This window comes from Camellia sinensis, chromosome 4 (genome assembly GCF_055761805.1).
Source record: "Camellia sinensis isolate YWXY chromosome 4, ASM5576180v1, whole genome shotgun sequence".
NCBI lineage: Eukaryota > Viridiplantae > Streptophyta > Magnoliopsida > Ericales > Theaceae > Camellia > Camellia sinensis.
This window is the reverse complement of record NC_138964.1, coordinates 218858320-219002498: the sequence shown is the minus strand read 5'-3', so window position 1 is coordinate 219002498 and position 144179 is coordinate 218858320. Positions and strand designations below refer to the sequence as shown.

At 40.8% G+C, this 144179-nt stretch overlaps 4 protein-coding genes across 6 annotated transcripts; 2 read left to right on the top strand and 2 right to left on the bottom strand.

Annotated features, from left to right (window-relative positions):
* The first annotated feature begins 70461 nt into the window (after positions 1 to 70461).
* On the top strand, positions 70462 to 74595 carry LOC114277263 (proteasome assembly chaperone-like protein). 2 transcript variants are annotated; one of them, XM_082867602.1, is made up of 8 exons: positions 70464 to 70748; positions 71153 to 71259; positions 71385 to 71432; positions 71514 to 71560; positions 73288 to 73354; positions 73441 to 73484; positions 74157 to 74214; positions 74297 to 74595. In XM_082867602.1, exons 2-8 carry the CDS (start codon positions 71167 to 71169, stop codon positions 74345 to 74347), a joined length of 408 nt encoding a protein of 135 aa, XP_082723728.1. In that variant the 5' UTR covers positions 70464 to 70748; positions 71153 to 71166; the 3' UTR covers positions 74348 to 74595. The 2 variants fall into 2 exon arrangements, with proteins under 2 accessions (XP_028074940.1, XP_082723728.1); XM_028219139.2 differs by lacking the exon at positions 71153 to 71259 and having other exon boundaries at positions 70462 to 70748.
* A 3808-nt stretch (positions 74596 to 78403) lies between these two features.
* LOC114277262 (carbonic anhydrase 2) lies at positions 78404 to 84854 on the top strand. Its single transcript, XM_028219137.2, has 10 exons — positions 78404 to 79581; positions 81017 to 81078; positions 81499 to 81645; positions 81906 to 81954; positions 82143 to 82259; positions 82879 to 82932; positions 83286 to 83371; positions 83522 to 83627; positions 84124 to 84282; positions 84530 to 84854. Exons 1-10 carry the CDS (start codon positions 79375 to 79377, stop codon positions 84566 to 84568), a joined length of 1026 nt encoding a protein of 341 aa, XP_028074938.2. The 5' UTR covers positions 78404 to 79374; the 3' UTR covers positions 84569 to 84854.
* LOC114277261 (uncharacterized) lies at positions 84802 to 105070 on the bottom strand. Of its 2 annotated transcripts, none has more exons than XR_014328448.1 (14): positions 104738 to 105059; positions 103243 to 103387; positions 102449 to 102516; positions 102288 to 102341; positions 102115 to 102198; positions 101930 to 102015; positions 101415 to 101495; positions 88750 to 88880; positions 88075 to 88116; positions 86883 to 86959; positions 86714 to 86804; positions 86554 to 86635; positions 85364 to 85483; positions 84802 to 85070 (listed from the first exon to the last, which is right to left on the bottom strand). XR_014328448.1 is itself a non-coding variant. In XM_028219132.2 (14 exons), the coding sequence occupies exons 1-14, from the start codon at positions 104830 to 104832 to the stop codon at positions 84902 to 84904; spliced, it is 1278 nt and encodes a 425-aa protein (XP_028074933.2). In that variant the 5' UTR covers positions 104833 to 105070; the 3' UTR covers positions 84802 to 84901. The 2 variants fall into 2 exon arrangements, 1 of the variants encoding a protein (XP_028074933.2); XM_028219132.2 differs by having other exon boundaries at positions 85364 to 85436; positions 104738 to 105070.
* Positions 105071 to 109762: 4692 nt separating this feature from the next.
* On the bottom strand, positions 109763 to 110881 carry LOC145823566 (G2/mitotic-specific cyclin S13-7-like). Its single transcript, XM_082923044.1, has 3 exons — positions 110457 to 110881; positions 110166 to 110344; positions 109763 to 110061 (listed from the first exon to the last, which is right to left on the bottom strand). Exons 1-3 carry the CDS (start codon positions 110838 to 110840, stop codon positions 109914 to 109916), a joined length of 711 nt encoding a protein of 236 aa, XP_082779170.1. The 5' UTR covers positions 110841 to 110881; the 3' UTR covers positions 109763 to 109913.
* Between the last annotated feature and the right edge of the window lie 33298 nt (positions 110882 to 144179).

The window sequence follows — 144179 nt, the reverse complement described above, 5'->3', positions numbered from 1 at the left end:
GTAGAAACGAACCCGAGAAAGGGTCACTAGGGCACTTAGCAAATACAGGCCAACGGTATTCCACCTGTTCGAAAACAAGGTGGCACCGAAAAGAAACATCAGGAATCCCCTGACGTACTGCTCAGTCTCCTCTGCTGTCTCGAGCTCAGTTCCTCTGAAACGCTCTGCGAACCAAGTGTATCTCACCATCCCTACTCGGTATATCGGTCGATACGCCCCTAGCAACTCGAACCAGGCCACCTCCCACTCCTCCATATCAGTATCAATAGGGATCGAATCACCCCCTACGTCTAAGCCAGTGATAATGGCAAAGTCGTAAGGAGTCATCGTCATCTCCCCTGCGGTGGAGAAATGGAAGGAGTTGGTGGTATCCCACCACCTCTCCACCAATGCTCCTAGGAGGAGACGACTCGCGACAACCCGAGTCAAGCCAGAACAAAAGAGGCCGAAGCTAGCCCCATCAATGATGTCTCGAACTCCAGCTAGGAGCTCGTCATACCAATCTTTGGCAATCGTGGCGCCATAGCCTCTAAAGGCGCGAGACTCGCCCTGTGGCAAAAAAAAGATAGTATATGAATGCATTAGATGAAAACAGTATATGAAATTATCAGAAGAGGGCGATGCATGAAATACAATTAGGTGTATGAATGCATTAGATGAAAACAGTGCATGGTTAGATAAAGGCAGGGTATAGGATGCAGTTGAGTGGATCCAAATACAAAGCAGTGCAAGAAATGCCGTAAACAGGGTACAATAGGATAAAGTAGTAATGATAGCATATTCAAATAAAAGTGAATGCAAGAAATTCAAATAAAGAAAGGCAGAATGTCTGAAAATTGAGTTCTTACCTCAATGGCAATGGCCGATAAGTGAGACTCTCGCTCCCTCAACAAAAGGTCCTCCAGCGCACCGCGGGCGAACTCGATAAAGTGTCTGATGCCTCCCGAAGTAGGCAATATGTGTGCCTATGGGTGATACCGTGCCTCATCGAAAGGCCGAACCCTCAGTGGTAGCGGCTCTGGCTCGACCTCGGGCTCAAACTCTGCCTCTAAGTCGGCCTCAAGATCAACTATCGACTCCTCTACCTCCGGCATAGGTAGAACCAACAGGGAAATCTTCGGGGACCCTCGTCACGAGGAACCTCGTTCGTCATCTAAAAATAGGTGCGAAATGGGTGACAAGTGAAGAAAAATGAAGAAAAAGTGTAAAGTTGGAAAAAGTCAAACCTTAGGAGAGAAAAAATGGAGGAAAAAGTCAAAGCTAGGAAAAGTGCACAAAACTTGAGAAAAACTCAAGGGAAATGAACCTAGAATGATGGAAATGAGGAAAGAAACTCCGAAATTGGATTTCAATCAGTTCAAAGTGAAGTAAACAAAGGGAATTTAGCAAATCAACTTCACGTAGGGCATTGAAAAACACGTATAAAGTGCAAATCTAGAGAGAATGAAGGCCTAGAGAGAGAATGAGAGGATTTTTGAGCAAGGGGAAGTGAGGAAATAAGCCCTAGTGGCTCATACTTAAAGCCCGAGCCGAATTCCCCATATTGCCCTCAATCTGCCATCGATGGCCAACAGTGTTCATTGTTGGCCGGCACCTAATCGGCGACCTTCTCTTATGGCCGGCAGCCTTCTTGGGGTTCCTGATGCTGTTTTGTGTCCTTGGTTTCCAAGAAGTGAAGGGATTATTCATTGTTTGGTTCAAAATGCCTCTGAAGAAGCTCAAAACTGTGTTTTCAGTATGCGATGTTCGTTACTTGTCAACGTGAACGAGGTGTATCCTTTAAATACATTGTAATTCTTCCAAGAGGTGAATCAAAAGTTGCCTTTGAGTTGGTTTTCATCAAATCATGCTTCGATATCTTGCATAAAACGTGCATGACCTATTCATTCTTGCATAGAACAAGTACTTCACTTTGTGGCATAGAATATGCATTTCACATATGTTGTTGTAAGACGTGCATTTCATGGGAATTGCATGCGTGCCTTGTGTTCGTTCTTGAATTATGCATGAAATATGCGTTTGTTTTGAATTACGCATGGAATATGTATTCGAATTCAGCATGGAATGTGCAATTGCTTTTACGCATAGAATATGCACTTTTCCCTTCATGCATAGAACATGCTTCCAATTTATCTTGCATAGAACATGTTGTCAATACATTTGCATAGAACATGCCTTAACATTATTGCAATTGTGCATAAAATATGCACCCTTAATATGTTATACTTGTTGAGTTTCTTTCTTACGTAGGTACGATATTGTATGTATGGTTCATTCAGCGGAGTTCCTGGTGAAGTCATTTGTGTTCTTCGAATCACATCATTTTTACTCCTTCTCCTTGCGCGTGAGACGCGTTAGGATCACTCCTTTGGTTAAAAACATTTAGGTGCGTCTCGGTGTTTACACCACTCCTTTTGGTTAAAAACATTTGGGTGCATCCCAATGTTTACATCACTCCTTTTGGTCAAAAAACATTTGGGGTGTATCCCGCTGTTTACACCACTCCTTTTGGTTAAAAACATTTAGGTGCGTCCCGGTGTTTACACCACTCCTTTTGGTTAAAAACGTTTGGGTGCGTCCCGGTGTTTACACCATTCTTTTTGGTTAAAAACGTTTGGGGAAACTATAGACCCGACTTTCTTCTCGCGCCCCTCTTTCAGAGAGGGCGCAAATTTGGTCTTACTACAGTTCGGATTCCTATCACTGTTCTGAATCTAATCTCACAAAGTGCAATATGAGACTGATAAACACCAAAGAGTTCAAATCTGGCAATTGGTTTTGAAAAATCAATTTTGAATGAAAAAACACCAAACATGGATTGTTTTTGGAAAATTTAGGAAACCCTGACTCGTGCCAAAGGCCATGTGTTCGTCATCACCAAAGTTGCCTCGACTTGGGAACTTGGGTACGAGAGGGGAAGGTCCTAAAATGAGCACCCCCGCTCGCCTGATCAAAGAATCGGCCTCTACTAAGCATGATATGTTGTTTTATAAACCATGTGTTCTTATCTGGTTAATTAGCCAACTTACTATGTGATGCGCACAGCATACAAGTATAGACTCAATCATGAGAATTGGAACAAAACAACTCATGTTTGTTTTCGAAAATGGTTTGAAAGTGCTACTCGCAAATAGGCAAAAGCGCGGATTTGCCACCCTCAAGTGGGCTTTAAAATATGATTTTGCCACTTTGCAAAGTGGGATTAAAACTCGCATTTGTTGAATTGTCCCAATTCAGGCAATCAAGCCTCCACTCACAAGCATTCAAGCAGTTAATCACATAAGCACATAACTTCATGGCAAGCATGCTATCATGGCAACATTCACACTCATGCAAGGATGCTAAAGCGTAAACACTTACAGCGTGCTCCGAGCCAAAACAGAAAACTAGATAGAAATCATGCATGATCCTAACTATGTTGAAAATGCCTAATGCAACACATGCAAAATGCAACTAAATAGGCTTGGTTATCTAAGATGGCATATAAGTGCAACACTTGATAACATGCTTTGAAACACGTATTCAAGTAAGTATCGAAATACAATGCAGTTTGAATGATGCGCCGAGCCCGGTGCATGCAATACAAATGAATGATGCACGCATGCAAAGCATAAGGTATGCTAATCGAAATATGCCCTAAACTAACCATCAAAAGCTGATAAGTAAAAGGGAGAAAGAAGTGAGGTTGGAAGGCATGCACACACACACGCACCCTTATTACAACAATGCACCCTCTCGCAGGAAGGTTCGAATAAGCTAAGCTAAGCTAACTAATCTAATTAATCTAATTAGACTAATTATTACAACAATTAACTAATTAACAAACTAGCTAATTAAATTACAAAACCAATTAAACATGTAAAACATGTAAGCTAGCCTGCCTCAGCTCTGCCTTGAACAATGAAGGATGCATGCTCTCGGTTGCCGCCTCAAAACGCCTTCCGATTTGCTCTTGAGAGTCTCTGTTTACAGGGTGTCTTTAGGAACTTTCTGCTCCACCTTACCAAACCAACTCTGAGGAATCCACCAGTGGCCTACCGGCCATGAAGACTTGCTACCGGCCACCTACCGGCCAAGGGTATGAACTGTCGACCAAGGATGAAGCCTTGCCGGCCACTGATGGGGCACTGCCGGCCACTGGTGTGCTGCAACACCAAACTACAACAGAGCACACACAGAGAAAAAGTGAGGGTTTTTCTAGGACATGTTTGTACTGCACCCTCTCCTTATTATCTCAAAACATCAAAGGAGGGGAGCTATTGGGTCTAAGATTGTAGACACCCCATTTTTGACCGTCCTAAAGACTTGGACGTCATTGTTTGAGTGCTCGATGATTGCGTATGCTCACGCTCGTTTGGAGTCCCTGAGGTTTTCGGCTGTGCGCCTTACCTCTAAGTCTCTGAACTCTCTTGGTTTTGTGCTTGTTTTAAGCCAACTCTTGGTCCCCCCTGTAACATGTCCGCAGGGGGGACCTCGCCGCTACAGTTCGGACTCGACTTGTGTCACGGTTCTTAATCTGAACCAAAGAGTCCAAATCTGGCAAATCGTTTTAAGAAACAGATTTTTGAAAAAGTAGTGCCAAACATGGACTGCTTTGCCAGATACAGAGTCGCCACCTAAATATTTTTAAAATAGGAAAATTTAGGAAACCCTGACTCGGTGCCGAAGGCCACATGTCCGTCATCACCGGAGTTGTCTCGGCTCGGGAGCTTGGGTACGATCGGGGAAGGTCAGCTATGAGCACCCCCTTTCGCCCGGTCCGAAGACCGGCCTCTACTAACCGTGATATCCGTTTTTGAAAACTTTACGTGTTCTTAACCCGTTATTAGCCTAGAATTACTATGTTATGCACGCAGCAAACAAGTATAGACTAGATTGCCTAATTTGGAAAGAATCATTGCATATCCGTTCGGTTTGAAAATGCTTTGGAATTTGCTACTCGCAAGTAGGCTAAAATACGGATTTCAACGAGTTTTTCCAACTCAAGCAATCCAACCTTCACCCACAGGCGTTCAAAACAGTTTAACACATAAGCATCTAGCCACATGTTTAAGCATGCTGTCATGGCAATATTCACACTCATGTGATATGCTAAAGCGGAAATACTTACATAGTACTCCATGCCAAAACAAAGAACTTGTTAGCAAACATGCATGATCCAAGTCCATGTGCAGTGCCTAATGCGTCGCATACAAAATGTCGCTAAGATAGGCTCGGCTAATCCTAGACATGTCATGTGAAAATGCACAATTATCACATATTCAGTTTTTGATTTGAAAAACATATGCGGTTAGCATGATGTACCGAGCCTAATGCATGTAATACAAATGCATGGATGCACACATGCATAGCATAAGGTATGCTAAATTAAACGTGCCCTAATCTACCATCGTAATCAGGTAAATAAAAGGGAAGAAAGACGTGAGGTTGGAAGACATACACACACTCACGCACACTTATTACAGATTTTCCCTCGCTCGGAGGGACCAAAATAATAATACAAATTAATTAACTACACTAGCTAATTAATATTACAAATTAACTAATTTAATTAACAAATTGAATAAATTAAATAAAGCGGGAAAACGCCTCGGGAAGCGCGCCACCATGCGCAAGCTGCCTCTGTTTTCCTTCCTTTCTTCCTCTGGAGGCTGTCAAAGCCTCAGGACTGCATCCTTGGACAGAGGGGGTCATCACCGGCTGATTGAAATTTCCACCGGCAGTGTAGTATGGCCATCGGCACAAAATTGAAGCTGTCGGCAGAGAAAATTGTGCCGGTCGGCACATTACACTGCCGGTCGGCAGAGTATTCCTGCAGAACCTGCAACTCACAGCAACAGAGGGCAAAACAAGGCATGGCAGCACATTTCAAGGCATGTATGCACCAACCATGTCTCTTGTCATTGTAATGACTCAAAGGGACATGTGCCTCGGTTCTCGGACCACCAATCACGCATTTCCATGCATGATGGCCCAAGGAACCAAGCATGCAACTTCGGTTTCGAATGCATGCAAACCAATCAAACAAATTAGGCCCAATTCCTATCACCAATTCAAGGAACAAGGCATGCATGCAAAATGCAATGCAACCTAGGCATACAAGCTAGGAATGCAACATGACATGGCAAGGCACTTATGCAATCATGCAAGCATACATATGGCAATGCAAATGGATGGCAAGATGGACTTATACATGAATTAGGCAGCTCTAAAATAGGCCTAAAACAGTAGCCATAAGTGCTAAAGAGTGAGGGCTAAATGGCATACACACACACATGCACATAAGGGCCAACACTTAAGCACAAATCAAACAACATTCAAGCACACTTGAAAGGAAGAAACATGGACTAATTAGCATGCAACATGAGCCCTAAAATCATGTTATAAAATGATGCCAAATCAAGTTATAAATCAAGCCAAAACATGCAACGAATAGTCCAAGTGTTCAAGGCAAATCAATGAGGCATTGAACTACACTTATCATGACCAAACATGGCATGCATTAAACAACTAAAAACAGATTTTTAGCATGTTAAAACAAGGCCAAAGGACTCCTTAGATGGCATCTAAGTGGCCCAAATTCGAAGGCATACACCATGGCCAAAACATGGAGCATTGCAACACATGCTTTCAAAGCATTAAAGAGATATGCAAGGCAATCAAACAAGCATGGAAATGGGACTGAAATGGCATGTAGGATGATTCCAAATCATCAAAACAATGCAAATATGGCATGCTACACATGCACATACTCAAGGCCAACAAGCCCAAATACAAAGGAGCTATATAATGCATGCAAAGATCAACCCAAACGATTATGGACAGAGCTAAAACATGGCAAAATAAGCACATAATCTTCACAAATGCAAGCCTAAAACATGCTCCAACAAAGGCTAACAACCTAGAACATGTTAAGGCACAAATAAGGCATTACATGGCAACTATGCTAAACATGCATGAAGTTCCAAAACCAATTTGAAATCATGTTATATTATAGATATATAAGCATGAAAAACAAACCAAACATGCTCAACACACACTCAAGCATAGGCTTCCTTAGGAGGCCAAAATATGCCCTTTTCAAGGACAACAAGGAGAGGGGGTGGCCCTCTCCTTCTTAGGACTTCAAAGCATCATCTTCACCACTGAAATCCCTCAAGATTTCAGTGGTGAAGAGACCTCAACACCAAAATCCCGGAGCTAGCACAAAATGGCTCAAAATGAGGCCTTTTGAGGCCTAAGGGTGGTCAACAACCCTCAAACAATGAAACACTCTTAATAAACAATAAAGAGGGCTTAAAAACAGAACTTTTTTATGTTATACAATAATCACAAAAAAAGCTCTAAGACTAGTAGAAAATCAATGCAAAAATGGGGGGGAAAAGGGACTAGTTTCTTACCCTTGTAGTCCTCTTCAACAATGGTGCTCCAATGGCCTCCTTTGGCTTGAATCCAACACCAAAATCTCAAAACAAACCCTTTAGAACCTCAGCTCCAAGAAGAAGGTGAAACACTAGGTGTTTGTGTGCAATAGTGAGACACAAAACACCTAGTGTGCAAAATGAGAGGGAAAGAGAGATAGGTTGTGTATGTCTAACCCTAACCCTAGAAAACCAGAGCTCTCCTCTGTATTTTCTCTCTCAAAAATGTCTAAAGCTTCCCCCCCTTTTTGCCTTAGAGAGGGCTTCTCTATATGCCTCTTGTAAAGCTTACAAGACAAGCTTTGCAAGAGGGAGATCCCTCCATACACGTGTATGGAGGGGAGAAAAAGCTATACAGCTGTCTAAAAATATCTGAAAAAGCAGATGAACAGCAATCGGCCGGCAAAAAATGCCATCTTGGCCAAAAAGAGTGCCGGTCGGCAACAAAAAGTGCTGACCGGCAACAAATAGTGCCGGCCGGCAAACTATATTGCCGGTGGCAGCAAAAACCAGCCGGTGGCATCTAGCCACTGCCGGTGATGGGTGGGGATGGTCTACAAGCCCCACTCTGCCTCTCAAAGGCAAGATGCAAGTGTTTGGTGCAAAACCAGACACTAAACGGTTGAGTTCGGAGATTCTGAGGCAGGGCACGCGGGCCGAGACCTCCGGGAACTCCAAAAGAACACAAACATGGATAATCACCGAGTGTTCAAACGGTGACGTCCAAGTCTTGAGGACGGTCAAAAATGGGGTGTCTACACCCCCACTTTTGCTTAGAGGGAGAAATAGCGGTGTAGACCACTTTTATCCCCTATAGACCACTTTTCTTCCCTGCCAGCCACTTTTAGTGGTCGATCGACTAGGGTGGGTGGTCGGTCGACCACCTCAAGTGGTCTACAGCATGCCACCACCTTCTCCTCTCTTGGGAGACCCCCTTTTTGCCCTGTCAACCAGCTTTTTCCCTTGTTGACCACCTGAGGTGGTTGGTCGACTAGGTGGGGTGGTCGGTCGACCACTTTGAATGGTTGGCGGCCATTTTTCACTTTCTGCAGATATTTTTGGTGCCAGCTGTTCGGCACAGAATGCATCCTCCCTACATGTGTAGGAAGGGATTTGAGCAAGCTTTAGCTTGCATATTCTATATAAGGGGAGGTGTCTCCCCTTGAGAAGGGTTCAGAATTTTTAGGAGCAATTTCTCCCTCTCTCTCTAGAATCCTCTCTCTTCTCTTTTAGTGCTTGAAAGTGAGCTTTCTTCACACTTTTGCAAAGAGACTCCTAGCCAAACACCACCATCATTGAGCTGAGGTTCTTAGAGGTCATATTTGAACTTTGAAAGTTGGTTTTAGCCCAAAAAAGTTGTTGTTTTTGCTGTGCTTCAAGGGTGAGTCCTATACCCTCTTTAAAGCTTTGTTTTGGTTGCATATTTGGCCACCTTTGCATGCTATTTTAGGCCTTGCTTTCAACTACAAAAACCTTTGTTTTAAAGTGTTTAAAAAGGTTGTTTGAGGCTTTGTTTGAGTTAGGGGTGTCTCTTACTCTTTTGTGCCTTATTTGCTTAGCTTCTTACTATCTTTTAAAAGCTTTGGGACCATCTCTTTTTGGCCTTCTTACCATTGAAACTCAGAGGAATTTTAGTGGTGGAAATGTGGTTTTGAGGTCCCAAATGGGTGGGGGTGGGGGTTCCCCCTCCTCTTTTCTTGTTTGCATGTGTTGATGGCCCATCAAAAGAGCATGTGTTTCTACTTTTTAGTGGCTTTGTTTAGGCTCATTTTTGTGACTTTTAAGACCTGTCACAACTCTGTTTTTGGCTATCTTGGTCACCTCTTGCATGCTCCTTGTACTTGTAGTGTAATCCTACTTGTAGCCTTGCAAAGTAGCATATCTTTATGCCTTGAATTTGCTTAGTTCATGTATGTTTTAGCCATTATTTTCCATGTCATAACTCTGTTTGGGTTGGTTTGGTTTCCTCTTGTATGCTTCTTGCACTTGTAGTGCAATTTTGTTCACTAGCCTAGTGTATTCGATGTTTCAGCCTATTGATCTAGCATGTGTATGCTCTACTCTAGCATATTTTTGGCTATGTTTTAGCATGCTTTAGGTCTGATTTGAGTGGATTTGGTCATGCATGCTTGGCTTTGCATTGCTATAGTGTATTTGGCTTTGCTAGCCTTGCACTTTGAGACCTCTAGCATGTCATATTTGAGCTTTTTGCGTGGCATAGCATCATTTGGCATGTTATTTCAGATCATATACCTCTGCCATATTCTTGCATTTATCACCCTTTTGTTGTGTTTGAGGTTTGGGCCTTATGCTTCGCTTGTGAACCAACTTGCATGTATGTTTGTCTAAGCTTTTGGGCTATCATTTCAGCATGTTCTAGGTCTGTCCATAGCTAGTTTGACCATTTGTGCTTGATATTACATGCCTCTTATGTGATGCTCATCACTAGCCTTAGTGTTTTTGGCCTTTAACATGTCTTGCATGATTTAGCATCTTTAGCATGTCATTTCAGTGTTAAAATATGTGCCATTGCATCCACCAATTTACTCTTTCAAAATTAGAGGACTTTCACTTTTGGACTTAACCGATTAAGGGACTAATTAGTAATCTAAAATGTGTAAACAAAATGAATCAAGTAAAACATGGCCAAGATAAGCATGTTGTTTGTATTGCATGTGTTTGGATCGGACATTAATCCAAACACGAGAAATATGGGACATTTCATACTCATAGTGATGAAACGTGTCACATTTCTCGGTCGCCGACGCCCTTGATTGTGCATGATAGGGTGGAGGCCTTTCGAGTCTTATGTGTGCGTTCATTGAGTTTTGCGCAAGCTTGATCCTTTGGCCATCATGTATTGAAAATGCTTGGTTGTTGGCTCGAGTGTCAAGTGCCATACTCCTTTGAGCTTGAGATATGATATAGAGTGTGGAAGTGCATACATTTCCTTGCAAATACTCTGCCTGTGCTCTGTTACAGCAACAGGAGGAATTTCAGCCCTTGAGGTGTTTTTGAGATCAGAAAGAAGCAATATGAAAATCGGTGTAATTTTCAAAGGTTCAAAAGAGTGCAAACAAAGGCGTCTTGAGGCAAGGCAGTGGATTTTTGGGAGGACGCAACCGAGCATGCATATCTCCCTCGCCCGCAAAGCTATTTATCGCTTTTGTTAGCTAGTTGTAGTTAATTATCTGTGCTGTAATTAATTTAGCTTAGTGCTTTGTAATATTCTAATTAGCTTAGATTAGCTAGTTATTCAATTTGGTTTGTAATAATTAATTAGCTAGAATAGTTAGTTAATTAGTTGGTTTGTAATGCTTAATTAGCGTAGCTAGTTAACTTTCATTTTATTCGGACCCTCCATCGAGAGGGCAAATGTTGTAATAAACGTGCGTGTGTGTGTGCATGTCTTCCAACCCCACGTCTTTCTTCCTTTTATTTACCAGCTTTTGGTGGTTAATTTTAGGGCATGTTTCAATTAACATACTTATGCTTTGCATGCGTGCATCATTCATTCGTATTGCATGCACCAGGCTCGGCGCATCATTCAAGCTGCATTGTACTCCAATACACTTCTTTGAATACATGTATCAAATGTCGCATTCATATGCCATCTTAGATAGTCGAACCCATTTAGTTGCATTTTGCATGTGTTGCATTAGGTACTTAACATAGTTAGGATCATGCATTGATTTCTAATTAGTTGTTGTTTTTGCTCGGAGTACACTGTAAGTGTTTATGCTTTAGCATCCTTGCATGTGTGTAAGTGACTGTCATGATAGCATGCTTGCCATGAGGCTATGTGCTTAAGTGATTAACTGCATGAATGCCTGTGGATGAAGGTTTCATTGCTTGAATTGAAACAATTCATCAAAATGTGCGTTTTAAGCCCACTTGAGAGTGGCAAATCATGTTTTAAGCCCACTTGAGGGTAGCAAATCCGCGCTTTAGCCTACTTGCGAGTAGCAACTTCAAACTATTTTCAAAAAACAAACATGAGATGTTTCTTTCCAAATCGAGAGATTTAGTCTATACTTGTATGCTATGCACAACACATAGTAATTCTAGATTAATAACCGGAATAAGAACACATGTGTTTATAAAAACAACATATCATGTTAGTAGAGGCCGATCTTTGATCGGGCGAGCGGGGGTGTTCATTTCAGGACCTTCCCCTCTCGTACCCAAGTTCCCGAGCCAAGACAACTTTGGTGATGACGGACACGTGGCCTTAGGCACGAGTCAGGGTTTCATAAATTTTTCAAAATAAAATATTTAGGTGGTGACTCTGAAATTTGGCAAAGCAGTCCATGTTTGGCGTTTTTTTTATTAAAATCAGTTTTCCAAAAAGATTTGTCGGATTTGGACTCTTCGGTGATTTATCAGTCTTACATTGCACTTTATGAGATTAGATTCAGAACCGTGACAGGAGTCCGAACTGTAGTAGCTAGAACCCAATTCGCGCCCTCTCCGAAAATGGGGCGTGCGAAACGAGTTCGAGCGGTCTACAAAGACCACCAACCATGCATTTTCGATGCATGATGGCCAAGGATCCAACTTGTACAAATTCAATGAATACACAGCAAACAAGACACGAGGACCACTACCTTATCATGGATGATCAAAGGCAATGGAGACAAAGGAGATTGGCTCATTTCATCACTTTGAATATGAAATGGACCAATCTTCCTTGTGTTCAATATAACGTCCGATTGAACACAATGCAATGCACACATAACATGCTTATCTAATCATGTTTTACTTGATTCAATTCTTGTTTACACATTTTAACATTTACCAAGCCATTCATTAACCGGTTTAGTTCAATGTGAAAGTCCTCTAATGGGAAAGATGGCCTCAGCCACAAGCACCTTGAATATGAAAGAAGCCTCATGCTTTTGGTTAGTAGAAACCCTCAAGAGAAGGCTAAAACCATTAGGCATGAGAGCCTCAATTCCATGCTCAAGCTAAAAAGGGGCTCAAGACCACTTTCAAAAGCAAATTCAAAAGTGAAGAACAAACAGAGGGTGCAGCATTTTCAGTGCTGAAATGACATGAAAACTAGTGCTACAATATGCAAGCAACACATGCACAACATGTTAAGGGCCAAAAGCATTAGAGCTGGTGAAGGACACAACACTAAAGGCATGCAATACAATGCTCAAAGGACCAAACCAGCTCTGGACAGAGCTCAAACATGCCAAAATAGTGGCCTAAACATGCTGAAACTTAGGCACAAAAGGCAAGAAAAACATGCTCGCATGTTGGCTCACAAACAAGGCATAAGGCACAACTCTCAAACACAATGAAAGAGTGGAATTTGTGAGAGTGTGACAATGATATATGCTCTGAAATCATATGTAAAATGATGCTATGACATGCAAACAACCCAAGCAAAGCATGCTCAAAGACCTTGAAACTCAAAGCTAGTCAAGGACATTTACACTATAGCTATACAAAGCAAGCCCCATATGATCAAGACCATTCAAAACAAAGTTCAAGCATGTCAAAGCAAGGCCAAAAACATGCTGGAATGGAGCCAACACATGCTAGAATAATAAGCTAACTCATTAGACATGCAAGGCTAGTGAGCAAGATTACATTACAAGTGTAAGAAGCAAGCATCAAAGGAGCAAATCAGCCCAAAACAGTCCTAAAACATACCAAATCAAAGGCAAAAATATGCTGGAAATAAGCTAAGATAAGCTAGAAAAATATGCTCACATGTTAGGCTATCTACTTATGCAAACAAGACACAAGGAGGGGAGGCCAACCCCTCCTATTTTAGACCCCAAAACATAGTTTTTGCCACTGAAAAACCTCTGGAATTCAGTGGTTAAAAGGCCAAAAAAAGTTATTTTAGAAAACTTTGAAAGATGGCACAAAAGCTTAACAAGCAAATAGTCAAGAAGGGTGGACCACCCCTAAACTCAAAAGGGGCTTAAACCACCATTTTTAGGACTGAAAAACAGAGTTTTCTTCAGTTCAAAACCAGCTCAAAAACAGTTTGCAAAGGTGGTAAAAACAAGTATGAAAACAAGCTTAAAGGGTGAGTCTTATACCTCTTGAAGCCAAGCACACTTTGAGGCACAAAACCAAGTCAAAACCACCTTAAGGAGCTCCAAGAAGACCTTGTAGAACCTCAGCCCAAAGATCAACAACTTTGATCAAGGATGTCTAGGCAAAGGGATAGTGTATCTACATAGGAATGGCAACAAATACGAATGGCAACAGACCGGGCCGGGGCCGGGGATCACCCTCCCCGTCTCCGATCCCCGAAGCTACAAACTTCCCCGTCCCCGGCCCCGATCCCCGACGGGGAACCCCTCACCACCCCCGGCCTTGCCCCCAACGGGGATCGAGTTTGCCCGACCCCGAAAAATCCCCATAACCCTCTCTCTCTCTCTCTCTCTCTCTCTTTGTTTAGCTTTCTCTCTCAATAATAAATCATCATCAACATCATTTTAATCAACAAAAACATCATCAACGACAACATCATAAAAAAAAAATAGAGACAGATCTGGCGGGAGAGAGAAATCGATGGTGGCGGTGGCAGGATCTTCTCAGATCTGCCGTGGCAGAGGGAGAAGGAGGCGAAAGGCAACGATGGGGGAGGAGGAGCTGACGGAGGATGACGAAGGACGAGGCCTGGCGGAGGAGGAGCCGACGGAGGACGAAGCCGCGAGAGGCAACGGGAGGAGGCCGCGAGAGGCGACAGAGGAGGAGGAAGAGGCGACGGAGGAAGAGACGGCAGTGGCCTGGAGGAGGAGGAGGCAGTGGTGGCCTGAGGAGCCAATTGCGTCTGTGTGGAGAGAAGAGAGAGAGAGTGAGAGAAGAGAAGAGAGAGGGAGAGTGTAAGTGTAAGAGAGAGGAGCTGTTGTTCCTTAGTCAACCAAACCTAAACATATATATATATATATAAATCGGGGCTAACTAGGGCAGGGGCGAGGCCGGGGCCGGGGCTGGGGATGAAATATGTATCACCGTCCCCGGCCCGAATGTCACCGGGGATTTATTTTTCAATACCATCCCCGGCCCGTTGAGGGTATTTTTCAGGGAAAAACCACTCTTATCAGGGATGGAGGGTCGGGTCCACGTCGGGCCGGGTTCAAATTGCCATCCATGTATCTACACTTGTATGCACTTATGCACAAAGGTTCTTGAGAGAGAGGTGTAGAGAGAGAGGCTCCCAAGACTCTTCCTAAAATGTTTCTCACCCTTCAAAACAATAGATATGGCCTCCATATATAGCAAAAAGAGAGCCTTGGGTCGAAAATATCTCAAGAGAGACAGCTGGAATAGCTGGAGCAAAAATATCTGCCAAAAACTGCTTTCTGGCATCAATGGCCGGCACATGCTTATTGGTGGCCGGCACTTGATCATTGTTGGCCTGCATGGGATACTCTTGGATGGCAGGGGGCCGGCATTGGCCATTCATGGCCGGCACATGGCCAAAAAATCCCATTTATGGCCAGCATCTTCCACCTCTGGTTGGACAGAAAAATCTATTTTTTGGGCCCAACTTCAACCGGACATATCTCCTTCATATGGACTCCTTTGTAGGTCATTCTTAAGCCTAAATTGAAGCCCTTGAAGTCTTATTTCCAATGGTGGTAGCCTCACATCAAAATTCCAAGTGTGCAAAAGTTATGCCTGTTTGAGTGAAGACTGCTTAGTGTCGATCCTACCCGGATTCATGCCAAACTTCTTCTCCAATTTGTTTTCTTCTCTCTTCTCCTATTTTCTTCAAATCCAAACCCCTAAATAAGGTGTTTTGAAATATTTTTCAAAAGAGTTCATCTCTCTTTCATTCATTTCCACTTTGTCCTTGCTCAATTTACCAAAAAGCGCGACATTTAACAAAATGTGAGTGTCGGAACATCGTAGGAACTTTTTCAAAAGTTATTTTGAAAGAGAGGGTTTTAAGGTCTCTAAATCATTTAGTCAAAATAGTTTTGGTCCAAAAAGGGGTGTGAGGTTGGGATTTGTCTCTTTCCTTGCCGAAGAAATCGAACCTTTGTGCTGCACATCTTTCATCACCAAGTAAACCATCAGTAGCGCCAAGTCTTAAGGGCTGTCAAAAATGGGGTGTCTACAGGTGCGCCCCGGTATTTACACCACTCCTTTTGGTTACAAACATTTGGGTGCATCTCAGTGTTTACATCACCTCCTTTTGGTTAAAAACATTCGGGTGCGCCCCGGTGTTCACACCAACCCCTTCGGTTCAAAACATTCAGGTGTGCCCCGGTGTTCATACCACTTTCTCGCCGCGCGCATGCAACGCGTTAGGATCTTGGTTGAAACCTTGGGTAAGCCCGATTGTTACGTTGCCTTTCGCCTTTCCTGCGTGTCACGTAGTTAAGTTTGTTTTAATTTTCTTACATCCTTTCTGCATGAAATGTGGTTTGGCTCGTGGTTTTCAGGCGTGGCATGTTCATTTACTTATTTCTTTCCATGTTTGGGATGTTTTACCTTGTTTTCGGTTTGTTTGAATGTGGCATTTTCATTGCATAGCATTTGCATTTAAAATGTTTCATTGCACATAGCCTCATTGCATGATCATAAGTTATGTTTTGGCATCTTGCATGCCATTTGCATTTTTGCCCCAGAACTACGCTGGTTTGATTCCTTGCAAAGGGATACGTAGGCAACCTGCGGGCGCAACATTTTATTTCTATTTTGATTGTTTGTCCAAGTCTTGCGGCCTTGTCAAAATGGGTCGTCTTTGGGCTTTGACATTCACTTGCGTCATTTCAAGACTTTGAGCTCTGTCAAAGAGGGACAACTGTAGACACCCCATTTTTTACGGCCCTTCAAGACTTGGATGTTCTTGCAGATACATTCGATGACGAGTCTGATTGCTTGCCGAGCACTTAAAGTCCTCAACAGAATGCCACAGGTTTGAGCTTTCTAAACCCTGCATCCTTTTTGTCTCCTTTTTGGACCATGTCTTGGCCTCTCTCCCCTTCAGTCTTTGGTGGCCTGTCGGCCATCTATGAGGGATACCGGCCAGGGTTTTTGGCCTGCCAGCCTGTAACAAGCTCGCGAGGGGGGACCCCGCTGCTACAGTTCGGACTCGCGATTTTCCGTTGTCGCGGTTCTTAATCTGAACCAAAGAGTCCAAATCTGGCAAATCGTTTTGAGAAACAGATTTTTTTAAAAAAGTAGTGCCAAACATGGACTGCTTTGCCAGATACAGAGTCGCCACCTAAATATTTTTTAAATGGGGAAATTTAGGAAACCCTGACTCGGTGCCGAAGGCCACATGTTCGTCATCACCGGAGTTGTCTCGGCTCGGGAGCTTGGGTACGATCGGGGAAGGTCAGCTATGAGCACCCCCTTTCGCCCGGTCCGAAGACTGGCCTCTACTAACCGTGATATCCGTTTTTGAAAACTTTATGTGTTCTTATTCCGTTTATTAGCCTAGAATTACTATGTTATGCGCGCAGCAAACAAGTATAGACTAGATTGCCTAATTTGGAAAGAAACATTGCATATCCGTTCGTTTTGAAAATGCTTTGGAATTTGCTACTCGCAACTAGGCTAAAACACGGATTTCAATGAGTTTTTCCAACTCAAACAATCCAACCTTCACCCAAAGGCACTCAAAACATTTTATCACATAAGCATCTAACCACATGGCAAGCATACTGTCATGTTAACATTCACACGCATGCGAGATGCTAAAGCGAAAATACTTACATTGTACTCCGTGCCAACAAGGTAAACTAGTTAGCAAACATGCATGTCCTAGTTCATGTTGAATTGCCTAATGTAACACATACAGGATGCAATTAGATAGGCTCGGCTAATCTAAGCATGGCATATGAAATGCGATCAACTATCACATAGTCAATTTTTGAATTGAAGTACAAATGCAGTTAGCGTGATGTACCGAGCCTAATGCATGTAGTACAAATGCATGGATGCACGCATGCATAGCATAAGGTATGCTAATTTAAACGTGTCCTAATCTACCATCGTAAGCAGGTAAATAAAAGGGAAGAAAGAAGTGAGGTTGGAAGACATACACACCACCCACGCACGCTTATTACAGATTTTCCCTCACTCGGAGGGACCAAATAAATATTACAAATTAATTAACTACGCAAGCTAATTAATATTACAAATTAATTAATTTAATTAACAAATTAAATTAAGCTAAGAAAACAGATAAACCGCCTCCGGAAACGCGCCGCCATGCGTAGGCTACCTCTGTTTTCCTTCCTTCACTCCTCTGGAGGCTGTCAAAACCTCAGGACTGCATCCCTGGACACTGGGGAGTGCCACCGGCTGAGTGGAATTACCACCGGCACTGGTGTGTGGCCATCGGCACAAAATGAAGCTGTCGGCAGAGAAATTATTGCCGGTCGGCACTATACACTGCCGGTCGGCAGAGTGTTCCTGCAGAATCTGCAAATGACAGCAACAGAGGGCAAGGCAAAGCATGGCAGCACAATTCAAGGCATGTATGCACCACTCATGCCCCTTATCATGATAATGACTTAAAGGGGCATGTGCCTCGATTCTCGGACCACCAATCACGTATTTCCATGCATGATGGCCCAAAGAACCGAGTATGCAACTTTGATTTCAAATGAAATGCAAACCAAAGTCCTAATCCCTATCACCAAATCAAGGGGCAAGGAATGCATGCAAAATGCAATGCAACCTAAGCATACAAGCTAAGGATGCAACATGGCATGGCAACTAACCTATGCAAGCATACAAGCATACATATGGCGATGCAAATGGGTGCAAAGATGGACTTAAACATGAATTAGGCAACTCTAAATAGGCCTAAAACAGTAGCCATAGTGCTACAATGAGGGACCAAATACACATGCACACATACATATGTTGAAAGGCCAACACTTAGGCATAAATTGAACAACTCTCAAGCACACTTGAAAGGGGGAATCATGGACTAATTAGCATGCAACATAAGCATTGAAATCATGCTAAATCATGGTGCCAAACCAAGCAATAAATCAAGCCAAACATGCAACAAATGGTCCAAATGCTCAAAGCAAATCCAAGGAGCATTGAACTACACTTAACAAGACCAAACATGGCATAAAAGGAAGGACCAAAATCAGAGGTTTAGCATGTTAAAACAAAGCTAAAGGACTACTTAGATGGCATCTAAGTGACTCAAAAACAAAGGCATGCATAAACACCAAAACATGGAGCATTGCTACACAAGCTTCCAAAGCATTAAAGAGGCATGCAAGGTAATCAAACAAGCATGGAAATGGGACTGAAATAACATGTGGGGGGACCCCAAATCACCAAATCGATGCAAAGATGTCATGCTACACATGCACATACTCAAGGCCAACAAGACCAAATACAAAGGAGCTATATCAAGCATGCCAAAATCAACCCAAACAACCTAGGACAGACCTAGAACATGGCAAAACATGCACAAAATCTTCACAAGACTAAGCCTAAAACATGCTCCAACAAAGGCTAACAACCTAAGACATGTTAAGGCATAACAAGGCATTACAAGGCAACTATGCTAAGCATGCATGGAGTACCAACACCAACTTAAAATCATGTTATATTATGGATATATAAGCATGAAAAACAACCTAAACATGCTCAACACACACTCAAGCATAATGCTCTCTCAAGAGGCCAAAACATGCCCTTTTCAAGGACAACAAGGAGAGGGGGTGGCCCTCTCCTTCTTGGGACTTCAAGGCATCATCTTCACCACTGAAATCCCTCAAGATTTCAGTGGTGGAGAGACCCCAACACCAAAATCCCGGAGCTAGCACAAAATGGCCCAAAATGAGGCCTTTCAAGGCCTAAGGGGGGTCAACCACCCTCAAACAACAAAACACTCTTAATGAACAATAAAGAGGGCCTAAAAACAGAACTTTTTTATGTTATACAATAAGCACAAAAACAGCTCTAAGATAGGTAGAAAATCAATGCAAAAATGGGGAATAAAGGTGTAAGTTTCTTACCCTTCAAGACCCCTTTACAAATGGTGCTCCAATGGCCTCCTTTAGCTTGGATCCAACACCAAAACTTCAAAACCAGTCCCTTAGAACCTCAAGAGCCAAAGGAAGGTGAAACACTAGGTGTTTGTGTGCAATAGTAAAACACAAAACACCTAGTGCACAAAAGAGAGGGAAAGAGATATAGGGATTGTCTCTAACTCAAACCCTAAAACCAGAGCTTAACAATGGCTGTTTTTGCTCTCAAAATATCTAAACTCTCTAACCCCTCAAGCCAAGAGACCAACCTCTCTCTATATGGCACTTCTTGTCTTGTAAAGCTTACAAGACAAGCTTTATAAGAGGGAGATCCCTCCATACACGTGTATGGAGGGGAGCAAAAGTAAGACAGCTGTCTTAAAATATCTGCAAAAGCAGATGCACAGTAATCGGCCGGCCAAAAATGCCATCTTGGCCAAAGAGAGTGCCGGCCGGCACTAAAAAGTGCTGACCGGCAACAAATAGTGCCGGCCGGCAATATACATTGCCGGTGGCAGCAAAAACCAGCCGGTGGCCTCTAGCCACTGCCGGTGATGGGTGGGGATGGTCCACAAGCCCTACCCTGCCCTTCCAAGGCAAAACACAAGTGTTTGGTGCAAAACCAGACACTAAACGGTCGAGTTCGGAGATCCTGAGGCAAGGCACGCGAGCCGAGGCCTCCGGGAACTCCAAACGAAAACAAACATGAATGATCACCGAGTGTTCCAAGCGGTGACGTCCAAGTCTTGAGGACGGTCAAAAATGGGGTGTCTACAGTTGCCCCTCTTTGACAGAACTCGAAAGTCATAACAATGACGGGAGTGAATGTCAAAGCCCAGAGACGACCCATTTTTGACAAGGCCGAAGACGTAGACAAGCATGCAAGACAAACAAGATATGCGCCCGAAGGCAGGGGCAAAATGCAAGACAATGCAGAGAGCCAGACATAACTTATGATCATGCAAAGAAAGCTGTAACGAAGCATACAAGCGACAGTTTTAAGCTAGCATACACCGAACTACACTACAATGCAGAAAGGATGTAAGAGAATTATGCAATTCTCGATACGTCTCACTCGGAGGATACAATACCTGTCCGGTTCGTCTGGTTGCACCAGCCTCGAATGAACCGTACATACAATATCGTGCCTGCAAAGAAGACAAACTTAACAGGTACAATATCGTTAGCAACATGCATGACAATGCAAATGTAGATGCAAAACGAAATGCAATATATACAAAACAATGTATAAACAATGCAAATGAAGATGCAATGTAATTGAAATAATACAAATTACATGCAAAACATTTGAATCATGATCCAATCATGAGCGGTTCGAAATCACACCTATGTCAAATAGATTGATGGAGGTAACAAGTCTATCTACCATAGAACGGTCAACTGAACTATGAGCATTGTAGACAGACGCAAGAACAAGTATTGGGTGGAATTGACATAAGTGGGGAAACGACCCGCTGGAGAAAGGACTGCGATCCTAATGCCGGATGCAAAAATTACACTACAATGTAATATATATGGATATGCTAGGAAGATGGCAATGGATATGGCACGCAGGCCAAACCAAATCTTGCCTAGGAAAGGTATGTACGCATACAGGCCATGTGTAACACAGAAAAGGTGCCGCAACCCTCAACCAACATACCAGCGTGGAATCGACGCGATACACATGCAGAACTGTGTTTTAACATGAAAAGTAAGGGCACATACCGGACCAAGCTCAACCTGGAAAGGCGCAAGCCATAGGCGGAAGGCGATGCAATGAATGCATGCAATCTACAATGCAATATCTACAAATATGCAATGGAGTGGATATGGATACAATGGATATGGCACGCAAGCCAAACCGAATCTTACCTAGGAAAGGCATGTACACATACGAGCCATGTGTAACACAGAAAAGGTGCCGCAACCCTCAACCAACATATCAGCGTGGAATCGGCGCGATACACATGCAGAACTGTGTTTTAACATGAAGAGTAAGGGCACATACCGAACCAAGCCCAACCTGGAAAGGCGCAAGCCATAGGCGGAAGGCGATGCAATGAATGCATGCAATCTACAATGCAATATCTACAAATATGCAATGGAATGGATATGGATACAAAAATGCATGACAATGCAGTACGATGTGACCTACTGGGGAAAATGCAATGGATGCATGCAAGCTACAATGGAAATGCATGACAATGCACTATGATTGTTTTTTTGTTTTTGAGATGCACATGATGCAAGTGCGGCACGCGTGCCATACGGAATGTAAGGTGATACGAATGAGACACGTATGCCTCATAAGGTGCAAAAAAGATTTTGACAATTGGACTTATACGCTACGCGAAGCCGGTTTGTGTTCAAAACAATGCAATGTACTAACAAGTACAAGTGAAATGCGCAAGATAGCGCGAATGGATACATGCAAAATGCAAGGGAGGTGCACAAAATAGTGCGATGCGCAAAACAGCGCGATTGAAATACAATGCACAAAATAGTGCGACGATTTGAAATGCACAAAACAGTGCGATGATTTGAAATGCACAAAACAGTGCGATGATTTGAAATGCACAAAACAGTGCGATGCGCAAAACAGCGCAAGCAATAAACTCCACAAAACAGTGCGATTGATATGCGATATACATGGGGCAACTTTTGGACCTTTGTAAAAGTCAAAAGGATACGAAAAGGATACACCTTGCATGGGTTGGAGTGCTACGCACGGCAGATGCAGTCCGAAGTCAGAACGGAGGCCGGTTGACCGTCAGGAATGCACTTTCTTGCACTTTCTTGAGCTATGAAGACCAAAAACTCCTCACATGGCCTAAACAAGGCTGTGGGAACATCACCGGCCGGGAGGGGAGGCCACCGGCTGTCCACCGGCTGAAAAATAATTCCATCGGCACAAAAAGGTGCCGGCCGGCACAAAACATTGCCGACCGGCAAACAGTTGCTGAATCGGGGTAGTTTCGACTTTTCACTTCGGGAGTTTTAAAATAGGGTTTCAAACCCTATTTCCTCACTTTTCCACCGCCGAAAACTCTAACCCTCTCTCTCTAGAGTGTTTTGCTCTCATTTTTCGTCCATTTCTTCGCGTTCTACACCTGTTTCGTCATCGGATTCGCGATTTCCTTCGCGTTTCGGACATTTTCAACCGATCACATTTTTGTTTCGGTGCCTCATTTGGCGTTCCCGCCTTTTCGGGGTTTGTTCCCCTTGTTTTCCTCTTCATTTCCGTACCTTTTCATATTCCGGCCTTTCCGGCCATTCCCGACCCTCTCGGGAGTCGACTTTTTGGTCGACTCTTCGTATTCCGGCCCGGTTTTCCTTCCTCCGGCCATTTTCTCATCATTTTCGATATGGCGGACGACATTCCACGTGGCGGGACTCCCCCGGACCATGAGATGGATCCCGGGGTCGAGCTCTTACCGTTGAGCGAGCACCCGTTCGACCCGGCGACCTACCGGCCGGCGATCCATGTTCTGCCCCCCGACGGCCTGCGTCAGTTCCGGAGCTTCGAGAGGCACGTGGCACCTGAGCTACTACTGCGCGAGCCTACCTCCCACCTTTCATTCGGCACTTCCGAGGTAATTCTTTGTCTTCTGCTTTACTTTTCGCAATGTAGGATACAAAAACTGTCATAGCTAGTTGTATTCTTTAACTGCTGAAAACTGACATGCTGTAGACTGTAGTTGACTGTAAACATACATACAACTGATATCTGCTTGAGACTGACACATGCACACACACTGCACTAGCCCTGAATCACTCAAACACACTGCACTCACTGTATTCTACTGCATACACACTGGCACCCAGTATTTGTCTGAATCTGTCAAACCTGCATGCATGCTATATCTGTTCTGAAACACCCAAACATGCTGACACATCGTACGTATTTCACTGCAAGCACACCGGCACCCGGTATTTGCCTGAATCTTGTCAAACTTGCACACATGCTTTATCTGCTTTTTCAAAACTGCATTTTGAATGTTGTCTTGCAATTGTTATTTTCTATTTTCAGGAGGGTTCTCATACCATCCGTGGGTATGGGAATACTGGTGCTCGGGAGTGGTACGGTGAGCTCCCTGATGCAGTCCGGCGCATCGTGGATCGAGCGGGTTTCGGCGCCTTCTGCCGAGGACTCTCTAGGCTCTCCACTTGCAGGCCTCTCCTTGCCGCTCTGGCGGAGAGGTGGTGGGACACCACCGACTCTTTTCACTTCTCTGCTGCAGGGGATATGACGATGACCCCTCATGATTTCTCGATGCTCACAGGCATCGAGGTGGGGGGTGATCCGATCCTTTTCGACATCGCGATGGATGAGTGGACCGCCGCTCAGGTCCATCTACTGGGAGAGGCCCCGCCTCTTGCTCGTCCAGGCTTCGTTCGATACTCCTGGTTCGAGGTCCAGTTTCGAGTCCAGCCCGTGTTGGAGGAGGAGGCGCAGATGACCCAGGAGGACGTGGAGAGGTATGCTCGCGGCTTCCTCATGTTCCTGTTCGGGACTACCATCTTCGCCGACCGGGCGAACACCGTGCCTCTCTGCTTACTCAGCGCACTGGTGGACGTCCGGGACATCCTGCACTATGATTGGGGCGGCGCTGCTCTGGCCACCCTCTATGGATACATGAGCTCGGCTTCTCGTGGCAGCGGCCAGCTACTCGGAGGCTACTAGCGGGCTTGGGAGGTACATTTCTTCTCCGCTTTTTTCATTTCTGTCTCGTACTTTCTGTACTCTGTACACTGCACACACTGTAGTCTGCTTTACACTTGTTGTATACTGTACACACAGCACACACATACATTCTGCTTTACACTGACTGTACACTGCTCACACTGTACACTGCACAACACACGGCTCTGCCATTTCTGCTTTATTCTGCATTCTGCTTCAACTGATAAATGCACTGGTATTTATCTTGCAGTTGTGGGTTTACGCCTACTTCCCTAGGCTCCCTCCTGTGCCAGTTGCGGAGACTCCCTTGGCCGTCCCCTTTTCGAGTCGCTTCGACGGGAGGTGCACCCGGCGACCACGGGAGACATTCGGCTTCTTCCGCCGATACTTTGATACCATTACCCCTGTCGAGGTATGTTTTACTTACAGTACATTTAAGCTTCTCTTTTCCACTGTATATTTTCAAAACAGTAGATAACAAACTGTCTGTCACTTTCAGATCACATGGCGGCTGTGGGCTCCCTTGCCGGCGGCGATGCGAGATCGGTTCCCTGGTGCGGAGGAGACCTCGCGTTTCCGGATTTTGCTTGAGGGCCCGGCCTGTCGGGCTTGGTACCTGGGGGAGCGTTTTCTACGCCAGACCCTAGGGTTACCTGAGCAGATAGTCCCGGTTCACCCTCCCGCGGATATGAGGGAGACCGAGGGGCTCACCAGCGAGCAGATGGATGACTACACCATTGGCTGGGAGGAGGCCGGCTTCAGAGGTACCGGAGACTATCAGGAGTACGTGCGGACGTACCTGATGCGACCTCTGAGCAGCCGTCGAGCAAAGGGGGCCAGGCCTGTGGCATCGGTGGCTGGGGCCGGAGCGGGAGTTGGAGTAGGGGCTGCGAGGAGGGCCCGAGTCCGTGGCAGGGGCGGAGCTCAGGGAAGACGGGGGACTGGCTGGCCCGCCCTGTCCGCTGTACTGACTTTTCAGGGGCAGGGTGGGGCAACCTATCAGATCCCCTTCGCCCCTCCACCGGCTGATCATGAGTTCATCGACGTCCCCGATTTACCTCTGGTATGTATTACTGCATTTTTGTATAGTCATTTCATTTTCAGTCTATTTGATATTCCACAGAATATTGATGCATCTGATACTTTTGCAGGCTTCTTCTGGGTACACCCGTCATTCGTTGGCGATGAATGCCTCGATGATGGGGATGCTCCAGCGGACTTTTGATCTCCTAGCCCTCTACAGCATACCGGTATGTCCTTCTGACACTAGCCTCAAACCATTCATACACTGATTCACATAATCTGATGCACGGCATGACACCTGATACACTGATCTCATAGTACCTGAACACTGCATACACTGCATTCTGCACTGTTAAACTGCCCACGGCATTCTCATACTGTACTCATATACTGCATTCTGCACTGTTAAACTGCTCACGGCATTCATACACTATACTCGGCATTGCATTCTGCACTGATAAACTGCTCACGGCATTCTCACACTGTACTCATACACTGTATTCTGCACTGATAAACTGTTTACAGTATACTGATGCATTTCCCTTTTGTGTACTTTTTCAGCCTCCTTTTCAGATTCCCATGGCAGGAGGTGCTCCAGTTGGGCCTTCTGTCCCTGCCCGGGGGAGAGATGAGGAGGGCCGGATATTTCCCCGTACCAGGGGAGGGCGTACTCATGTCGGGAGAAGCTCGCGAGCTCCAGTCTCGGACGATGATGATGATGACGAGGAGTCAGAGGTGGAGGCAGAGGCGGAGTTAGAGTCATCAGAGGAGGAGACCGGAAGCGGTTCTAGCTCAGGCTCTGATGACGACGCTGATGATGCTCCTGGACCCTCGTCCAGGAAGAGGACTAGGACGGACTGACGGCCCTTGGAGTTGCTTGACATGGATGCAGATTTTTGCTATCTTCTTCTTTTTGTACTTTTCCTTTTGTTGGTAGTTAGATTACCTTGTACTGCCGCAGGCAGATTTTTGTTTCCAAAACTTGTACATTTGAAAAGATAATGAAATGAAACGGACTTTTTATCTGAAAAAGTGTTTACATTTACACATTTCATGCATTACATCGCATCTCATCATGTTACACCTCAATGTAAATGAAATTGATTGGTTATCTGAAAATTGAACACTCGCACTGTAATAATCAGATAATTAAACAGCCAACAGCAAAATAACCCAAGCAACCCACTGCCTGATTCCGGATACACAGCCTTTACTCTGTTGGGGATTAATCTGCATACAGCCCATAACACAGCATTCGTTTCATTTTGCACACGGCAAATTCTGAACAAACGGCCCAATCTAACAGGACGAACCTCAAAGATGGAACCGGTTGGAGTCGAAACACGTTCAAATGTAGAGAATGGTACAACATTCTGAGCATAAATGATTTTTGAAATTGAATGAGGGTTTTTCAAACCGGGATATCGAGCCTACAACTGAACACAGCAGGGAGGACTTAAATAAAAAGGTACACGACCTAACACAACGAGACACGCTCGGAAAAGACCTAAAACAAAGGTTGAGGTAAACAAAACCGAAGACACGACATACAGACGCGTTAGCGAAGATGGGGGACCTCGGACCACGAGGAGCCAGTTTCTCTAGGCATTGTTTCCCACCCTTTCTGATTTGTGATTCTCACATCACTCGGCTCTCGAGCTCGAATTTTCTCTCAAAAACCCTTTTCCTCACTTTTCTCTCAACTTACACCTCTCTATTTTTCATTCTCTCATTTTCCATCCCTCCCCGGGGTGATTGATGGATAAATAAAAAGTTGCGGGTTCATGCTCAACACCGTTAGCTCACAGCCATTTCTTCCGACGGGTAGAGCGCTCTTCTGGCAAGTACGTCGATGACGGGGGAAAGACAGAACGCCTGGCTCAACTGTGCCCCTAGTTCATCATTTTAACCATTCTTTGTTTTTGCTTTCCATTAAAACAATTTTGATCAAAATGAGAGTCGGATTAACGTACTTGTTCGATTTTTGATTTGAAAACCATGCAAGTCAGGCTGCAAGCACTGAAAATTTTCCTTTTGGGTCCAAGACAATGGTCCAGTTTTGGAAAATGGAATAGTTTTCGAGAAAATAGTCAACCTCATTAAAAATTTTCAAAAACTATTTTTCAAACAGCTGATGCTCAACAAGCATAGAACTTACCCTTCGAGATGCGCAACCTCGGATCGGAGGCAATGGAAAATTGCCCCTGGTTTGAAGGGGGTGGGAGGCAACGGAAAGTTGCCCCTGGTTTGAATGGCGTCTCACGACGGCTCGTGGCAACGGAAAGTTGCCCCTTGTTTGGGATGGTGCCACAGCAATCTGTAAACAGTCTTCATTGGCGATGGTCGAACCCTCAGACACAGAGATGACGAAGACGGTCACAACACATATATGGACACAATCACCTTGAAGGGTGTAGGCCACTGGACTTTGGGATGAAATCGAAACCATTGCATGGACTGAGACGCTATGAAAGCGTTGGGGGCTGGACTTCACGATGAAGTTGCCTACGTATCCCAAACATGGGAATCAAGCCTTACGTAGTTCCGGTTAAGGTACTCTCGGGTATTTTAACCTTCACTTTGTTTGGCTCTCACTTTTGCCAAGGCGCCCAATGCGGGTTTTCGACCTTGCGAGCTTCTTTTCATTTTCTATTTCTTCTTTTTCATTTCTTTTTCTTTTTTCATTTTCATTTTTTTTCTTTTCTTTTCTTCTTTTTTGTATTTTTTGCTTTTTTTGTATTTTTCTCTTGCTCTAACTTTTGCCTGGGTCGCCCTTCCGGGTTTTCGGCCCAGCGAGCCTCTCAAAGTGGAAAAGTGTAGCAAGTCCATGCCAAATGGTTCCTGAAATTGAAGCCCCTCTGTGTCTAGGAGAACGGCTGTTGCAATGATTTGCGGAAGAATCCATCCCGATTACTCCACGAGCTTCTTCCGGCGAGATCTACTCCTTCTGATTTGGCTTCGGCGCCTCTTGGTTGAAGGCCACTTCAAAACTGGCCACACGGGCCTTCTCTGACAGTCGGCCGTTTGAATGTTCTGAACGGGTTCAAGGTTCGAAGCGGGCGGGTTGAATCTTGAGGCTGAGAGAGATCCTAGGCTGCGCAATCTCAAGAGCGATCCCACACAGGTCTTCGCAGGGCCGCGTAAAACATTTGTTTTTGAAAGATTTTAAGAAAGTGACAAATCGCTCGCGCCGAAGATAGTGTGGAACCAATCTGGATCAGGCCAGGATCCTTCTCAGTACTCACGCCGACAAGCATGATTTCATTCATAAAAAGGCTTAGCACGCTTCTCTTTCTCTCAAAATGATCAAAATTTGCAAAACCCGAGGAATTCCTTCCTGTTCGTTTTTATCACCGCAGTATTCAAAAGGTTTGTTTTTTTTTGGAAAATCTTAGGTTAATGCAATGAGTTTGGCGCGCAGGAGAGCAGGCGAGATGTACTGTCAGCCCGATCAAATTCTCTGGCACTTATGCTGAAAGCAAGCATGAAGTTTGAGATAGCAACAGCTGTTTCATTCGGCTTTGATGGGTGTAACTGGCTCCTTGGCAGAAACAGACTCAAAACAAAAATAGATAATTACAAAACAAAACGGTGTTCGGGATAACAACCCCAGAATCATCTAGTATTATATACAACGGGGACTGACTCGATACAACCAGACAGACCCTTAAGCAAAAAAAGACTGACTCAAGACAAAGAGACAGACTCAAAACAAAAGACTGGCTCGATATCCAAGCCAGGATTTACAAAACTCGGTTTCACCGATGCTCAAAAATGCGTGCCAGACGCTTCATCCAAAATACACCAAATGTTGCCCGCAGGCGGTCCACTTCACATACTCGCAGTATCTGAGCCCTCGAAATCCAACAACTGGGTGGTGATGGACTTGGCCGGGGTAGGTGGAAGGATAACCTTATTGTCGATCAAATCCTGTACTTCATGACGAAGGCGGGAACATCCATCGGTACTGTGACCGGACTGTTGGTGGTACGCGCAGTACAAGGTAGCATCATGCGTGGCGGGGAGATTCTTCGGGAGTGGCCGAGGCTCCAAAGGCTTAAGATGCCCATTCTTTGCCAATATTAGCAATGCCCTAGACAAAGGCATGTGGAGGTCGTGAAAGACCCTGCGCCCTCGGGGCAGGTACTTTGAAGTTTGAGGGTTCTTGCCAGATGCGCTAGCGAAAGGGTCGGCTGGCACTGCCTTGGCTTTTTGAACCTTTCCCGGTGCAGGGTTGGGAACTACAGGAATTGTCTGGGCATGACGGGGCCCATCCCAGTTTTCTACCTGGCTTGAACTGCCTTTGATCGAAGCGGGGAAAGCATCATCCACAGCTTTGATCACGATCGCGGATGTTTGTTGCTTATTCATCCCTCTGACTTTCAGAGCCTCGACTGCCCACAGCAGTTGTTCAATAGGGTCGGCGTCTACCTTTGCCTTGTCTTTTCCTCTGGCCTCAGCCTGATCAAGGGTCTGGGTCGGTGCTGGCATGTCGCGGCTGTAGCTGGAAGCCACCTCTGGCTGGCTAAGCTTTATCACAATCCGCCCCAGTAGCGGGGGCTCCTGTGGTACGAAATTCCCGGCATACGGCGCCGCTGGCGGTGAAGTCGACATTCCATAGGCCAGATCGGCCACGGTCCTCTGGAGGTCCCCTATCATTCCCATCAATTCGAAGGTGGTGGGCTCACGAGCCTGATATAACTGGGGAGCCCAAACTAGGTGCACAACGGGTGACCTGGGCGGGTGTGACATACTGATGCTGGCCTCACTCTGCGGAGCGGTCCCCTGCTCCAATGCAGCCGTCATAACCACAACTTCTTCTGGATTTTGTGCCGCCATAAATCCTGCCTCAGCAAGGGGGAGACACTGGCTATTCTGTATCAACTCTGCGACTCTCTGAACTGAAAGGAAAAACAGGCAGCATTTCAGTCCAAACTGATCAAACACGGGCGTAGCCAAACAACTGTACCCTACTGCTGATCACTGTTCCCAGATTTCTGTTCCCAAAATACTGAATCTGATACCCGCGGATAACAGATTCCTGATAACTGATTCGCAACAATACTGATTCTGGCGCCCTCGGGCCCGATACTCAAACTCGCAAACTGGTATATGCGTTCCTGTAGAGATACACTCTAAAAGCACATAGCAAGTAAGTGAGAGCCAAAACACCCCTATGTTGGGGTAGGGTTTCCCTGTCCTATTTTGTCAGGAACTAGGGTTTCACTATGCACACAGCAGTTTCAAACAACCTATCGGGTAAGCAACCTGTCCTAGTTTGGAATGGTCACTATGGATTCCGAATATGCACTAGGTCGAATGGTCAAAAGGGTGCCCCGGTAAAAACCGGGGTTTGTGCTCCCATACTGTCAGAGCCCATAACCGATCAGCCTTATAGTCATGCCTTGACAAGACAAGCCTCCGGCAAACCGTTCAGGAATGGCAGATGGCAAACACGGTGTCCTAGGCGCACCAATGCACATGCAATGCAAAGAGACACATAAATGAAATCAAAACAGGATATCATGAGTTCGAGTCAAGCTCTCTAAAATCCCCAGCAGAGTCGCCAGAAACTGTAACAAGCTCGCGAGGGGGGACCCCGCTGCTACAGTTCGAACTCGCGATTTTCCGTTGTCGCGGTTCTTAATCTGAACCAAAGAGTCCAAATCTGGCAAATCGTTTTGAGAAACAGATTTTTTTAAAAAAGTAGTGCCAAACATGGACTGCTTTGCCAGATACAGAGTCGCCACCTAAATATTTTTTAAATGGGGAAATTTAGGAAACCCTGACTCGGTGCCGAAGGCCACATGTCTGTCATCACCGGAGTTGTCTCGGCTCGGGAGCTTGGGTACAATCGAGGAAGGTCAGCTATGAGCACCCCCTTTCGCCCGGTCCGAAGACCGGCCTCTACTAACCGTGATATCCGTTTTTGAAAACTTTATGTGTTCTTATTCCGTTTATTAGCCTAGAATTACTATGTTATGCGCGCAGCAAACAAGTATAGACTAGATTGCCTAATTTGGAAAGAAACATTGCATATCCGTTCGTTTTGAAAATGCTTTGGAATTTGCTACTCGCAAGTAGGCTAAAACACGGATTTCAATGAGTTTTTCCAACTCAAACAATCCATCCTTCACCCACAGGCACTCAAAACATTTTATCACATAAGCATCTAGCCACATGGCAAGCATACTGTCATGTTAACATTCACACGCATGCGAGATGCTAAAGCGAAAATACTTACATTGTACTCCGTGCCAACAACGTAAACTAGTTAGCAAACATGCATGTCCTAGTTCATGTTGAATTGCCTAATGTAACACATACAGGATGCAATTAGATAGGCTCGGCTAATCTAAGCATGGCATATGAAATGCGATCAACTATCACATAGTCAATTTTTGAATTGAAGTACAAATGCAGTTAGCGTGATGTACCGAGCCTAATGCATGTAGTACAAATGCATGGATGCACGCATGCATAGCATAAGGTATGCTAATTTAAACGTGTCCTAATCTACCATCGTAAGCAGGTAAATAAAAGGGAAGAAAGAAGTGAGGTTGGAAGACATACACACCACCCACGCACGCTTATTACAGATTTTCCCTCACTCGGAGGGACCAAATAAATATTACAAATTAATTAACTACGCAAGCTAATTAATATTACAAATTAATTAATTTAATTAACAAATTAAATTAAGCTAAGAAAACAGATAAACTGCCTCGGGAAACGCACCGCCATGCGTAGGCTGCCTCTGTTTTCCTTCCTTCACTCCTCTGGAGGCTGTCAAAACCTCAGGACTGCATCCCTGGACACTGGGGAGTGCCACCGGCTGAGTGGAATTACCACCGGCACTGGTGTGTGGCCATCGGCACAAAATGAAGCTGTCGGCAGAGAAATTATTGCCGGTCGGCACTATACACTGCCGGTCGGCAAAGTGTTCCTGCAGAATCTGCAAATGACAGCAACAGAGGGCAAGGCAAAGCATGGCAGCACAATTCAAGGCATGTATGCACCACTCATGCCCCTTATCATGATAATGACTCAAAGGGGCATGTGCCTCGATTCACGGACAACCAATCACGTATTTCCATGCATGATGGCCCAAAGAACCGAGTATACAACTTTGATTTCAAATGAAATGCAAACCAAATCAAACCAAAGTCCTAATCCCTATCACCAAATCAAGGGGCAAGGAATGCATGCAAAATGCAATGCAACCTAAGCATACAAGCTAAGGATGCAACATGGCATGGCAACTAACCTATGCAAGCATACAAGCATACATATGGCGATGCAAATGGGTGCGAAGATGGACTTAAACATGAATTAGGCAACTCTAAATAGGCCTAAAACAGTAGCCATAGTGCTACAATGAGGGACCAAATACACATGCACACATACATATGTTGAAAGGCCAACACTTAGGCATAAATTGAACAACTCTCAAGCACACTTGAAAGGGGGAATCATGGACTAATTAGCATGCAACATAAGCATTGAAATCATGCTAAATCATGGTGCCAAACCAAGCAATAAATCAAGCCAAACATGCAACAAATGGTCCAAATGCTCAAAGCAAATCCAAGGAGCATTGAACTACACTTAACAAGACCAAACATGGCATAAAAGGAAGGACCAAAATCAGAGGTTTAGCATGTTAAAACAAAGCTAAAGGACTACTTAGATGGCATCTAAGTGACTCAAAAACAAAGGCATGCACAAACACCAAAACATGGAGCATTGCTACACAAGCTTCCAAAGCATTAAAGAGGCATGCAAGGTAATCAAACAAGCATGGAAATGGGACTGAAATAACATGTGGGGGGACCCCAAATCACCAAATCGATGCAAAGATGTCATGCTACACATGCACATACTCAAGGCCAACAAGCCCAAATACAAAGGAGCTATATCAAGCATGCCAAAATCAACCCAAACAACCTAGGACAGACCTAGAACATGGCAAAACATGCACAAAATCTTCACAAGACTAAGCCTAAAACATGCTCCAACAAAGGCTAACAACCTAAGACATGTTAAGGCATAACAAGGCATTACAAGGCAACTATGCTAAGCATGCATGGAGTACCAACACCAACTTAAAATCATGTTATATTATGGATATATAAGCATGAAAAACAACCTAAACATGCTCAACACACACTCAAGCATAATGCTCTCTCAAGAGGCCAAAACATGCCCTTTTCAAGGACAACAAGGAGAGGGGGTGGCCCTCTCCTTCTTGGGACTTCAAGGCATCATCTTCACCACTGAAATCCCTCAAGATTTCAGTGGTGGAGAGACCCCAACACCAAAATCCCGGAGCTAGCACAAAATGGCCCAAAATGAGGCCTTTCAAGGCCTAAGGGGGGTCAACCACCCTCAAACAACAAAACACTCTTAATAAACAATAAAGAGGGCCTAAAAACAGAACTTTTTTATGTTATACAATAAGCACAAAAACAGCTCTAAGATAGGTATAAAATCAATGCAAAAATGGGGAATAAAGGTGTAAGTTTCTTACCCTTCAAGACCCCTTTACAAATAGTGCTCCAATGGCCTCCTTTAGCTTGGATCCAACACCAAAACTTCAAAACCAGTCCCTTAGAACCTCAAGAGCCAAAGGAAGGTGAAACACTAGGTGTTTGTGTGCAATAGTAAGACACAAAACACCTAGTGCACAAAAGAGAGGGAAAGAGATATAGGGATTGTCTCTAACTCAAACCCTAAAACCAGAGCTTAACAATGGCTATTTTTGCTCTCAAAATATCTAAACTCTCTAACCCCTCAAGCCAAGAGACCAACCTCTCTCTATATGGCACTTCTTGTCTTGTAAAGCTTACAAGACAAGCTTCATAAGAGGGAGATCCCTCCATACACGTGTATGGAGGGGAGCAAAAGTAAGACAGCTGTCTTAAAATATCTGCAAAAGCAGATGCACAGTAATCGGCCGGCCAAAAATGTCATCTTGGCCAAAGAGAGTGCCGGCCGGCACTAAAAAGTGCTGACCGGCAACAAATAGTGCCGGCCGGCAATATACATTGCCGGTGGCAGCAAAAACCAACCGGTGGCCTCTAGCCACTGCCGGTGATGGGTGGGGATGGTCCACAAGCCCTACCCTGCCCTTCCAAGGCAAAACACAAGTGTTTGGTGCAAAACCAGACACTAAACGGTCGAGTTCGGAGATCCTGAGGCAAGGCACACGAGCCGAGGCCTCCGGGAACTCCAAACGAACACAAACATGGATGATCACCGAGTGTTCCAAGCGGTGACGTCCAAGTCTTGAGGACGGTCAAAAATGGGGTGTCTACACAGCCATTGATGTGCCCTTCTGGCTATCACTGATGGCCGGCCAGCCACTGGTGTTTTTTGCAGATATTTTGTGCCAGCTGTGCCAGCTGGTTGCACAAAGGCTTGCATCTGCCCACACGTGGAGGGTTGGATCTCTTTGTATGGAATTAATATTTTCTATATATAAGGGGGTTTCCTTCCCTATTTTTGAGGGTTAAAAATTTTGGAACAAAGATCTCTCTCTCTCTCTAGATTTCTCTCTCTCTCTTGCAATTTTGTGCTTAGTTGCTTGTTTTCTCTACACTTTTACATACACTACTTAATCAAATTTGCTTCTCTTTGGGCTGAGGTTATTTGAGACCCTCTTTGAGCTCTAGCAAGTGGTTTTAGCTTGGTTTGGTGCCTAAACTTAAGCTTTGTTTCAAAGGTATAACACTTGTCTTGTTTACTTTGTTTCAATATACTTGTTATACCATCTTTTCTTACTATTTTGGGGCTGGTTTTAAACTGAAAAAAGTTCTATTTTTGTGGCTTAAAAGTGGTGGTTTGAGCCCTTTTTTAGTTAGGGGGTGGTTCACCCTTCTTGCTTCTTAGTTTGTAAGGTTTTTGTGCCTTTGTTCAACACTTTCAAACAAACTTTTTTGAGCCTTTTAACTACTAAATTTCAGAGGTTTTTTAGTGGTAAAAAGCTTATTTTGAAGTCTAAAATTGGAGGGGTTAACCTCCCCTCCTTGTGTCTTATTTGTATGCCTAGTTAGTCCCATGTATTAGCTTAATGTTTTAGCTTTTTGTGGCTCAAGTCCAGCATGTTTTACACTCTGTTTTGAACTATTTTGTCACTGTTTTGGCTATTTGGTCCCTTTTGAGTCTTATTTTGCATAGTTATAGTGTAAGTTCCTTCACTAGCTTAGTGTTTTAAGACTTTAACCACCATTGGTTTGAGTTGGTTACATGTTTTAATGCTTTTATCATTCATTTCCAGCACTTAATCATCTCTGCAACCTCTCTCCTTTCTTGGTTTTATTTTTTCTTTGAAAGTGGTTCAAACCATTTGCTTGTTTGAAGCATGAAATTGAGGTTTTGTGCTTAATGATTTAATCCCTTTTGGGGTTCATTACCAACGGCATGAGGTCTCTTTCATGCCTAAAACAACCTTTGGTTTAAGCCCTCTTTCCATTAGAGGACACTCACCAAAGGACTTAATTGATTAAAGGATGACTAGGTAATCAAATGAGTAAACAAAATTGATAAGTAAAAAAGGCAAGATAAGCATCTCTTTGTGCTGCATTGCATGTGTTCAAATTGGATGTTAATTTGAACACAAGGAAAATGGGACATTTCATTCTCAAAAGTGATCAAATGTGCCACTTTCCTTGGTCTCTATTGCCCTTGATCATGCATGATAGGGTGATGGCCATTTTGGTCTCATTTTGCATTTATTTAACTTGCACAATTGGTTTCACAAGCCATCATGCAATGAAATTTCTTGATTGATGGTTTATGAACCAAATTTTGTCCCTCCTTTGATTTTCCCATGAAAAGGAGAGGCAAAGTGTGCAGACAACCCTCAGAAAAACCCCATTTTTGCTCTGTTTGTACTCTGTTACAGCGTGGTGATCCAATGCATCAATGGTTGGCAGGCCACCATCCATGGCCGACAATGCACCATAGATGGCCGGCAGTACACCTTTTTGGCCGGCAGAAGGCCGGCAGCATTCATCCATTTCCGGTAGGTCACTGATGTGAACCTCAGTTGATTTTGGTAAGATGGAGCATAAAGATTCTGAAAATGCTCAGCTCTGCAAACAAAGGCTTTCAAGAGCAAAACGGAGGTTTTTTCGTGCCAAAATTGAGCATGTGCATCTTCCACTTCCCGAGGTGGAGTAGGGGCAGCATAGTTTAATGTCTTACATGCTTAGTTTGTGTGCATTTGTGTTGTAAATTAATTAATTAGTTTGCTTGTTAATTAAAGTATTGTAATAATTAGTTAGTTTAACTAGTTTTTCGATTTCGGTTTGTAATAATTAGTTAACTAGAATAGTTAATTAGTTTCGCTTTGTATTAGTTAGCTTAATTAGCGTAACTAGCTAGTTAGCTTATTCATTCGGATCCTTTTTCGTGAGGGCGTAATGTTGTAATACGTGTGCGTGCGTGCATGTGTGTATGTCTTCCAACCCCACGTCTTTCTCCCTTTTATTTAATCGCTTTCGATGATTAGATTAGGGACATGTTTCAAATTAACATACCTTATGCTTGCATCCATTCATTTGTATTGCATGCACCAAGGCTCGCCGCATCATTCAAACTGCATTGCCATTTCAATACTTCTTTGAATACGTGTTTAACCGCATGTTATCAAATCGATTCATATGCCATATTAGTAGCCGAGCATATTAATTGCACTATCGCATGTGTTGCATTAGGCATCTTGTATAATTAGGAATCATGCATATTTTTCTAACTCATATGTTCTTGGCTTGGAGTACTAGGTGAGTTTTTACACTTTAGCATACTTGCATAAGTGTGAATGTTGCCATGATTAGCATGCTTGTCATGAGACTATATGCTTACTTGCTAAACTACATGAATGCCTATGGATGAAGGCTTGTTGTTTGAATTGGAACGATTCAACAAATGTGCGTTTTAAGCCCACTTTATTGAGTGGCAAATCATGTTTTAAGCTCACTATATTTGGTGGCAAATCTGCAATCTTTAAGCCCACTTGTGGTGGCAAATTCAAACCATTTTCACAAACAAATATGTGTTGAATTGTTCCAAATTAAGGAGCAAACTAGTCTATAATTGCTTGTGCGCATCACATAGTAATGTTGGCTAATAACCGGAATAAGAACACATAATATTTATAAAAAAAATCATATCATGATTAGTAGAGGCCGATCTTTGATCGGGCGAGCGGAGGTGCTCAATTCATGACCTTCCCCTTTTGTACCTAAGTTCTTGAGCTGAGGCAACTTTGGTGATGACGGGCACGTGGCCTTCGGCACAAGTCCTGGGTTTCCTAAATTTCTCCCAAAAAAAAATATTTAGGTTGCGACTCTGTATTTGGCAAAGCAATTCATTTCTGGCATTTTTTATACTAAAAATTAATTTTCCAAAACGATCTGCCGGATTTGGACTCTTTGGTGTTTATCAGTTTCACATTGCACTTGTGAGATTAGATTCAGAACCACAGGAGTCCGAACTGTGAGGCCTTTCTTTCAAACCTTCCGAAAGGGGGCGCGAAAAAAGTGAGCCACAGGTACGTGGTGCGTGATGTAAGGTTGGGATTGTCCGGCCCAATACTTAACTTTTTGGACCAAAAACATTTGAATTTAATTTTATTTTTTGATAAAATAAAAGTTGTCCAGTTTTAATTTCAAATTTTGGTTGGAAAAATTCAAATTTGTTTGCACCTCTTCAGAATTTCGGTATAGGTTCCATATCTGTCCAAACATATCCGAATTTATTCAAATTCAAACCCAAACAATTTTTTATCTGTTCAAAATTCAAACCTGTATCTGTTCATTCAAAACCGAATAAGTCTTGCACTTGTTCAAATAGGTTTGCTACCTCTTGAATTCAAACTGAAAAGCCACCGTTGAGCCTATAAATAGACAAGTCCCTCATTTGGTTTTGTACTCAAAATTTTCATCCAAAAATCTGTCATTGCTCTCTGCATTTGTTGTGTGAATAGGTTGTAGTGATACTACTGTTCACTGTTGATTATTTTATCCTGGGAGATAGACGTCCACAATCTGAAAACACCATACAGAGGACGAATTTGTCTTAAGGACATAGTGTTTAGCACTAGACTTGATCAAAAATTTGTTCGATAGATTAATAGGGTATGTAATTAATTTACTCTTTATTTTATTTATTTTTATCAGTTTCTGATTTTGTTTCTGCAATAAAAATAAGAATCTGCTGTTTTATTTTATTTTTATACTAATTTGATTTTTGTAATCAAACAATCTCTCTCTTTCCTTTAATACTTTGAAAATTGGCCAACAATCTTAAGACAAATTAATTTTCTATGTCTTCATTGTATTTAATTTTTTGTGCTTTTACAAAGTGATATTCTGGTTGAAAAATACAAATAGTAGTTATAGTAGTAATATACTGTTTATTTTGTTTGAAAACTAGTAGCAATATACTGTTGTCATTAACAATTTCAAAATATTATTTTGTGTAGTAGTGTTACAGAAATTTAGTGTATAGTATTTTTTTTTCGTTTTAGTACTAAAAAAATAAAATTATTTTGTGTTTTTAATTTATTTTCTGATTTTAGTAACTAGAAAATTAATTTGTGTTTTGATTTTTCTGATTTTTGTAATAAGATATTATGGTTACTGCAATTGAAAGTGGTACTCCAATTGTTACAACGACTCCGGTCCTTATCCAAAACTATGTTCAAGTTCCAATAAATTATGGACAAAAATCGAAAAAATTTAATGGCACCGAGTTTAAGAGATAGCAGCAGAAAATGCTATTCTATCTTACAACTCTTAATCTGGCCCGGTTTCACCGTGAAGAGGCTCTAGTACTTAAAGAGAATAAAAGTGATCGGCAAGTTGTTGCCGCTGTAGACGCCTGGAAACATTCTGATTTTTTGTGGAGAAATTACATCCTCAATGGTCTTGACAACATGGATAATGTTTACAGCTCTCTGAAAACAGGAAAAGAATTGTGGGATTCTTTAGAGAAAAAATACAAGACAGAGGATGCCAGCACAAAAAAATTTATTGTCGGTAAATTTCTGGACTTCGTTATGGTAGACTCCTAGACGGTAATTTCTCAAGTTTAAAGTTTTCAATTAATTTTACATAACATTCATGCTGAGGGTATGTCTCTGAGCAAGTCTTTCCAAGTCGTTGCATTAGTGAAAAAATTACCATCGGCTTGGAAAGATTTCAAAAACTATTTAAAACATAAACGCAAAGAGATGACCATGGATAAACTGATTATAAGACTGAGAATTGAGGAAGATAACCATAAGGCTGAAAAGAGTAATGGTAAAAATCCCATTAAGTCCAAGGCTAATGTGGTTGAACAAGTGCCCAAACCACATAACAAAAAGAGGAAGTTTGCTAGAGATGATCCTAAACAAGGCGACAACAATGGCAATAAGAGGTTCAAAGGAAAATGCTATAACTGTGGCAAGACTGGACATCGTGCCTCTGATTGCCGCCGTCTAAGAAGGATCGCGAAAGTACAAGCAAGAAGAGTACCAATCAAGCCAATGTGACAGAACTTGATTACATCTCTGATGGGGTAAACGACATCAATCTCTCTGCTATGGTGTGTAAGGCTAACTTGGTTAGAAATCCCAAGGAATGGTGGGGACACTGGGGCAACTCGACACATTTGCACGGACAAGAAGATATTCACTACTTATAATGAGGCTGTAAATGGTGAGCAACTATTCATGAGAAATTCATCTACTTTTGCTGTGGCTGGACAAGGGAAAGTAGTCTTGAAGATGACATCGAGAAAATAATTGACCCTCAATAACGTACTACATATACCAGACATCCGAAAGAATTTAGTTTCTGATTCTTTATTAAGTAAAAATGGTTTTAGGCTTGTATTTGAGTCTCATAAATTTGTATTAACAAAGAGTGGTATGTATGTTGGTAAGGGATACATGAGTGATGGTCTTCAAGTTGAATGTAATGACTGTTGTACCAAAACTTTCTGTTAATAAGAATAACACATCTTTTGCCTATATTCTTGAATCAAATTTATGGCATAGTAGATTAGGACATGTTGTAGACACCCCATTTTTGACCGACCTTAAGACTCAAGCGTCACCGATTGAGCGCTTGGTGATGTTGCATATCGTGCTCGTTCAGAGGTTTCAGAGTCTCGGCTGCGAGCCTTGCCTCCGGACTTCCGGACTCTTTCATGCTTTGCCTCGGTTTACGAACCAGGCTCTGTTTTCTCTGTTTTCTCTTCCCGAAGAGAGGGAGAGGTCTCGTAGATCATCTCTCAATGGCCGTAGGCTACGTTTCGTGGTCGTAGGCCATTTTGCCCGTTTGGAGTCCGGTTTCCGGTTTTTCGGAGCCGTTGGCCGTGTGCCTCGGTTCGGGACTGCTTAACCACCTCCGTTTGCTCCATTTTTTTGGCATGCATCTTATTTTCTCCCTTTTGAGGGACACTGTGGCTCGAGAAACCAACTTCGTGGTCGAACACCACTTCTGGTACCTAACAGTCAGTTTTCGAGGCCTCAGGCTGCGCGTTTCGGCCCCCGAACCTCCATTTTGCATCGGTTTGAGTTCATTTTTGGCAGGGACCTCTGTTTCATTGTTAGGAAGGTCGTAGAAGGATGGGAGGCTAGTAATTGTTCTAACAACCAGTTTTATTCCTCCATCGCCCTCCGTCGCCCGTTTTTTTCACTTGAAAACTAATGTTGACCACCCTAAGGCCACTTTTTCCAGCCCTAAACCACATATTTGTGTTGTACACACCTGGGAGGCCACCAATATCACATGGCCGGCCAGTAATTGTGTTTGACCCTTTTGAATCCCTCTAAAAAGTGGGCTTTTCTCTCTCCTGGTTTACTTTCTCCAGTTTTTGACCACATGGTTGTGTTGTGCACACATGGGAGGCCACCAATCTGGGGTGGCCGGCCACTAATACTGCTTGAACCTTTTGACCCTTGGCCGGCCGGCCATGGGGAGGGCCGGCCGGCCACCTGCAACTTAAATACCAGGCCGGCCTTGCTCTCCTCCTCTGGTACATTACAAATCTGTATTTTGTTTCCCTCCAGATTGTGTATCCGGGGGGCTGCACTTTTGGGAAAAAATTTGAATTCCATTCCCCCCCTTTCCCCCCCCCCCTCGCTCTTTTGCCTATATATCCAGGCCCTCCAGCTCCCATTTGAAGGGTTAGGAAATCTTGTCTAAGCCTCCTACATTGTATCTCTCTCTCTCTACACTCCAACCCTCAAAACCTCTCAAATCCTACATCCATTCTACTCCATCTCCAAGCCAACCAATCCACACTCCATTCCAGCAGCTTTAAGGCCATTTCCAGAGGTCAAGGGCTCCCAAACTTGGTCCAAGAGTTGTTGAAGCATTGGTCTTCAAGGGTAAGTCTTTTATCCCTCTCTTTGGCCCTATTTTTTTGCTCAATATATTAGCTCCTCTTGCTTGCATGTTTGGGCTCCGACCCTAACTGAAAATAGCATTATTTTGAGCTTCTTTTCATGTTTGTTTAAGGGCCTCTCCCTGTTTGAGGCTTCCTTTTTACACTTGCTTCTTTACCTCTCTTGTATGCCTCTTTCTTGCATAGTATTTTAGGCCTATTTGTAAACTGTTTTGAGCTTGGTTATAAACTGTAAAGTGGATTATTTTGAGCCCTTATTCAACATTGTTGAAGGGCTCTTCACTGTTTGAGGCTTCCTTTTGTCACTTTCCTCTTTATCCCTCTTTTGGCCTTATTTTTGCATGTTTTGTTAGCCCCCTTGTGCTTGTATTTTTGGGCTCTGGTCCAAACTGTAAATAGTCTTATTTTGACCCCCTCTTCATGTTTTATCAAGGGACTTTTTCCTTTTGAAGCTCCCTTTTTGCTCTTTGTGTTTAAACCTCTTTTTAGGCCTTATTTTGCATAGTATTTTAAGCTTGCATGTGCACTTTTTTGGGTTTGGTCACTAACTGTAAAATACCATGTTTTGGGCCCCTCTTCAACTTTGTTGAAGGTCCCTCCTCTGTTTGAGGCCAGAAACCATCACTTGCTTTTTTGTCTCCCTTTTGGCCCATTTCTTGCACAATAGTTTAGCCATACTTGTGTTTGTTTTCGTGGCTTGTTATAAACTGAAAAGTGCTTCATTTTGAGCTCCTCTTCAACTTTGTTGAAGGGATCTTGGCCATTTAGGGCCAGAAGATGCTACTTGCTTCATTATCTCTCTTTTGGGGCCATTTTTGCATATTAACTTAGCCCTATTTGTGTTCACTTTTTGGCCTTGCTTAAAACTATAAATATGCTTGTTTTGGGACTGTCTTGATTCTGTCTTCACACTTCATGTTCGAATAATGCATTCTTTGCATAGCCATAGGTCATTCCATGTACCTAATTTCATGTTTCGGGTCTCATTCCATGTATCGGGTGCCATGTTTCCATGTTTCGGGACTGTTTTGCATCATATTTCAGCACTGAAATTTGCATGTTTGCATACCATGTTTCATGCCTTGCCATGCCTTGTTAGTGTTGCATGCTATGCCTTGGGTTCGGTCCTCGGTTTGCGTGCATGCGTGCACGCATCTCGAGTGTTTCATTTTCATCTAATGGCCTCTGATGTGAGTGTGGCTGAGGTCCACTCATGTTGGCGTAAGTCCATTATGCATTGTGTATGCCATTTCATTTTTTAGCATTGCGTATGCTAGGTTGTATGTTAGAGCATTGCGTATGCCTTGTTACATCGTGCATTGTGTATGCCATCTCATAGCCTTGTGCATGCTAGGTTGTATATTAGTTGCATTCATGCATGTCATGCATATTGCATCGTGCTTGGGATAGGAGTTAGCCCGAGCATGGGAAACGAGGGACGTTTCGTACTTCGAGTGACGGAACGTGTCTCAATTCCCAGTCACCGACACTCCGGATTATCCATGATGGAGTTTAGGTCTTGTTGTGTTTATATGTGCATTCATTCCATATTGAGTCATGCACATCGACTCCTCGGCCATCATGCATCGATATGCGTGGTTGGTGGCACGAGGATCGAGGACTACACTCCTCGAAGAGTAGTCATGCATACATATGTGAAAATACTTTGCCATGCCCCTTTGTTGTTCTCTGTTGCAGCAAATCAGAAATCAGCAGCCTTCCGGAGCTTGGCACGCATTTCAAGAAAAATTGCAAACAGAGGCAAACCGGGCATCGCAAGGGATTTCCGCACAAGGCAAATTCAAACATGCATCATCCATCATTCGGAACAGAGTCGAGGCAGTCCCTAAATTGTATGCTAGTTTACCGCTTTCTTAGTTAATTTGTTAATTAATTAGGGTTTTGTAATATTTAAGTATTTATTCGGGACTGTATTATTTATCCATTTGGGACTGTATTATTCTTTCGGACCCTCTGCGCGAGGGCAATATTGTAATAATTGTGCGTGTGTGTGATGTATGTCTTCCAACCCCACGTCTTTCTCCCTTTTATTTACCCGCTTATGATAGTTAGATTAGGGCATGTTTCAATTAGCATATAGTATGATAGCATGTTTGTATTCATTCATCTGTCTTGCATGCACCAGGCTCGGCGCATCATACTAACTGCATCGTATTTTCAATTCCAAGTTGAATACGTGTTAGCTGTAGCATTTCATATGCCATGTTTAGAATAGCCGAGCCTGCTATAGTTGCATTTTTGCATGTGTTGCATTAGGCATCTTTGTATAGTTAGGATCATGCATGGATTTCTAATTAGCTTCTGTTTTGGCTTGGAGTACTCGGTAAGTTTTATGCTTTAGCATCCTTGCATGCGTGTGAGTGACTGCCATGATAGCACGTTTACCATGAGGCTAATTGCTTATGTGATATAACTGCCTGAATGCCTGTGGGTGAAGGTTGGGTTATTTGGATTGGAACAATTCATTCACTATGTGTTTTAAGCCCACTAGATAGTGGCAAAATCATGTTTTCTAAGCCCACCTGAGGGTGGCAAATCCACGTCTTAGCCTACTTGCAAATAGCACCATCAAACCATTTTTAAATAAACAAACAAACATGAAATGTTTTGTTCCAATTCAGGCGATCCAATCTATACTTGTATGCTATGCGTATCACATAGTAAATCTAGGCTAATAACCGGAATAAGAACGCATAATGTTTTCAAAAATAGATATCATGGTTAGTAGAGGCCGATCTTTGATCGGGCGAGCGGGGGTGCTCACGAAGTGACCTTCCCTAATCGTACCCAAGTTCCCGAGTCGAGGCAACTTTGGTGATGACGGACACGTGGCCTTAGGCAAACGAGTCAGGGTTTCTTAAATTTCTCCAAAATAAAATATTTAGGTGGCAACTCTGTATCTGGCAAAGCAGTCCATGTTTGGCACTTCTTTCAAAATCTGTTTTCTCAAAACAATTTGCCAGATTTGGACTCTTTGGTTCAGATTTAGAACCGTGACAATTTGAGAGTCCGAACTGTAGTGAGCCCAATATCGAACGGAACGGGGGACTCGTTCCTCCCGAGGCATTCGGGGACGTCTACACATGTAAATTTTGATGCTTTGCGTAGATTAATTGGTTTGTATTATATACCAAAGTATGAAATTGATCTTAATCACAAATGTGAGATTTGTGTAGAAGCAAAACTAACTAAGGCTCCATTTAAATCGATTGAAAGAAAAATCGAACCTCTAAAATTAATTCATACTGATGTATGTGATCTTAAATTTGTTCAAACTAGAAGAGGCAAAAAGTATTTCATAACATTTATCGATGATTCCACAAGATATTGTTATGTATGTTTACTCATAAGTAAAGATGAAGCCTTAGAAATAATTAAACTCTAGAAAACTGAAGTTGAAAATCAACTTGGTAAAACCATTAAAATGGTTAGAAGTGATAGGGGTTAGGGGTGTACACGGTCCGGATTGGTTCGATTCTGAGAAAATCCAAGAACCGAACCGATCCTAACGGTTCTATGATTTTGAGACCCAAACTAGACCATTACACTTGTAAAACCGAACCGCAACCAAACCGAAAAAATGGTTCGGTTTTGGTTTGGTTTACGATTCCAAAAATTCTATTTACAAGAATAAATTGTTAATATTAGCAAAATAATTACTCAAACTAATTACATTTAACTCATGATAAAAACTAATAATATTAAGGTATTACTCAACATTACATATCTATACCATCCTAATATTATTAAAATTATAAAAAACCAACTAATAAAAATAAAACTTGATATTATATATATATATATATATATATATATATATATCTTTTAAAATTCGGTTCGGTTCAGTTCGATTCGAACCACGATTTTTTCATAAAATTCATTAACCGAACCGTTTTTACGATTCTCATATTTCTTAATCCGAAACCGAACCAAACTGTATGATTCGATCTGGTTCGTTCCGGATTACCAGTTTGAACGGATTTTTGAACAGCCCTAATAGGGGTGGTGAATATGATGTACCTTTAAATGGATTTTGTGCACAACATAGCATTATTCACCAAACTACAACACCCTATTCTCTACAACAAAATGAAATTTCTAAAAAGAAGAATAGAACCCTTGAAGAAATGAATGCCATGTTACTAAGTTCAGGCTTACCGCAGAACTTGTGGGGGAAAGCAATATTGTCTGCTAATTATGTTCTTAATAGAATACCCTACAAGAAAATGAATAGCACTCTTTATGAATTGTGAAAAAGTCGACCACCTTCCTACAAATACTTAAAAGTATGGGGGTGTTTGACAAATGTAGAAGTTCCTGTTCCGAAAAAGACTAAAATAGGACCAAAAACAGTGGATTGTGTGTTTATTGGTTATGCTTAGAATTGTAGTGCATATCAGTTTCTGACTTATAAATCAGAAATACCTGATATACATGTGAACACTATTATAGAGTCAAGAAATGTTGTGTTTCTTGAACATGTTTTTCCTTACAAGAAAAGACAAGAATTAAGTTCACAGAAAAGAACTTATGATTGTACACAAAGTCAAGAGACTAATGACAATCAAACACAAGAGACTAGTAATGGTCTCAACCAACAGGATTTAACTAATGATGAACCAAGACGAAGTATGAGAGCAAGAACATTAAAATCCTTTGGTCCAGATTTTCTGACATACCTGTTAGAAAATGAACCTCACAACTTCAAAGAAGCAATGACAGGTCCTGAAGCACCTTTGTGAAAAGAGGCTGTTAATAATGAAATTGAATCCATTATGCAAAATCATACTTGGGAATTGATGGATCTTCCATCCGGTTCTAAACCTCTTGGATATAAATGGATATTCAAGAGAAAAATGAAAGCAGATGATTCAATAGACAAGTATAAAGCAAGACTTGCGGTAAAAGGTTACAGATAAAAGGAAGGTGTAGCTCGACTTTTCGCGCTCCTTTCGAAAGACGAATAAGCCCTACAGTATCGAACTCCCGTGGTTCTGAATCTAATCTCACAAGTGCAATGTGAAATAGATAAACACCAAAGAGTCCAAATTTGGCAAATCTTTTTGAAAAATCGATTTTGAATTAAAAATGTCAAAAATGGACTGTTTTGCTAGATATAGAGTCGCCACCTAAATATTTTTGAGAAATTTAGAAAACTCATGACTCGTGCCGAAGGCCACATATCCGTTATTACCAAGATTGTCTCAGCTTGGGAACTTAGGTACGAGAGGGAAAGGTCATGAATTGAGCACCCGCGTTCGCCCGATCAAAGATCGGCCTCTACTAATCATGATGTGAATCTTATTTATATTATATGCTCTTGTTCCGATTTATTAGGCTAACATTACTATGTGATGTGCACACAAGTATAGACTAATTTGCAAGAATTGAAACATTTGGTTTCATGTTTGTTTTTTAAAAGAGTTTGTGAATGTGCCATTTGAAAAAATGGGCTTAAATGTACATTAATCAAACTATCCCAATTCGAGCAACTAGCCTTCTTCCACAGGCATTCAAATAGTTTATCACTTAAGCACTTAGCCTTATGGTGAACATGCTAAACATGGCAACATCAACATACAATGCAATATGCTAAAACACAAAAATGCTCACCTAGTACTCCCCATTTCACATTTGTTGTTTTCAATCTTCTTCCTACACAAACTTGGTGCTATTTTTTTGTGTTTAATCTTAGAAAAGTTTCATAAAAATTAAATAATTTTTAAAATAAATTACAAACACACTCTCCAAAGCTTACCTAAAATACAAATTACTCTTATAATTTAGAAATTACATCCCGTCCTTTCAAGTTTCTCATCACATAACAAATTACTCATTTTATTATAAATTGTCAAATCAATTAACAATATCATAAATATAATTCAATTAATAATTCAAATAATTTTATTGTTATATAGGATCATAGTTAAAAAAAATTATTAATTATGTTAAATAAAAAAATTCTAACAAAAGGGTTTTTGTAATTTTCAGAACATAAAGGACAATTAATATTTTAAGTAAATCTCATGAGGAATTTAAAATTTATTTTAATTTTTATTATAAATCGATGTTATTATTATAAATCGACGTTATACAATAACAAAATTTTAAACTATTAAAATAATTAATAGTAAAGTTTTAAAAATTAAAATAAAACTTTTTACGAAGATATGATTAGTGTTTTAATTTTCACATCATTATTGTGAGTTGTTTTGGAAATTAGTTATTTTTGTTAAATTTTTTTTTTTAAATTTCGTTACCAAAAGATATGTAAAAAAGTAGAAAGAATAATTAATTTTTTTTTTTTTGAATACTTTAAAATAGTCAAAAAAATCATTTATTCTCTGTACTTTTTGTACATATTTTATAAAAAATTAAAAAACCAACTAAAATAATTAGTTCTCAAAGAAGCTAGAATTGTGTAAGATCCAATCTTTCATCAAAATTTTCACTAAATCTGAGTATAAATTTTGATATATCCAATGTAAATTTAAAAATTTTATCAAAATTTTGTTACTATCCTGGTTGTCTGGGAGGATGTTCGGGCAGACATCCTCAGATAAAAATTTTGACAAATTGGTTAAAAGTAAACTTTTTAGCTTTTTAGTTTTTTTAGGTCACATTATCTCTCTATTTTTTTTTTGCATATTTTAAAAAAAAATCAAAAAAAACTGATTTTTATTGTAATTTTCAAAATAGCCCAATTGTTTGAAGGACGTCCGACCCAACGACCCACCTATAAAATTTGATGAAATGTCAAAAACTCTATTGATTTGATGAAAAATTTAACTCTTCCTTTATTTGGTATCAATTTGATAAAATGATTAAATGCTATTTTAATTAATTTTTTTATCACATTTAAATGGGGGATTTTTTTGGGTAAAACACCAATAAGTCCTAAATGTTAATGTGTTGAACCATTTGGTCCTACCTATTATTTAGTAGACTAATAAGTCATGTTTGAACGTTAATTACGTATCTACCCATTTAATTAACACATGACCTTTTGTTGGTAAAGGGTAAATGTGAGATTTTAGTGATGTTGTAGTGACCAAAATACACAAAAATTTACTATAGCCCTTTTAATGTGTTTCCATCAGTAGCAACCATTAGTAGCAAACATCAGTAACATTATGGTGTGAGTTTAGATGGGTATATATGCAAACATCAGTAGCAAACATCAGTAACGTCGGTGAACAAACACAAACACAAAACATTAGTAACGTTGGTGAACAAACATCTGCTCCGTTACCCCCATTAACATCGCCGTCGTACACAAACACTGCAAATTACGCCGACGATTCAGTCATCCCCGGAGTTGCTGACGTTGATGATGTTGCTAACATTAATCATGTTGATGATGTCGCTGAAGTTGTTGATGTTGATGATGTTATTGATGTCGCTGATGAAGGCTAAATGTTGATGATGTCATTGATGTTGATGATGTTATTGATGTCGCTGATGAAGGCCAAATGTTGATGATGTTGCTGATGTTCCTGATGTTGGTGATGTCGCTAGCAGATTCGCATCCATCGGAGTATTTCTGACGAGCAATGGAAGAGTGAGGGAGAGTATGGACGAGTGTGAGTTCTTTATTTCCCTCTTCAAACGGCTCGAACACTACACCCGTAAGAGGCCGATTGTCTGAGCCCTTGGAAGCGCAAACCACAAACCCATTTCCGATCTTGGCTTTCAAAGAAACCCCCAAAACAGAGGTCCAAAATGGACTCAGATTGTATAATGGTGTTTGTATAGAGAGAGAGAGAGAGAGAGAGAGAGAAACAACCATTACAAATATGAGCAAAAATAGACTCGTTTTGTTAGTCCTTAAGACATTGAATTTGAAATTTGGGTTGTGTTTGGATGTTGAGAGTTCCATGGAAATGGATCCAGGGACGTTTGATGTTGTAAAAATGAAGGAGTTGATGGGGTTGGGTGTGAACAGAGTGTCTTTGGGAGTTCAGGCATTTCCAAAATGGACTCAGATTGTATAAATGATGTTTGTATAGAGAGAGAGAGAGAGAGAGAGAGAGAGAGAAACAACCATTACAAATATGGGCAAAAATGTAAATTTCATACATAATATATCAAAAACATATATCATACCAAAAATAAAAAGGACTAAATGCTTTAAGAAAAAATACTCAGGACTAACTAGAGTAACATTTACTAAAATGGGATTTATGAGCAATTTTTTTGATTTTTTTTAGGGTCTTTGGTATTAAGATTTTATAGCATAAAAGACATACAATATTTTTATAATGTCTAAGGTCCCTCAATATGGATCTAGAGAAAATTTGATCTAGATAATTCTCTGAATTTCCCAGAGAAATTCTCCAGAGAAATTTTGGGAGTTAGAAAATTCTTTGCCCAAAGAAATTCTAAACTAGAGAAATTGATGCTATTATTACCAATTGAAGAAACCAAATCCAGTAATATTATTACTCAAAACCCATCATCCAATAAACAATCACCTAAACAAATCTAACAAGAAAAAACCAACACTTGAGAGGGTTCAGACACAATTGATAGCCAATCAAGAAATCAATCCAATCAACATAACAAATAATCACAGATACAAACCAGAAAAATTCACAGAGAAATTCTGGTTCACAGAAAGTTTCTCAGGTGTAATTCTTTGCACTTCACAGAGAAATTATCTCCAAACTAGATAAATTCTCTTCAAATTAGAGAAATTCCTTTGTCTCATTACGTGCAGAGAGAATTACTCTGAAATCAAACTAGAGAAAATTAAAATTTCTTTCAACAAAATTGTCAATTTTTGAAACTAGACTTTACAAATACAAAGCAATTCACTGTGCTCCATTTGAAAAACTAGAGAATTTCTCTGGTCCAAACCAAAGAAATTCAATCCAAACTAGAGAAAATTCAATCCAAACCAGAGAAACCAGAGAAATTTAGTTCAAACCAGAGAATTTCTCTGGTCTAATCCAAAGAAATTCAATCCAAACTACAGAAAATTCATTCCAAACCAGAGAAACCAGAGAAAATTTAGTTCAAACCATAGAATTTCTCTGGTCCAAACCAGAGAAATTCAATCCAAACACATTTCTAGTATGTATCTAATGTTTCACTAAGATTAATATGAATAAAAATTTAACTGATTAAGCAATCGAACAAACAACAAAAATCATTAAAAAAAATAAAAAAGAAAAATTTGAAAATGGGAATCAAAGACTAGCCATCTTGGGCAAAGCCGAAATTGTCATAAGCGTAGCTGAGAGAGGTTCATCTGGCTGGATAATGAGGCGAGATTTGGTAATGGTAATTGCAGAGTCTGGTGTGTAGACACCCCATTTTTGACCGTCCTCAAGACTTGGACGTCACCGTTTGAACACTCGGTGATTATCCATGTTTGTGTTCGTTTGGAGTTCCTGGAGGCCTCGGCTCGCGCGCCTTGCCTCAGGACCTCCGAACTTGACCGTTTAGTGTCTGGTTTTGCACCAAACACTTGCATCTTGCCTTTGAGAGGCAGGGTAGGGCTTGTAGACCATCCCTACCCACCACCGGCAGTGGCTAGAGGCCACCGGCTGGTGTTTGCTGCCACCGGCAATGTAGTTTGCCGGCCGGCACCTTTTGTTGCCGGTCAGCACTATTTTGTGCCGGTCGGCACTCTTTTTGGCCAAGATGGCATTTTTGGCCGGCCGATTACTGTGCAGTTGCTTTTTGAGATATTTTTAGGCAGCTGTATTGCAGTGACTTTCCCTCCATACACGTGTATGGAGGGATGGCCCTCTAGTTTTGCTTAACTTGTAAGTTTTGCAAGTTTGGTGAGAGGGATAGATAGAGGCTCTCTTTTGGGGTTAAGGTTGGAGACTTTAGACATTTTAGAGAGGGAAAAACACAGAGAGAAGCTCTGGTTTTAGGGTTTGAGTTGCATACACATCCTATCTCTATATTTACTCTTGTGTGTGTTTTAGTCCATACTATTGCACACAAGCACCTAGTGTTTCACCTTCCTCTTGAAACTAGGGTTCTAAGGGCTTGTTCTTGAGTTTCTTGACTGGTTTGGAGCCAAAGGAGGCCATTGGGGCACCATTTGTAAAGGGGTCATCAAGGGTGAGAATCTAGTCCCATTTTCCCCATTTTTGCATTGATTTTATACCTATCTTAGAGCTGTTTTTGTGCTTATTGTATAACATAAAAAAGTTCTGTTTTTAGGCCCTCTTTATTGTTTATTAAGAGTGTTTTGTTGTTTGAGGGTTGTTGACCACCCTTAGGCCTTGAAAGGCCTCATTTTTGGGCCATTTTGTGCTAGCTCCGGGATTTTGGTATTGGGGTCTCTTCACCACTGAAATCTTGAGGGATTTCAGTGGTGAAGATGATGCCTTGAAGTCCCAAGAAGGAGAGGGCCACCCCCTCTCCTTGTTGTCCTTGAAAAGGACATATTTTGGCCTCTTAAGAAAGCCTATGCTTGAGTGCGTGTTGAGCATGTTTGGTCTGTTTTTCATGCTTATATATCCATAATATAACATGATTTCAAGTTGGTTTTGGTGCTCCATGCATGCTTAGCATAGTTGCCTTGTAATGCCATATTTATGCCTTAATGTGCCTTAGGTTGTTAGCCTTTGTGGGAGCATGTTTTAGGCTTAGTCTTGTGAAGATTATGTGCTTATTTTGCCATGTTCTAGGTCTGTCCATAAGTGTTTGGGTCGATTTTGGCATGCTTGATATAGCTCCTTTGTATTTGGGCTTGTTAGCCTTGAGTATGTGCGTGTGTAGCATGACATCTTTGCATCGAATTGGTGATTTAGGGTCCCTCTATATGCCATTTCAGTCCCATTTCCATGCTTGTTTGATTGCCTTGCATGCCTCTTTAATGCTTTGGAAGCATGTGTTGCATGCTCCTTGTTTTGACCATTTGTGCATACCTATGTTTTGAGCCATTTAGATGCCATCTAAGTGGTCTTTCGGGCCTTATGTTATGTGCTAAAACTCTGTTTTGGGTCAATAAGCTCATACCATGTTTAGTCTTGTAAGTGTATTTCAATGCTCCTTGGATTTGCTTTGAACACTTAGACTATTTGTTGCATGTTTAGCTTGATTTGTTGCTTGGTTTGGCACCATGTATTAGCATGATTTTCAGAGCTTATGTTGCATGCTTTTAGTCCATGAATGTCTCTTTCAAGTGTGCTTGAATGTTGCTTGCTTTGGGCCTAAGTGTTGGGTCTTAACATGTGTGTGTGCATGTGTGCTTAACATCCATTTTGGGCATTAATGGCCACTGTTTTAGGCCTTATTAGAGCTGCCTAATTCATGTATAAGACCATCTTAGCATTAGTTTGCATTGTCATACATATGCTTGCATGCTTGCATAAGTTCATTGCTATGCCATGTCGCATCCTTAACTTGTATGCCTAGGTTGCATTGCATCTTGCATGCATTCCTTGTCCCTTGACTTAGGTGATAGGGATTGGGAGTTTGGTTTGATTTGGTTTGCATACATTTGAAATCAAAGTTGCATACTTGGTTCTTTGGGCCATCATGCATGGAAATGCGTGATTGGTGGTCCGAGAATCGAGGCACATGCCCCTTTGAGTCATTATCATGATAAGGGACATGGTTGGTGCATACATGCCTTGAATTGTGCTGCCATGCTTTGCCTTGCCCTCTGTTGCTGTCATTTGCAGATTCTGCAGGAACATTCTGCCGACCGGCAGTGTAAGGTGCCGGCCGGCAACAATTTCTCTGCCGACAGCTTCAATTTTGTGCCGATGGCCATACCACACTGCCGGTGGTAATTTCATTCAGCCGGTGGTGATCCTCTCTGTCCAGGGATGCAGTCCTGAGATTTTGACAGCCTCTAGAGGAGCAGAGGAAAGAAAACAGAGGCAGCCCATGCATGGTGGCGCGCTTCCCGAGGCGATTTATCTGTTTTCTTAGTTTATTTAATTTGTTAATTAAATTAGGCAATTTGTAATATTAATTAGCTTGTGTAGTTAATTAATTTGTAATATTCATTCGGTCCCTCCGAGTGAGGGCAAATCTGTAATAAGTGTGCGTGGGTGGTGTGTATGTCTTCCAATCCCCACTTCTTTCTTCCCTTTTATTTACCTGCCTACGATGGTAGATTAGGGCACATTTAAATTAGCATACCTTATGCTATGCATGTGTGCATCCACGCATTTGTATTGCATGCATTAGGCTCGGTACATCATGCTAACTGCATTTGTACTCCAAATTCTAAACTGAATATGTGATAGTTGTGCATTTCTCACATGCCATGTTTAGGATAGCCGAGCCTATTCTAGTAATACTTTGTATGCGATGCATTAGGCACTTAACATGGACTTGGATCATGTATGTTTGCTAACGAGTTCTTTGTTTTGGCACGAAGTACGATGTAAGTATTTCCGCCTTACCATATCGCATGAGTGTGAATGTTGCCATGTCAGCATGCTTAACATGTGGCTAGATGCTTATATGTTAAATTGCTTGAATGCCTGTGGGTGGAGGTTGGATTGTTTGAGTTGGAAAAACTCATTGAAATCCGTGTTTTAGCCTACTTGCGAGTAGCCAATTTCAAAGCATTTTTCAAAACCAACGGATATGCAATGCTTATTTTCAAATTAGGCAATCTAGTCTATACTTGTTTGCTGCGCGCATAACATAGTAATTCTAGGCTAATAAATGGAATAAGAACACGTAACGTTTTCAAAATTGGATATCACGGTTAGTAGAGGCCGGTCTTCGGATCGGGCGAAAGGGGGTGCTCATAGCTGACCTTCCCCGATCGTACCCAAGCTCCCGAGCCGAGACAACTCCGGTGATGACGGACATGTGGCCTTCGGCACCGAGTCAGGGTTTCCTAAATTCTCCCATAAAAAATATTTAGGTGGCGACTCTGTATCTGGCAAAGCAGTCCATGTTTGGCACTACTTTTTCAAAAATCTGTTTCTCAAAACGATTTGCCAGATTTGGACTCTTTGGTTCAGATTAAGAACCGCGACAACAAAAATCGCGAGTCCGAACTGTAGCATGAGGCCCGCAGGCGCGTCTACAGTTTCTGGCGACTCTGCTGGGGATTTTTAGAGAGTTTGACTCGAACTCGTGATATCCTGTTTTGACTTCATTTATGTGTTTCTTTGCATTGCATGTGCATTGGTGCGCCTAGGAACACAGTGTTTGCCATCTGCCATTCCTGAACGGTTTGCCGGAGGCTTGTCTTGTCAAGGCATGTCCATAAGGCTGACCGGCTATGGGCTCTGACAGCATGGGAACACAAACCCCGGTTTACCGGGGCACCCTTTTTGACCATTCGACCTAGTGCATATTCGGATCCATAGTGGCCATTCCAAGTTAGGACAGGTTGCTTACCCGATGCTAAGTTGTTTGAAACCGCTGTGTGCGTAGTGAAACCCTAGTCCCTGACAAAATAGGACAGGGAAACCCTACCCCACCATAGGGGTGTTTTGTCCTCTTTACTTGCTATGTGCTTCTAGAATGTGTTTCTACAGGGAAAGTACATGTTAGTTTGCAAGTTTGAGTATCAGACCTGAGAACACCAGTATCAGTATCAGTTATGAGAATCAGTTATCCGTGGGTATCGGGTTCGGTTTTCGGGAACAGTGATTTCTGGGAACAGTGATCAGTAGTAGGGTATAGTTGTGTGGCTACACCCGTGTTTGATCAGTTGGGGCTGATATGCTGTCTGTTTTTCCTTTCAAGGTTCAGAAAGTTGCAGAGTTGATACAGAATAGTCAGTGTCTCCCCTTTGCCGAGGCAGGATCTATGGCGGCACAAAATTCAGAAGAAGTTGTGGTTATGACGGCTGCACTGGAGCAGGGGACCGCTCCGCAGAGTGAGGCCAACATCAGTATGTCACATCCACCCAGACCGCCTGTTGTGCACCCGGTCTGGGCTCCCCAGTTATATCAGGCTCGTGAGCCCACCACCTTCAAATTGATGGGAATGATAGGGGACCGCCAGAGGACCGTGGCCGATCTAGCTTATGGAATGTCGGCTTCGCCGCCAGCGGCGCCGTACGCCGGGAATTTCGTGCCACAGGAACCCCCGCTACTGGGGCGGATTGTGATAGAGCTCAGCCAGCCAGAGGTGGCTTCCAGCTACAGCCGCGACATGCCAGCACCAACCCAGACCCTTGATCAGGCTGAGGCCAGAGGAAAAGACAAGGCAAAGGTAGACGCCGACCCTATTGAACAACTGTTGTGGGCAGTTGAGGCTTTGAAAGTCAGAGGGATGAACAAGCAACAAACATCTGCAATAGTGACCAAAGCTGTAGATGATGCTTTCCCCGCTCCAATCAAAGGCAGTTCAAGCCAGACAGAAAACCGGGATGGGCCCCGTCATGCCCAGACAATTCCTGTCGTTCCCAACCCTGCATCGGGAAAGGTTCAAAAAGCCAAGGCAGTGCCAGCCGACCCTTTCGCTAGCGCATCTGGCAAGAATCCTCAACCTTCGAAGTACCTGCCCCGAGGGCGCAGGGTCTTTCACGACCTCCACATGCCTTTGTCTAGGGCATTGCTAATATTGGCGAAGAATGGGCATCTTAAGCCTTTGGAGCCTCGGCCACTCCCGAAGAATCTCCCCGCCACTCATGATGCTACCTTGTACTGCGCGTACCATCAACAGTCCGGTCACAGTACCGATGGATGTTCCCGCCTTCGTCATGAAGTACAGGATTTGATTGATAACAAGGTTATCCTACCACCCACCTCAGCCAAGCCCGTTACCACCCAGTTGCTGGATTTCGAGGGCTCAGATACTGCGAGTATGTAAAGTGAACCGCCTGCGGGCAACATTTGGTATGTTTTGGATGAAGCGTCTGGCACGCATTCATGAGCATCGGTGAAACCGAGTTTTGTAAATCCTGGCTTGGATATCGAGTCAGTCTTTTGTTTTGAGTCTGTCTCTTTGTCTTGAGTCAGTCTTTTTTTTTGCTTAAGGGTCTGTCTGGTTGTATCGAGTCAGTCCCCGTTGTATATAATACCAGGTGATTCTGGGGTTGTTGTCCCAAGCACCATTTTGTTTTGTAATTATCTATTTTTGCTTTGAGTCTACCTCTGCCAAGGAGCCAGTTGCACCAACAGATCCGAACGGAACAGCTGTTGCTATCTCAACTTCATGCTCGCTTTCAGCATAAGTGCCAGAGAATTTGATTAGGCCGACAGTACATCTTGCCTGCTCTCCTGTGCGTCAAACTCATTGCATTAACCTAAGTTTTTCAAAAACAAACTTTTTGAACACTGCGGTGATGAAAACGAAGAGGGAGGAATTTCTCGGGTTTTGCAAAATTTTGATCATTTCGAGAAAGAGAGAGGCATGCTAAGCCTTTTATGAATGAAACCATGCTTGTCGGCGTGAGTACTGGGAAGGACCCTGGCTTGATCCAGATTGGTTCCACACTATCTTCGGCGCGAGTGATTTGTCGCTTTCTTAAAAGCTTTCAAAAACAAATGTTTTACGCGGCCCTGCGAAGACCTGTGTGGAATCGCTCTTGAGATTGCGCAGCCTAGGATCGCTCTCAGCCTCAAGATTCGACCTATTGTCTTGAACCTCGAACTCATTCGGAACATTCAACAGTCAACCGTCAGAGGAGGCCCGTGTGGCCAGGTTTGAAGCAGCCCTCGAGCAAGAGGCACCAAAGCCGAATCAGAATATCAGATCTCACCTGAAAGAGCTCGTGGAGCAGCCACGATGGAGTCTCCAATCATTGCAACAGCCGTTCTCCTAGACACAGAGAGGCTTCAATTTCAAAAACCATTTGGCATGGGCTTACTACACTTTTACCCTTTGAGAGGCTCGCTGGGCCGAAAACCCGGAAGGGCGGCCCAGGCAAAAGTTAGAGCAAGAGAAAAATACAAAAAATATACAAAAAGAAAAGAAAAAGAAAGAGAAAAATACAAAAAAGCAGAAAAGAAAAGAAAAAGAAAAATACAAAAGAAGAAAAGAAAAAGAAATGAAAAAGAAATAGAAAACGAAAAGAAGCTCGCAAGGTCGAAAACCCGCATTGGGCGCCTTGGCAAAAGTGAGAGCCAAACAAAGTGAAGGTTAAAATACCCGAGTGTACCTTAGCCGGAACTACGTGAGGCTTGATTCCCATGTTTGGGATACGTAGGCAACTTCATCACAAAGTCCAGCCCCCAACGCTTTCGTAGCGTCTCAGTCCATGCGATGGTTTCAATTTCATCCCCAAAGTCCAGTGGCCAACACCCTTCAAGGTGATTGTGTCCATATATGTGTTGTGACCGTCTTCGTCATCGCTGTGTCCAAGAGCTCGACCACCGCCAATGAAGACTGTCTGCGGATTGCTGCGGCACCATCCCAAACAAGGGGCAACTTTCCGTTGCCACAAGCCGTCGTGAGGCGCCATTCAAACTAGGGGCAACTTTCCGTTGCCTCCCACCCCCCTTCAAACCAGGGGCAATTTTCCATTGCCTCCGATCCGAGGTTGCGCGTCTTGAAGAGTAAGTTTCATGCTTGTTGAGCATCAGCTGTTTGAAAAATAGTTTTTGAAAATTTTTACTGAGGTTGACTATTTTCTCGAAAACTATTCCATTTTCCAAAACTGGACCATTGTCTTGGACCCAAAAAAGGAAAACTTTCAGTGCTTACAGCCTGACTTGCATGCTTTTCAAATCAAAGAATCGAACAAGTACGTTAATCCGACTCTCATTTTGATCAAAATTGTTTTAATAGAAAGCAAAAACAAAGAATGGTTAAAATGATGAACTAGGGGCACAGTTGAGCCAGGCATTCTGTCTTTCCCCCGTCAGCAACGTACTTGCCAGGAGGGCACTCTACCCGCCAGAAGAAATGGCCGTGAGCTAACGGTGTTGAGCATGAACCCACACCTTTCTATTTATCCATCAATCACCCCGGGGAGGGATGAAAAATTAGAGAATGAAGAATAGAGAGGTGTAAGTTGAGAGAAAAGTGAGGAAAAGGGTTTTGAGAGAAAATCCGAGCTCGAGAGCCGAGTGATGTGAGAATCACAAATCAGAAAGGGTGGGAAACAATGCCTAGAGAAACTGGCTCCTCGTGATCTGAGGTCCCCCGTGTTCGTCAGCGCGTCTGTATGTCGTGTCTTTGGTTTTGTTTACCTCAACCTTTGTTTTAGGCCTTTTCCGAGCGTGTCTCATTGTGTTTAGGTCGTGCACCCTTTTGTTCGAGTCCTTCCCGCTGTGTTCGGTTGTAGGCTCGATACCCCAGTTTGAAAAATCCTTATTTAAAATTTCAAAAATCATTTATGCTCAAGAATGCTGTGCCATTCTCTACATTTGAGCATGTTTCGACTCCAACCGGTTCCATCTTTGAGGTCCGTCCTGTTAGATTGGGCCGTTTGTTCAGAATTTGCCGTGTGCAGAATGAACCGAATGTTGCGTTATGGACTGTATGCAGATTAATCCCTAACGGAGTAAGGGCTGTGTGTCTAAGAATCAGGCAGTGGATTGCTTGGGTTATTTCGCCGTCGACTGTTTAGTTATCTGATTATTACAGTGCAAGTGTTTAATTTTCAGACAACCAATCAGTTTCATTTACATTGAGGTGTAACATGATGAGATGCAATGCAATACATGAGATATGTAAATGTAAACACTTTTTCAGATAAAAAGTCCGTTTCATTTCACTATCTTTTCAAATGTACAAGTTTTGGAAACAAAAATCTGCCTGCGGCAGTACAAGGTAATCTATCTACCAACAAAAAGAAAAGTACAAGAAAGAAGAAGATAGCAAAAATCTGCATCCATGTCGAGCACTCCGGGGGGGCCGTCAGTCCGTCCTAGTCCTCTTCCTGGACAAGGGTCCAGGAGCATCATCAGCATCGTCGTTAGAGCCCGAGCTAGAACCGCCTCCGGACTCCTCCTCCGATGACTTGGACTCCGCCTCTGCCTCCGCCTCTGACTCCTCGTCATCATCATCGTCCGGGACTGGAGCTCGCGAGCTACTCCCGACATGAGTACGCCCTCCCCTAGTACGGGGAAATATCCTGCCCCCCTCATCTCTCCCCCGGGCAGGGACAGAAGGTCCAGCTGAAACACCTCCTGCCATGGGAATCTGGAAAGGAGGCTGAAAAAGTACACAAAGGGAAATGCATCAGTACACTGTAGACAGTTTAAAGGTGCAGAATACAGTGTATGAGTACAGCGTGAGAATGTCGTGAGCAGTTTATCAGTGCAGAATGCAATGCCGAGTATAGTGTATGAATGCCGCGAGCAGTTTAACAGTGCAGAATGCAGTATATAAGTACAGTATGAATGCCGTGAGCAGTCTATCAGTGCAGAATGCAGTGTGTGAGTACAGTGTATGAATGCCGTGGGCAGTTTAACAGTGCAGAATGCAGTGTATGCAGTGTGTCAGATACTGTGAGATCAGTGTATCAGGTGTTGTGCCGTGCGTCAGATTATGTAAAGCAGTGTATGAATGGTTTGAGGCCAGTGTCAGAAGGACATACCGGTATGCTGTAGAGGGCTAGGAGGTCAAAAGTCCGCTGAAGCATCCCCATCATCGAGGCATTCATCGCCAACGACTGACGGGTGTACCCAGAAGAAGCCTGCAAAAGTATCAGATGCATTAATATTCTGTGGAATATCAAGTAAACTGAAATGAAATGACTGTACGAAGTGCAGTGATGCATACCGGAGGTAGGTCGGGGATGTCGATGAACTCGTGACCAGCCGGTGGAGGGGCGAAGGGGATCTGATAGGTCGACCCACCCTGCCCCTGGAAAGTCAGTACAGCAGGCAGGGCAGGGCAGGCCAGCTCCCCGTCCTCCCTGCACTCCACCCCTACCACGGACCCGAGCCCTCCTCGAAGATCCAGCCCCTGCTCCCGCTCCGGCCCCAGCCGCCGATGCCATAGGCCTGGCCCCCTCTGCTCGACGGCCGCTCAGGGGGCGCATCAGGTACGTCCGCACGTACTCCTGATAGTCTCCAGTGCCTCGGAAGCCGGCCTCCTCCCAGCCGATGGAGTAATCATCCAGCTGCTCAGTAGTGAGCCCCTCGGTCTCCCTCATGTCTGCAGGAGGGGGAACCGGGACTATCTACTCAGGTAACCCTAGGGTCTGGCGTAGAAAACGCTCCCCCAGGTACCGAGCCCGACAGACCGGGCCCTCAAGCAAAATCTGGAAACGCGAGGTCTCCTCCACACCAGGGAACCGACCCCGCATCGCCGCCGGCATAGGAGCCCACGGCCGCCAAGTGATCTGAAAATGGCAGACAGTTTGTTATCTACTGTTATTGAAATATACAGTTGGAAAGCGAACCTTAAATGAACTGTAAGTAAAACATACCTCGGCAGGGGTAATGGTATCGAAGTATCGGCGGAAGAAGCCGAAAGTCTCTCGTGGTCGCCGGGTGCATCTCCCGTCGAAGCGACTCGAAAAAGGGACGGCCAGGGGAGTCTCCGCAACTGGCACGTGGGCAAGCCTAGGGAAGTAGGCGTAAACCCACAACTGCAAAACAGATGTCAATATGACCGACAGAATAAAGCAGAAAGGGCAGAGCTGTGTGTTGCGCAGTGTATTGTGTGCAGTGTACAGTGTGAACAGTGTACAGTCAGTGTAAAGCAGAATGTATGTGTGTGCCGTATGTACAGTATACAGCAAGTATAGAGCAGACTACAGTGTGTGCAGTGTACAGAGTACAGAAAGTACGAGACAGAAATGAAAAAGCGGAGAAGAAGTGTACCTCCCAAGCCCGCCAGTAACCTCCAAGTAGCTGGCTGCTGCCGCGCGAAGCCGAGCTCATGTACCCGTAAAGGGTGGCCAGAGCAACGCCGCCCCAGTCATAGTGCAAAATGTCCCGGACGTCCACCAGTGCGCTGAGAAGACAGAGAGGCACGGTGTTCGCCCGGTCGGCGAAGATGGTAGTCCCAAACAGGAACATGAGGAAGCCGCGAGCATACCTCTCCTCGTCCTCCGGGGTCATCTGCGCCTCCTCCTCCAACGCGGGCTGGACCCGAAACTGGACCTCAAACCAGGAATATCGAACGAAACCTGGGCGAGCTAGGGGTGGCGCCTCTCCCAGTAGATGGACCTGAGCGGCGGTCCACTCATCCATGTCTGTGTCAAAAGGGATCGGATCCCCCCCTACCCCGATGCCTGTGAGCATCGAGAAGTCATGAGGGGTCATCGTCATATCCCCTGCAGCAGAGAAATGAAAAGAATCGGTGGTGTCCCACCACCTCTCCGCCAGAGCGGCGAGGAGAGGTCTGCATGTGGACAATCTGGAGAGCCCTCGGCAGAAGGTCCCGAAGCCCGCCCGGTCTACGATGCGTCGGACTACGTCGGGGAGCTCATCATACCACTCCCGTGCACCAGTATTCCCATACCCGCGAATGGTATGGGAACCCTCCTGTAAACAGAAAATAACGGTGGCAAGACAACATTCAAAATGCAGTTTTGAAAAAGCAGATAAAGCATGTGTGCAAGTTTGTCAGATTCAGGCAAATACCGGGTGCCGGTGTGCTTACAGTGAAATACGTGCGATGTGTCAGCGTGTTTGGGTGTTTCAGAACAGATATAGCATTGTGTGCAAATCTAACAGATTCAGACAAATACTGGGTGCCAGTGTGTATGCAGTGAAAAACAGTGAGTGCAGTGTGTTTGAGTGATTCAGGGCTACTGCAGTGTGTGTGCATGTGTCAGTCTCAAACAAATGTCAGTTGTATGTATGTTTACAGTCAACTACGGTCTACAGCATATCAGTTTTCAGCAGTTAAAGAATACAACTAACTATGACAATTTTTGTATCCTACATTGCGGAAAGTAAAGCAGAAGACAGAGAGTTACCTCGGAAGTGCCGAATGAAAGGTGGGAGGTAGGCTCACGCAGCAGTAGCTCAGGCGCCACATGCCTCTCGAAGCTCCGGAACTGACGCAGGCCGTCGGGGGAGAGAACATGGATCGCCGGCCGGTAGGTCGCCGGGTCGAACGGGCGCTCGCTCAGTGGTAAGAGCTCGACCCCGGGATCCATCTCGTGGTCCGGGGGAGTCCCGCCATGTAGAGAATGATGTGAAAATGGCCCGGAAAAGGAAAACCGGGTCGGAATACGAAGAGTCAACCAAAAAGTCAACTCCCGAGAGGGTCGGAAATGACCGGGAAGGCCAGAATGTGAAAAGGCACAAGAATGAAGAGGAAAACGAGGGGAACAAACCCCGAAAAGGCGAGAACGCCAAATGAGGCACCGAAACGAAAATGTGATCGGTGGAAAATGTCCGAAACGCGAAGAGAATCGCGAATTCGATGACGAAACGAGCGTAGAACGCGAAGAAACGGGCGAAAAACGAGAGAGAAACACTCTAGAGAGAGAGAGCAAGGGATTTCGGCGGTAGGAAAGTGAGGAATAGGGTTTTGAAACCCTATTTTATAACACCCAAGGTGAAAAGTCAAAACTGCCCCGCATCAGCAACTGTTTGCCGGTCGGCAATGTTTTGTGCCGGCCGGCACTTTTTTGTGCCGATGGACTTATTTTGATGCCGGTGGCCAGCCGGTGGCCTCCCCCTTCGGCCGGTGGGGTTCCTACAGCCTTGTTTAGGCCATTTGAGTTGTTTTTGGTCTTCATAGCTCAAGAAAGTGCAAGAAAGTGCATCTCCGACGCTCAACCGGCCTTCGTTCTGACCGCAGGCCGTGTCTCCAGTGCGTGGCACTCGAATTCGTGCAAGGTGTATCCTTTTTGTATCCTTTTAAATTCAAAAGTTGCCCCATGTGTGTTGCGCGAGTTCATCACACTACTTCGGTGCATTACATCGCGCTGTCATGCGCCACACATTTGCATTGTTATGCACGTGTTACATGCATTGTAACACGCACCCCTTTGCATTGTCGTGCACATTTCTCATGCATCATCATTGCATTTCCATTCCATGCATTGTCATGCATTCTGGAATACGTGCGTTGTTGCGCATTTAAGCCCATTTACATTCCGTGTGGCATGCGTGTCACACTTATTGTCGCACTGTTTTGTGCATTGTATTTCACTCGCGCTGTTCTGCGCATTGCACTGTTTTGTGTATTGCAAATTGTTCGCGCTGTGTTGCGCGTCGCACTGTTTTGTGCATTTCAAAATTGTTCGCGCTGTGTTGCGCGTCGCACTGTTTTGTGCATTTCAAAATTGTTCACGCTGTTCTGCGCATCGCACTGTTTTGTGCATTTCAAACTATCGCACTATTTTGTGCATTTCAAATCGTCGCACTGTTTTGTGCATTGCAAATTATTCGCGCTATCTTGCGCATCTCACTTGTACTTGTTAGTACATTGCATTGTTTTGAATATAAACCGGCTTCGCGTAGCGTGTAAGTCCAACTTTCAAAACCGGCTTCGCGTAGCGTATAAGTCCAACTTTCAAAACCGGCTTCGCGTAGCGTATAAGCCCACTTGTATCATTTTTGCATCTTATGAGACACACGTATCTCATTTGTTTTATTTTGCATTCCGTGTGGCATGTGTGTCACACTTACATTTCACGCATGGTCTGGCGAGACCTTAAACACGTATGGTCTAGGAGACCTTAAATCCTTGGAAGGTGTAAGACCTTTAGTGTTCACATTGTCGTGCACTTCGAAAGCCGCGTGTTGTCGCGCATTTCATGCAACATGCATTTCATACATCATTTGCATCTCAAAAACAAAAACAAAAAAAAACATGCATTGTCATGCATACCATTTTGCATCCCGGTCTAGGAGACCTTAAATCCTCTAAAGGTGCAACTCCTTTGGTGTTTGTCGTGCCCGAACGACTTTCGGTGGTCTGGTAAAGCCACCTGCCTATGTTTACGATGAGTTCCTAGAAGACCAACTGGGATGGTGGAAACTAGAGTTCGAATGGCTTATGCCTAGAACGCAAAGGTTCGGGAGTTCCGAGACTAAAGTCTGGTTTAAATACCCAGGGGTTTACCCTCGGCTTGAAATCTGTATGGAAGCCCCATAGGTTGAGGCGGCATGTCTACGCCTCAGTTCTGGATACTGAACCAACCTAGTATATCGCCCTATTGGTAAGATAAGGAAAACTGCAAACATAGTCATTGCATCATAGTGCATTGTCATGCATTTGCATTGTAGATTGCATGCATTCATTGCATCACCTTCCATCTATGGCTTGCGCCTTTCCATGTTGAGCTTGGTCTGGTATGTGCCCTTACTTTTCATGTTAAAACACAGTTCTACATGTGTATCGCGCCGATTCCACGCTGATATGTTGGTTGAGGGTTGCGGCACCTTTTCTGTGTTACACATGGCTCGTATGTGTACATGCCTTTCCTAGGCAAGATTTGGTTTGGCTTGCGTGCCATATCCATTGTATCCATATCCACTCCATTGCATATTTGTAGATATTGCATTGTAGATTGCATGCATCCATTGTATCGCCTTCCATCTATGGCTTGCGCCTTTCCATGTTGAGCTTGGTCTGGTATGTGCCCTTACTTTTCATGTTAAAACACAGTTCTGCATGTGTATCGCGCCGATTCCACGCTGATATGTTGGTTGAGGGTTGCGGCACCTTTTCTATGTTACACATGGCCTGTATGCGTACATGCCTTTCCTAGGCAAGATTTGGTTTAGCCTGCGTGCCATATCCATCGCCATCTTCCTAGCATATTCATGTATTACATTGTAGTGTAATTTTTGCACCCGGCATTAGGATCGTAGTCCTCTCTCCAGCGGGTTGTTTCCCCACTTTTGTCAATTCCACCCAATACTTGTTCTTACGTCTGTCTACAATACTCATAGTTCAGTTGACCGTTCTATGGTAGACAGACTTGTTATCTCCATCAATCTATTTGACATAGGTGTGGTTTCGAACCGTTCGTGATTGGATCACGATTCAAATGCTTTGCATGTAGCTTGCATTTTTTCAATTACATTGCATCTTCATTTGCATTGTTTATACATTGTTTTGTAAATATTGCATTTCGTTTTGCATCCACATTTGCATTGTCATGCATGTTGCTAACAATATTGTACCTGTTAAGTTTGTTTTCTTTGCAGGCACGATATTGTATGTACGGTTCATTTGAAGCTGGTGCAACCAGACGAGCCGCACAGGTATTGTATCTCCCGAGTGAGACGTATCGAGAATTGCATAATTCTCTTACATCCTTTCTGCATTGTAGTGTAGTTTGGTGTATGCTAGCTTAAAACTGTCGCATGTATGCTTCGTTATAGCTTTCTTTGCATGATCATAAGTTATGCTCGGCTTCGTGCATTGTCTTGCATTTTGCCCCTGCCTTCGGGCGCATATCTTGATTGTCTTGCATGTTTGTCTAAGTCTTCGGCCTTGTCAAAAATGGGTCGTCTCTGGGCTTTGACATTCACTCCCGTCATTGTTATGACTTTCGAGTTCTGTCAAAGAGGGGCAACTGTAGACACCCCATTTTTGACCGTCCTCAAGACTTGGACGTCACCGTTTGAACACTCGGTGATTATCCATGTTTGTGTTCGTTTGGAGTTCCCGGAGGCCTCGGCTCGTGCGCCTTGCCTCAGGACCTCCGAACTTGACCGTTTAGTGTCTGGTTTTGCACCAAACACTTACATCTTGCCTTTGAGAGGCAGGGTAGGGCTTGTAGACCATCCCTACCCACCACCGGCAGTGGCTAGAGGCCACCGGCTGGTGTTTGCTGCCACCGGCAATGTAGTTTGCCGGCCGGCACCTTTTGTTGCCGGTCAGCACTATTTTGTGCCGGTCGGCACTCTTTTTGGCCAAGATGGCATTTTTGGCCAGCCGGTTACTATGCAGTTGCTTTTTGAGATATTTTTAGGCAACTGTATTGCAGTGACTTTCCCTCCATACACGTGTATGGAGGGATGGCCCTCTAGTTTTGCTTAACTTGTAAGTTTTGCAAGTTTGGTGAGAGGGATAGATAGAGGCTCTCTCTTGGGGCTAAGGTTGGAGACTTTAGACATTTTAGAGAGGGAAAAACACAGAGAGAAGCTCTGGTTTTAGGGTTTGAGTTGCATACACATCCTATCTCTATATTTACTCTTGTGTGTGTTTTAGTCCATACTATTGCACACAAGCACCTAGTGTTTCACCTTCCTCTTGAAACTAGGGTTCTAAGGGCTTGTTCTTGAGTTTCTTGACTGGTTTGGAGCCAAAGGAGGCCATTGGAGCACCATTTGTAAAGGGGTCATCAAGGGTGAGAATCTAGTCCCATTTTCCCCCATTTTTGCATTGATTTTATACCTATCTTAGAGCTGTTTTTGTGCTTATTGTATAACATAAAAAAGTTCTGTTTTTAGGCCCTCTTTATTGTTTATTAAGAGTGTTTTGTTGTTTGAGGGTTGTTGACCACCCTTAGGCCTTGAAAGGCCTCATTTTTGGGCCATTTTGTGCTAACTCCGGGATTTTGGTATTGGGGTCTCTTCACCACTGAAATCTTGAGGGATTTCAGTGGTGAAGATGATGCCTTGAAGTCCCAAGAAGGAGAGGGCCACCCCCTCTCCTTGTTGTCCTTGAAAAGGACATATTTTGGCCTCTTAAGAAAGCCTATGCTTGAGTGCGTGTTGAGCATGTTTGGTCTATTTTTCATGCTTATATATCCATAATATAACATGATTTCAAGTTGGTTTTGGTGCTCCATGCATGCTTAGCATAGTTGCCTTGTAATGCCATATTTATGCCTTAATGTGCCTTAGGTTGTTAGCCTTTGTGGGAGCATGTTTTAGGCTTAGTCTTGTGAAGATTATGTGCTTATTTTGCCATGTTCTAGGTCTGTCCATAAGTGTTTGGGTCGATTTTGGCATGCTTGATATAGCTCCTTTGTATTTGGGCTTGTTAGCCTTGAGTATGTGCGTGTGTAGCATGACATCTTTGCATCGAATTGGTGATTTAGGGTCCCTCTATATGCCATTTCAGTCCCATTTCCATGCTTGTTTGATTGCCTTGCATGCCTCTTTAATGCTTTGGAAGCATGTGTTGCATGCTCCTTGTTTTGACCATTTGTGCATACCTATGTTTTGAGCCATTTAGATGCCATCTAAGTGGTCTTTCGGGCCTTATGTTATGTGCTAAAACTCTGTTTTGGGTCAATAAGCTCATACCATGTTTAGTCTTGTAAGTGTATTTCAATGCTCCTTGGATTTGCTTTGAACACTTAGACTATTTGTTGCATGTTTAGCTTGATTTGTTGCTTGGTTTGGCACCATGTATTAGCATGATTTTCAGAGCTTATGTTGCATGCTTTTAGTCCATGAATGTCTCTTTCAAGTGTGCTTGAATGTTGCTTGCTTTGGGCCTAAGTGTTGGGTCTTAACATGTATGTGTGCATGTGTGCTTAACATCCATTTTGGGCATTAATGGCCACTGTTTTAGGCCTTATTAGAGCTGCCTAATTCATGTATAAGACCATCTTAGCATTAGTTTGCATTGTCATACATATGCTTGCATGCTTGCATAAGTTCATTGTTATGCCATGTCGCATCCTTAACTTGTATGCCTAGGTTGCATTGCATCTTGCATGCATTCCTTGTCCCTTGACTTAGGTGATAGGGATTGGGAGTTTGGTTTGATTTGGTTTGCATACATTTGAAATCAAAGTTGCATACTTGGTTCTTTGGGCCATCATGCATGGAAATGCGTGATTGGTGGTCCGAGAATCGAGGCACATGCCCCTTTGAGTCATTATCATGATAAGGGACATGGTTGGTGCATACATGCCTTGAATTGTGCTGACATGCTTTGCCTTGCCCTCTGTTGCTGTCATTTGCAGATTCTGCAGGAACATTCTGCCGACCGGCAGTGTAAGGTGCCGGCCGGCAACAATTTCTCTGCCGACAGCTTCAATTTTGTGCCGATGGCCATACCACACTGCCGGTGGCAATTTCATTCAGCCGGTGGTGATCCTCTCTGTCCAGGGATGCAGTCCTGAGATTTTGACAGCCTCCAGAGGAGCAGAGGAAAGAAAACAGAGGCAGCCCATGCATGGTGGCGCGCTTCCCGAGGCGATTTATCTGTTTTCTTAGTTTATTTAATTTGTTAATTAAATTAGGCAATTTGTAATATTAATTAGCTTGTGTAGTTAATTAATTTGTAATATTCATTCGGTCCCTCCGAGTAAGGGCAAATCTGTAATAAGTGTGCGTGGGTGGTGTATATGTCTTCCAATCCCCACTTCTTTCTTCCCTTTTATTTACCTGCTTACGATGGTAGATTAGGGCACGTTTAAATTAGCATACCTTATGCTATGCATGTGTGCATCCACGCATTTGTATTGCATGCATTAGGCTCGGTACATCATGCTAATTGCATTTGTACTCCAAATTCTAAACTGAATATGTGATAGTTGTGCATTTCTCACATGCCATGTTTAGGATAGCCGAGCCTATTCTAGTAATACTTTGTATGCGATGCATTAGGCACTTAACATGGACTTGGATCATGCATGTTTGCTAACGAGTTCTTTGTTTTGGCACGGAGTACGATGTAAGTATTTCCGCCTTACCATATCGCATGAGTGTGAATGTTGCCATGTCAGCATGCTTAACATGTGGCTAGATGCTTATATGTTAAATTGCTTGAATGCCTGTGGGTGGAGGTTGGATTGTTTGAGTTGGAAAAACTCATTGAAATCCGTGTTTTAGCCTACTTGCGAGTAGCAAATTTCAAAGCATTTTTCAAAACCAACGGATATGCAATGCTTATTTCCAAATTAGGCAATCTAGTCTATACTTGTTTGATGCGCGCATAACATAGTAATTCTAGGCTAATAAATGGAATAAGAACACGTAACGTTTTCAAAATTGGATATCACGGTTAGTAGAGGCCGGTCTTCGGACCGGGCGAAAGGGGGTGCTCATAGCTGACCTTCCCCGATCGTACCCAAGCTCCCGAGCCGAGACAACTCCGGTGATGACGGATATGTGGCCTTCGGCACCGAGTCAGGGTTTCCTAAATTCTCCCATAAAAAATATTTAGGTGGCGACTCTGTATCTGGCAAAGCAGTCCATGTTTGGCACTACTTTTTCAAAAATCTGTTTCTCAAAACGATTTGCCAGATTTGGACTCTTTGGTTCAGATTAAGAACCGCGACAACAAAAATCGCGAGTCCGAACTGTAGCATGAGGCCCGCGGACGCGTCTACATGGTGGTGGTATAATTAGGTTTTCGTCTGATGATTCGGCAACTAGAATAGTTGTTCCCAATACCACTCCCCTGCTTCTTTGTTGGCGATAGAGGCGGAGCTGTGACGGCAATGGCAGTGGCAATGAGGGACGCTGGTGGTGACTGGAGAAGAGAGAAAAAGAAACAATGATGGAGATGGCGACAACGATCGTAATCTGAGGCGATAGTGGTAGTGACGATCTAAGGCAATGATGGGGACGTCAGTGGCGGTAAGAAGCCGAGGATGAGAGAAGAGGATGAGAAATATAGATAGATCTAGAGAAGGAGATCGTCGTTGAGATTGACGAGAGAAAAAGAGAGAGAGAAAGAGAGAGAGAGAAAAAAAAAAAAAACAGCGAGAGAGATATAGAGAGCGTAAGATACATCAAATTTCTCTGTGATAAATATGCGTGGGATTGAGGGACTTTAGATATCAAAAAATAATATTGTCGATATCTTCCATTACTAAAAATGGCAGAGAGACTTTAGATTAATTTTTCCCATTTAAATTTGATGAGGGATTATTTGGGATAACCTACAAAAGTTAAAAGTCAAAAAATTACTAAAAAAGTCAAAAAATTCATACTATTTGGGGGAAACCTAGAGGGAAAAATTATTATTTTGTCCTTTGAATTCAACTATTCAAAAGTCAAAAGATTAAAAGTTAAAAAGTCAATAAAAGTAGAATGAACATTTTAATTTTATTATACATATTTTCATAAAAAATTAAAAAATTATTCCAAATATAAATTTTTTTTCTATTTTTTTAATTAAAAAATATAGTTATATAGCACATTCCAAACAAACTTTAATAAGTGATGGGTGATATTGTAAAAGCCCTTATTTGTGTCCTTGACATAAACCGGAATCAGATCAGGTCAACAATATTGTCGCAGATTTTAGACCGGAGTCAATGGTTTTTCAATAGGGAAGGGTTTAGGTTTTTCAATCACCCAAAAAACCCGATTACCTTGGCCATCAGAAGATCTCTGAATTCTTCAGCAAGCAAGGCTCTCTCTCTCTCTCTCTCTCTCTCTCTCTCTCTCTCCATAGAAGATAATAGTAATGGGTAGTTCTGGTCTTCCATTTCCTGTAACCCACCAGAAGCTCTCGCTTGATATCAAGGTGAATCTATTTTCTTTTCTTATTCCCTGTCTATCATTATTGTTGCTATTCAATTTCCTGACGTACGCGCTTTGTTTTCTTATATACTGCTTAATTTTCATCTGAATTACGCTCACAAAATAGCACGCTCTGTTTCGATAGTCGTATACCCTTTTGCACACAACCTGTTTGATTTAATGCCTGTTCTGTTTTGTCCATAATGGAGATGTTGAGTTTCATTTTCCACTTTTGACCTATATTTATAGTATATATGTTGTTGGGATGCCTAGTTCAGATAAAATTTAGTTTCAACAACTTGAATTGATTTACTGCTAGTTGCATTTCTCTGAGACCCTTTTATTTGGGTTTTATTTTAGTTACTTTCCAATTTTATGCATTTCTACTTGTCGGTTGATTTTGAACAGTGAGTCGGTCGATAATGGATGACTGCTTTCCCAAAGCGATGGTGTCGGTTTGGATGTTGATGGGCCAAGGGTATACCCGAGCCAAACCGACCTGTGAATGCCCTAGTGTGATTAATTTGAACTGAACTCTTTACATGTTTTGTCAAGAAACTCAACACAACTTTGATTATCAGTTGTTTGTTTACAATTTTTTTTTTATATTTATTATTATTATTATCTTTTATTTTGGCAGGGAAATAAAACGGATTTAGTCATTTGTAGCTACGATGATCATTTTCTTGTGAGTTCTATACTTCCATTTATTTGACTGTGGTATTGTTGTGGACGGGGGAACATCTAACATTTTTGAGTTTTTTCTTAGGTTATTGCGACTCAAATAGGAAGTATGGGGACAATACTGCATGCCAGGTCTGCATGCTGTTTTGTTTGGAATAACTATGTTCTTTTCATATCTGATTGGATTATATTTTTGTTTTAGAAAGTTTTAAACCAGATCGTAGACTTGGCAAGGAAGGGAAAAAATTTCAAAATCAGCATGCCCTAGTTGAAATTCTTATGTTTTTGCTGCTATTTGGTCTTATATTGAATGGTGATCTTGATATTAATCTTGCATCCTTATTGCTCTTGCTGCCCCAAGAAAGAATAGGGCAAATTACATATACACCCCTCGAGGTTTGGCTAAATTACAGATACCCCCCTGAGGTTTCGGAAATTACATCCCACCCCCTAAGGTTTGTATTTTCATAACAATTTGCCCCCTGAGGTTTATATTTCATAACAAATTACCCCCTAATTTCTTATGCAAATATAGCATTCAGGGGGGAATTCGTAATTTCTCAAATCTCAGGGGGCATCTGTAATTTAGCCAAACCTCGAGGGGTGTATATGTAATTTGCCCCCAAGAAAAAATATGTTGAGCATTGTGGTCTTATCTTTCTCATGGCTTCAGAAGTCTGAATATTGATATAAGAACATTATATTATTCGGTAAGAAAGTATTCCAATTTTACTAGTATTTCTGTATATAGTGAAATTAATTGCTATCATTGCTATATATTATTGTGAAAACGATCCTTTTCCAAGAAGAAAGGCTTAATTAAGGGGTTGTTTGGGGTGTCCTAAATAAGTGCACTTTTTGAATTTTTGGACTAAAAAGTTGAGGGAAAAAAAAATGGTTGTTTGGGTTAACTTTTTGACTTTTTACGAAAACATGTGTATTAAAAAATTGTATAAATTAGTGTGTAAGAGAAGATAAGGATAGTAGGTAGTACAGCTGTCCGTCTGGGCAGAGTGAATTGATGATAAGAAATGGTTGCCTACTTTTCGGGCATTGTATTGGACGGTATTGTTCGGCCTGTAGGGACCCTCCCGTTTTGATATGCAAAACTGATTTGATCATGTGATTAGCGATATCCGGCCAACGTGATTTTTTACAGACATATAGTACTCGACGAGTTCTACACATTCAAAGGTTCAAATTATCAAAACGGGACCTGTGGTGGGCCCCCACGGGCCGAACAACACCGTGTTGTTTGTGCACCCCGCATGTACAATTTTTCTAAAAAACTCAACTCTGTGCCTATGGGACATCAGAGTTGTTTGTAATAATTTTGTGTAAAGTTAATTTTTTTATATATTTTTTTTTTGGTAAATAGTAATAACTTTTTAACTTTTTTAGTAACTTTTTAACTCTTTGGAATTTTTTGGGTATCCCAAACCAGGCCTAAATTCTGTTCACTTGCATGGCAATTCTATATTTTGTTTCCATCTAGAAGGCCAAATCATTTTTGTGTGTTAGTGAATCATGTTGGTTAAAAAGCGAAACTCACATGTTTCTATCAAAACAAAGTTATTGTTGTGCAAACACACTGCCACAGTCAAAAATAATTCATCTGTGTCACCAACAATTACAAAGATTGATAAGGGTGGCATGCAATTTTTTTATTGATTTTTTCTTTCAATGAAGAATTGAAACTAAAAATCATAAAATACATCTCCTTTTAGATACATTGTTGCAACCGTAGCCAAAAGCATGCTACTTTGTCTCATCCTTTTAGAGTGTAGGAAATTAGTACTTGTCTTTAATGAAGCTTCTTTTTAGTGGAAGTTCTAATCTACATCTTTAATGATTGCCAGGAAAGAGGAAGGGATGTTAATTCAACCAACCTTCAATGTCTCTGTTATATGCGGTAAACGAGATGAGGTAAGCTAGCCTTTGCATTATTAGTCTGTTACTTTAATCTTCGTTGAGTCACACACGTGCTTGATTGACTAAATATATACATGCAGCCAATGCTAGTGGCATGTGCTCGTCAGCTGATTGAAAACATAAGGTATATTCTCACCTATCTTTATAGTTCTGCCATCATCTGTATTCTCCCCACAGATTTCAATTCGTTTATGTATCACTACATCTTATTTGCTCATGGAAATCTTCATGCTTATGCCTATCGTTGTCAAATTGTGAATCATTTTGTTAGAATAGTGAATCGTACGTAAGAATCACTTTCTTTAGCATAATCTATAATTTTATATATGTATATATAGTATACATATAAAATACACACACTGTTTGAAATGAAAGAAATATCAATACAATTAAATTGTATATATATATAAAACCATGTTGATGTAATTGATCTCTTTATCTATTTTGTGAAAACGAGTCGTATCATGCATTATGCAAACAAAATTGAATCGTAATGAATTGTAGTGAATCACAATTGAATTATAAAATCCACTCTATTTAAGATTCATTAGCACAAATGAAATTGTTTTGGTTGAAACTTGTATCGAATTGTGAATCATAAGATTTTATCAACCATGCTTATGCCTATGAGCCTTCATACCAAATAATATCCTTCTATTGCCAGTGAGAAATATGTCTTTCACAGACCATGTATTTGCATGCAAATTTTATTGGGATATATGCTTCAAGTAGAGCATTCGTTTAGATTTGATTATTCAGTCCGTTATTTTCTTAACATGCCATGATGTGGTTGCAGTAGCTCTGGCTCTTCCAGACCATTAGTGCTCTCTCTAGGTCTCAAGGACCATTCTGTGGTATAATTCAAAATCTCTGTATTTTGTTGATCGTAAGTAGTAGAACATCTGGACATGCCTAATGGCCATGGTTTTGATACAGGAAACATTGAAAGGCATCGTTCATGCCGTGGTTGAGAATCGCCTCTGGTAACTTCATGCATCAAGTTTTCATTGCGCTTTGTTTATCGACGCAGTCTACATTCTCTGCACCCTTGTAATGTAGACCTTATTGTCTCGGGACAGACATGAAATTAAAATTGGAAAGAAGAATTTAGCATTTCTTTTTCATCTTCTCTTTGTAATAGTGTATTGTAATTTGGACTTGTTCATCCTGGAATGAACTAACCTCCATTGTTTTGTGAATTTGGAGTATCTAACTAAATTTTGTTTTCCCCCAAAGCATACCACAGTGGCTGCTCTCATTTTTGGATTTATATTCGTGCTTTTGCCCCTTTTTTTATTTATTTTTATTTGTATTTTTATTTTTATATGTGACTTTCCCATTGCATGCACCACTACAATGGGGTGTTTGGTGGGGCTTTTTTGAGCCAGCTTATGGTTTCTGACTTTTAAAAAGTTATTTTGAACTGTTTGGTTAAACTTATTTCAAACAGTTTTTGATTCTAACAACTTATTTTAAGTCAAAAAAGTTGATTCTGAGAAGCTGCTCACCCCTTGCTTCTGATTATCAGCTTCTGCTGTGGACATGTTAATTCACAGTTATACTCTTAGATTTTTTTATTTTTTATTTTTTTAAAAATAGAAAAAAACCCGAATGGATTATAAAATATTATTATTATTTTTTATGAAAAATGTAGACAAATAGTGAATAATATAAAATAAAAATTAATTGAAAAAGTTACTTCACAGCTTATTTAACAAACACTACTCAGCAATTTAAATCTATAATCCAACAGTTATGCCAAACAGATTAACAGCTTCTGATTAAAGTCATAATTTATAATCTGTTAAGCTATAATCTATAATCTGTTTTAACAGTTACACCAAACAGCACCAATATATAAGCCATTTTAGGGAATAAAATTTGGCTCTGTTTGGTTTAAGTTTGAAATCATAATTTCACCCTTATATTTGAATGTTATGTTTGATTTAAGTTTTTGAAAATTGATTCTAAGGTCATACTTGAATACACATTCCAATGCATGTTTGGTAGAATTTTTGAATTTCACATATGAATACATATTCTAAGGCCGGTGACTTTGTATAGTTTTTTTTTTTTTTTTTTTGGGGGTGGCAATTGCAACCAGTTATTTGAAAACAAAAAAAATTATATTTATTTTTAATATTTTTTAAATATAGAAATTATTTTTTTAGATTGTTTTTAAACAAAACAATTAAAAAAAAAATCAACTAAATATACAATCAAAAGTAATTTCAAAGTACTAGCTCAATATTTTTTTTGTAACAAAAAATAATATATATATTTTATATTTTAAATAAAAAAATATTTTTGGAGAGTTTTAAATTTTTTAAATAATTTTTTTTTTTCAATAATTTTTTTTTTAAATTAAATTTTAAAAAGAGTTTGCTTATGGTTTTGAATAGAATGTTTAATAAAATTTTGATTTATGTGTTTGGTTATGAGTTATAAGTTTTTTTTTAGGGGGGGGGGGGGGGGGTGTGGTGGCAATTGCAACGAGAGTAGTATGTCGTGAAGATGAGAAAAGGATGTTGACATGCTGCTGCCTTGTTGAATATGCAAAATTACTTCAATATCCGATTTTGTTCACAGTTATATATATATATATAACACATTTTCCAGAGATTCTTCATTTTAAATGATATTCTTTAAATTTTAAATAAAATCTACTGTATTGTTTTAACCAATTACAAAATATATTTTATTTACACACTTGTGAGATGCTCGAAGAAAATAATTTTTTGAAAACAATTTTGCTAGATACTCTTAAAAAAAAAAAATGATCAGTATAATTTTAAAAATAGACCATTTAATATTTTGAAAAAAAATGATGATATAATTATGTGACTACAAATTATTTTTTTTTTTTTTTCATGAATGATTTATATATTCGAACTTAAAAAATAAACAAAATAAATTATCAAAGTAGGAGGCCGTCAGTAACCATAAGCCAGATTGGATAGCCCATTCCACTAGATGGGAGAGGAGTTGGAAATATGATGCACAAAACAATAATTTTAAATCTGAATATTAGTTAAACTTTATAATTTATAACTAGAATTATATGTTATTGTTTTGGAAGATGGCAACACCTTGGCAAAAGATGTCAACATTTTCGTTTGTTTTTCCACATATAAAACCAACATTTTCCCAATGATCGGCGCTTCCATCTCCCGTCCTCTCTCTCCTCTCTCACACACTCTCTCTTTTTCTCTCTCTCTCTATGTTTATCTGTATGTTGTGGTTGTTAGAGCATCTCCTATCCTTCATTAGATCTTTCAACAAATTTAAATATGATGAAAAACTGATGAAAACGGTACTCTATCGTTTTCATCAATTTGATATCAAATTGAGAATATCTTAAATTTTCATCAAATTATGGATGCCTGGAGTTTTTCATCAAATTATTATAGATAGTCGTTAGTGTAGAAGTACCGAACGACAGGCCGGTTGTCCTTTCAGACATCCACGTCTTTGCAATTTATGCTGGTTAGTCAACCGGTCAGATATTCTTCCAGTTGTCCTCTCGATTAACCGGTGATTTGATGAAAATTTAAAATTCTCTATTAGAACGCTTGACATCAGATCAAGCTTTCACTTAAATTTAATGAAAAAAGCGTAAACGTTGAAGATATTCTTAGTCTTTGTGAATGTGTTTCATATCATCGCCTCTATCCTCTCTCTCCACCAATTCCAAGTCATTCCTTACCCATTTCTCATATTAATTCTTTTACTGGCGTTGATAATTGTTTAAAGTGTGGTTCAAAATATTTGTTTGTTGCAATTTTCATAAGTTGATTATATCTTATTTTAATTTGAGAGTATGTGTCAGATTATTTGGTATAACTTCTACTTATAGTTTATTAGATAGAAATAATTTAAATAAGTTGAAAAATGATGATTGTTTGGAAGTGGAGGGATGAGTGCTTTTTAACTTATATTTTTTTTTATTATAAACTTTTAATTTTAAAATTTTTTTACCAAACAGGGCAAGGCTGTGAATCCCATTACTAAAGAGTTTATTCTACTTGACTATGCAATCATTTTTTTTTTTTCCTGTGATTAATTATTCTATTTTTGTAAATTATTGTAATCCTCAAGCATTGAAGCCAAGCGAGTGATGAATAGAAATTTGAATTTTAGGGTTGGTCTTTCTACAAATTTGAAATTTGAATTTGTAGCTTGCCATACAAAATGGTTAATTTAAATCAATTAAATAGAATTTGTGGGTACTACATCCAATCCAATCCAATCCACTTACAGAGGCTATTAATAGTACAGAAATAACATATTTACACCAACAATTAAGAAAATCCAATCAATATACACAATTTAAAAACTAGACCTATATGGCATGTTTGATTGGAAGGATTAAAGCATAGGATTGGGATTATTAATCCGTGGGCCCAATCATTCTATGTTTGTTTTGACATTTTAGTTTAGGATTATTAATCCAATGGATAATTAATCCAACAAATTTGTAGGATTTTTAGTAATGGGGTAGGGTGGGATAACTAATACCACACTAATTTAATAGGATTATTAATACCTCACTATTAGTATTGTGAATCAAACATGGCCATAGGGTCAATATAAGCAAGAAATGAACCAAAATATTTTCTAATTCCTAGGGTTAATATAGCATTCAACAAGATAACTACACACACGGTACACAAAAATGCTCAATATTTTTTTAAAAAAAATAAATAAATAAATTTATTCTTGGTAGATTTGAGAGATATAGAGATAGAGTGATAAAAGTTATGATCCATTTACATTCACACATTACAACCAGAACCATGTTTTAGAGATAAAACGTTATCTCTATCATCATCACCCATCATGTCCTGTTTCATCTTGCACCATTCGATTCCATCCAATTATCTCCTGTAATTTTTTTTATTTTAAATTTCTCCCTCTCTCTCTCTCTCTCTCTCTCTCTCTCTCTCTCTCACACACACACACACACACACTAGCTAGTTCCTTAGGCTTCTGAAATCCAGGGACCACTCTCCATCACCAATGTATATTTCATCCTCTCTTCTTTTTTCTTTTTTTTTCTTTTTTTTTTTGTGTGTGGTTGTTTTTTCTTCTTTCTGGATGATTCGACTATGACATGCAAATGATGTTCTCTTTCAATTGGCATAGGTATGCATATATATATATATATATATGTATGCCTGCCATTGCTCGTTTCCTTTACACATGACATAATAGAATTTTATAAAAAACAAATTCATCTAGGATGATGAGTCAGTGACATTTAGAAAAATATGAGCTACAATAATTAGTGATTTGATTTAAAATGAAAAAAAAAAAAAAAATTGTAAAAGATTAGAGAAAATTTTCCATACATTATCATCAAATGTTATGGTCACCTAGAAGCTACCAATGGCATCCATGCTATAACGTCGTGGCGAACAATCAACGCATGTATCTAACATCTTTTGCAAGCTACATGCATGTCTCATCCTCACATATTGTGTTTTGAAAAATAAGTTAAAAGTTAATTTTTTATTTTTTATTTTTTATTTTAAAAAAACGTGTACAAAAATAAAGAAATGATGTAATCTAAAAAATTAAAAAATCTATTTTTAACCGAGTTGTCAAAACAAGCAACAGTAAGACTATTCCCTATCATATTATGGGAGGCTTGGATGAGTAGAAAAATAATAATAATAATTCTAGTACTAATAAAAAGAAGAAAAAAAAAAAGAGAATTTCAGTTCAGTCCATATTTTGAAAAATTATTACAAATAAGTGATAAATTTTATAAATATTAAAAATTAAAATTAATTTTTTTTTTATAAATGTGTATTCAGTTTTAAAGATTACCACTGAATGATAATTTTATTCTTTAAAAAAAAAAACCCCGAGTCTCCAAGGCTCAAAACCTAATCTAGCATATGAAGTAGAAGAAGAAGCTCTCGTTTGCTGAGCTTTCGCTTTCGTTATCCAAATGGAGATTGATGACACAACTGGGTATAAAGCTACTCAATTCTATAGTCTGGTGAGCAATGTCGACCGCTGCGATCAACGCCTGCTGCCTCACCTCTCTCTCTCAATCTTCTCTCATCAAGAATAGACCTAATAATACTACATTAGGACGTCTTTCGGCTATTGCCAGGCTTACTTCTTCTTCTTCATCTTCATCTTCTCCACCTAGTCTCATCAGAAACGAGCCTGTTTTTGCTGCCCCTCAACCCATTATCACCCCCTCTTGGGTACCTCTCTCTCTCTCTTGATTTCTTTCTCTCTCTTAGTTTTTTGATAATGTGAGTGGGTCCTAGAAATCTGCAGGTACGATGAAGAGAATTTGGGATTAATGCTGGCTGTTAATGTGCTAGCATGCATGCCATAATTGCATTGTAGCTTCTTCTACTAATCCTAGTCCAATTTTCATTCATTTTAACAATTATAAAAATAAAAAAGTAATTTCTATATAATTGTATATACACTTTTTTTGAACATTTGTGTTCATTTTAACATTGTTTGAACATTTCTATATAATTGTATGTAATTTCTATATAAAAATGTAAAATTAGTATATAATTGTATACAAATAGTTGGATATTTAAACAAATAGTTAGACAGATATGTTCAAATTTGAACAGACAAACAGATTAAGATTTTGAACAAATAGTTGTTCTTTTAGATAGATAATGTCTTCTTGGCTTAGAAAAATTTAAACTTTGGCCTATTAGCCCAACAGTTTCATAAATAGACCTCTAGTCTGATAGTTTTTTTGTTTATTTATTTTTTGTATCAATTGAAAATTAATTAATATAAAAATAATTACATCTAACTTGATAATTACAAGCCTACAGCCAACGCAAGAAAGAACGGGCTTCATAATGGAAAATACATAAATAGTTTTTTTTTTTTTTAAATGATTTATCCTTTTCTTTCAAGGAAAAAATTATATTTAATCTAAAAAATAAATAATTTCACACAAAATTGTCAGTAATCTTTTCTCTTCATCACTATAACAAATTAAGGTTTTAAGGATAAAATCACTTTTTAAGGACGAAATATTTTAATTGACAAAAAAATTGTCTTAAAAAACAAACATTTTTTGGACCAAATTATTTTGTCTTATTAGCAACATTTTAATTTTTTTTTTGTTAAAAATTCTTTTTATTGACTTTTCGAGACGATTTTTTAACGACGACTCTTGCAATGACAAAAATTGGTTCCCAAATATTTTTTGTAACAAAATTTTTACTTTTAAAGACAAAAAAAAAATTGATCCTTAAAACCCTTATATATTGTAGTGGTCAAATTCTTCTCACTGAGACAATCATTTTCTCTTGATTATAGGAGACACATGATATATTTTCCTGCCTTTGTTAATGGATTGGGATTATAAAAGTTAGGAGATTAAATAGAAAATTCAGAAGTCAGATGGCTAAATTAAAATTTTGAGAAAAACTAGAAGGACTAATTGACAGTTTACGTACCCCGAAGAAATTAAAATTTCATGGCTTCTAATTCTGCTCGAATTTTAAGTAAGAAAAGAACTACTATACAGAGTATGCAATTCAAAAATAAAATGCAGTTCTCAAAAATTAAATTTTAAAGCTTTGTGTATATTATATGTATCTATATACAATTTTTTGTTATTGTATTTTGAATAAATTTAACTTTAAAATTTGGCAGAGAGAAGATATGGGGACCGAGTCGTATGAGGAGGCCATTGCTGGACTCAAGAAACTTCTGAGGTGACTTTGCCTATAATATGACTTTCAAAAGCTCTAGCTCTACTTACCATGAAAATTTGTCAACAAAAAAATAAAAATCATGTTTTACTATATTTTATTTATTAAGTGATGTGTTACTATTATATTGATAACAAATATGATATGAGTGATGAAATTTGTAAAATTAATATAGTGATGACAAATGAGATGATATTTTTTTTTTTTTTTTTTATTATATCTTACCCCAAGTACTAAAGATGAAAATTGAAGATTTAAAGTGAAGTTGATACAAATTGAGATAAAATTATCATAACAAGAGTCGTTCTTCCACAAAAGCTATATATGCCCAAATGTGATACTAACTAACAAATTGAACTATATTATATTATAAAGTGAATTTTAAATAATTTTTTGTTACTTGACGAGACGAGCTGCATGCAGGGAGAAGAGTGAGCTTGAACCTATTGCAGCTACAAAGATCGATCAAATAACTGCAGAATTGCAAACATCGGTTGAAAGCAAACCATCATCTCCCCTGGTTGAGAGGATGAAAAACGGCTTCATTCACTTCAAGAGAGAGAAATATGAGTACGTAATAATTTAATTTATGAAAATGATATATGTCAAAGGGTTAAATTTCACTATTTTGTTTTATCTTCTTCTTCACATTTTATATTAATACTTAATTCACACAACAAACATAATGTATACATGTAGTTGTGCTGAATCAACGCAGGAAATGAAAAAGGAAAAACAAAAAAAAAAAAGAGAGGTAAAAAGTAAAAATTCACTGGTGATACATAACACTCATTACTTGATATGTTTTTTTGAATTTTCTTTTATTGCAGGAAAAGTCCAGCCTTGTTCGGTGAACTCGCCAAAGGCCAAAGCCCCAAAGTACATTGAATTCTCTTATGATTATTAGATTTAGATGCCACGTGACACATATTCTTTTAAAATAAATAAATAAATAAATTTGAGTTTTAATTAGCTTTTTTTTATTTAAAAATTATTATTATTATTATTATTTTTTATGTTTTCTGGGTAGTTGATCATATAGTGCTGTTGTTATATATATGGGTTAGTTCATGGTGTTTGCGTGCTCGGATTCCCGGGTCTGCCCATCTCATGTATTGGATTTTCAACCCGGTGAGGCTTTTGTGGTCCGAAACGTTGCCAACATGGTCCCTCCATTTGATAAGGTACTCACTTTCTCTTTTTTTCTTTTTAAATATTTTTTTTTTTCCGATTGAAAGGAATTTCTACGATATGAAGAAAATTATAACTGAATAATCATATAATAACAGTAACAGATATATTAATTCAACAAAAAGCTTCATAATAGAGAAGAAACAAAACAACACAACAAAATACCAACAAAAATTGACCCGTTGACCTTTCACATACAACTGTATAGAGTCGCCTTGTGAGTTAGCCCAATTGGTTATATAGACTCATTGATTAGAAGATGGATTATACTGAGTTAGGTTGTTGGGCTTGGTGGGCCAACTTCAAAGGTGATTCAAATGATTTATCACAGGGATTATTTTTATATATAAAATAAATAAATAAAACTAAATTATTTTGCCTTAAGAAAATTGATGATAAATATTATTTTGAAAATAAACCATTTATTTTTTGGGTTAATTATACATAGCATCCCTACATTTTCACTGCAATTTTACTTTTGTCTTTCAACTTTTAATTATGACAATCAATCCTTTATACTTTAAGTCAAGTTGTCTTTTAAAAGTTAAATCCAATCTATTTCGTTAGTTTTTGTATTTTTGTTTTTGAATTGTGGTTTGTTTGATGCAACAGACAAAATACTCTGGAGTTGGGGCTGCTGTTGAGTACGCTGTACTCCATCTTAAGGTGAACACTATCATATTATTCTAATATGAAATTTTGTATAACTTTTCTATTCATCAATCATCTTCATATTAGTTATTATTGTTATTGTATCGTCATAATCAATATTAATTTCATAAAAGATTGAAAGGGCAATAATTTTTTTTTAAAAACACTCTTGTTTTTCTACAATCTTGTAAAAACAACACCAAGTTCATTAGTGTCATGGTCCAGCATAGCTAATTAAGAATGTTACATACTTGTATGCATTGATTGTAGCTGGATCATACTCATTTATCATGAATTGCAATTGAGTTTTTTTTTTTTTTTTTTTTTTGGGTTAGAAATTAATTGAAAAAGTCGTAAATACCTGACAGGTAGAGACGATTGTAGTGATTGGACATAGCTGCTGTGGTGGGATAAAAGGACTTATGTCTTTCCCAGATGATGGACCCACTTCCACGTAAGTCCCCCACATCTATATACCCTTTCCTAATTTTACTTTTTTTTCATCATAATCAACCAAGCTAGCTTGTTAATCAAGAACTTTTGTACGTTACTAGGAGGTCAAGGATTCCACAATTACTTGCTCTTTGCTAATTGAAATGTGCAGTGATTTCATTGAGGATTGGGTCAAAGTTTGTTTACCAGCTAAGAACAAAGTGAAAGCAGAGAATGGCAATATACCGTTTCCAGAACTATGTGCCGTTTGTGAAAAGGTGTGTTGATTCAACTATTAGGTCACTTAGTCTATTGTCTAAGACTTATAGAGAAAATTTCAAAAATAATAATAATAATAATTTCGAAATAACGCAATTTTTCAATAATCTAATAGATAAAGTTTTATTTTAATATTTTTCTTAAAATCTCAGAAAAAAAAAAAAAATATTGACCTTCTAGCTCATTGTCCATGACTTGACTTGCCTTTATTGAAATGCCTTTATTGAATATCTTTTTTTATCAATGCCTTTTTATCAACAATGCTACGTGCTTAGAAAAATTATCAAAAAATGTGCGCACAGTATTTTTTTGAACACATAGCATTTCTGTTCAACATATAATTAAAATACTAAAAAGAGTAATTTGGATTATTGAAACATGTAACCAAGTAAGCTGTGATATACTTTTCTTTGAAAAAATGTCCATAAATGGTTTTAAGGGTACAGTGCTGTTGTGTTTCTAAACCTTGATTTTATGTAAAATGTAATAATGCAGGAGGCAGTGAATGTATCCCTTGGAAACCTGCTAACTTATCCGTTTGTGAGAGATGGTTTGGTGAAGAAAACGCTGTCGTTGAAAGGCGGTTACTATGATTTTGTTAAGGGAGCTTTTGAGCTCTGGGGGCTCGAGTTCGGCCTTTCTCCCTCCCTCTCAGTATGATATCGCACATCAACTATCATCAGTGCCCCACTCATTTCTTTGTTATTCCCCCTAACTTCAACCCCCCCTCCCTGAAGTGTATGTCGTACTTTTCATGACGATGAACAATAATTTCCCAAAAATAAAAAATTAAAGGAGATTACCAGCAACTCCTTGCAATATAAATCCATAGTATGAATTTCTTTTTGCTTTGTTTACCTTTTTTTCAACATTGCAATTTTCTTTTTCTTTTCTTTGGTAGGTAAAAGATGTCGCCACGATACTTCATTGGAAGCTCTAGGGACATGCTTAGAGGTCATCCTTGCAAAGATGAGGCTCTCAGAGTCAGACATTACATATATTAAATCTGATGATAAGAACTGGATTGTGTAGAATTAATTTCCTTCTACAAACTTGGTAACTAGCTCTTGTTCAATTTTCCTTAGGAAAACAAACAAGCTAATGTTCATTGTTTCGCAGCTTCATTGGAGATAGATTGATGAGGAAGTAACAGTTCTTCCCAAACTTACGAAATTAGAGAACCAAAATTAGTTGTTATAATCAAAATGTTCCCTTACACTTAAAAATATATATATATATATATATAAATATAAAAATTTGTAATTTTATAAAATTACAAAAATTTTCCCAAGGGCCTCAACTCCCTGGGCATGCCATCAAAATTCCCAGAATTTAAATCTGATTGGAGCACAGGTCTCTTCCCAATTTTCCAGTGAATGCCCTCTGCTAAATGCTCCTTGTTTGGTGTCAGCATTACAAAATTTGGATCAGCTCTTTGATAACTGCAATTTTTATTCCCCCCCCCCCCCCCCCCCCCCCAAAAAAAAAAAAAAAGGGAAAAGGGAAAAATTACATTAGTAGGCAACAGAAGTAGCTAAATAATCAATCCAAGCTCTGGTGAACTCGAGAACAATGCATGATAGCATCGGTTTGAAATCAAAAGAACCAGTAATCCCTTATGTGAACCGACAAAGTTAACTACATTCTCAACATGCTAGGCTTGTCATCTGATCATAATGGAAAAATTGATATGGGAAAACCAAGTTTGAAAGAAGATTTTGAAAATTAAACTAACCTCGCTTCTCTAACATTATCAACACGGATGCCAAATCCAAAAGCTGTCTTTCCAACCGTACGATCTCTAGTAGCTGTAGACCAATTAATATATTTGCTCAGATCATGTTTTATCTGTTGTCTATCAACAAAGAGATCACACATTTTTTGTTCATGAGGTTGCGAACCAAGACTCAAATCATAGAAGTGCAATATTATGTCGTTGAAACACAATTTCAAATCACTCAATCCAAGGACAAATATAGACCAAAAAAAGAAAGTTTGCAACATTGCAAGCAAATTGGATTGCTGATTCTATCATTAGTTTTCTGATGATTTCATATGGGTGCAACTCCTCTACTTCCAGCAGCACAGATGGAAGATATGTGCAAAACAGTCACGGAGAATAAGATTATGTGACCCCTTTTTAAGGGAAACCACAAAACCCCATAATATTTTCTTAGACTTCTAAAATGTTTCACAAATAATTGGTTCTACAACTCCAAATTTTTGTCTCATTTAGAGGATACATACAACTTAAAAACACAATCTTACCATCCATCCCCCATGTTCTAGGTATGCCTTGTTAATACGAAATCCACCTCCTAAACACTTTGAGCTATGGTTGGTAGGAAAAAAACATAAGAGGGAGGGGAAGCAAGGAACGGGAGGGCAGGGAAGTGGATAATTACAGAAAGCATTGTGGTTCCTTCCTAAGTTGTTTGGTTAAATGGAGAAGAGAAAGGAAATGGTTTGTTTAAATCATCTCAACAATTATACCCTTATTTTGAAAAAATATAGCAAGCAAAAGCTAGAGTTAAAAAGAGTCGTTTCACATTTTAAAAAAGAGAGAGCATCTTCCCCCTTCCATCCCACCAAATACAGGAATGTGTTTCTCTCCCTTCCTTCTTCCCTCCCCTCCACCTTTCCATCTGACCAACATACCATTAAACGCCAGCAAATATCATGCACATGTTTTAACTGGAGTCTAGATACACAGAATATAATGGGTTGAAGCATTTTGAGTAATAGGTGAATTATCATGGTGTATAAGAAGATTTTAACCTTGCAACAAATACTCAAAATATGGTAAAAAAAGAAGCCCCTACAGGTGGTTAAATTACTAATTATGTCGAAAGACATTCTTCTATTATATCCTATGAAAATAAACTCCAGTATAAATGGAAAAAAAACTATTCTAACTAGAAATACCTGAAATGTTGAAAGTGAAAGAAGGTTTCCACCATGACTTGAATGCTAAAGCCATAGATGAGCTGAGAGGGCCCACCTTTCCCTGATAAGATGATACATGTATAGTTATGAAACTTGGTATGATCCATAGATTCAGCTGAGGATAGCATCAAAACTGTACCTTCAACAAGAAGTTTTTATTGGCTTGCCAAGATGCAGCAACTTGAAAAGAGGAATCTGGAGTTACGTTTGATGGTTTGTCATCATCAATCCTTTACCACAAGATTAGACTGAATTCAAATCCCATCATAAATGGTGTTGATTGAATTCTATAGTAATCACTGAAATACCTGGTCTGTAACTCAAATCCGAAGTCAATGTAGTTTGTAATTCCAACTACTTCATTTTCTTCAAGTGGGTTCTTCACCTAAGTAAATCCAAATAAATAGCTTGATTCAGTAAACATTTTCCAAGCCGTGAGAGGACACACTTGCGGCAAGTAAACACTATGGAGGAAAATCAACAAATAAAACCATGATACTCTTCTGAACAAAATTTCTAGATAAAATAAAATGTATTGCAAATGAAATTGGACAATGGACATTCAGCAATAAAAATCCATATTAATGTATGAGCAATTCCTGTGTATGAGATGTGTTGAAGTTTGTCATATGCTTATTCTTGAATCAAATCACAACTCGACACCAATTGGTCCTTTTTCTTTTTTCGGGGGTGGGGGTTAGGAGGAGGGGAATTAGTTGTACAAGAAATATATTATTTACTACATATGATAAAATATTTTATACATAATTAGTATCCCACCTCAAAATGTAGAAAAAGTGAAAACCCTATTCCCATCACAAAACCAGCTTCTTCCTTTCCCCTCAAATAAAAAAAGAGAGATCTTATGAAAAATTAGGAGATCAGCTTTTGGGAGGCAATATTTTAGTCATAAGCAAGATATAGAAAATTATTGTATTCTTCTGGCAATCCCTATTCAAAATACTAAGGCTTGTTGACTATTTGAAAGTAAAATCTCAAGGTATATTGCACATTTGTCTTCAAATGTGTTTGACTTAATTACTCAGCACAAATTTCTGATAGAATCAAATAATCTCCTTTGTGTTTCATATTCATTTGAAGCCATGTTTCAATTTCAGTTTCTCATCCTGTTTCCTATACCCACTTCTTCAAAAATATAACTACAATTCAAACATCCTCAGACTCTATTCGCGATGGAGTACACTAGAATCAAACTTATCATCAGACTTCAACACAAATAAAATTTGTGAAACAACAAAGATATTTTGTAGATAGTTCAAACTGAGGAAGCACACCTACGACCTATGTTGCATTTTAAGATATTGTATGCAAACAAGATACCTCATCCTACACAACGTGCTGTGCCCACTGCACATATAAAGCATATGATTGCAGAACTTAACTCCTCTGAACAGATTTTTACATTTAGATTTAGATTTCCTCCAAAAGATCATTGTAATATTGAGAGAGAGAGAGAGAGAGAGAGAGAGAGAGGTGTACCCTTCTTTGGACCACCACATGCTGATAGAAAGAGGCAATGAACTGCAGTGCAGGTTTCATAAACAAGATATCAGTAAAAAAATGCACATGAAATTAGAATCATGATTACGCTAGTACACAAATTGCACATTTCCATGCATTAATGCCTTGGTTTCCAAGAAATTCTAGGGTTACTCATACACAATGTTATCACTACACAGAGAACTCAAAGCTGCATGACATTTCATTATGTTTTAGCCATAAACTGTATGGCATCTGTTACGTTATAACCATATGGATTCCCACCATTAGTATGGTATGATGGCATCTTCATTGCACAACTAGAAGTCAAACAATAATTAAACAGCCCTGATCATGCACACATGAATGGAATATACATAGCCTAGATCCAGTCTTCATCTTGAAAATAAAATAAAATAAAATAAAATGAAATAAGCCAGATCCAGTCTTTGGTAACTTTTCTTTTTCTTTTTTTCTTTTTTTCCTTCTCTTTTTAAAATCATCCAGGTAATCAAGCTTCTAAACATTATATCTATATTAAACTTTGAACGACCCCGGTCTGATCTTTCAAACGGATATCATCAGTTCTGCTTTGAACTAAATATTGCCAAAACAAATTAAAAAATATTCAAAAAAAAAAATTTGATTAGACAAAAGCTTTCAAATGCAACAAACCTGAGAACTTTTAGCAAGTTCAAGACCAAAATTGAAGGATGGGCTCAACGGACTGCCTGATCCTAGTCCATAGCCAATAGCACAACTCCAATTTGCTAAATTTTTGTATCTATTTCCATCTTTGCTTCCAACTATGAGAACAGCATCCACAAAGAGAACATAAAAATCAGTTTTGTGAATATCACATGACAATCCCAGGAATGCAATAAGCACTGACAATGTTAAACATGTAGTTTTAAAAATTAAATACAACTGATCTGTTTGCTGTGATCAACCAGTATCAATAGATGACATTGGTAAAGCATTTTCTGGATCAAAACAAGTCATTCATGGGATTAAGTGTTCGCAAAGCCATTACATCCACATGAAACAAAAAGGATGGATTATGTACTGGTGGTAGTTGATCCTTTAACAGTGCACACTGCAAAAGCTAATAAATTTATAATGAAGTACTTGTTGAGGTAAGAACTTTACTCCTACTAGATAGCTAATAATTCAAATAAAAATTACATTAAAAAAAAAAAAATGTCTCCTAATAAACAGTTACTTCTTATAACAGAATTATAAGTTCAAGTGCACACCCATAAAGAAACGAACATAATGCATGCTGTTAGTATTTAACACTACAAACATCATTCACCAAGAGACAGTTAAATAATAAGAAGAAATTCAGAGCTGAAAACCAAAACCTATAAGAATTCTAGCAAAATTCAAACTATAAAGAAGAGAATGTTAGAATAGGAAATCGTTAGAATAGAAAATAATAATTGTATCCTTATTTTTCTTATTTATTCCTTTTTTTGGTTGCTCAGAATTAGGCCTGTAATTCCTCAGAATTATCAATATAAAAGGGAATGAAGTCTAACTCATTTCCTAACTCTTTCTTTTCTCTAAACCTACATGGTATCAGAGCCAAAACCCTAGCCCCTCTCCTTTGCTTTTCTTCTCTTCTGCTGCCGGCAGTCCTGTTGTAACAGCCCAGCCACTGTCAACCTTCACTTAGCACACCTACAGGCCACCTACACCTCCGACACACTTACCTCAGTTGTCGGCAGTCCTCCTGAACTCTCTGACTGCCGCTGGGACGTCGTCAACAGCCCCTCTGGTTGTCTAAGGGTCAGTCGGCAAGTACTCTAGCCTCCTAGGGGCCTGTCGGCAGCCTACGTTACACGGACTCGGGTGCGGGTATCGGGTACGGGTGTGTATTTAAGGGTCGGACACTTTAAAATTAAAAATTAAGGATACGTGGATATGGATCCAAATTAGGATACGGGTACGGGGATACGTTAAATAGTTATTTTTAAATATATTTATTATATGAAGATGAGTTTAAAAAGTTTAAGGAATAACAAATTTTATTAAAAAAAATAACAAATAAATAATAAATAAAAATTATAAACATTACTTTAGACATAAAATATATTATATTATATATGATAAAATAAATTATTTTAATTTAGACATAAAAGTTATGTTATTTATGATATATTATATTATATAATATTTTTTTGAATAAATAATATTATATAATATGAATAATATTATATTAATATAGTTTATATTACATATAATTCAAATTATATTAAAAAGATGAGACGGATAGAGACTGATCAAAAAAGAAAAAAGAGACAGAGAGAGAGAGAGTGTAACGAAGAGACGAGAAGAACAGAGATGGAGATCGAGATCAAAGGGGAAGACGAAGGAGCACAGTAGATTGACTTCGCAAATCGATCAACTTCGCAGATCAAGCTTTGCAGATCGATCAACTTCACAGATCAATCGATGCTCTGCAACCAAGTTAGATTGAAGTCGAAGGCCAGGTTCTCTTCTTGCTCTCTCCTCTTTCAATTCTTCTGCCGTATCCGTTTCTAAGGAGCCGTATCCCGCATCTGTACCCATGTCGTGTCGTGTCGACACCAGTGTTGTCAAAGTCGCGCCTAGGCGCACGCCTAGGCACAAGGCAAGTCGAGGCGCACCATCTGCACCTATACAGGTACCAGGCGAGGCGGCTTGAGCCAGGCGAGCGCCTTAGCCGCGACTTTAGAAAGGCGAGAGAGGCGCAAGGCCCTCGCCTAGGCGCGACTGAGCGTTTAATCTGTAGATCAGATCGAACGACTCAGATTCGACTCAGATGAACCTTTCGAATGGCTCAAAATCACAGAGGATCAGAACTCATGTACCATATCAGCCGAATAGGACTCAGATTAACCCTAATCGAAGTCGTCTCTCCCTCTTTCGCCTCGCAATCGACTTCGAGCTGCTGGATCTAGACTTGGTCTGCGACTACGACTGCGACACAAGAGCTGGACTTCGACTGCGACACTGGATCGACTTCGACTGAGCAGGTTCGACTCTCTCTCCCCTTCTCCTTCTTCTTCGTCTTCAACACTGGTCGTTCGACTTCGACATTCATTTTTTTTTTTTTTCCTTTTCTTTTTTTTCCTTCGGCTTCGCAGGTTCAGTCCTCTCTTCTTTTTTTTTTTTCCTTTTCTTTTTTTTTTTTCAATTATTTGAGTTTATGTTTTTTCAACACTGGTTCAACCCATTATGATTATTACATAAATAAATAAATTAATTCATACATACATAAATAAAAAAAATAGATACATTACATTACATCCATTATGATTTTATTAAAATTGATTCATCATTATACTGAAATTAATTAATTGATCATTAATTAAAAAAATAGAAAATTGATTCATGAGTTAATTAATTCATACATTCATTACAGTACATACATTGAATCATAACATTAATTAATTCATAAATTGATTCATAAGTTAATTAAAAAAATAGAAAATTGATTAATTAATTAGAAAAGATTAATGTGTTGTGATTAATAAGAATTTAATGTGTTGTATGTGTTGTGATTAATGTAATTAATAAGAATTTAATTGATTAATAAAGATTAATCAATTTATCAATTAATCAATTTATTGTGTTGTGATTAATGTGTTGTGATTAAAAAAATAGAAAATTGGTTGATTAATTAATTGATAAATTGATTCATAAGTTAATCAATTTATTAATGTGATGAATTAATAAATTGGTCAAAGTTTTTCTTGAAAAAATAATGTAACATAGGAATGAATGTAATGGAATGTAATGTACATTAATTAATTAATTCATCATTAATTAAAAAAATAGAAAATTGATTCATACATTACATACATTAATTAATTCATCACATAACATACATTACATTCATTATACTGAAATTGTTTTTCTGTTATTTATTTTTTGTGTTGTGTAGTAAGTACTATTACTAAGTAGAAAATGACATCGGAAAGTAATAGAAAAGATCCGGCGTGGCAATATGCCCATTTGGTGAAGGAGAATAATTTAAACAAGTTTGAGTGTAATTTTTGTGGTAAAGTATCAAATGGAGGTGTTTATCGGGTGAAACAACACCTTGCGGGAGGTTATAGGAATGTTACTGCTTGCCCGAAGTGTCCTTCTCATGTAAGAGAAGAGATTAGAGAGTTCATGTCCAAAAAAAAGACACAAAAAGAAGAAATGAACATGTTGCCTGATTTTGATGACATGGACATGGAAGATGAAGATGAAGATGTTGAGATCAATGTCAATCAACACCGCAAGTTGACAAGTAGTAGCCAAGGTTCATCCAAATCCAAATCCAAATCAAAAATGCCAAAGAGAAAAGGGCCTATGGATGTTTACTTCACACCCAATCCTGAATCAGTGGTAAAAAATCGAAGAGACCAAGCAAAAGGGAAACAAACAAAAATTGATGCAAATGATCCATACAAAAAAGAAATGAGAGCTCGAGCACTGCAAAGATTTGCAAGGTGGATGTATGATGCTGGTATCCCTTTCAATGCAATAAATTATGAGAGTTTTGGACCAATGATTGAAGCCATTGGCCAATATGGTCCTGGTATGAAGCCACCGACTTACCATGAAGTGCGGGTTACCCAACTCAAAAAAGAAGTGAAACATACTGAAGATTTGATGAAGTATCATAAAGAGGATTGTGCAAAATACGGGTGTTCCATAATGGCTGATGGTTGGACTGATAAGAGAGGAAGGACATTGATTAATTTTTTAGTTAATTGTCCAAGAGGAACCATGTTTGTTGAGTCGGTTGATGCTTCTAGCTATTCCAAGGATGGGCAAAAGATATTTGAATTACTAGACAAGTTTGTGGAGAAAGTTGGAAAAGAGAATGTCGTGCAAGTTATCACTGATAGCGCTACAGCTAATGTGTTGGCGGGTAAGAATATTTCCTCATTCCTTACATCAAAATTGTTTACTCATAATTTGTTTTGTATTTAAAATTTAAAAACTTGAAAATAATAATTCTTCATTATTGTTACATTATAGGGAGGTTTTTGGAAGCTAAGTATGAACACTTGTATTGGACACCATGTGCTGCTCATTGTTTGGACTTGATGTTAAAAGACATTTTCAAGGGGTATTGCAGTACATGGCTACATTTACAATCGGCCTACGTTGCTAAACATGATGAGGCGCTATACAAATTTGAAGAATTTGATCAAGCCTGCAAAAACTAGATTTGCAACCGCTTTTTTGACTTTGTCTAGGATGCATCAACAAAAAAACAATTTGAGAAAGATGGTCACCTCCGAAGACTGGACCTCAAGCAAATGGGCAAAGGAGCCACAAGGTAAAAGAATGGCACAAACTTTGTTTATACCTTCATTTTGGAATACTGTTGTGTTTGCCCTTAAGGTCTCGGGTCCTCTTGTCAAAGTGCTTAGATTGGTTGATACCGAGAAGAAACCTCCCATGGGATACATTTATGAGGCAATGGATAGGGCAAAAGAATGCATTGCAAGTTCATTTGATCATAAAGAAGAGAAGTATAATGAAATCTTCGAAATCATTGACAAAAGATGGGATGTCCAATTGCATCAACCTTTACATGCAGCTCGCATTTTCTTAACCCAGAATTCTTTTACCCAAAAGCGTTAGAGGTGCAAAGAGATCATGAAGTGATGAATGGGTTTTATGAATGCATGCAAAGGTTGGTCCCGGATGTCACTATTCAAGATTTGATCACTAATGAGATGAGTATTTATATGAAGGCTGAGAGTCTTTTTGGCAAGGCTGTTGCGATTAGGCAAAGAAATACAAGAGCACCAGGTAATATATTATAGACTCATAGAATTTATTTTTAGTAATACTTTTAGTAAAACTTAATACTTGGTAACAATTATTTCTAACTAGTGGATTATCGCAGCTGATTGGTGGGCATCATATGATTCTTATACTCCAAACTTGCAAACTTTTGCTATAAAAGTCCTTAGCCTAACATGTAGTTCATCGGGTTATGAACGAAATTGGAGTGTATTCGAACATGTGAGTATTTAACATTCTAACTAATTTTTTGTTGAATTCAAATATTTTTTATTCTCATTATATAGAATTTAATATCTTTTTAATACTTGCAGCTTCATAGCAAGAAAAGAAATAGATTGGAACAACAACGTCTCAATGATTTAGTGTATGTCAAATACAATAGAACATTGAGATTTAGGTATGACATGCGCAACACTCTTGATCCCATATCTTTGCAAAATATTGATGAAAGCAATGAGTGGTTGCTTGGTAGGATGGATGGAGAATCAGATGAAGATAATGAGCCTGTGTTTGATGATGATGATGGCTTGACGTGGGCTACTGTTGCTAGAGCTTCTGGAGTAGAAGAAAGTAGCCATGCAAGTAGAGCAACAAGTTCACACTCAAAGGCACAACCGAGGATATCTAAACCATCAACATTGACTCCACTTCAATTAATAGATGAAGAGGAAGCGGGCTCAGATGACACAGAGGAGGAAGATGTTGAGGGATACAAATCAACTGATGGAGAAGAAGATGATAGTTTGCTTGCCATTGATGTTGAGGATGATGATTGACCTATGAAGCACGGACACAGACACGGATACGGATACGGACACGGACACGGACACGGTACACGGCAATTTTCAAAAAATGGGGACACGGACACGGCGGGGGACACGGCGAATTTTATTTTATTTATTTTATATATTTTTATGTGTTATGTAGATTCATATTACATTCATCCTAAATTAAAATTAACAAACACTAACATAGTAACATTAATTGAATAAACATAACCATTACATTTAAGCAAATTAATAGATCATCCATTCACAAAAAATGCACAAAAAAGTCATAATAAACGATAACAAGAACTAAGACGAGAAGGGGAAAACATTCAACATCCAACAATATTTTTCACAAAAGTACTAAATAAGAGAGGCAAAAGATTAAAAAAATAAAAAAAAATTAAATTAAAAAAAATAAAAATAAAAATAGCCCTGCCGTGTCCCCGCCGTGTCCCATGCCGTGTCCCCATATGGACACGCGTGTCCCCGCCGTGTCCCTGCCGTGTCCCCTGCAAAAAAATCATTAAATTAAAGGGACACGCCATCTGGCGTGTCCCATACGTGTCCCCGGCGTGTCCCCGTGTCCCCGGCGTGTCCCCGTGTCGGACACCGCCACGGCACTAATTTTGGAGTGTCCATGCTTCATAGTGATTGACTGACACCGACCTAACCTACCCTACCCTTTCTTTTGATATTGATGTTTTTAAGTGTTAAGACATATATTAATATTTGTTGGATATTTATGTTTTGGATGTTTAGTGTTTATGTTTTTATTTTATTGAATGTGGATTATTTGATCTTTGAAAATTGGAATGTTATGTAATATGCACTTTCATGGCTTTGAGAATTATTCTATATTTTGTCTTGAATCTTGATTACTTTTTATTTTTTTAAAAATTATCTTACTACTATGAATGATTAGTCTATATTAATTTTTCTATTTTTTACGAATACTGTGCGCCTTACTTCAATAAAGCCCGCGCCTCGCCTTGCGCCTAGGCTCCAAGAGACCTTCGGCGCCTTAGTGCGCCTTGAGCCTTTAAAAACACTGGTCGACACGGGTACCTTCGAAATTCCAAAGAGTCCGTGAACCTACATGGTATCGGAGCCTAAACCCTAGCCTCTCTCATTTGCTTTTCTTCTCTTCGGCTGCCGATAGTCCTGTTTTAACAGCCTAGCCACTGTCGACCTTCACTTAGCACACCTACAAGCCACCTACACATTCGACACACTTACCTCAGTTGTCGACAGTCCTCCTGAACTCTCCGACTGCCGCTGGGACGTTGTCAGCAACCCCTCTGGTTGTCTAAGGATCAGTCGGCAGGTACTCTGGCCTCCTAGGGGCCTGTCGGCAGCCCATCTGGCCTTATTAGCCCTTGTCGGCAGCCCCTCTGGTTTGCTGGGTTGCCGTCGTCGGCTCTCATCGTTGTCGGCTGGTCGTCTCTCCTTGATTCTTCTGTCGTCTCTCTCTCTCTCTCTGCGTCAGTAATGTTCTTCCTTTAAAACGTCAGCGTTTAAAACAAAAAAATAAATAAATAACATAAAATATATATATATATATATGAAAAAAAATTTTAAAAATTAAAAATAAAACAAAAATAATAATAATAAGATCTAATGATATAAAAAAAAAAAAAATTGGCTTCTTAATTCTTTAAGGTTTTCTAGTTACTATTGTGCTTGTTCCTCCACCATCTTCAGAGTTTGTGATTGGCATCGTGTTTGAGGCATAGTTCATGGAGTCTCCATGGCAGATTTGACTAGTGAATCTCATACCTCTCAGCCATCTCAAAGCAAGAGTTCTACTATCCCTTCCACTATGACTGATAACCTCAACCCTGGCCTTAAAATTACCACCACTTTATTCAACGGTTAGAATTACCTAGCATGGTCGTAGAGTCTGGCTATTTTCTTGAAAAGTAGAGGGAAGATGGGATATGTTGATGGGAGGATCCAGGCACCCAGTATCACAGACCCTCGTTATGACTAGTGGGAGATCACCAATTCTCTGATTATGGATTGATTGATCCATTCTATGGTTCCGGAGATCGGCGAGGGCTACCTATCTATGGACACTGCCCAGGATATTTGAAAGGCCGTCACTACTACTTAATCCAGGAAGGGGAACTTCTCCTAAGCGTTTGAGTTACGTCGCTCCATTGAAAGATCGGTCTAAGATGAGATGACTATTCTTCAGTATTTTACCTTCCTTAATAATGGGTGGAAGCGAATTGATCACCTTTAGGACTACAAACTTGTCTGTCCCACTGACGCTGTTGGTTATTGGAAGTTTATGGTACAAGAGCGAGTCTTCAAGTTTTTGGAAGGCTTAAATGTGAAGTATGATCTAGTTCGGAGCAAAGTACTTGGTATGGATGTGCTTCCTTTTCTCCAGGAAGCCTTTGTTTTTGTGCAGAATGAGAGTCGCCGCTCTGCGATGTTTCCTTCTGCTACTCCTGATCGCTCAGCCTTGGTTTCTGCACCCTCTCACGATGGCGACCGTATAACTCGTGGTTCTCGTCCTTTCTCTGAGAAGGATAATCTTTACTGTGACTACTGTCGTCGACTTCGCCACACCTGAGAGACTTGTTGGAAGCTGCATGGAACCCCCTCTGGTGGCCGAGACGATCGTCCTGGTACTCGAGGAGGTACGTCTGGTCAGTCTAGAGGCCGAGGAGCCAATGTCCGCGCGTATCTTTCAGACACTATTAAGCCATCTTCATCTCCAATTGTCTCCTCCGCTCCAGTTGTCTCCTCCGCTGCTGATGTTTCGGGGTTATCTACCTCGGATTTTGAGATTGCTCTTCGCCACTTGCTAGACCGTCGAGCCTCTACTTCTACTACAGGTGCACCCTCTTCTTCCTTTGCCAATTCAGATGACTTGGCTTCCTCCCCATGCTCATTGCTATCTCATACAACTGTACCGTGAATTATTGATTCTGGTGCCTCCGACCATATGTCTGGCTCCTCTAACTTATTCTCAGAGTATAATCTCTTCTCAGGTCAGGAAAAAGTGCGTATTGCTGATAATATTATTTCGTCTGTGTCAGGGAAAGGTTTAATTCATGCCACCTTTTCCCTTCCTTTGTCCTCTATCCTCCATGTTTTCAATTTTAGTGTTAATCTTTTATCTTTGAATCGTCTTACTCGTGATTTAAATTGTAGCGTGACATTTTTTCCTGATCATTGTCCTTTTCAGGACCTTATCACGAAGAAGATGATTAGCCGTTGTAGAGACGAACATGGTCTCTACATTCTGAATCAGACGAACAAGCTGGCTCATTCATCTATTCAGTTACCATCCACCAAGGAAGACATATGACTGTGGCACCATCGCTTAGGACATCCTTCTTTTTTATTACTTAAGCATTTATTTCCTTTTGTTTTTGAGAACAATAATGTATCAGATTTTCAATGTGAGACTTGTCAACTTGGAAAACAACACAGAGCCTATTTTGCTCCTTCTATTAATAAAAGTTTAGTTCCATTTTCTTTAATTCATTTTGATGTATGGGGTCCATCCCGTTTTGTGTCTTTGACCAGTAAAAAATGATTTGTTTCCTTCATCGATGATTATTCCAGGACCACTTGGGTCTATTTGATGAAAGATAAAAGTGAGGTCTTTTCTGTGTTTCAAAACTTCCATAAAATGGTTTGTACTCAGACTCTGGTCTTACCACTTACTTCGCCACTCATGGCATTATTCACTAGACTTCATACACTAATACCCCTCAACAAAATGGTGTTGCAAAACGCAAAAATCATCGTCTCCTTGATGTCGCCTGATGTCTATCCTTTGAGATGCGGGTTCCTCAATCCTATCGGGGGAAAGCGGTTCTCACTGCCACTTATTTGATTAATCTTCCTACCCAAGTTCTTCAAAAACAAACACCTCTTCAAATTTTGTTCGAATCTACCCCTTCCGGGTTCTCCATTCCTCCTAAAACTTTTGCTTGTGTTTGCTTTGTTCGTAATCATTCACCCACTCGTGGTAAATTGGATCCCTGGTCTCTTAAGTATGTTTTTCTGGGTTATTCTGCCATCCAAAAGGGTTATAAGTGTTATCATCCTTCCACTCGCAAATGGTTTGCCTCCATGGATGTCACTATCTTTGAGTCTCAGCCTTATTTTCCAACCCTCCGATCTTACAATCATCCCTTCCGGGGGGCGCCTTGGTGTGAAGAGATTTCTGTTCTACGTCTACCAAGGGTTAAACAGATAGAGGATGATAAGCCAGTAGTTGTTGAGGAAAAAGTAGGCAAAGTTTATATCAGGGACAAGGACAAACAGCAAGTCACCTAGATGCAAGAGACTACTTTTCTTCCTCTACTGCCAACTTCTTCTCCGAATGAGTGTCTAGAGTCACCCACCTCTACTAAGAGTCCAGGTAATTCTAATTCTAGTGCTTTTATTCCTACTTTTTCAGATCTTGATGTTTTCATTGCTAATAGGAAGGGGGTTAGGTCATGTACTCAGCATCCTATGTTTGGTTTCAATTTTTTGAATTCAATTTTCTGAAAACTGAGTTTTTTGTTTTTCGTGTTTTTTTGTTTTTAGTGAATATTTTTAAAATTTTAAGTAATTTTTTTACTTTTTTAGATGCACCTTATTTAGATGTATCTAAAATAGTAAAATATGTGTGAAAAATATTTTAAAAAATTATTAAATACACAAAATACGAAAATGTACTAAACTTTCGTGTTTTTTTTTTTTTTTGTATTTTTTGGTATTTAGTGTATTTTTAAAAGATTTTTTTCACAAATATTATACTTTTTAAATGTATTTATGTTAGGTGTGTCTAAAAATTAAAAAAAAAAATGCTTAAAATATTAAAAACATTCATTGAAAACATTAAAATACGAAAAATAAAAATTAGAATTTTCTGAAAACTGTTTTCTGAAAACTGGAACCAAACAAGCTTAAATAATCATGTCTCTTATTCTCATCTATCCTTCTCATATAAAACTTTTCTGTCTAAAGTGTCTTCTATGACCAATTTTCAGGATGCTCTCTCTATTCCTGAATGGAAACATGCCATGATGGAAGAGATGAGAGCTCTCAGCAAGAGTGACACTTGGGAGTTAGTGGAGTTACCTAGAGGCAAAAATCCAGTTGGGTGTACGTGGGTATACACGGTAAAACACAAAACAGATGATTCCATAGAACGATACAATGTAAGATTGGTTGCTAAGGGCTTCACTCAAACTTATGGGGTAGATTACCAAGAGACATTTGCACCGGTTGCTAAGATGAATTCTGTGAGAATTTTACTCTCTCTTGCTGCAAATTTGGGTTGGCCATTTTATCAGTTTGATGTGAAGAATGTCTTTCTTCATGGAGATCTAGCAGAAGAGGTCTATATGGATATTCCTCCTGGTTTTGCAACTGCTAAGTCCAACGGTAAGGTATGCAGGTTCCGAAAGTCACTTTATGGGCTAAACCAGTCTCCTAGGGCTTGGTTTGAAAAGTTTGCTCAAGTTATACTGAAATATAGGTTCAAGCAAAGTCAGGCTAATCACACCTTGTTTGTGAAACACTCCGCACATGGTAAGACCACAGCCTCTTATTGTCTATGTTGATGACATTGTTCTGACAGGAAATGATTCCTTGTTTAAAAGAATTTGAAATCAAAGACTTAGGCTATTTGAAGTACTTTTTGGACATTGAAGTAGCTCGGTCCAAGGATGGCATCATCATATGTCAGAGGAAGTATGTACTTGACTTACTAAAGGAAATTGGAATGCTTGAAGGTAGACCGTGTGATACATCTCTAGAACCAAGCCAGAAGCTTAGTAAGGATCAAAAGGGAGAGTGGGTGGATAGGGAGAGATACCAAAGACTAGTGGGCAAGCTCATATACTTATCTCACTCCCGTCCAGACATTGCCATTGCCATTGCCATTGCCATTACCATGAGCATGGTGAGCCAGTTTATGTATGCTCTTAGAACTTCCCACTTAGAGGCAGTTATGAGAATCCTGCAATACCTGAAGTCTTCTCCTGGAAAGGGTCTAAACTGCTCCAAACATGGCCATCTCAATGTGGAAGCATTTACTGATGCAGATTGGGCAAGATCAGTCACTGACAGACGATCAACTTCTGGATACTACACATTTGTTGGTGGCAACCTAGCCACATGGCGAAGTAAGAAACAGAATGTGGTTGCTCGATCTAGTGCTGAGGCAGAATTCAAGGCTATGGCTCAGGGGTTATGTGAGTTACTATGGATTAAACTATTGTTGGGAGACTTGGGAATTCATCAGACTGACTCCATGCGACTATACTGTGACAACAAGGCCACAATCAACATAGCTCAGAATCCAGTTCAACATGATAGAACTAAACATGTGGAGATTGATAGGCACTTCATCAAGGAAAAACTCACTAGTGGCACCATATGTATTCTATTTGTGAGGACTGGGGACCAACTAGCTGATGTTCTCACCAAAAGACTCGGGAGCAAATCCTTTCATGGCATTCTCAATAAGCTTGGCATAAGAGATATCTTCGCACCAGCTTGAGGGGGAATGTTAAAATAGGAAATAATAATTGTATGCTTATTTATCTTATTTATTCCTTTTTTGGTTGCTCAGAATTAGGTCTATAATTCCTCAGAATTATCAATATAAAAGGGAATGAAGTCTAACTCATTCCCCAACTCTTTCTTTTCTCTAAACCTACAGAAAAGTCCTCTCAACCAACCAAAGAAAATGGAATACCAATTAATGACAGAAAAAACTTTTTGGGAAATGAGATGCGACAATCTTACATTGTGGTTCATATTGCACCCCAGCAGTCAGCCTTCCCATCTTGCTTACCAGCCATGCACTTTTTGGGAATTCACCGTCCACTACATAGAACAAAACAATATTAGACTTATATATATAATATATATTGGATTACAACTTATGAAAATGATAAATCAAAATTCCAAAAGTTCTCTGAAAGAAATATAGTAAGTCGAACAGTTACTATTCCCAATGTTTAAACATAGACAAACATATGACAACATTGTTTAGCTATACAATGATTAAATAAAATGTGCACACTATTGCATTCCAAATAAATGGAAAAAAGAAATAATTGCATACCCATGTTATGATAGAGAAGTAAAGAAACAAATTGATTAATCAAGTTCACAAGCCACCAAAGAACATTGTTGGCAGAATAACTAAAATATAAGGAACTGCATAACTTATGTGAAAATATGCACCACACACACACACACACACACACACACAAAAAAAAAAATTTACTCAATAACTTGGAAGGCAGCTCACATACTAGAGAAAGGCAGTAGTGTGGCTCCAAATGACAGATTCGATGAACCATATCTCAAACCCATAACACCATAATCTTCAGAAGATACTCTGCAAAATCAGTAAGCTTTTCAAATATAACACCACTGGTATGATTGCTTCCAAACAAACTTGAGAATCCCTAAGATAGTTTGACAGATAGGAACATGCCTTTTCTTTAAAAGCACCGGGAAAAATCCAAATGCTCCAAAACCATATTTAGGAAAGTAAGCACATGACCTCATAAGTAAAACCCTACAGTGATAGCACATAGGCAAAGATTAGATAATCGTGATAAATGGTTGCAGAATTCAAAAAAATTGTATCAAGAAAATGGCCCTTACGGATCAGTATTTGATACAAAAAGGTCCATAAATGTATGAGGATCATCAACATCACTGTGAGAAAATGTGAGAATGTCACTTGATGATTATTTAATAACATCATTGTCTTGACTAAATTACACAACAAAGCAAGTTGATGCACAATACAAAGACTACAGTACCTTTGCCAGCGGAATTGCGCATTTCCTACAATTTTCTCCTCGGGCTTGTAATCAAGTGGACCTGAAACCTGAACAGGCTAAAGGAAAAAACAGATTTCTCCTTGATTAAAAAAAAAGGTTGTATCTAGTGCACAAGACTCCCACTTACAACAGTGACAATCCTCCCCGTACTTTTTTGTGTGGAGAGGATATTTCCCATGACAAAAACCGCACCACAAGGCTGGGGGCATATAGCACTTGCCATCGCATCAGATTATGACCTCTAGATTTCTCCTTGATACTACTGTCCATTTACTATTGAACTAAAATCTGATAGACGATTCAAAAAAAAATAAAGAAAAATCATGTTTAAGATGTGTGTTATGCAATGTATATTATATTTTGCCTTGCAGTTTAAAAAACAAGAATTACAATTTTGTTCTATGGAAAGAAAACACTGCATCCATATATCGAAGTTCTAAGGGTTTTTTTTTATTATTATTATTATTAAAAACAACACGTTATCTTCATAATCGATTTACTGACAATGAGGAGAACAAGCTTAAACAAAATTAATCCATCTTCAGAAGAAGCAACAGGATGATCTACCTGCACGGTTTGACAATGTAAGACTGTGAAGCAGTCTATCCACACATACATGTCTTAAAACAGTCTGTCTGTACTTGATAAATTTTTAAAGAAGTAAAAATGTGAAACTCGATAAATGATAGAATTACAAAGAAAAAAAATAAATGAAAGGCAAGAAATATGTGAGCTGATAGCTTTACAGAAATGACTATAATTTAGATGGATACAGTTGCAATTAAATCAACATGAGGGTCATCAATGGGCTTTAGCATGATTCTTGTGCTAAAACGCCTAGCTTCTTCAAAATAATCCTCAAAGAGGCATCTCAAAGAAAGCTTCCCAAATAACAAGTTATATGATGACTCCAACATCCTGCATCACCTCACAATAAGTCAGGTAAATCAACTCCTAAGCATCTCTCTATACTACAAAACAGTAATAAATTTAGAGAAGCAAACATATTCAGATTACATAAACAACAGGGAATCATTAAATACAATAAGCAAAATAATAAAACCATAGGCCATAAATGTCATGCTGCATCCATTAAAATGCCTAATTTATTTTGGAAAGCCAAATCATTTTACACTCAACATTAAAGGTTTTCAGATGCCTAAGTTAAAGGTTTCGAAAATGATTTCAATTTTTTCCCTCTAATAAAATTATATATGTACATATACCCATTAATTTTTCTCATTCTTCTTCTTACAAAATCAACACACCACTAATTAGAGCATGGACATAGCTTGACTCCTTATTTAATTCGCAAACAAATATAAGAAAATATATCTGCTTTTATTATTATATGTATTTAATTGACAATTTTCTTTTTCATTTCATATTACTTGAGAGTTCTATATATTTGAATGTTACAAATGGTTTTAGGGAAAATTACACAGGTAATCTCTATATTTTGGCCCTTGTTCATTTTAGTTCTTGTAATTTCAATTAGCTCAATTTTGACTTGCAGTTATGATTTTGTTTCAATTTTATCCAATTGATTACAACTTTTAGTATTTTTTTTATGGAAAATGCACAGTGGTATGGTTTTACAGGCAAATTTGTAAACTTGTTAATGAATTAACCGTAGGGAAATGCTACTATACACACTCCTAATTATGTTATTTTCTTCTTTAATTATGACCAATTTTTGTTTTTAATTATGACTCATGAGATCTTTAATTATGCCTCATGTGGTGTTTGGGCATGACTTTTTCATATTCTTTTTTTTAAGTTATGACTCAGATGAATTTATGTCATTTTCTTTTTTAGATATAAGTTGCATTGTCTTTCACTTAACCGTAACTAACTCAATGACTATTTTTCTTCAAAAATCCTAATCAATGTTATTAATTGGACTAAATAGACACAAAATCTAACATTATGAGTCAAAATCGGGTTAATTGAAACCAGGGGAACCATTATTTTAAATGGAAAATATCAATTTCACAAAGTTATATATAAATTCAAAATTAATACATAACAAAAAGACGATACTCAATCATGAACCAATCCATAACCCATTTTACCCATACGAATCTTTTCTTGTAAAGAAAAAAATATATGTTAAAAAAAAAAAAAAGAAAGAAAGAAAGAAAGAAAGAAAAAAGTAAAGGAACAATAACGCCTCGCTGATAGAACAAGAAATTGGGCTGAAAACACATATAATACACAACACAAGTATGTAAAATCGGAGGGAAGGGTTGAAATTGAAAGCAAAACCTGGTACGGGCAGCGAGAGGAGGGAAATCAAAGAGAGGTGGAACCAACACCATTGGTGGTGGAGGTTCTTTGTTCGTCGTGAACCAGTTCCCCATCTACTTCTCTCTCTCTCTAGGGTTTCTGCAGAATCGTTATAATGCAAATGAAATGAGCTCCAGAAGAAAAGAACTATTCGAATGCGAGAGAGAGAGAGACTCTGAAGGAGTTTATTTGGGAACCAGCGCATCTCTCTCAACCTTCAACTGACTGTTTCAGCCTTCCTGAAAACGAAATCGAGTGACGTGGCAGTTTACAAAGGACATGAAAAAGACAACTCGGCAACCCATCTAATGCAAATTGCTTTGTTGGGGCTAGACAACCGTATTTGGGCCTTGGTCGTTAACAAAATCGTACTTGGGCCCAAATCAAACCGGCGTTTGCCCATTACAATTTTACAAGACTTTTTTTTACACTATTTAAAGTGCCAAAAAAATAGGCTATAAATAAATAAAGAATGAATTTTGTTAATAACGTACTTTAGGAATGGCCATTTTCTCCCATTTGACCTCTCCACAGATTTTCCCCACGCCAATTAGACAAGTGGAGCGGAGATAGGTTTTGCTTTTCTCGTTCTATTGATATTTATTAAATATATTTATATGTATTATATAATATATATTATTTAGTCTTTTTAATATGATAAATATTATACTTAATATTTATTTTCACTCATTTCTTTCATATCTTACCTCTTGTAATTTTTTTTAATTATAAATCACTATTCATCATATATTATATAATTTATAATTTTTATTAGTATTTTTTTTATTTTTTAAGTTATAAAACTAATCCAATCCCCGACCCTGCCACCAACCCGATTTGCTTCACCCTCCATATCATACGGGACAGTGGTGGAGAATCCAAACCCACCCCAAACCCGCTCCATCACCATCCCTATTATTTGTTAATATTACCTGATGCGTTTAGAGAACTAGTTCAATAAATTAATAACTAGACCCTTATTTCATTATGCATCAACTAAAGTCATCCAAAACAGTAAGATTGGTCTTTCAAATTAGTTGATTTAATGAGTTAGATGCTAAGTAATCAAAAAATAAAAAATAATCAAGTTTGATTTATATTCTTAATAATTCAATTCTTTGGATTATGGTAAAAACAATTAATGAAATGCCAATAATGTATGTTTATCTCATACTTAGGCCTCATTTGGGAAAGCCGGTTTAGTCAAAAAGTTAAAACGTTATTAAAAAAGTCAAAAAGCCAACAACTCATACCAAAAAGTCAAAGATTCTTTTTTTTCTCTACTTTTTGCACATCTTTTCGTAAAAAGTCAAAAAATCATCCCAAACATATTAATTTTTTGTAGCTCATATTTTAACCAAATAGTCAAAAAATTACTAAGTTAATATGTTCCCAAACGAGTCCTTCTGTCTCCTCTCATTAGCATCCTACCAAAAATCAAGGGACAAGAGGGCATGAAATAATAGAGTAGGAACAAAGGATTACGACTTTTACATAGAAAAGAAGAGTCCAGATCGTCTGTCGTGCTTTCCTGCGGCGCTTCCTGCGGTGCTCACCAAAACGACGTCGTTTTGTCAAAAACGACGTCGTTTTGTTTAGTGTATTTTTTTTTTCCCGTTATCCCTATCCTCTCCGTTGAAGTTGTCTTCATTTCACATACAAAACACATCTCTCTCTCTCCCTCTCATCTGCCTTCACGGCTGCCCTCAAATCCTTACAGTTGCAAAATCCTCCTATCTGTAATCAATCAACCCATCTCTCTCTTCTTGTTTTGTTGATGGTCTAGTGAGGTACAGTTGGTGTTGTTGGTCTTGTTTTTTTCTTTTCTTTTCTTTTTTTTCTTTTTTTTTTGGGTTTGATTTCTTTATATGGTACTTTTGATTGTTTGCTCTGCTTGTTGATTCATTATTTACACCTAAATTTTCTTTGGGGGTTTTCTTAATTCATATCTAACAAGCAAAATCAATTCATTTCCCTATTTTTTATTCTTTATTTTCATAAAGAAATTATGATTTAACTTTGTGTGTGTTTGTGTTTTGGGAAAATTGAAGGATTGTTTTAGTCAAAGTTGACATCTAAATTCAATAATTTTTTGGTTGATCTGAGCAATTTGTGATTTTGTGATTTCTGATTCTGAGCAATTTGTGATGTTGTGATTTTTGGTTCTTTTTTTTTTAAATATTTTATATTTTATATATGTATATATTATTAAATTTATACAAAACTCAATGTTTCAAAAAGTCCTCAGATTCTATAAGCATGTCAAAAAATGGTTATTAACTTTTTAACATGTATAGTTTTGGTTGCAAAATGGTCTAAATATTGTTTTGTTTGTCTGTGTATCAGATTCAAGGTCCATGGTTAACTTTGAAGATGTTAATGGGGGAAAAGAACGGACCAACCGTTCTTCCACTTGTTCGATTAAGAAGACAGTGTAGTAGATGATGAATTAGATGAATACTTTCATCAACCCGAAAAGAGGAGGTGATTCCGTTTGTGGCCTCTGTTCATCTCTCTGAGAGGGGTTAGGTTCAAAAACGAAAAAGAGGCTGCAAAGAAAAAGACGACGAGAGAAGAAGGGAAGAAAAAAAAAAATCCAAAACAACGTCATTTTGGACAGCCGCAAGAAGAACCGTAGGAAAACACGGCAGACGATCTGGACTCAGAAAAGAAATGTATAGTGGTGAAAGACAGTATGTAATTATAACTTTTAGTGGTAAAAACATTTATTAGTTCAAAAAATTAGACAACATAAATATATATATATATATATATATTTGGTAAACATTTTTTCAAAATATACCCAAAATTTTTATAAACTTTCTTTCCTTTTCTTTTCTCATTCTTTTTAAATTAAAATCCTTACAATTCATCCGTCACCTTGGATTTGACTTATCTATAGTTTGAATCTAGATTGGATCGAACAATTCCTTTAATCAAGTCACACCACATCAACATAAATCGAAAATAATAATCCAAATTCAACCACACATTCAGACGCCCAAACCATCTCAATGCAACATAATTTTCAATTTAATGGAAACAAAAGTCGTGATGTCATCACAAAATTTCTTTTTGAATCATTTGAGGCATAGCTTTGTCATTTACGTTGGCATAACAGGACATGATGAAATGAATTGTTTGGTTTAATTTATATCCGAACGGATAAATAAGCTAAGTGGTTTGCGCATTCGTTTCTATCTTCTATCTCTCATCATTTATTGTTTTCTCTATCTAAACAATGTTGGCCAAAATCAAGGAACTAATTGTAATTCCTCGTCCAAACTAAAGCCTCGTTTGAGGAGTAAGTATTTTAATCAAAAAATTAAAAATTCATTATACATTGTCATATCACTCTCTTTACTTTTTTTTATATATCTTTTTATAAAAATTAAAATAATTTATTTCTAAACGAAACCTTATTTTGGCAGTGAACATTATGTATGGAGGACAATTTTAGACCATATACATAAGTTTCGTCCTCAAGTGGTCCAAAAGCACATATCCTCCACACAAACAAGTTTGACAAAGAAGTTGGAATCCAGTTTGGTGTTTATGGACTCAAAAAATAAAAAATTCAAATAAAAAATTACCAAAAAATGCAAGAATTCATGATGTATTGTTCCATTGTCGTCAGACTTTGGAAAGTGGTTTTATTGGTGGAGGATGATGAGGTCATTTTCAAGCACAAGAGGTGTGTGTTTGTGGGGAAAAATTTTAATATATACCCTTTTATATATTATATATATTTTTAGCTATATATGTTTTTATTTATTTTAGTTATGACTCATGAATTTTTTAATTATGTTTCATGTTTAATTTAGTTAGAACTCAAAAAATTAAAATTATATAATTTTTTTATTTTTTTTATAATTATAAGGCACATGTAGTGTTTCGGATTGTGTGGGTTCGTTTTGTTCTGATTTTTGAAGATGTTTCCTAAGAAACTGTTCCTATGTAATCCTCCAGGAGTTGAGATCATTTCCTTGAGCTCTCTTCTTGTCTCTCTACTTATAACGGTAGAGATATGCTTTGAGTTGATCCAACAATCCAGATTTAGGCAGGAAAAATAAATTTGAATTTCTTGAATCAACTCAAAATGTATCTCCATCGTTGTAAGTAAGGAGACAATGAGAAAACCTAAGAGAGGATCCCAACTCATCCTGCAGGACCTCTAATGCTGTACAACTCCATATATTATATTATTATATTATAATAATAAATGTGGCGCAACAAGGGTAATGTTATGGCACTCGTAACAATCTTAATTTTAAAAAAACATATATTATATAAGGTATAATTAAAAAAAATTTAGATTATAATTAAAATAATATTATAATTAAATTCAAAAAATATATATATATATATATATAATAAACTCATAACTAACATCTTAATAGATTATAATCAAAGATTACAAAAATTGTAATTAAGGAGTATATAATATACATCTCAAGAAATTATATAATACAACAAATATAGTACAACAAAGTAAAATTTTGATTTTTTTTTCTATTGACTTTTTTAAAATTAAAAAAAGATGTGAAATTATTATAATAATTACATTTTTTTATGATTGAAAAAGTTAAGCTGTTTTTTTTTTTTCCCTCTACAACTTGTTTAATATATATATACTAGTGTATGCCCGTACCTGAAGGTACGGTGCAATTAATAATGAGATTAAAATATAAATCAAAATAAAATTATTAAAACATAATGGTAAGATTTTTTGGACTGTGGTTGAGGATTCGGGACCTGTTGTGGCTTTATGGTGCTTTGGTTTGGTGGGGTGGGGTGGGGTGGGGAGTGGATTGGATTTCTGGGCCTAAACCGTGCATATTATAAGATTCGTTGAGTATATTGTTTATTTTTTGTGTTTTTTGAAAAAATTAATAGAAAGCAACCTATTTTTTCATTTAGAATTTTCTTTCAATTTCTAAACACAAAATTCCACCAATTTTGCAAAGCACATAAAAATACTCTAGTAAAAACATACACACCCCATTGAATAAAATGAATTGAATTAGTACTCAAGTTTTTAGCAAAAATACTACAAATTTAAAATTGAAGAAAAAAAATTTTAAAAAAAAATTGCTCCACAACTGTTATCAGAAGCAAAATCCAAGACACAGTAATTGCTTGATGTTGTTGTTAGTCATGATGTAGCAGCAGCCAATAGACTTTTGGCCGCCGGGAGCAGGGCAACGGCGCCTCTCTCGGGATTGGAGTATTTCCTATAGATCACCTTCAGCTTGTTTTCTGCGGCCATCAAGTGGAAGCTAACCAGTAGTTTAGCACAATCCCTGTTTAGAACATAAATAAATAAACAAAAATTAATCAGAAACACATGTAATTATATTAATTTCATTCTTAAAACAGTCACAAAATGAAGATTGAAAAAACTTACATAAGCTGTGTCTCTGAGAAACTAGTGTGCAGTTTTAGTGTGTCGTTCCAAGCAGGGCTTTTGTTGATGGTGCAACGGGCAGTGTAGACTGCTAAGGCAACAAGCATTGATGGACAGTATATAATGGTGGCATAATTCATTATCCCTAGCTCAGCCAGAAAATACATCATGTTCTCCATCTAAATGTACAAAAAACAAAACAAAAAAATGAACAATTAGCATTCAAGAGTAGAGCAATAATCATCATCAATCATAACAATTTTGAAACAACAGAGAGCAAAAAATACAAACATGCTGATCAGCAACAGCGGCTTTGATGAAGCGCGCGAGGAACACATAAGGCATAGGAACTGTTAAGCTCCATTTGAGCTCTCTCAGTATGCGTTTCTCGGTAATCAGCACTTGCTCATTTGTATAAGCCCTGTCTGAGATGCACACAAAGTCATTGACCTCTGCAGCCCAGATTTTTTCATATTTGGAGGCGATGAGCATGGCACTGATGCCTACTAATTGGAGTTCCCTCCTCATCACCGGCTTTGAAGCAAGGTAGCGATCAACAATGTTGATAGTGAGGTATAAAGTCTCTGGCATGAGTTCAAATTTGTTGTGAACTTCGATCAACCAATCCACCAAGATTGCTCTCATCTTCTCATTTATCTCAGGCTGCGAGTCCATGTAGTCGTGAACTCTGCTCTCATTCTATAACATCACAGTTTCAATACATACACACTCTTCTTAGAACAACGTAACACATATATGTAGACACCCCATTTTTGATCGACCTTAAGACTCAGACGTCACCGATTGAGCGCTTGGTGATGTTGCATATCGTGCTCGTTCAGAGGTTTCAGAGTCTCAACTGCGAGCCTTGCCTCCGGACTTTCGGACTCTTTCATGCTTTGCCTCGGTTTGCGAGCCAGGCTCTGTTTTCTCTGTTTTCTCTTCCCGAAGGAAGGGAGAGGTCTTGTAGATCATCTCTCAGTGGCCGTAGGCTACGTTTCGCGGTCGTAGGCCATTTTGCCCGTTTGGAGTCTGGTTTTCTATTTTTCGGAGCTGTTGGTCGTGTGCCTCGGTTCGGGACTGCTTAACCACCTCCGTTTGCTCCGGTTTTTAGCATGCATCTTATTTGCTCCCTTTTGAGGGACACTGTTGCTCGAAAAACCAACTTCGTGGTCGAACACCACTTCCGGTGCCTAACAGTCAGTTTTCGGGGCCTCGGGCTGCGTGTTTCAGCCCCCGAACCTTCATTTTGCATCGGTTTGGGCTTATTTTTGGCATGAACCTCTGTTTCATTGTTAAGAAGGTCGTAGAAGGGTGGGAGGCCAGTAATTGTTCTGACAACCAGTTTTATTCCTCCATCGCCCTCCGTCGCCCGTTTTTCTCACTTGAAAGCCAATGTTGACCACCCTATGGCCACTTTTTCCAGCCCTAAACCACATATTTGTGTTGTACACACCTGGGAGGCCACCAATATCACATGGCCGGCCAGTAATTGTGTTTGACCCTTTTGAACCCCTCTTAAAAGTGGGCTTTTCTCTCTCCTGGTTTACTTTCTCCAGTTTTTGACCATATGGTTGTGTTGTGCACACATGGGAGGCCACCAATATCACATGGCCGGCCACTAATACTGCTTGACCCTTTTGACCCTTGGCCGACCGGCCATGGGGAGGGCCGACCGGCCACCTGCAACTTAGATACCCGGCCGGCCATGATCCCCACCTCTGGTACATTACAAATATGTATTCTGTTTCCCCCCAGATTATGTATCCGGGGGGCTGCACTTTTGGGGGGGAAACTTGAATTCCTTTCCCCCCCATTTTTCCCCCATTTTCTCCACTCCTTTGCCTATATATCCAGGCCATTCCAGCAGCTTCAGGGGTTACAAAAATTGCTCTGAGCCTCCCACATTGTATCTCTCCCTCTCTACACTCCAACCCTCAAAATCCCTCAAATCCCACACCCCTTTCTACACCACCACATAGCACCACACCACCACCATCCTTTCCAACACTTAGAGCTGGTTTTCCAGAGCTTAGGAGCACCTTTCCTCAAGCCAAAAGCTGCTGGAGCTTGGTCTACAAGGGTGAGTCTTCATTCTCCCTCTTTTGTGCTTTATTTTGCTCAATATATTAGCTCCTTTTGCTTGCATATTTGGGCTCCGACCCTAACTGAAAATAGCATTATTTTGAGCTCCTTTTCATGTTTGTTTAAGGGCCTCTCCCTGTTTGAGGCTTCCTTTTTACACTTGCTTCTTTACCTCTCTTGTATGCCTCTTTCTTACATGATATTTTAGGCTCATTTGTAAACTGTTTTGAGCTTGGTCATAAACTGAAAAGTGGCTTATTTTGAGCCCTTATTCACTGTTTGAGGCTTCCTTTTGTCACTTGCCTCTTTATCCCTCTTTTGGCCTTATTTTTGCATGTTTTGTTAGCCCCTTGTGCTTGTATTTTTAGGCTCTGGTCCGAACTGTAAATAGCCTTATTTTGACCCCCTCTTCATGTTTGATCAAGGGTCTTTTGCTGTTTGAGGCTCCCTTTTTACACTTTGTGTTTAAACCTTCTTTTAGGCCTATTTCTTGCATAGTATTTTAAGCTTACTTGTGCACTGTTTTGGGCTCGGCCATAAACTGTAAAATACCTTGTTTTGAGTCCCTCTTCAACTTTGTTGAAGGGTTCTTCATTATTTGGGGCCAGAAGCTGCTACTTGCTTATTTATCTCTCTTTTGGGGCCATTTTTGCGTGTTAACTTAGCCCTATTTGTGTTTGCCTTTTGGCCTTGCTTAAAGTTGTAAATATTCTTGTTTTGAGACTGTCTTGATTCTGTCTTCATACTTCATGTTCAAATAATGCATGATTTGCATAGCCATAGGTCATTCTATGTACCTAATTTCATGTTTCGGGTCTCATTCCATGTATCGGGTGCCATGTTTCCATGTTTCGGGGCTGTTTTGCATCACATTTCAGTGCTGAAACTTGTATGTTTGTATGTCATATTTCGTGCCTTGCCATGCCTTGTTAGAGTGTGTAGCACGCGCCCGCGTGGGGCCTCTCTACTACAGTTCGGACTCGATTTGACGTCACGATTCTAAATCTGAACCAAAGAGTCCAAATCTGGCAAATCGTTTTGAGAAAACAGATTTTTAGAAAAAGAAGTGCCAAACATGGACTGCTTTGCCAGATACAGAGTCGCCACCTAAATATTTTTTTTTATGGGGGAATTTAGGAAACCTTGACTCGGTGCCGAAGGCCACATGTCCGTCATCACCAGAGTTGCCTCGGCTCGGGAACTTGGGTACGATTGGGGAAGGTCAGCTATGAGCACCCCCTCTCGCCCGATCCGAAGATCGGCCTCTACTAACCGTGATATCCGTTTTTGAAAACGTTATGTGTTCTTATTCTAGTTATTAGCCTAGAATTACTATGTTATGCGCACAGCAAACAAGTATAGACTAGGTTGCCTAATTTGGAAATAAGCAATGCATATCCGTTTGTCTTGAAAAACACTTTGGAATTTGCTACTCGCAAGTAGGCTAAAATACGGATTTCAACGAGTTTTTCCAACTCAGACAATCCAACCTTCACCCATAGGCATTCAAACAGTTTATCACATAAGCATCTAGTCACATGGTAAACATACTGTTATGATAGCATTCACACGCATGCGATATGCTAAAACATGAAAATACTTACATCGTACTCCATGCCAAAACAACGAACTCGTTAGTAAACAATGCATGATCCAAGTCCATGTTTAAATGTCTAATGCAACACATACAGGATGCGATTAGAGTAGGCTCGGCTAACCTAAACATGGCATGTGAAATGCAATTAATTGATGCACGTATTCAGTTTGGCATTGAAGTACAAATGCAGTTAGCATGATGTACCGAGCCTGGTGCATGCAAGACCAATGGATGGATGCACGCATGCATAGCATAAGGTATGTTAATTTAAACATGTCCTATTACTAACTATCATAAGCAGGTAAGTAAAAGGGAAGAAAGAAGTGGGGATTGGAAGACATGCACACACACGCACCCACACGCACCCACACTTATTACAAGTTTACCCTCACTCGGAGGAACCAAAAGAATAATACAGATTAAATAACGAATTAACTAACTTAGCTAATTAATTATTACAAATCACCTAATTAGTTAACAAACTAACTAAGCTAGGAAAAACAGTAAACCGCCTCGGGAAAAGAGTTCGATGCACGCATGCTCGGGTCTTGCTCGGAAGTGCACTACCATGCATAGGTTGCCTCTGTTTTCCCTGCTAAGCTCCTCTGAAGACTGCCAAAGTTTCAGGATTGCTTCCCTGGACATTGGGAGACACCACCGGCTGAATATAATGGCCACCGGCAGTGGCATGAAATCACCGGCTGTGAATGCATCCATCGGCCATGGAAAGATTGCCGGTCGGCACATAGAACTGCCGGTCGGCAGAAAGTTTCTGCAGAATCTGCAATTGACAGCAACAAAGGGCAAGGCAGAGCATGGCAATACAATTCAAGCCATATATGCACCAATCATGTCCCTTATCCTGTTAGTGACTCAAAGGGGCATGCTCCTTGGTTCTCGGACCATCAATCGCGCATTTCCATGCGTGATGGCCCAAGGGACCAAGTGTGCACATTTTGATGTCAAATGCAATGCAAACTAACAAACCAAAGTCCAATTCCTATCACTAGATCAAGGAGCAAGACATGCATGCTAAATGCAATGCAACCTAGGCATACAAGCTAAGGATGCAACATGGAAATGCAAGATGCACATGCAAGCATGCAAACAAACATGCAAGGTAAGCATGCAAGCTAGCAAAGGGATGGACTTAAACATGATTTGGACAACTATAATTAGGCCCAAAACAATGACCAAAGTGACCAAAATAAAGGACTAAATACACATACACACATGCACATGTTAAAGGGCCAACACTTAGGCACAAATGGGGCAACTCTCAAGCATATTTGAAAGAGGCATAATGTAGACTAATGGCATGCAAGGTAAGCATTGGAACTCATGTTAAGATGGTGTCAAACCAAGCAAACAAAATAGACTAAGCATGCAATAAATGGCCCAAGTTCTTGAAGCAAATCAAAGGGACTTAAACCATGGCTAAGCCAACCAAGCCTCACAAGGCCAAGAGGGCTTAAAACAGGTCCAAGGCAGACCTAGATCATGCAAAAGGGACTCTTAGATGGCATCTAAGTGGCTCAAATTCAAAGGCATGTACAATGGCCAAAACATGGAGCATATAACACAAGCTCATAAGGCATCAAAGAGACATCCAAGGCAAGCATATAGGCATGCAAAGGGGACTGAAATGACATGGTGGATAGTTCCAAACCACTAAATCAATGCAAGAATGTCATGCTATACATTCACACACTTAAGGCCAACAAGCCGGAATGCAAAGGGGCTATACTAAGCATACCAAATCCGACCCAAACAACCTAGGACAGACCTTAAATATGGCAAAATATGCACAAAAGCTTCACAAAGCTAAGCCTAAAACATGCTAGAACAAGGGTTTACAACCTATGGCATGTTAAGGCAACAAAGTGGCATTACAAGGTAGGTATGCTAAGCATGCATGGTGTACCAAAACCAACAAAAAACAGAGGCATATTATGACATAATAAGCACAAAAAGCAGCCAAGGCATGGCCAACATGAAGCTTAGCTAGGTGCTCCCTCAAGAGGCCAAAAATGGTCCATTTCAAGGACAATAAGGAGAGGGGGTGACCCTCTCCTTCTCGGGACCTCAAGGTACCATCCTCACCTCTGAAATCCCTCAAGATTTCAGTGGTGAGGAGGCCCAAACACCAAGGTCTCGGAGCTCACTCAAAATAGCACAAAATGGAGCCTTACAAGGCTTAGGAGGAGTCAAACAACCTCAAACAACAAAACACCCTAAATAAACTATTTAGAGGGCTTAAAAACAGAACTTTTTTGTATTATATGAAAAGCCAAAAAACAATTTCAAGATAGGTAAAAATACAATGCAAAAATGGAGTAAAATGGGACTAGTTTCTTACCCTTGTTGACTTTCTTCAAAGATGAAGCTCCAACAGCTTCTTTGAGCTCAAAATAGCTCAAGAACCTCAAGAACAACCTCTGGTCCTTCAAGAAATCAAGCAAAGGTGTAACACTATGTGTTTGTGTGCAATAGTAAGACACAAACACACTTAAACACAGACAAAGGCTAAATGAGAGAGAGGTATAGAGATAGAATATATATCAAACCCTAAACCTAAAACCAGAGCTCTCACACCAATTTTCTCTCCAAAATTTCTAACCTAGAGCCAAGAGGGGAGGGCTCCTCTTATAGAGGAGCCAATCTTGTAAAGCTTACAAGGTAAGCTAACAAGGGGTCCATCCTTCCATACACGTGTATGGAGGGGAACAAAATGACATACAGCTGTCTTAAAATATTTGTAAAAGTAGATGAACAGTAATCGGCTGCTCAAAATTGCCATTTTGTAAACAAAGAGTGCCGACCGGCAACAAACAGTGCCGACCGGCAATATATATTGCCGATGGCAACAAAACACCAGCCAGTGGCCTCTGGCCATGGCCGGTGATGTGTGGGGATACCTCACAAGGCATTCCCTGCCCCTCCAAGGCAAAACACAAGTGTTTGGTGCAAAACCAATCACTAAACAGTCGAGTTCGGAGATCCTGAGGCAAGGCGCGTAGCCGAAACCTCCGGGAACTCCAAACGAACACAAACATGGATGATCACCAGGTGTTCAAACGGTGACGTCCAAGTCTTGAGGTCAGTCAAAAATAGGGTGTCTACAGAGTGACATTTGTGCCTTAGGATCGGTCATCGGTTTGCGTGCATGTGTGTACGCATTTCGAGTATCTCATTTTCATCTCATGGCTACCGATGTGAGTGTGGCTGAGGTCCACTCATGTTGGTATAAGTCCATTGTCCATTGAGCATGCCATTTCATTTTATAGCATTGCGTATGCTAGGTTGTATGTTAGAGCATTGCGTATGCCTTGTTACATCGTGCATTGTGTATGCCATCTCATAGCATTGTGTATGCTAGGTTGTATATTAGTTGCATTCATGCATGTCATGCATATTGCATTGTGCTTGGGATAGGAGTTAGCCCGAGCACGGGAAACGAGGGACGTTTCGTACTTCGAGTGACGAAACGTGTCTCAATTCCCAGTCACCGACACTCCGGATTATCCATGATGGAGTTTAGGTTTTGTTGTGTTTATATGTGCATTCATTTCATATTGAGTTGTGCAATTCGACTCCTCGGCCATCATACATCGAGATGCGTGATTGGTGGCACGAGGATCGAAGCATGCATACATTTGTGAAAATACATTGCCATGCCCCTTTCCTGCTCTTTGTTGTAGCAAATAAGAATCAGCAGTCTTCCGGGGCTTGGCGCGTTTTCCAAAAAATTATTGCAAAATAGAGGCTAATTGGGGCATCACAGTGGATTTCCGTGCAAAGGCAACCCGGATATGCATTATTCATCATCTGAAGAAGAGTCAAGGCAGTCCCTAGCTTGCATGCCAGTTTATTGTTTTCTTAGTTAATTTGGTAATTAATTAGGATTTTTGTACATATTTGGACCGTATTATTTATTTGGACTGTAATTATTTGGGACTGTATATTATTTATTCGGACCCTCTGTGCGAGGGCAATGTTGTAATAAGTGTGCGTGTGTGTGATGTATGTCTTCCAACCCCACGTCTTTCTCCCTTTTATTTACCTGCTTATGATGGTTAGATTAGGGCATGCTTCAATTAGCATACAGTATGATAGCATGTTTGCATTCATTCATCTGTTTTGCATGCACCGGGCTCGGCGCATTATACTAACTGCATCGTATTTTCAATTCCAAGTTGAATACATGTTAGCTGTAGCATTTCATATGCCATGTTTAGAATAGCCGAGCCTGCTATAGTTGCATTTTTGCATGTGTTGCATTAGGCATTTCCGTATAATTAGGATCATGCATGGATTTCTAATTAGCTTTTGTTTTGGCTTGGAGTACTCGGTAAGTTTTTATGCTTTAGCATCCTTGCATGCGTGTGAGTGACTGCCATGAATAGCATGCTTACCATGAGGCTATATGCTTATGTGATATAACTGCCTGAATGTTTGTGGGTGAAGGTTGGGTTATTTGGATTGGAACAATTCATCAAATGTGTGTTTTAAGCCCACTAGATAGTGGCAAAATCATATTTTCTAAGCCCAACTGAGGGTGCAAATCCACGTCTTAGCCTACTTGCGGGTAGCACCATCAAACCACTTTAAAAAATAAACATGAAATGTTTTGTTCCAATTCAGATGATCCAGTCTATACTTGTATGCTGTGCGCATCACATAGTAAATCTAGGCTAAAAACCGGAATAAGAACGCATAATGTTGTCAAAAATAGATATCATGGTTAGTAGAGGCCGATCTTTGATCGGGCGAGCGGGGGTGCTCACGGAGTGACCTTCCCCAATCGTACCCAAGTTCCCGAGCCGAGGCAACTTTGGTGATGACGGACACGTGGCCTTAGGCAAACGAGTCAGGGTTTCCTAAATTTCCCCAAAATAAAATATTTAAGTGGCGACTCTGTATCTAGCAAAGCAGTCCATGTTTGGCACTTCTTTCAAAATCTGTTTTCTCAAAACGATTTGCCGGATTTGGACTCTTTGGTTCAGATTTAGAACCATGACAAATTGAGAGTCCAAACTGTAGTGAACCCCAAATGAACAGAACGGGGGGACTCGTTCCTCCCGGAGGCGTTCGGGGACGTCTACAGTTTCTGGCGACTCTGCTGGGGATCTAGAGAACTTGACTCGAACTCATGATATCTGTTTTTGACTACACTTGTGTGTTTCTTTGCATTGCATTTGCATTGGTGCGCCTAGGACACCGTATTTGCCATCTACTATTCCTGAACGGTTTGCCGGAGGCTTGTCTTATCAAGGCATGACCATAAGGCTGACCGGTTGTGGGCTTTGCCAATATGGGAACACAAACCCCGGTTTTACCGGGGCACCCTTTTGACCATTCGACCTAGTGCATATTCGGAATCCATAGTGACCATTCCAAGCTAGGACAGGTTGCTTACCCGATCGTAGGTTGTTTGAAACCGCTGCGTGCGTAGTGAAACCCTAGCTCCTGACAAAATAGGACAGGGAAACCCTACCCCAACATAGGGGTGTTTTGGCTCTCACTTATCTGTTATGTGCTTTTAGAGTGCGTCTCTACAGGAATGCATGTATCAGTTTACAAGTCTGGGTATCAGGCCTGCGGGCACCAGTTCAGTACTTTGGGATTCAGTTCACCTGAGGGTATCAGTTTACGGGCAGAATTTTGGGCAGAATTCTGTAGGAGGCACAATCATTCAACTCTGCTCATATGGGTTATCGTGAAATCGGGCTGAGATGCTACATGTTTTCTCTTTTACTAGGGTAGTCTGGAACCATGGCTTCAGAAGGCTCCGATATCCCCCGAGGTTCATCGGACTTGTGTTGATAGACTTTGTCAGGTCAGAGATTCAGTTCAAGGGCAATCAATGTTCCTTTGCCAGAGGCAGGGTAAAAGGGCCAGTCAGGCACAAATCACCAGTTCAGCAGTTACCAGATCAGTGGCCCTTATCCACCCCACCAGTGAACAGTCAGGCTGAGGTCTCAGTTTCTACTGCAGGGATAGATACCAGTCAGTTAGATGGATCAGCAGAACACATTAGGAATGGAGGCAATGATGCGCCAGATGCAAGAAAGTATGAAACTCATGCAGCAAGATGCTGTCCGCCAAGCTGAATTCGCCAAACAGCAGGCTGAGCTAATCACCAGGCTGCAACAGCAAAATGGAGCATCTGCTTCGCACCAAGCCCCTCCCCCACTAGGAGTTCCAGCACCTACGGAGACGCCAAATGTCCAGGAAGGTACGGACATTCCGACAGGGCCGGCTCTGCCCCTAATCTTACCCCAGCTGTCTAAAGCACCAATCAACCCACCGGACTCTCCCTTTGAGTTCGAGGTAGACCATATGTAGACACCCCATTTTTGACCGCCCTTAAGACTTAGGCGCTACTGATGGTTTGCTCGATGATGAAAGGTGTGCAGGGCAAAGGTTCAATTTCTTCGGCAATGAGAGGGTCAAATCCCAACTTCACACCCCATTTTGGACCAAAGCTATTTTGAATGGTTTTTAGACCTTAAAACCCTCTCTTTCAAAACATTTTTGAAATAAAGTTTCTACGATGTTCCGAGGCTCACATTTTGTCAAAAAATGTGCTTTTCGATAAACCGAGCAAGGACAAAGTGGAAATGAATGAAAGAGAGACGAAATCTTTGAAAACTCTTTCAAAACATCTTGCTTAGGGGTTTGAAGTTGAAGGAAAGCGGAGAAGAGGAGAGAAGCCAAGTTGGAGAAGAAGATAGGCAAGAATTGCTAAGAGAGGGGTAAGCAGTCCTCGCTAAATCAAGATTATTTGTCTATACACTTTGAGTTAAGGTATGAGGCCACCACCATTGGAAAGAAGACTTCCGGGGCTTCATTTTTCATTCAAGAATCTCTTAGATCCGAGACCGGAGGGCGGAGATATGATTGGTTGAAGTTGGGCATCATCCCGGTTGGACCGAAACTGAGCAGCCTTCACTAAAACAAGAATAACTTTTTACACATTTGGAATTTTGATGCAAGGCTGGTTCCATTGGAAAGCTTACTTCTGGGGCTTCAATTTTGACATAAGAATTACCTGAAAAGGAGTTCATATGAAGAAGTTATGCCCGTTTGAAGTTGGACCTGTAGAGCAGATTTTTCCTGCCGACCGGCCAAAACAAATGGCCGACCGACCAAGTAGATGGCCGACCAGCCAGAAAAGATGGCTGACCGACCAAGTTTGCTAGCCGATGACCTTCCGGAGTATTCTATAGATTGAATGGATGCCAGCTGTGGCAGCTGGAATGCACAGACCCTGCTCCCCATGCACGTGTGTGGCTGTTTTGCACCATTTGCACCCCTTTTGACCCTCTTTTTTTGCACCCTTTTCTCAAAGCTTCTTGAGGAAGCTTTGACCCCTTGTCTTGGCTTCCTCAAGAAGCTTGCACCTTTGCATTAGCTTCTCTTAGAAGCTTGGTCCCTTTGACCCTTTTGTATAGCTTCTTTGAGAAGCTTTATGCCATTTCCTTGCTCTATAAAAGAAACCCATCCTCCTCCATTGTTTTGGTTCAGCAAAATCAGACCTAATACATACATATAACATATATATCACCCTCTCTCTCTATATCTCCCTCTCTCTCTACATTTGGGTGTGTTAGAGTGTTCAAAGACCCTTGTTCTTGGCCTATTTGCACTACACCCTATAGCACCACACCACCACTCCATTCCAGCAGCTTGGAGGGCCTTCTCAGAGGCTAGGAGGCAGCTTTTCTTGGTCCAAGAGGTAGCAAAGGATTGGTCTTCAAGGGTGAGTTGATTTCTCCCTCTTTCTAGCTCATTTTTGCAAGTTTTCTTAGCTCCTTTTGCTTGCTGTTTTGAGCTCCGACCATAACTAGAAATATCATTTTTTTGAGCTCATTTTTCTGTTTCATTAAGGGTCTTACCCTGTTTGGGACCCCCATCCTGCACTTGCTTCATTACCCCTTTGTATGCCATAATCTTGCATAGTATTTTTGGCCTATGTGTGATCTGTTTTGGAGCATGATGTAAACTGTATATAGGCTTATTTTGAGCCCTTATTCAACATTGAAGAGGGCTCATCACTGTTTGGGACCTCCATGTGCCACTTGTTATTATACCCCTCTTTGGTCCCCATTTTTGCATGATTTATTAGCCTATTGTGTCTCTGTTTTTGGACTTTGGTCCGAACTGAAAATGGCCCTATTTTGACCCCCTCTTCATGTTTCATTAAGGGTCCATGGCTGTTTGAGATACCCTTTGTATACTTTATGTTGTAGCTCTTTTTTTTGCCTTAATCTTGCATAGTATTTTGAGCATACTTGTATACTATTTTGGGCTTGGCCATCAACTGTAAAAGGTCATATTTTGGCCCCCTCTTCAACATTGTTGAAGGGCCCTAATCTGTTTGGGGTCAGCAGCTGTGAGTTGCTTCTTTATCTCACATTTAGGGCCATTTTTGCATGCTAGTTTTGCCCTATGTGTGTTTGCTGTTTGGCCTTGTTTAAAACTGAAAAAATGCTTGTTTTGGGGATGCCTAGAATCTGTCTTCACATGTCATAATCGAATAATGCATGTTTTATATAGCTGTAGGCCAATGCATGGGCCTAGTTTTGCATTTCGGTTTCATTTCATGCATCGGGTGCTATTTTGCCGTGATTCGGGGCTGTTTTATACCACATTTCAGTGCTGAAATTACATGCTTGTATGCCATATTTCATGCCTCGCCATGCCTTGTTAGAGTTTCATACTATGCCTTAGGTTTGGTCCTCGGTTTGCGTGTATGCGTGCACGCGTTTCGAGAGTCTCATTTTCATCTAATGGCCACCGATTTTGGCATGCTTGCGAGCTATCCATGTTAGTTTTAGTCCATCATCGCATGTTGTTGCATGCCATGTTTACTTACATGTTTAGGTTGCGCGCCTAGTATACATTGCTCATTTGCATGTTCATGTTGCATACTTGGCCTCCATGCCTAGGTTGCATTTCATTGAGCATGCATCCCTTGCCTCTTGATCAATCATGATGGGGGTTGGGGCCCTTTGATGTGTTTTGTGCTTGCATTTCATTTGATATCAAAGTTGCAAAACTTGGCCTCTTAGGCCATCATGCGTAATTGATGGCCCGAAGGTCGAGGGTCATGCTCCCTTGAGTCCCTTGCATGATAGGGAGTGTGCCCGCGCATACATGTGCTTGAAATTCTATGCCATGCACTGTCTGTCCTTGTTGCTGTAAAAAACCAGCTTCTGCAGGAAGTTTCTGCCGACCGGCACTGAAGAATGCCGACCGGCAAAGGATATGAGGCCGATGGACTTGAAAGCAGCCGATGGAAATTTCCCATGGCCGGTGGTCATTTCACTTAGCCGGTGGTGTTATGCAGTTCTCATTGAAGATACCCTGAGACATTGGCAATTTTCAGAGGAGTAGGGCAGCATTAACAGAGGCAGCAGCGGCATGGTATGGGTTTCCGGGCTTTCGGGGAAAGATAAATCCGAGCATGCATCATTCACGCATCCTGAGGCGGGGGCTGCGGCCACCCTCTCTTTGCATTTAATTTGTAATTAGATTAAAAATTTTGTAATAATTAATTTAGTATTATTTATTCGGACTGTAATATTTATTTGGACCCTCCGAGTGAGGGCAATTCTGTAATAAGTGTGGGTGAGTGTGTGAAAGTTTTCCAACCCCCACTTCTTTCTTCCTTTTTATTTACCTGCTTATGATGATAGATTAGGGCATATTTAAATTAGCATACCTTATGCTATGCATGCGTGCATCCATACATTTGTTTTGCATGCACCGGGCTCGGTACATCATTCTAACTGCATTTGTATTTCAATCCCAAATTGAATACGTGCATTAATTGGTTGCATTTCACATTCCATGTTTAGGTTAGCCGAGCCTACTCTAATTGCATCTTGCATGTGCTGCATTAGTCAACTTGACATGAACTAGAATCACGCATGTTTGCTAACTAGTTTATTGTTTTGGCACGGAGTACGATGTAAGTATTTATGCTTTAGCATCTCGCATGCGTGTGAATGTTAACCTGATAGCATGCTTACCATGTGGCTAGATGCTTATGTGTTATAAATTGTTTGAATACCTGTGGGTGAAGGTTGGATTGTTTGAGTTAAAAAAATTCGTTGAAATCCGTATTTTAGCCTACTTGCGAGTAGCAAATTCCAAAGTACTTTTTTTTAAAGACAAATGGATATGCAATGTTTCTTTCCAAATTAGGCAATCTAGTCTATACTTGTTTGCTATGCGCATAACATAGTAATTCTAGGCTAACAATTGGAATAAGAACACATAATGTTTTCAAAAACGGATATCACGGTTAGTAGAGGCCGATCTTCGGATCGGGCGAGAGGGGGTGCTCATAGCAGACCTTCCCCAATCGTACCCTAGCTCCCGAGCCGAGAAACTCCGATGATGACGGACATGTGGCCTTCGGCACCGAGTCAGGGTTTCCTAAATTCCCCCATAAAAAATATTTAGGTGGCGACTCTGTATCTGGCAAAGCAGTCCATGTTTGGCACTTTTTTTCAAAAATCTGTTTCTTAAAACGATTTACCGGATTTGGACTCTTTGGTTCAGATTAAGAACCGTGACAATTTGAGAGTCCGAGCTGTAGTGACCCCACAAATGAACAGAACGGGACTCACCCTCCCGGGGCGTTCGGGGACATCTACACCATACAACGTTGAAGTTGAGCAAGCTTGAAAAGTTGTTCAAGAAATCCCAGGGGGTAAAGTCCATCCCGGACATTGAGAACGGGTACACCAACGCAGCTGTGACACTGCCGGACAGGTTCAAGATGCCTCACATCGACCGTTTTGACGGGTCAGGAGATCCCATGGTCCACCTGAGTTTGTTTTCAGATGTTCTGCGCCCGATGAGCTTGACAAGATTACAGAAGCTTTCCCTTTTTGGCAGGACCCTGTCGGGTATTGCGGCCATCTGGTACGCCAAATTGGAGGATTCAGTGAAACGAAGCTGGGAGGAGATGGCCGAGGCCTTCGTCGCACAATATTCATACAATACCCAAATCGAGATTACGACCCGTGATCTTGAGACGACGAGACAGGAGCCTAAGGAGAGCTTCTCAGAATTCGTGGCCCGCTGGAGGGCCAAAGCCTTAATGATGACCATTAGGCCAACGGATAAGGATCAAATACGGATGATTGTGCGCAACCTCCAGCCCAAACTAATGCAGAAAATGATCGTGCTCCCCTTCCCTACCTTTTCAGATTTGCATGAGATGGGAGTACAGATCGAGGATGCTATGAAGTAGGGCCTCATTGACCAAGAGAAGGAGCAGCCCAGGAGGGCGTTTACCCGCAGTTCGAATGCGACCACCAGCGGTGACGCAGCTGCAAGATCTTCCGAAGTGGGCATGGTCGCCACCACCACACCAAGAGCAGCCACCCCCTTTGTTGGTGCATCCACTTCAAACCCCCGAACTTCAGACTATCTACCCCGAGGCAAGAGGGTTTTCACCCCACTCTATATGTCTTTGTCTAAAGCCCTGGGGGTCCTACTCAGGAAAGGACATCAGAGCAACGGCCTCTACCCGATCCTCTCCCTCCAAAACATGACCCGACTATGTACTGTGCTTTCCATCAACAAACCGGTCATGACACCGACAGTTGCGTCCATCTCCGTCACGAGATACAAAATTTGATTGACAACGGGGTCATCCCCGCACCAGGTCCTGCAAAGTCTATCGGCACTTGATCAGTGAACTTGTAGGGGATAATGTGATGTGATCAAGGGATGAACCACCTGCGGGCGGCGTTCAGTTTATTTTAGATATGGTGTATGGCACGCACTGTTTTGAGCATTTGTGAATGCTGGTTTTTGTACATTCTGACTTAGGTATTGGGTCAGTCTTGTTGTTTTGTTTTTGAGTCTGTCTTTTTGTTTTGAGTCAGTCTCTTTTGTTTTGGGTTTGTCTTGTTGTATCGAGTCAGTCCTGTTGTATAGGAGTCGGGTGATTCCGGGGGGGTGTTACCTCGGGCATCACCATTTTGTTTTGTGTTTGTCTTTTCGTTTTGTTTTGAGTCTATTTCTGCCTTGGAGCTAGTAACACCAGAAGATTTGAATGAAACAGCAGTGGTTTTTCATGCTTTTGTGCTTGCTTCTGCCTTGTGCCAGTTATACCAGAAGTTCTGAACGAAACGACAGTGCTTTTTACCTGCTTTTCTGTGCTTTGAAAATCATTGCATTGACCTAAGTTTTCCAAAACTTTTTGAACACTGCGGTGAAAACGAAGAGGAAGGAATTCCTTGGGTTTTACAAAATTTTGATCAATTGAGAGAAAGAGAGGCGTGCCAAGCCCCTTAATGAAGAAATCATGCTTGTTAGTGTGAGTATTGAGAAGGACCCTGGCTTGATCTAGACTGGTTTCACACTATCTTCAGCGCGAGCGATTTGTCGCTTTCTTAAAAATTTTCAAAAACAAAATGTTTTGCGCGGTCCTGCGAAGACTTGTGTGGAATCGCTCTTGAGATTGTGCAGCTTAGGATCGCTCTCAGTCTCGAGACTTAAGCCCTTGCTTTCAAACCTTGACCTTGGATTCAGAGTGTTCGACGGTCAACCGCGATATGAGGCCTGTGTGGCCAGATTTGAAACAGCCCTCGAACAAGAGGCACCAAAGTCAGATCAAGAAGATCAGACCTCATAAGAAGAAGCTTGTGAAGCTAGAACAGAAACACCCCTCGAACTAGGGGCGAAAATGTCCGAGGTACTCGAAGAGCTGAAGATGGATCCTTCTGCAAATCGATACAACAACCACTCTCTTGGATACGGATGGCTTCGAGATCCTAAAACCATTTGGCATGGACTTGTTACACTTTTACCCTTTGAGAGGCTCGCTGGGCCGAAAACCCGGAAAGAAGAGAAAAAGAAAAAAAAAAAAGAAGAAAAGAGAAAAAAAAAAGAAAAGCAAAAAAAAGAGAAAAAGAAGAAAAGAGAAAAAAAAAAGAAGAAAAAAGAGAAGAAAAGAAATGAAAAAGAAAGAAGAACAAAGCTCGCAAGGTCGAAAACCCGCGAAGGGCGGCCTTGGCAAAAGTTAGAGCGCAAAAGGAGAGGTTAATACCCGAGTGTACCTTAACCCCGAACTACGTAAGGCTTGATTCCCATCTTTGGGATACGTAGGCAACTTCATTCTGAAGTCCAGCCGTAAAACACTTCAAATTCGATTGTGTCCATGCGATGGTTTTGGTCATCTTTGTCTTCTCTGTATCTGAGAGTCTGGTTGTGTTCGTCGCTTTGAGGACTGACTATAATGCGCTGTGGTGCTATCCAAACAAGGGGCAACTTTCCGTTGCCATTCAAAACGCCGCAGTGTCATTTCAAACAAGGGGCAACTTTCCGTTGCCATGCAGTGTCCTTCAGACAAGGGGCAATTTTCCATTGCTATGGGTCCGAGGTTGTGCATCTCAAGAGTAGGTTCCGTGATCGTTGAGCAGTGGTCGTTTGTAAAAATAGTTTTTGAGAATTTTTACTGAGGTTGACTAATCTTCTCGAAAAGTACGCCATTTTTTCAAAACTGGACCATTTCTTGGACCCAAAAAAGGAAAACTCTCAGTGCTCATAGCCTAACTTGCATGATTTTAAATCAGAAAATCGAACAAGCGCGTTAATCTAACTCTCATGTTGGTCAAAACTGTTTTAGTAGAAAGCAAAAAATAAAAAATGGTCAAAATGATGAACTAGGGGCACAGTAGAGTCAGGCTTCCTGTCTTTTCCTCATTCTCAATGCATTTGCCAGAAAGGGCACTCTACTTGCCAGAAAGGGCATCGTATTCGCCAGAAGAGGGCACAACTGAAGTTAGTAGAAAAGGGCTGAAAGCTCTCAACATCCTCCAAGCAGCGAGGTATCAAGCCAAGTGCAAAGCACGAACTGGAATGATCTGATCACGTCCAAACCCCCCGGTGGAGCATCATCAACCAATGTCAATTACAGATCTGCTGCACATCCAGCCGCATCACAACCCCTCTGTGGGAGAAACTCACTGTTGTGAACAAAAAGAAGAATCTAGCTGAGTGCTAGGGGCAAGAGCCCATAACTTTTTGTTTATCCATCAACCACCCTGGGGAGGGATAAAAATGAGAGAATAAAGAATAGAGAGGTGTGCGCTGAGAGAAAAAGTGAGAAAAGGGCTCTTTCAGAAAAACAGAGCTTGAGGGCCGAGTGATGTGAGGATTACAAATGAGAAAGGGTGGGAAACAATACCTGGTGAAATAGGCTCCCTGTGCACGTCTGTGTGTCGTGTCTTTTGTTTTGTTTGTCTCGATTCTTGCTTTGAGTCGTTCCGAGCGTGTCTCGATATGTTTAGGTTGTTTTACCTTGTTTTTCCTTTGTTGAGTGGTGTTTAGGTTGTTTACCTTTTGTTTTTTGTTGTTGAGTCTTTTTCGCTGTGTTCAGTCGTAGGCTCAATACCTGGTCGAGAACTCATTTTCTCAAATTCAAAAAATGATTTGTTGTGTGCTCAAAGTGCTGTGCCATTCTCCACATTTGTGCAAAAAAGGGAATTTGTTCTTTCGAAAACTGCAGGGTTTAACCCAGGTCATGTGAGAATAGTAAAATCAGGATCTATCTGAAGCTATATGGGTTCCAGACTGCAAAGCAAAAGAAAAGAGGGAAAATCGAAGCATTTGAGTATGTTTCACCTTCAGCAAATTTCGTGATTGTACTCCGGATGTACCTCCTCAGGCCTTGTCACTACTCTGAAGCATGAGTGTATCTCAGCCCCAAGATTAAGCCTATTCCAAGTCAGAATGGCAATTAAAGCGGCAGCAGATGTTATCTCTCTCTGGTATGAACAGGGTGTGCCCGTTTGAAAGGTAAATCAGAGGTCGCGTTTGAATTTGGTCTCGTTAAGGCTTGTATTCCCTTATTCGGCATTTTGTTTTAAATATGCATTGTCACGCACGTTCCATTTGCATCGTGATGCATGTCCCAATTGCATTGTTATGCACCCACTTCACTTGCATCGTGATGCACGTTCCAATTGCATTGTTATGTACCCACTTCACTGGCATTGTTATACCTATTCATTGCATTGATTATGCACATCTATCTCGCATTGTTATGCCCATTCATTGCATTTATTATGTACATCTATCTCGCATTGTTATGCTCATTCATTGCATTGTTATGCACCAATTCACTTGCAATTATCATTCTTTCTCCTCGTACGTGCGACGGTTTAGACCTCCTTTGGTTTAGAGCATTTGGAACACGTTCCAATGCCCGCATCTTTTATTCTGAAACACCGGGATACGTCCCTATGTTTTTCCCCTTCAATTAAAAGCGTTCGGAATACGTTCCAATGCTCACACCATTCCGAAACACCGGGATATGTCCCTATGTTTCTCCCTATTCATTTAAAAGCGTTCGAAATACGTTCCAATGCTCACACCATTCCGAAACACCAGGATACGTCCCTATGTTTCTCCCTATTCGGTTAAAAGTGTCCGGAATACGTTCCAATACTCACGCCATTCTGAAACACCGGGATACGTCCCTATGTTTCTCCCTCTTCGGTTAAAAGTGTTCGGAATACATTCCAATACTCACACCATTCTGAAACACCGGGATATGTCCCTATGTTTCTCCCTCTTCGGTTAAAAGTGTTCGGAATTCGTTCCAATACTCACACCATTCCGAAACACAGGGATACGTCTCTATGTTTCTCCCTCTTCGGTTAAAAGTGTTCGGAATACGTTCCAATGCTCACACCATTCCGAAACACCGGGATACGTCCCTATGTTTCTCCCTCTTCGGTTAAAAGTGTTCGGAATACGTTCCAATACTCACACCATTCTGAAACACCGGGATACGTCCCTATGTTTCTCCCTCTTCAGTTAAAAGTGTTCGGAATACGTTCCAATGCTCACACCATTCTGAAACACCGGGATACGTCCCTAAGTTTCTCCCTCTTCAGTTAAAAGTGTTCGGAATAAGTTCCAATACTCACACCATTCTGAAACACCGGGATACGTCCCTATGTTTCTCCCCCTTTGGTTAAAAGCGTTCGGAATACGTTCCAATGCTTATACCATTCCGAAACACTGGGATAAGTCCCTATGTTTCTCTCTTTGTCCCCTTCCTCACACGATTTTAGCGTGTCTAGAATTTATCTTTGAATGCATGGAGCGCGCTCCTAATTAATTTTCTTTATTCTTCCTCCACTCACGAGTCCAACGTGGTTGGAGTATGTCACCATTTTGCATCTATTGTACTCTCTGTTGCATCGCATCTATCATCTATTACATCCATTGCACCATGTCTGTTTTATCGTTCAGTCTAAGGAGACCTTAAATCCTGCATCATCATTCGCGTTGTTTTGCGCATCGCACTTGCATTTATTCGCACCATCTTGTGCACTTTCCGGTCTAGGAGACCTTAAATCCTCTAAAGGTGCAATTCCTTTGGTGTTTGTCGTGCCCGAACGACTTCCAGTGGTCTGGTATAGCCACCTGCCTGTGTTAGCAGTGAGTTCCTAGGAGATCAACTGAGACGGTGGAAACTAGAGTTCGAATGGCTCTTACCTAGAACGCAAAGGTTCGGGATTTCCGAGACTAAAGTCTGGTTTAAATGCCCAGAGATATATCCTCGGCTTGAAATCTGTATGGCAACCTCATAGATTGAGATAGCATGTGTATGCGCCTCAATTCTGGATACTGAACCAACCTAGTCTGTCACCCTGTTGGAGAATAGGGAAAGCTGCGACCATAGTCAGGGAGAAAAGTAGTACCTGCGGTTCAACCAAGGAGAAGCGAAAGATCCCCAACAGCATGAGGTATGTCATTGCCAATTGCCTTGTAAGGTACCTTTACCTCTTAGCTATTACATTGCATTTTAGCCACTACATTACAGTGCATTGCATGAATCCTCAATTTTCAAACCGGCTTCGCGTAGCGTATAAGTCCAATTATCAAACCGGCTTCGCGTAGCGTATAAGTCCAATTTTCAAACCGGCTTCGCGTAGCGTATAAGTCCAATTATCAAAATCTTCCTGCATATCATTTTGCATCTTGCCCCTGCCTGCGGGCATGCCTGCAGGCACATCTTTGTTATCTTGCCTGTTTGTCTAAGTCTTCGGCCTTGTCAAAAATGGGTCGTCTCTGGGCTTTGACATTCACTCCCGTCACGTGTGACTTTCGAGTTCTGTCAAAGAGGGGCAACTGTAGACACCCCATTTTTGACCGACCTTAAGACTCAAACGTCACCGATTGAGCGCTTGGTGATGTTGCATATCATGCTCGTTCAGAGGTTTCAGAGTCTCAGCTGCGAGCCTTGCCTCCGGACTTCCGGACTCTTTCATGCTTTGCCTCGGTTTGCGAACCAGGCTCTGCTTTCTCTATTTTCTCTTCCCGAAGGGAGGGAGAGGTCTTGTAGATCATCTCTCAGTGGCCGTAGGCTACGTTTCGCGGTCGCAGGCCATTTTACCCGTTTGGAGTCCGGTTTCCGATTTTTTAGAGCCGTTGGCCGTGTGCCTCGGTTCGGGACCGCTTAACCACCTCCGTTTACTCCAGTTTTTGGCATGCATCTTATTTTCTCCCTTTTGAGGGACACTGTGGCTCGAAAAACCAACTTCATGGTCGAACACCACTTCCGGTGCCTAACAGTCAGTTTTCGGGGCTTCGGGCTGCGCGTTTCAGCCCCCGAACCTTCATTTTGCATCAGTTTGGGCTCATTTTTGGCAGGGACCTCTGTTTCATTGTTAAGAAGGTCGTAGAAGGGTGGGAGGCCAGTAATTGTTCTAACAACCAGTTTTATTCCTCCATCGCCCTCCGTCGCCCATTTTTCTCACTTGAAAGCCAATGTTGACCACCCTAAGGCCACTTTTTCCAGCCCTAAACCACATATTTGTGTTGTACACACCTGGGAGGCCACCAATATCACATGGCCGACCAGTAATTGTGTTTGACCCTTTTGAACCCCTCCTAAAAGTGGATTTTTCTCTCTCCTGGTTTACTTTCTCCAGTTTTTGACCACATGGTTGTGTTGTGCAGTTATGGAAGGCCACCAATATCACATGGCCGGCCACTAATACTACTTGACCCTTTTGACCCTTGGCCGACCGGCCATGGGGAGGGCCGGCCGGCCATCTGCAACTTAGATACCCGGCCGGCCATGATCCCCACCTCTGGTACATTACAAATATGTATTCTGTTTCCCCCCCAGATTGTGTATCCGGGGGGCTGCACTTTTGGGGGGGAAACTTGAATTTCTTTTCCCCTCATTTTCCCCCCCTTTTCTCCACTCCTTTGCCTATATATCCAGGCCATTCCAGCAGCTTCAGGGGTTACAAAAATTGCTCTAAGCCTCCAACATTGTATCTCTCCCTCTCTACACTCTAACCCTCAAAATCCCTCAAATCCCACACCCCTTTCTACACCACCACATAGCACCACACCACCACCATCCTTTCCAACACTTGGAGCTGGTTTTCCAGAGCTTAGGAGCACCTTTCCTCAAGCCAAAAGCTGCTGGAGCTTGGTCTACAAGGGTGAGTCTTCATTCTCCCTCTTTTGTGCTTTATTTTGCTCAATATATTAGCTCCTTTTTCTTGCATATTTGGGCTCCGACCCTAACTAAAAATAGCATTATTTTGAGCTCCTTTTCATGTTTTTTTAAGGGCTTCTCCCTGTTTGAGGCTTCCTTTTTACACTTGCTTCTTTACCTCTCTTGTATGCCTCTTTCTTGCATGGTATTTTAGGCTCATTTTTAAACTGTTTTGAGCTTGGTCATAAACTGAAAAGTGGCTTATTTTGAGCCCTTATTCAACATTTTTGAAGGCCTATTCACTGTTTGAGGCTTACTTTTCTCACTTGCCTCTTTATCTCTCTTTTGGCCTTATTTTTGCATGTTTTGTTAGCCCCTTGTGCTTGTATTTTTAGGCTCTGGTCCGAACTGTAAATAGCCTTATTTTGACCCTCTATTCATGTTTGATCAAGGGTATTTTACTGTTTGAGGCTCCCTTTTTACACTTTGTGTTTAAACCTTCTTTTAGACCTATTTCTTGCATAGTATTTTAAGCTTACTTGTGCACTGTTTTGGGCTCGGCCATAAACTGTAAAATACATTTTTTTGAGCCCCTCTTCAACTTTGTTGAAGGGCTCTTCATTATTTGGGGCCAGCAGCTGCTACTTGCTTCTTTATCTCTCTTTTGGGGCCATTTTTGCGTGTTAACTTAGCCCTATTTGTGTTTGCCTTTTGGCCTTGCTTAAAAATGTAAATATGCTTGTTTTGGGACTTTCTTGATTCTTTCTTCATACTTCATGTTCAAATAATGCATGCTTTGCATAGCCATAGGTCATTCCATGTACCTAATTTCATGTTCCGGGTCTCATTCCATGTATCGGATACCATGTTTCCATGTTTCGGGGCTGTTTTGCATCACATTTTAGTGCTGAAACTTGTATGTTTGTATGCCATATTTCGTGCCTTGCCATGCCTTGTTGGAGTGGCATTTGTGCCTTAGGATCAGTCCTCGATTTGCGTGCATGTGTGCACGCACTTCGAGTATCTCATTTTCATCTCATGGCTACCGATGTGAGTGTGGCTGAGGTCCACTCATGTTGGTGTAAGTCCATTGTGCATTGAGTATGCCATTTCATTTTATAGCATTGCGTATGCTAGGTTGTATGTTAGAGCATTACGTATGCCTTGTTACATCGTGCATTGTGTATGCCATCTCATAGCATTGTGCATGCTAGGTTGTATATTAGTTACATTCATGCATGTCATGCATATTGCATTGTGCTTGGGATAGGAGTTAGCCCGAGCACGGGAAACGAGGGACGTTTCGTACTTTGAGTGACGGAACGTGTCTCAATTCCCAGTCACCGACACTCCGGATTATCCATGATGGAGTTTAGGTTTTGTTGTGTTTATATGTGCATTCATTTCATATTGAGTTGTGCAATTCGACTCCTCGGCCATCATGCATCGAGATGCGTGATTGGTGGCACGAGGATCAAAGCATGCATACATTTGTGAAAATACATTGCCATACCCCTTTCTTGCTCTCTGTTCCAGCAAATCAAGAATCAGCAGTCTTCCGGGGCTTGGCGCGCTTTCCAAAAAATTATTGTAAAACAGAGGCTAATTGGGTCATCACAGTGGATTTCCGTGTAAAGGCAACCCGGATATGCATTATTCATCATCTGAAGAAGAGTCAAGGCAGTCCCTGGCTTGCATGCCAGTTTATTGTTTTCTTAATTTGGTAATTAATTAGGATTTTTGTACATATTTGGACCGTATTATTTATTTGGACTGTAATTATTTGGGACTGTATATTATTTATTCGGACCCTCTGCACGAGGGCAATGTTGTAATAAATGTGCGTGTGTGTGATGTATGTCTTCCAACCCCACGTCTTTCTCCCTTTTATTTACCCGCTTATGATGGTTAGATTAGGGCATGCTTCAATTAGCATACAGTATGATAGCATGTTTGCATTCATTCATCTGTTTTGCATGCACCGGGCTCGGCGCATCATACTAACTGCATCGTATTTTCAATTCCAAGTTGAATACATGTTAGCTGTAGCATTTCATATGCCATGTTTAGAATAGCCGAGTCTGCTATAGTTGCATTTTTGCATGTGTTGCATTAGGCATTTCCGTATAATTAGGATCATACATGGATTTCTAATTAGCTTTTGTTTTGGCTTGGAGTACTCGGTAAGTTTTTATGCTTTAGCATCCTTGCATGCGCGTGAGTGACTGTCATGAATAGCATGCTTACCATGAGGCTATATGCTTATGTGATATAACTGCATGAATGCCTGTGGGTGAAGGTTGGGTTATTTGGATTGGAACAATTCATCAAATGTGTGTTTTAAGCCCACTAGATAGTGGCAAAATCATATTTTCTAAGCCCACCTGAGGGTGGCAAATCCACGTCTTAGCCTACTTGCGGGTAGCACCATCAAACCACTTTAAAAAATAAACATGAAATGTTTTGTTCCAATTCAGACGATCCAGTCTATACTTGTATGCTGTGCGCATCACATAGTAAATCTAGGCTAAAAACCGGAATAAGAACGCATAATGTTGTCAAAAATAGATATCATGGTTAGTAGAGGCCGATCTTTGATCGGGCGAGCGGGGGTGCTCACGAAGTGACCTTCCCCAATCGTACCCAAGTTCCCGAGCCGAGGCAACTTTGATGATGACGGACACGTGGCCTTAGACAAACGAGTCAGGGTTTCCTAAATTTCCCCAAAATGAAATATTTAGGTGGCGACTCTGTATCTGGCAAAGCAGTCTATGTTTGGCACTTCTTTCAAAATCTGTTTTCTCAAAACGATTTTCCAGATTTGGACTCTTTGGTTCAGATTTAGAACCGTGACAAATTGAGAGTCCGAACTGTAGTGAACCCCAAATGAACAGAACGGGGGGACTCGTTCCTCCCGGTGGAGTTCGGGGACGTCTACAATATACATATAAGATAACACATAAATTAAATGGGAAAATTGAACGTACCTCAACCTGCTTGTAGAACTTGTATATATCTTCGACCCATTATTCTGATAATTGAGTCTCAATTATGGGTATAACCATCCATTATTACTTTGCATTATTCTGATAATGGAGTCTCAATTATCCAATAATGGGTATAATTGTAACTAAGTAACTAAGTATAGATATAACTTATTCTGATATACTCAATATATAAAGTCTGTGCCCTACAATTATTACTTTGCATTATTCTAATAATTGAGTCTCAATTATCCATAATCAACATTGATTGATTGAAATTATATCAGAATATTCCACAGGAAGAGAGGCCAGAGAAGAATTAAAAAAAAAAAACCCTAAAACTTTGGAAGAGAGAGATGAATATATATGCCTCCAAAACAAAGCCATCAAGAAGATATACCTTATTCGGATATACCCATATTCTGATATACCCAATATATACAGTCTCTGCCCTACAGTTATTACTTTGCATTATTCTGATAATTGAGTCTCAATTATCCATAATCAACATTTATTGATTGAAATTATATCAGAATATTCCACAAGAAGAGAGGCCAGAGAAGAATTAAAAAAAAAAAAACCCTAAAACTTTGAAAGAGAGAGATGAATATTGTGCGGGGGGCAAATATCCAGGCGAGCCCGCACTCCTTGCTTCCGAGCTCCGTTTCTATCTGATCACCTGCGTGCACAACAGCGGTGAGCTACCTGGCGGTGTGTGGCCGGAAAACCCCTCCGACGATCAAGTTAGCACACACTTGAGGATAGTGAGAATGAGGAGTGAATGGAGTGTAAGTATTTCTCTTACCAAATGTTCGTCTTCTCAGCATAGGGGGCACAGACTTGCTTATATACCTTCTGTGCCCCAAATCTACTCCCAGTGATCTCTCAACACGTGATTCTGCTATCCCATCTGTCAGCACAAATCTTGCTGAACATCACCTAACCCAACTGCCAGCCCACTCTACTAGGAGCTCGGCAGCCGGGCTGAATCTTCTCGGCTGTCGACGGCCATGCTGTGTTCCATGCCCAATTGCTTCAAGAACTGAGATCCTTTCCAGCCAAGCTCGGCAGCATTCTGGCAGAGCCGACCTTCAGACTGGTCGTACCGGTCAACCAAAGGCCATCCAGCCGGGCTTCTGGCACAAGCTTCTCGACCGGGCTAACGGTGCGCGCCTTTGACTGAGCAACGCAAGTTGCGCGGTTATCACCTGCGCAGATCCAAGTGACTGTCCATCTCTGAGCAGCCCCAACTCCAGGCAAATCCAAAGTTATCGTGGCCCAACGCACCATTGGGCCTCCAATTTGCTCGGCCTCTAACTCGGCCCATACCCGGCTCATAATTCTCCCTCTCAATTGCCCCTTAATTCCGTCCGCACAAGCGCGACCGGGATTACCAATTCTGACCGGGGTAACACTTCCTCGGTCCTTGGTTTGCAATACGGTGACCGGGCTACTTGACATGCCTGTCTTCAAAACTTGCCCGGTCGATGCCTCGATTCACCACCCTGTCTCTTTAGTACTGACGCCGCCGTCAATAGGGACGCGTGTCGTGGGTTGATTGGCCTCGAGCAGCCAAACATCACGTCCGTTCAGATTCAAATTTTTGGCGGTCTTATTCATCTCTATAAACACATTGAACCTTCTTTCATTTCAACCTTACCGACTCTCTCTCCTCCTTGTCGATCCAGAGCTTCTGCCTTCGCTTGCTTGCTATTGCTGAGTTCGTCTTCGAAGAAGACTTTGCCCTCTCCTGGTAAGTTTTCCGAGCCCTTGTTATTACTGTTTTCGTTTCATATTTTTCTTCTTTATAGCACCAAATCCGTAGGTTCAGGGCCTCCCCCACCCAAAACCTTCAATGCCCCTTAGTTTCTTCACTGTTCTTCAATTTCCCTAATGAACAATGAAGATCTGGGGCGGACCGGGCTCCAGATCTTCATTCGATCCAAAAAATCACTCAGACCGAGCAAATCTTTAGTTTGTCCCAGCCTTAGGAGAAACTGGGGTAGCAAAAAGGACTTGGCCGCTCGACCGGACTAATCTCTAGTTCGCTCGGGCGACCGAGCTCCTTGGCTAACATTTACAACCGAGGTGGTTTGGCACAATCCACGACCGAGCTCAACTTCTAGCTCATTTTGCGTGACCGCGCTCCCACTTACAATTACCCTCCGTTTTCCTGCAGAGTCCAAGGGGACCAAAGACCAATCCTGAGGCTCTCAAGGACCGAGCAGCCATTAATTCCCAGCCTGTGCCAAACCACCTCAGCCGAGCTAGATTAGTCTGTCAAACATGGGGAAATTCCGCTTCCTTGTGGACACACCTGCTGCCTTGGCTGCCTTCAGGGAAGAATACGGTATCCCGGCAAACGTCCACATAGAACTCGCTGAGATGGAAACAACCCCTTGGGGCAGGCTTGACCAATGCCCCTTCACCGTGCTGTCAGTAATTGAAGGAGGCCTCCGCTTCCCGGTCAACCCTCTGATGATCGAATTTCTGCGCCGCACCGGGCTAGCACCCACCCAGGTTTCGACCAACACCTACCGAATAATCAATGGCGTGCACGAGCTAAACAACCGTTAGGAACAAACTTAGGTTTAGCCGAGATACTACGACAATACACCCTTGGGCACACCGGCGACGGCCTGGCCTATTATTTAAAAATAAGACCGGGCAAAGAGAATATAGTAACCGGCACCCCGGACAAGGACTTACATGATGACGACTTCTTCTGGGTGTTTGGCAATTATGAAACAGCCGACGTACCGGGCTGGTTCATCAGCAAGAACTTTGGTTCCACATGTAAGCCGCGTTAATTTGCTCGGTTAAGTCCCTGCCTTCAACATTCTGTACTTATTATTTTTCCTATTTCTTTTGCAGCAATTCAAGCCGTGCAATCCAACTACCAATATCCCAACGTTGAAGCCATCCGAACCGTGCTCCGTTACAGCCACCGGGATTGTAACAAGTTGGTCAGTTACACTCCAACCTATAGATACTCAGCTCCACGCCAGAGCAAAGTTACAGACTTTCTCCATGCTCCAACACCTCCTTCGGACCTAACTCTACTGGACGTGCCACTAATCCGGCTGACCGAAGAACAAGAGATGGCAAAACGAAGCCGCATCAAGAACCTCCTAACAGCCACCTCAGCCGAGATACCGAGCATCACTACCCACTCTCCTGCAGCCGGTCAATCCAGCGGCTCCGTGGTTGCCTTGGCGTCTCCAGCCGCCGGGTAGACCGGACAAGAGACTCGCTGGGCTGGAAAAAGACCTCGCGCAGATCCAACTGCCGAGCTGGTTGCCGAGCTAACCACCGAGCAACCCACTGATACTGTCGACCTAACACCTCCGTGGCGACCGCAGCTGAAGCACCGGGGTAAAGATATCCCGGCTAATGCTTCAGTCAAGGGCGACAAGGAGCACTTGCTCGCCTTCGACCTTTCAAAAGCCCTTCTGCTGCCGAGCGACGTGGTGGGCAGCAACCACGTCCTTGACACCCGGTTGGTGAAATCAGCCGTGAAGTCCATGACCAGGGTAAGAATCTCAATCTTCTACTGAAATTTTACAAGTGTTTGCGCGGTTTCTTCTCTGATCGAACTTTCTTCTTGCAGGCCATCCAGAAGCAACACTTGGTTATGGAGCGAATCCATCGACTTCGGCAGAAGGCGAATGATACTGCCGGCCAAGTGTAGAGCCTTTAAACCGAGCTGGGCCGAGCAAAATCTTCTCTGCAAATTGCCAACGCTGACAACAATAGGTTGCTCGGCCAGCTTGATGAAGCCGAGAAGAAGAGGGATGAGCTCCAGGCCGAGCTGGATGCGCTCAAGAAGTCAAGGGAGAAGGAGTGTGAGGATGCCAACAACGCCAGCTTCAAGGAAGCTGAGGACAACTATAAGAAGCAAGTCTTCGCTACTCAAGACATTTATTTCAAAGCGGGCTGGAAGTCAGCCTGCGAACATCTCGGTCAAGGTCCTGACACCAATGTGTTTGCCGCTTTCCCGGCTGCCTTCCTACCGGTCTACCTCGTACCCTATGCCAACGACGTCTTCAGTGCGTTGCAAGCTGAGACCGAGGAAGAGCTTGCCAAAGAAACCGAGGTCAATGCCGATGAGGGAAGCGGCCAGGAGCAGCCCGGAGAAACTGAGACCGGTGTCCAAGAGCGAACAACGGTCGACTTGGAAGCAGCTGATGATGAATTCTCCAATCTTTCCCCCCTTATGTAGTTTTCTTTCATTTTTTGCTTTGCACATGTAACCGGGCTCTCTGCCCCTCCTTTTGTACCTTCTGTTTTTTTTCATTAATGAAAAAGATCTAGTTTCACCAAGTGTTTGCACGATCCTAGAATTGAATAACTTCAATCGGACAAAATATCTCGGCAAGGCCAATTTCATTAATTAATTTATCTAACCGGAGTAAATCATCTCAGTAGTACACCCAGAGTTAAGCAAAACATCAAATTTTCAACCGGACTAAACATCTCGGTTGAGAATGCCGAATTTGAGCAAACCTCAACTCTTTCAACCGGAGTAAACATCTCGGTTGAAAGTACCTAAGTTGAACAAAGCATTAACTCTTTCAACCGGAGTAGATATCTCGGTTTGGAGTGCCTAAGTTGAACAAAATATCAACTCTTTCAACCGGAGTAAACATCTCGGTTGAGAGTACCTAAGTTGAACAAAACATCAACTCTTTCAACCGGAGTAAACATCTCGGTTGAGAGTGCCTAAGTTGAACAAAACATCAACTCTTTCAACCGGAGTAAACATCTCGATTGAGAGTACTTAAGTTGAACAAAACATCAACTCTTTCAACCAGAGTAAACATCTCGGTAGAGAGTGCCTAAGTTGAACAAAACATCAACTCTTTCAACCGGAGTAAACATTTCGATTGAGAGTGCCTAAGTTGAACAAAACATCAACTCTTTCAACCGGAGTAAACATCTCGGTTGAGAGTCCCTAAGTTGAACAAAACATCAACTCTTTCAATAAAAAAGCTAAGGCAAAGATGAGCCACTTCTATATATTTGACAAAAATGAATATTACATGAAGTATAAGGCAAAAAATTTCTTTGCACAAAAAAAAAAAAGAGAGCGAAAGCTAAAAATAATACAACTTGAGGTTGGCTGCATTCCATGGCCGAGGTATTACTCTACCATCCAAGTCCTCCAAGTGATATGCCCCCTTGCCCGCCAGACCGGTTATCTTGTGGGGTCCTTCCCAATTTGCCCCAAGTTTGCCTTCGCCTGGCACCAAGGTACTGCCCATGACCTTTCGCAAGACCCAATCAGCCACTTTGAACGGTCTGGGGTACACGGTTTTGTTGTATTTCCTTGAAAGCTCCTGTTGGTAGGCGGCCACATGGATAAGAGCCTTTTCCCGGCGTTCTTCCACTAGGTCCAATTCCAAGGCAATGGCTTCGGCGTTCAGCTCGAGCTCAAAACTTTCACTTCTGAGGGTGGGCATACCAACTTCCAAAGGGATGACCGCCTCCATGCCATATGCCAAAGCAAAAGGAGTTTCCCCGGTAGATCGCCGCGGGGTTGTTCGGTATGCCCAAAGGACACTGAGGAGCTCCTCAGCCCACTTTCTTTTGGCTTTCTCAAGCCTTTTCTTCAGTCCAGCAAGAATGGTTTTGTTCAAAGCCTCGGTTTGACCGTTGGACTGCGGGTAAGCCGGAGTAGAGTTGTAGAATTCGATCTTCAAATCTTCACAAAACCCTCTGAATACGCGACCGTCAAACTGGGTGCCGTTATCAGAGAGCCGTTATCAGAGATCAGAATTTTGGGGATGCCAAACCGCGTGACCTCGTTCTGCCAGAAAAATCGCTTCACGTCTTTCTCCTTGATTGTTGCCAAAGGCTCCGCTTCAACCCATTTGGTGAAGTAGTCTGTGGCCGCGATAAAGAACTTCCGGTTGCCTAGTGCTGTTGGGAGCGGCCCCACTATATCTAGCCCCCACATAGCAAAGGGCCAAGGTGTAGACACCCCATTTTTGACCGACCTTAAGACTCAGATGTCACCAATTGAGCGCTTGGTGATGTTGCATATCGTGCTCGTTCAGAAGTTTCAGAGTCTCGGCTGCGAGCCTTGCCTCTGGACTTTCGGACTCTTTTGTGCTTTGCCTCGATTTGCGAACCAGGCTCTGTTTTCTCTGTTTTTTCTTCCCGAAGGGAGGGAGAGGTCCCGTAGATCATCTCTCAGTGGCCGTAGGCTACGTTTTGTGGTCGTAGGCCATTTTGCCCGTTTGGAGTCCGGTTTTCGATTTTTCGGAGCTGTTGGCCGTGTGCCTCGGTTCGGGACCGCTTAACCACCTCCGTTTGCTCCGACTTTTGGCATACATCTTGTTTGCTCCCTTTTGAGGGACACTGTGGCCCGAGAAACCGACTTCGTGGTCGAACATCACTCCCGGTGCCTAACAGTCAATTTTCGGGGCCTCGAGCTGCGCGTTTCGGCCCCCGAACCTTCGTTTTGCATCGGTTTGAGTTTATTTTTGGCAGGGACCTCTGTTTTATTGGTAAGAAGGCCGTAGAAGGGTGGGAGGCCAATAATTGTTCTGTCAGCCAACTTTATCCTTTCATCGCCCTCCGTCGGCCGTTTTTCCTCACTTTAAAGCCAATGTTGACCACCCTTGGGCTATTTTCTTGCACCCTAAACCCCATATTTGTGATGTACACATCTGGGAGGCCACCAATATTTGGTGTCCGGCCAGTAATTGCTTTTGAACCTTTTGAACCACTTTGAAAATTGGGTTGTTCTCTCTCCTGGTTCACTATCTCTAGTGTTTGACCACATGGTTGTGTTGTGCACACATCAGAGGCTCTCTTTATGTGGTGGCCGGCCACTAATGCTTCTTGACCCTTTTGATCCCTAGCCGACCGGCCATGGGAGGTAGCCGGCCGGCCACCTAAACCTTGGATAACTGGCCGGCCAGAATCCTTGCATCAAGTACAGTGCAGATACACCCTCCTTTTCCCCTCAGATTCTGTATCCGGGGGGGCCAACTTTTGGAGGGAAACTTGGCTTCATTTCCCTCCATTTTTCCCCCCTTTCCCCCCCCTCTTTTGCCTATATAACAGGCCCTCCAGCTGCATGTTTGAGGGTTACAAAAATTGCCTTAAGCCCCTTGCATTGTATCTCCCTCTCTCTACACTTCAACCCTCCAACCCTTTAATTTCCTACACCCCTTTCTACACCACCACCTAGCACCATACCTCCAACCTCCATTGCAGCCACTTGAAGCTGTTTTCCAGAGCTAAGGAGCCACCAAACTCAAGCCAAGAGGCTGTCAAAGATTGGTCTTCAAGGGTGAGTCCCGATTCTCCTTTTTTGTGCTTTATTTTGTTCAATACATTAGCCATACTTGCTTGCTGTTTTTGGCTCTGACCCTAACTGGAGCTAGCATTATTTTGAGGTATTTTTCATGTTTGTTTAAGGGTCTCTCCCTGTTTGAGGCCTCCTTGTTGCACTTGCTTCATTACCTCCCTTGTATGCCATTTTCTTGTATAGTATTTTTGGCCTATGTATAAACTGTTTTGAGCTCTGTCATAAACTGTAAAGTGGATTATTTTGAGCCCTTCTTCAACATTGTTGAAGGGCTCATCACTGTTTGAGGCTTCCATTTTTCACTTGCCATTGTATCTCTCTTTTGACTCCATTTTTGCATGATTTGTTAGCCTCTTATGCTTCTATTTTTGGGCTCTGGTCCGAACTACAAATAACCTTATTTTGACCCCCTCTTCATGTTTCATTAAGGGTCTTTCACTGTTTGAGACATCCTTTTTATACTTTGTGTTATAGCTCTCTTTTGGCCTTATTTTGCATAGCATTTTGAGCATGCTTGTACACTGTTTTGGGTCTGGCCACCAACTGGAAAATATCATGTTTTGGTCCCCTCTTCAACTTTATTGAAGGGCCCTCCCGTGTTTGAGGCCAGAAACCCTCACTTGCTTCTTTATCCCCTTTTTGGCCCATTTCTTGTACAATAGTTTAGCCATACTTGTTTTTGTTTTCGTGGCCTGTTGTAAAATTTAAAGTGCTTCATTTTGATCCCCTCTTCAACTTTGTTGAAGGGATCTTAGCCATTTAGGGCCTTCAGCTGTGACTTGCTTCTTTATCTCATATTTAGGGCCATTTTTGCATATTGGTTTAGACCTATTTGTGTTCATTGTTTGGTCTTGCTTGAAACTGTAAACATGCTTATTTTGGGACTGCCTTGAATCTTTCTTCATGCTTCATGATCAAAAAATTCATGCTTTGTATAGCTATAGGTCATTGCGTATGCCTAATTTTGCATTTCGGGTCCCATTCCATGCATTGGGTGCCATGTTTCCATGATTCGGGGCTGTTTTGGGTCATATTTTAGCGCTGAAATTTGTACGTTTGCATACCATGTTTCATGCCTTGCCTTGTCTTGTTAGAGTGGCATTCGTGCCTTAGGGTCGGTCATCGGTTTGCGTGCATGCGTGCGCGCATCTCGAGTTATCTCTTTTTCATTGTATGGCCTCCTATGTGAGTGTGGTTGTGATCCACTCATGTTGGTGTAAGTCCATTGTGTATTGTCTATGCCATTTCAATTCATAGCATTGCGTATGCTAGGTTGTATGTTAGAGCATCGTGTATGCCATGTTACCTCGTGCATCGTGTATGCCATTTCATAGCATTGTGCATGCTAGGTTGTATATTAGTCGCATTCATGCATGTCATGCATATTGCATTGTGTTTGGGATAGGAGTTAGCCCGAGCACGGGAAACGAGGTACGTTTCGTACTCCGAGTGACAGAACATGTCTCAATTCCCCAGTCGCCGACACTTCGAATTATCCATGATGGAGTTAGGTTTTAGTTGAGTTTTC

Excerpts from the sequence above, each read along its gene's own strand:
- LOC114277263 (XM_082867602.1), top strand. The coding sequence starts at position 71,167 with ATGGATGACTGCTTTCCCAAAGCGATGGTGTCGGTTTGGATGTTGATG. Across the intron at positions 71,260-71,384 it reads CGACCTGTGAATGCCCTAGT|GGAAATAAAACGGATTTAGT; the intron begins GTGATTAATTTG and ends TTATTTTGGCAG. Across the intron at positions 73,485-74,156 it reads CAGCTGATTGAAAACATAAG|TAGCTCTGGCTCTTCCAGAC; the intron begins GTATATTCTCAC and ends ATGTGGTTGCAG.
- LOC114277262 (XM_028219137.2), top strand. The coding sequence starts at position 79,375 with ATGTCGACCGCTGCGATCAACGCCTGCTGCCTCACCTCTCTCTCTCAA. Across the intron at positions 81,079-81,498 it reads GGACTCAAGAAACTTCTGAG|GGAGAAGAGTGAGCTTGAAC; the intron begins GTGACTTTGCCT and ends AGCTGCATGCAG. Across the intron at positions 84,283-84,529 it reads GCCTTTCTCCCTCCCTCTCA|GTAAAAGATGTCGCCACGAT; the intron begins GTATGATATCGC and ends TTTCTTTGGTAG.
- LOC114277261 (XM_028219132.2), bottom strand. The coding sequence starts at position 104,832 with ATGGGGAACTGGTTCACGACGAACAAAGAACCTCCACCACCAATGGTG. Across the intron at positions 88,117-88,749 it reads AACTTGCTAAAAGTTCTCAG|TTCATTGCCTCTTTCTATCA; the intron begins GTTTGTTGCATT and ends CCTGCACTGCAG. Across the intron at positions 86,960-88,074 it reads ATGTGGTGGTCCAAAGAAGG|GTGAAGAACCCACTTGAAGA; the intron begins GTACACCTCTCT and ends GGATTTACTTAG.
- LOC145823566 (XM_082923044.1), bottom strand. The coding sequence starts at position 110,840 with ATGGACTCGCAGCCTGAGATAAATGAGAAGATGAGAGCAATCTTGGTG. Across the intron at positions 110,345-110,456 it reads CCGCTGTTGCTGATCAGCAT|ATGGAGAACATGATGTATTT; the intron begins GTTTGTATTTTT and ends TTGTACATTTAG. Across the intron at positions 110,062-110,165 it reads TTCTCAGAGACACAGCTTAT|GGATTGTGCTAAACTACTGG; the intron begins GTAAGTTTTTTC and ends TGTTCTAAACAG.